The sequence below is a fragment of the Natator depressus genome, chromosome 1, assembly GCF_965152275.1.
Source record: "Natator depressus isolate rNatDep1 chromosome 1, rNatDep2.hap1, whole genome shotgun sequence".
Classification (NCBI taxonomy): Eukaryota; Metazoa; Chordata; order Testudines; family Cheloniidae; genus Natator; species Natator depressus.
This window is the reverse complement of record NC_134234.1, coordinates 306,573,877-306,718,055: the sequence shown is the minus strand read 5'-3', so window position 1 is coordinate 306,718,055 and position 144,179 is coordinate 306,573,877. Positions and strand designations below refer to the sequence as shown.

The 144,179-nt window shown below is 41.8% G+C and overlaps 1 protein-coding gene and 1 long non-coding RNA gene across 9 annotated transcripts; one reads left to right on the top strand and one right to left on the bottom strand.

Moving 5' to 3' along the window:
* Positions 1-43,065: 43,065 nt before the first annotated feature.
* Positions 43,066-52,644, bottom strand: LOC141980767 (uncharacterized). 7 transcript variants are annotated; one of them, XR_012637605.1, is made up of 5 exons: positions 51,694-51,808; positions 47,122-47,198; positions 46,882-47,046; positions 44,586-45,486; positions 43,066-44,439 (listed from the first exon to the last, which is right to left on the bottom strand). It is a non-coding gene; the product is annotated as an uncharacterized LOC141980767 (long non-coding RNA). The 7 variants fall into 7 exon arrangements; XR_012637606.1 differs by lacking the exon at positions 51,694-51,808 and adding an exon at positions 52,567-52,644 and having other exon boundaries at positions 43,066-45,486; XR_012637602.1 differs by lacking the exon at positions 51,694-51,808 and adding an exon at positions 52,500-52,612 and having other exon boundaries at positions 43,066-45,486.
* On the top strand, positions 51,262-125,078 carry WASL (WASP like actin nucleation promoting factor). 2 transcript variants are annotated; one of them, XM_074942351.1, is made up of 12 exons: positions 51,262-51,742; positions 89,060-89,194; positions 91,457-91,543; positions 92,234-92,330; positions 97,062-97,085; positions 107,709-107,880; positions 113,441-113,483; positions 113,955-114,108; positions 116,253-116,270; positions 120,646-121,169; positions 122,745-122,853; positions 123,872-125,078. In XM_074942351.1, the coding sequence occupies exons 1-12, from the start codon at positions 51,623-51,625 to the stop codon at positions 123,931-123,933; spliced, it is 1,545 nt and encodes a 514-aa protein (XP_074798452.1). In that variant the 5' UTR covers positions 51,262-51,622; the 3' UTR covers positions 123,934-125,078. The 2 variants fall into 2 exon arrangements, with proteins under 2 accessions (XP_074798452.1, XP_074798453.1); XM_074942352.1 differs by lacking the exon at positions 116,253-116,270 and having other exon boundaries at positions 51,300-51,742.
* Positions 125,079-144,179: the final 19,101 nt, after the last annotated feature.

Here is a 144,179-nt window from a genome sequence, read left to right as displayed (position 1 = left end):
ACCATCCTTGTTCCTAATTGTCTTTGAATCTCAAATGTTTCCATCTCTACTGGATAAATGAGTCATATTTATGGACATATTTTCTATTAAAAAGTTATTCTAAAGAACTGGAATAATTTTTTTACCAACACAGATTGATCACGCGTGTGGCATTTTGTGTCAAAGAATCACAAAAATAAAGAATGTTTCTTCATTCAAATAATTGCTTACTAAAACTTGAGAACCACCCACCATGTATTTTAGTTAATATTCAGTGTTCTAAAGGTATGGGTCTAAAGGTCATAACAATATGATGTGATTTTATCTCATTATTATTTTTGTCCCTGTAACATAAGGATTCTTCTTTCTAAATAAGGGATATCCAATCCTTTCTTTCCACTTACTGTGAGGTCTGGGTACTGTTTCTTCAAATTGGTAAGCAGGAGGCAGGCAGGAGAAGGCTGGCAAGGTTCGAAGCTCAAGCTTTGCAATGAAGCAGAGAGAGTAGCTTTAGGCTACTTAAAGGTGTGCTCTTAGGACATATTAGCTAACACCTACTAACTAACATGTTATAAAACTCTGGGATAGACAAGGCAGTGTGTGTTTTAATACATACTGAGCTGGTTGAGTTAAAGTCAAGGGGAATTTAGGCTTTAAAACAAGCTTAGCAACATGTTAAAGTATGTACTGCCTTGTCTACATTGGACATAGAAAATATTAGTTATCACATGTGAACTAACACACCTTTAAGACCGAGCCTAGACAAAGCCTTAGGCGTGACCTATCCACAATGTATAACTATTTAAGTTAGAGGTGAGAATTTTTACCAAAATAGTTACACTGGCACAACCCCTAGTAGTGTGTGCGCAGTTATACCAATATAAAGGTGCCTAAGGGCTTGTCTACACTGGCACTTTACAGCGCTGCAACTTTCTCACTCAGGGGAGCGAAAAAACACCCCCCTGAACGCAGCAAGTTTCAGCTGTAAAGCGCCAGTGTAGACAGTGCGCCAGCGCCGGGAGCCGCGCTCCCAGCGCTGGTAGCGATGCCCCTCGTGGAGGTGGGTTTTTAGAGCTGCGCTGCGACTAAACGAGACACGTCAAAGCACTGCCATGGCAGTGCTTTAATGTTGCCAGTGTAGACTGGCCCTTATACTTGGATAACCTATTACCTACACTGATATAGGTACATTTATACTACTATTACTTCATCTGCACTAGGGGTGTTGTACCACTTTAACTACACCAGTATAGTTAAAACAGTGCAACTTTTGTGTGTAGACAAGGCCTTAGAAGGAACAATGTTTTTCTTATGTCCAGTAGAGTTCCTTGCTCTGTGTTAGAAGAAAGTGACGCTTTGTGTGATTCTTTGCCAGTGTCACATAAAGTCCACCAGTGACAGTGTATTATGTGCTTTATTGTTATTTATATTGTGTTTGTTGAAACGAAGAGATTGAAGTATTGCCAGCTCCTATATTTCATGAATCAGACATCAGACAACCATGAGATTAGTTTAAAAATCATGAGATTTTTAAAATAACACATTTGGATTTTTTTTATTTGGATTCTTCTGGCATATGAGCCTGTCTGTTTCATGTTTTCAAGCTTTTTTCACTCACAACAATGAAGGCTAGAAATGTACTTTGTTGTTGTTGTTGTTAAATGAAAGCTGAGATTCTCATGTAATCACAGGACTGTGGGAGCTAGGGCTTTGAAAAAACACCAAATATTGTGATACTCATGATAAAATCTCATGAGACTGAAAAAGTAAACATGAAAAAGAAAGAGCATGCATGTTTTACTGCTGCCTTGTGATGGTAGTTCCCTTCATGCTCCAAGCTATACTATAATTCACTTTATAAATCCAATTTTGATCCCTAGACTGAACTTTCTCAGACATACCCCCATCCCACCTGAAATTTTGTATGTGCACTTTGAAACCTTATATCTTACTTTCCACATACACTATTCTGTTCCCATCCATTACCCAGATGTCATCTGGAAATCCCATGTACCCCATTCACCCTTCCAGTACTGATCGGAGACCCTAAACTCCAGATGTAGGCAAGAGATTAACCTGCATTGTGTGCTCCCTTCAGATGTGGGCAACAGGCTCACCTCTCAGTGCAGTGTAAATCTCTGCAAAACTGGCAATACCCCAGCTGATAAAAGGGTGTCGTGGGTCACGTCATCAAAAACCCATGCTGTTGTAATCGATGATTGCAAAATGAAAAGTAGTTGGGAATGAGAGCACAAAGATGAGGATGGTACAGGAATCTTAACCTTGAATTACATAAGAATGGCCATACTGGGTCAGACCAAAGGTCCATCTAGCCCAGCATCCTGCCTTCTGACAGTGGCCAATGCCAGGTAGTCAGAGGGAATGAACAGAACAGACAATCACTGAGTGATCCATCCCCTGTCATCCACTTCCACCTTCTGTCAGTCAGAGACTAGGGACACCCAGAACATGGAGTTGCATCTCTTTCCATATTAGCTAATAGTTATTGATGGACCTAACCTCCGTGAATTTATCTAGCTCTTTTTTGAACCTGGTTATAGTTTTAGCCTTCACAACATCCCCTGGCATTGAGTTTCAAAGGTTGACTGTGCATTGTGTGAATAATTTCTTCCTTTTCTTTGTTTGAAACCTACTGCCTATTAATGTTTGAGCATAAATGAGTTTTTAAAATTACAATCCTCTATTCACATTTTTAGAGGAGCGATATGACCACCTTATCAAATATTTTGCCTCTGCAATTATGCATGTTTTACATAACTATTTAACTGTTGCAATATAAAAAAGATTAGTTAACATAAGAGTAGCTGCAATTAGGTGATATTTATGCTACCACCAAGTCACATCACCTTATTAAAGGAGTCCAAACTCACCAGTATACCACTTGGCCCATACATTCTACTGGTCTTTCAGGAACAATGGACTAATCCTGATCTTCTCTGCCCTATTAAATGAAAGTAGTCTCACTGATTTCAGTGGGACTACTCAAATGAGTAAATTGAGTGGGATATGGCCCAATGTATTTTTAAACTGTCACATATTTCACAGTTGTTGGTAAGCTGAGATGTAATATGCTATATGTTTGCCTGTTCCCTTTTCAGTTTATGTTCCTATTTTTCAAACTGAAATTTCACAAAAAGAAAGGGAAAAAGGAAGAGTATAAATTATGGAAGGTCACTTACTGTATCTACTGGGCACCCTGGTCAACTGTTGGAATGTTCTTCATATTGTTCACTTTTACTTTCCCTCTCGAATTCTTAGACTCAGCTCTCGACACCTTTGGAAAACATTACAGATTTGTAGAGATCAGGTGTCTAAATACATAGCTTTTTATGTTTCAGGTTCTCTGTTTATGTGAAAAAATATGGAGAAATTATACACATACCAGGGCATTCAGAAGTTGTGCTGTTATTTGTTATTGGATGTACTAAAGAGAATTCCAGATCATGTTTTGTCACACTCTAATTTTGCCACGTGTAACAAGAAGTCATCGTTAATGAAATGCCATTGTCAAGTATGCATATATTTATTTAAAACCCCTTTTTCAGTATTGATGATTTCCTTTTAGAACCTATTTTAGAACATATAGAACTTATTTTCCTTGCAGTTTTCTCATCTTACATTTGGAAAGCACTAATTGCCTGTCTGTGTTTCTTACAAAGCACATATCAAAAACAGATACAACTCTCAATACACACAAGGATGGGCCCAGCATAAGAACATGAATAGAACAGAATAGAAAATGTGCTCTTCCTTGTTTGTACAGAGACAATGGGTAAAATCCTGGCTCCACTGAAGCCAGTGCCAGATTTTCCCATTGACTTGAATGGAGCCACGATTAATAGCTATACTGTTAAAATAAATCTGGGGATACTACTAGTTCATGTGAATGTTTACCTTGTCTAACTGCTAGTTCTCTAGCAGCCAAATAATAAACATACTATATTTTTTTAGCAAGAGTTAGTGCAATTGTTTAAGGGTACACTATTTTGGAGGGTTAGATGTCTCAGGTGATAGCATACAGAACTTTTCACCTGTGGAATACCGGTTCAAATCTGGCCAAGGGAAGAAATGGTTGAACTCTATATGGTGAACTATGTGAAATGAGCTCCTGGTCTCAGTATAGTTCCTAGTGGCAGATGTCTACATTAGAAAATTGCCACCACAACTTGCAATAATTTAGTTCCTTTTCATAGTCTCAGCAGAAAGGCTGAGGGTTGAAAGGGCATTAAGAATTCACGCTTGTATCCTTTTAAATGTGGTTCTATGCTGAGAAGTCAGTATGTAAAAATGGCAATTTCTTACTCAATTGATCTGCTTCTCGTTTATATGTAGAGTCATATCAGCATTCTGCACACTTCAGTGATGCAAATATGTTTTACTTGTTTTCATTCCTGTTAGCCCCACAGAGCCAAAAATATAACTGAGAGAGAGACTTGGATTCTGTTTCTTGTCTATCATCAACAAATTGTGAGCTAAATTTTAATGACAGTCAAGTACGCTTGTGCACTGAAGACAAAGAATAGTTTTACTACATTTTTCTCCTTGTAGCTGAAGAGAGCATTTGGCCTGCAATACCTTTGTTATTGCAGAGGAGAAGGAAAGAAAAACGCCTTGACTTGTGGATCCCAGGAGTGTGGGGCAGAGAGGGTGTATAACTAGCACTTAAAACAAATATTTTTTACTTATAAACTGAAAATATTTGGTGTCAAAATTAGTTAGGGACAATAAATATGGACCCTCAAATTCTATTTTTACAGAGGAACTTTTCAGAATGAACTATTCTTTAAAAGTGACCTGTAAATAACTTTAAAATTTGAGTTTGTGCCATTTCTTTATATATATATTCTGCTTCTTAAAAATAACTTTGGAAATATGTCAGATTTTGCCCTTCCTAGTTTTACTGCAGGACCTAGGGAAGGGGAAAGAGGAAAAGAGTGTATTATGAGTTCTCACAAGGGACAGAGATATAAAAGATATCATTATTTCACAAATGCTCCAGTCACTGTTGGCTTCCAGGCTAGACAAGATCTCTTATTTTTAACAAGCAGAAAAAAAATAAAAACAAAACCTTCCAGGGTTTGTTTATAAACCACTAAGAAGCAAAAAAGAATATATGACCAATTTTTTTCTTTTGCAAGTCAACTTTAAATTTGCACTCTTGGGTCAGTGCTGAGACATAATGGTAAGGTATGGAGTAGCATGTTTTCCAACTTGTACAGCCATTTACAACAGTGCAAATCTTGGGCAGAATGCATGTAGAATGCTGCCATTCTCATCTGGTAGCTCTTTACACAAGTGCAAAAGCCTATACAAGCTGTGAGGCAGTGGGGAATTAGGCCCAGAATGTCTTTTCTGTGGCCAAATCGACTTCAGTTTTCAGCACTGTCACTCCTTTCATGAGCAGTGAATTCATTTTAAAAGCAAATGAAAGATACCAAAAGACATTCTTTGTCAGATTATACAGTATTAGTAAGTCACTTTTGAGACCAAAGGTCTGCTTGAGCATTTCCTGTTTAGTTTTACCCTTGTTGTGATGTGTGGTTCATGGTACTGTTTAAATTAGCAGGAAATACTGTAAATGAGCATGGGAATTAGAGATCAAAGAACCAGCATTTGGGGTATACTCTTGTAAGGTTATGTTGCTTTCCACTAAACCCATATTTCTTCTCGTGGTATCACAGACTTCACTGAAATCTGAGTCTTTGAACAAAATGTTTTTCAATACTATACGGGATCTATATTCTATGGTATGTAAGTTAGTCTCTAGCAGTCAAATTCTACCACCCTTACTCAAATTGACTAGTACCTTATTCCAAGTAGTCCTGTTCATTTCAGTAGAGTTACCCGTGGAGTAAGGTACTAGTCAGCGGGAATAAGGGGAATAGAATCTAGCCCTAGTTTATCATACAACTAGTTTAAATTAAATACAAATCATCATTTAAAATATGGACAAATTAATGTAACAAATCAACACAAGAAACTTGAATCTTTGTTCTACAGCTGCAATATTATGTATGTGAAATCACTGAGATTTTAGGTATACTTGCAGTACCTGGAACAATTGGTTGGGTTAGCAATGGAAGAATATCAATTTTTGTTGTTGTTGTACTTCCTGTGGCATTTGTATCAAACCCTTGATGCTATTACACACAACTATTTGTTTTTATTTCATTCGTTTTAATAAAATGAGAAATTCCATGAAAAGTCACAAAACTTATATTACTGACCAGGGACATTAAGAATCCAGTCCCTCTGGTGTACAGGTTATTTACATTGTGGACAGGGTCAGGCAGCAGAGTCAGTGCTTCAGGCTACAGGCAGTCTTCTGTCCTGAAGGTTCTCTTGTGTGGAGTTATGGAAAGCTCCATCTTGTCTCCCTTTTTGTTCAACATGTATATGGCACTAACAGTGGGGTTAGTGAGGAAGATCTGGGCTACAGAGTTTTCAGTACACTTGAAGCAGGCCTAAACCATGATTAGCTCAATGAATGCAAGTCTCTGCTTGTCCTTGTCTACACTTGCAGCCAACTCGTATTGACCAGTGCAGCTTCACTGATTGCTGAATCTGGTCTGTTCCTGAGAAAAGGCTACATTAACATTTCACTGTAAACCCCTCTTGAAGAGGTGGGATCAGCAGTGGGCAGAACTGTCGCTGGCAGGGCAGCTTCCTGGGAAAAGAGAGGGGAACAAGGCCCTTTGACTGGTGAGTTTCACAGGCCTCAGTACGGATGGCTTCTGTCTCAAGTGGATCCTCTAGGCACTGTACAGATCTCAGGACTGTATTCCCTGCCCATTCAGCTGGAAAGCAAGTACACATGCACATGCACACACAGACATAATGATCTTGGGGAAATGGCAAAGGTAATTTAATAGATTTTTTTCTCTCTCTTAGCTCCCTGTCATTGGTTTTCCATAGAATCTGGCTCAGAATTCTGATAGTAATAATAGTTTGCAGTCTTGTTGTAGCTGTGTTGGTCCCAGGATATGAGAGAGACAAGGTCGGGTAGGTAATATATTTTGGTCCAATAAAAGATATTACCCACCCTACGTTGTGCCTCTAATAATAGTAATACTTTGCCCTTCAATAGTGTCTTTAATACAAGGATCTCAAAGTGCTTTACAACCTTTAAGTAATACTCAACACCTTGTAAGGCAGAGATATATTATTATCCCCGTTGTACATATTGTGAAACTGAGACACAAAAAGATTAAGTGATTTGCCCAAGGTCACACACAAATCAGTGACAGAGTCAAGAATGAAATATAAATCTCCCGATTCCCAGTTTTAGCCACATGAGCATCTTTCCCTCTTTAACCACCATGAATTATGGATGAATAATAGGGCAAGACAAATGACCTTGGATTACATCAATCCTCTAACTGGCGCAAAGGCATAGGCATATATATGTCATGTCCCATCTTTCCATTGCTTCTAGCTGACAAAATGAAAGTTTTTTGGGTGGAGGAGACTGAGAAAAAGCTAGAATATCTCATCACTTTGTTTTTTATCTCATACATGAATTAGAAATAAGCACTGACCTGAATTTTGACCCACAACTCCAATTGAGCCTGTATTGAAGTTAGAAAAAGTTTTATGTGCATTTGTTTTCAATTTCACCTGCCTCTCTACATCTGACTCTGGACACAAACATATAGAAGGTTATTTTATTTTTCAGTGTATGTATTAAAAGTATAAACAATATTACCTACAAACCAAAGCTTAACTTGATTTCATTTTGTGTCCAAAGAAATATTTTGCGAACAATAAAGGAAGGTGCCTCCGGCATTTTGGCTCCCATGTGAAGTGATATTGGTTGTCACAGTTGTTAGGGACTTTTTTTCCCTACTTTGTGAACTAAGTAAGGACTTAGACTTACATGCTAAACAAATTTCAGTGAATGCTGGGCCAAATTCTGCTCTCGGAATGGTGTAAATTCAAAGAAACTCTAGTGAAATCATTTGAGAGGAGTAAATCTGGAAATACTGCATTGAGGCAAATGGAGTTATTCAGATTTTATAATCCTGTAAATGAGAGTAAAATATGGCCCATAGTGAGTTAATATTTCTTAACACCTTGGTCTAAATTTAAAATAATTGCTCATGTTCACTTTAAAATGATAAAAAAAAACCTGTTTTGTATTCTATAAATGTTTCTTAACCTCTGGATACTAGGAATGAAAATATTCATACTTTGCCGAACAGAGGATAGGCAATATCTAGGCAATATGATAAATAATACATATAAAGTATCCAAGGTGAAGTTACGTTTTATATCTTATTTCCAGGACTGTATGTAGCTTCTCTGGCATGCCACAGCCTGCCTCAACAAATGAGTTACAAATATCCCTGTGAGTGCAGAGGCATGATGCAGTGTGTTAACACACAGCAGTGGTAAGAAGATTTCAGAATATTGTCAAGCAATAGTCCAATGAATTCTTTCCAGATGATTTTGGAGAAGATGTTCATAAACAGGACATTGGTTTTAGGTCATTAAATGCTGTTTTACGGTAAGACTGATAAGAAAGGATTGGTGAAGTTCTTTTCAAGTCAGCAAATGGCATGCTATATTCACATTTTGAAACCATACCCTCACTAGTGCTTTCATGATACTAACAAAGAGGCGAAATATATTTCTTAGTGAATCTTAAATATATGATCCACACCCAACAGTCTATTTTCTATGTCTCTGACACTGAATGCACAGCTCTATGTTTTTAAATAACATATTGATTGATACTGTTCTAAAATATATTTGAAGTCAAAGCAATGTTGTTGTTTTTTAGATGTGAATTTTATTTCTAACCAGGTGTCTCTGAGGTGCCTGTTTCAGATCAATATTCTTAACCAAAGTATTTATTATGCATCAAAGTGTAAAGCATCACACAGCTATTTGGCTGGAAAATAAAGAGAAAATTAACCCAGAGGTGAGACACTGTAAGAGAAAACATTGCAGAAATATTTTCCTCACTATTGGACTGTAAAAAAAAGATAAAACATTGACATTTACAATTATTAATTGAGTAAACAATATTGGTACTCACCTCTATAAAGCCAGTGAGTAGAAGAAAACTTTGGCAGAGCAGTTGCTGCTGTGTTTGTATTAGAAGTTTGCTCCTCCTAATGGGTGTACTTTTAACTATTGAGATACTGACAGGATCTGGAGGGAAGAGGGGATTTTACCTACAAGGCTTCATGTAATTGCAAAATAAATACATCATCAAAACCATGTTGACTCTTCCCCAGCGTATCATGTTCTTCTATATGACTGCTCATTCTGTTCTTTACTACAGTTTTAACCTATTTGCCTGTTACTGAAGTTAGGCTTATTGGCCTATAATGGCCGGGATCACCTCTGGAGCCTTTTCTAAAAATTGGCATTACACAGAGCCATCCCTTGGGTCTGGTAAATTGGGGCGACTGCTCCAGGCCCCATGCTTTGGGGGCCCCCACACTTCAGTCATGTGGGGGGCACTGTGCCGGCCCAGGGGGTTGAGGTTATGTGTGCCTGGGGGCCAGGCCAGCCCTGGGAGTTAGCGGGGCACCTGGTTCCAGCAGCAGGAATTGGGCCCACACTCACCGGCGGGAAGACACGGTATATTTCTTTTTCTTGCTCGGCATCATGGGGCTCAGGCTCAGTCTCCAGCAGTGGCAGCAGCGACCCCAGCCCGCCCCAGTGTCGCCTGCCACCGCACTGGCCACCAACATCCTAGCACCACTGGAACATGCCAGCGACAGGCTGACTCCATCCATTGCCCTTCCACCCCGGACCCTTCCCTTTTCTGGGACCCCCCCCAGCACAGGGGGCCCCTTCACCCCAGCAATTTATCAATTTGTTCCAAAACCTCCTCTACTGATATCTTGATCTGGGACAGTTCCTCAGATCTGTCACCTAAAAAGAATGGCTCAGCTGTGGGAATTGACTTTACATCCTCCACAGTGAAGACTGATGCAAAGAATTCATTTAGCTTCTCCCCAATAGTGTTGTCTTCCTTGAGTGCCCCTTTAGCACCTCGTTCATCCAGTGGCCCCAATGTTTGGCAGGCTTCCTCCTTCTGGTGTACTTTAAAAAAAAATCCTATTAGATTTTGTGTCTTTTGCTAGCTACTCTTCAAATTCTTTTTTTGGCCTGCCTAATTATATTTTTACACTTGACTTGCCAGAGTTTATGTTCCTTTCTATTTTCCACAGTAGGATTTTACTCCAAATTTTTAAAAACTGTCATTTTGTCTCTTTTACTCTGTTGTTTAGCCATGGTGGCTTTTTTCTTTCTTTTTTTTTTTTTTTTTTTGATCCTCTTACTGTTTCTTTATTTGGGGTATTCATATAGTTTGAGCCTGTGTTTTTAAAAAGTTTCCATGACTCAGCATCCCCTTCTTAGCAACAAGAAGAAGGTCAAGGAAAGTGTGGGCCCGTTACTGAATGAGGGAGGCAACCTAGTGACAGAGGATGTGGAGAAAGCTAATGTACTCAATGCTTTTTTTGCCTCTGTCTTCATGAACAAGGTCAGCTCCCAGATTACTGCACTGGGCAGCACAGTATGGGGAGGAACTGACCAGCCCTCTGTGGAGAAAGAAGTGGTTCAGGACTATTTAGAAAAGCTGGATGAGCACAAGTCCATGGGGCCAGATGCGCTGCATCTGAGGGTGCTAAAGAAGTTGGCTGATGTGATGGCAGAGTACTATGTCCAGTTTAGGGCCCCACACTACAAGAAGGATGTGGAAAAACTGGAAAGAGTCCAACGGAGGGCAACAAAAATGGTTAGGGGACTGGAACACATGACTTATGAGGAGAGGCTGAGGGAACTGGGATTGTTTAGTCTGCAGAAGAGAAGAATGAGGGGGGATTTGATAGCTGCTTTCAACTACCTGAAAGGGGGTTCCAAAGAGGATGAATCTAGACTGTTCTCAGTGGTACCAGATGACAGAACAAGAAGAATGATCTCAAGTTGCAGTGGGGGAGGTTTAGGTTGGATATTAGGGAAAACTTTTTCACTAGGAGGGTGGTGAAGCACTGGAATGGGTTACCTAGGGAGGTGGTGGAATTTCCTTCCTTAGAGGTTTTTAAGGCCCGGCTTGACAAAGCCCTGGCTGGGATGATTTAGTTGGGGATTGGTCCTGCTTTGAGCAGGGAGTTGGACTAGATGACCTCCTGAGGTCCCTTCCAACCCTGATGTTCTATGATTCAGCTTATCTCTTCTTCCCACCTTTGAATTCTTGACCTTCCTCCATATGAAGCATCTTAATAAACCCAAGCACTGCATTGCTACCTGATGCTCAGATTCATCACTGAATCTGCCCTCTGACTGCTGGTCCCAGATTGGTGCCTCTATTTCTCCATCTGTAAAATGGGAATAATTATACTGACTTCGTAATCTATTGACAAAAAGTGCTACATCAGAGATAGGTATGCATTAATTATTATCCCTGCCTTAATCCACTCCAGTTTATTCCCTGGGAGCAGATTTGCTTAGGCTCACTCAACTTACCCATATAGATCCACAGGAAAACTGCCAGTCATACATATATCTCTGTATCAGTCACTCCCATATGGTAGAACTTCAGCCCTGCTACCAGGCATGACATCCAGGGCCTGCTTTGGTAACTCACCAGCATGCAGTTCTGGCATCTTTTGGACTAAGTTCTAGAATGAAGAGGAAACAGTCTAAAACAGGAAGTTGGAAAAGATAAATCAGTGGGGTCAGGTTGGATATGAGCCTATAGCTTGAGTGATGGAGGTAGGACACAAGCGGTGGAGGCTGTGTTGTAGGCCTGCTATTAAGTGAGAATGCTTTGCTAGTGGAAGAGTGGTGATAGATTTGGACATCCTTGGCTCCTGCAGGGTCACAATGGGGTGATATTCCCCACAGAATGAAGGGAATATAATCTGTTTTACAGTTACCTAGATATTTTTAGAGTTCATTTTGCTCTGTGGACAACTAATCCTGGATTCATATTTCCCACATTTATCTCTTTAGATTTATACAAGAAATAAAAGAGGCACCTACCCAAGGTTCTATTTTCAAAGGAATTTAGGTGCCTAAAGATGCAGATAAGCACCTACTGGGATTTTCAAAAGCATGCCAGGAGGTTAAATGCCTGTTTAGGAGCTTTTGAAAATCATACTAGGTGCCTAAATGTCTTTGAAAATCTGGCCATAGGTGCTCCTGTCGTAAACTGCAAAAACAAATAAAATGAAGCTGTCCACAGAATACCTCTTCCCCAATGTACAAAGCTGATTTTCCTCAAAAGCGAACCTCTGCAGCAGCCTATGTAAATGGATATGCTCTGATGGTCAGTATACTTGGACAATTTTAGACTGTACTGAGTTAAATTCACCGCTGGAAAATAATCACGGGAGTTGCGTGTGTTGATGGTGGTAATTAATACAGCCTGGTGATCCTGTTCTGTTTAGGTGAGGTTTTACACGTGGCTGTACAGGAGCTGTTCTGAGAACACTAATTCATTCTGTACTATTCACAGAATAACTGTTGGATTGTAGAAAAGTTTGGTGACTACTGTCTTGAGCTAGATTAAAGCAACCTTGATTAGACAGGCTCTATCCCATTACCAGTTTCCTGAATGATTTAGTCCCCATTTATTTTTACACCATATGTTAACAATATTCAACATCTATGTTGCACTTTTCATTTTTAAAATGCTTTACAAACATTCAATAATTAACTCTCTCAATGCTCCCAACGAGATATGTGTATATTATCTTCATTTTATATGTGGGATGCAGAGAAGGCTAATTAACTTGACCAAAAATATAGAGGGAGCCGTTGTCAGAGCTAGGATTAGAACTGTGGAAATCATAGATCTCATGAGTCTGCACTCTCTTACATGTACTCAGGAGTGTTTTTCCTAATTATGGAGTTGAGGCTTCATAGTAAAGGCTGAATTGAGTTTTGTCTAAGAAAAGAAATGATCATTTCTACTTTAGAAGGGTATTATATGCACCATGTAGACCATGTAGGTAATCTCACAAAGGATCAATTTTTATCAGTATTTGTTGTACAACACATGTATGAGACTCAGGTTGGAACCTGCACTTTCGTACATCAGGATTTCTTATTTTCTTGACAGTCTTAAATCCTTAGAAGGATTAGTAATTAGTGAAGTATATTAATTAAAAAGAAAAGGAGTACTTGGGGCACCTTAGAGACTAACAAATTTATTTGAGCATAAGCTTTCCTGAGCTACAGCTCACTTCATCGGCTGCATGCTGTAGCTCTCGAAAGCTTATGCTCAAATAAATTTGTTAGACTCTAAGGTGCCACAAGTACTCCTTTTCTTTTTGTGAATACAGACTAACACGGCTGCTACTCTGAAACCTGTATTAATTAAGGAGACATAATTTAGAAATTTAAATTTATTTGTCAGGTAGCTAATAAAGGGGTTCAATAATTTAAGGCAGTCTAAATTTTATTCAAGTAGCAGATCATTTCCCTCCTACAATTACCAGGTGTCCTTAGGCATTCCAAAGGGGATAGGTTGCATTTATCCGGAAAGATACTTTAAAACAAACTACCTTTCCCTCACTATTTATTTTATACCTCTGCTATTTGTAAACAGCTTGTAAACAGCTGAAGTTCCCACCCTGCTCTGAACAGATTATGCCTATACCATATGTAGTCCAAATTTAGCCCCCCAAAGGGTTTGCTTTTATTGGTGACTCAAATACAAATAACAACACATAAACTTCAGTCTAAATTATCACCCCACTCTCAACTGTCCCTTCAGAAATGCTTCTGACACAGCCCCTAATTCTCTTTGCTTCAAGGGAGGCTTAAACCTCTTTTATAGCAAGACTGGAGCCCACAAGATTCATCTTCCACTATGAGTTAGCGGAAGTTACTGTGTATCTCTATTCAGGGTACTAGCACCTGACCTTATGGTGACTCAGAATAAGAGTCCGGCATTCCAAAGAAACTGTCTTAAGACATCTCAGATGTTGTAACAAAGGCATGACAGACATGAGTGCTGGCAAGGGACTGGCCTTTATTGCCTGGTCCGAGTCACATGGTATGTGCCAGAGTTACAAAAGGTTACAGGTACACCTTTGTCACATGGCAGGTTTCAGTATCTACTGATTCTGATGACTACTGTCACATTTCCCTCCTCATGTCCCATTTTGAAAAGTCAAATGCAAACATAACACAACACCAAACTAAAAATAATAATCACAAATTAATACATCCAGTTATTAATACATACACGAATAGGTGTAACCCTTTTACCAGGTGGAGTCAGCAGCAACCAGGGCCAGGAACAATATCTAGAGGTTCCTTTTCAATAATACAACACAGAATCAGCTCAAGCTCCGACGCAGTAACCTTGGAAAATTACATTCTACCCCTGGGCACCTCTAAGAGGCAATACTTCCCTTCCCACAGGCACAGAGTCTGAGTGTAGAAAATAAACTTTTAATGAAAGAAGGGAAGTAATCTGGCATTAATTTGGGGAAATGCCGCAAGCAGGGTTCATAAACATAAAACCGTGAGCAAAACACCCACCTCTGAGTGAGTTGGGCAGTGTTTTTTGCCTCAAGTTCTTGATTCCAACAACCAAAAGTTGAGTTCACCTCCCAGTCTGGGGGGAGAAGGCACCTTCCTTACTCTGCTGTCTTAGCTGTTGCTCTGGCATTGCCACCCTGCTGGCCAGCTACTGCGCCACTCTGCTGGCTGCCCTGCTCCGCCAGTCATTTGGCTGGCTGCTCTGCTGGCTGCTCCGCTCTTGTTGGCCGCTTGCCGTTCCGTCGGCCACCCTGCCAGCCGTCACTGATGCACACCATCACCTTCTGCTGCCACCTCCTTCTCTACTGTGACCTCTGTGGGTCGGTCTCTTGAGTTTCCACCCATCTCGCAGTGATTTTCAGTTCTTAGTGGTGGAAGCAGGCTGGGCAGAAATGTTGTCCCACAAGAGATGATTTCAACTCTAGTGAGCACTTAACAAAACAAAGACTCCTAATGGAGCCTTAATTAGCTCTATCTTTGAACAGAGCAGCGGGATGGTTTAAGCCAGGCCTAGAACCTTAGGCAGAGCCCACACCTCCAGGCCGGGACATCCCCTCTTACTTTTCACAGTGGTCTGGTATCTGAGCCCTCTGTTCAGCAAGTTCAATTAAGTTGAGGGCGATCCCCTCAATCAGAACAGGCTACTACAGTTCTGCTGCCCTTTACACATACAATAAAGATAACATTTCAATACCCCTGCATTCAATACTAAAGTAATTTTTAAACCAACACCATCCAAAATTGGTCACTTTGGCAACAAAGCACTGTCTGCTCATACCTAGGCAGAGTGGGTGTGTTCATGTAAATATAGTCTGGTCCTGAAGCCTTTTCCCCTCCCCAGCTCATCACTAGCTGTTGGGGCAGAGCTCATTCAGACCCTGCTTACAACAGGATATCCAGTATGGAGATCAAGGTTGATTACCTGACTCCTGACAGATTATTCTGTTCCTTATTAAAGATCTGTCATTGACTACTCTCTCAGAACCTCAGTGGTTTTGTGGTCATGCAGCCACTATTTGGTCTTGAAACAGTTCCTTCTGCTTTGCACTGTTTGGCCACTGAGGTAGTTCTGCCACCAGGAGCTAGTGCTTGCTGCTCCTGGGATTTTTATTGTAGTCCTGGATGGCCTTCTGTTACTCTGTCAGTGCACGAGCATTGTGGATACCTTCAAGAAACAGCCAGCCTTTTGGTTTTGTTTATATATCTTCTGTTCATCTTACAGAACTAACCCTCAGCAGTGGTTCTGACATATAACCTTAGTGCAAATGGAATAGCTGTTACCTTGGTAAGCTGCCAGGCACTATCTATTTGAAATTTATCATTCTCTCCCACTTGCGGTGGGGGTAACTGTTGGATGTTTTGTAATAGTATATCTTCTGTTCTAGTTTCTGGGCATATGGCTCTTTTGCAATTACTTCAAGGTTATTTATTTGTATTTATTTATTTAGTCTCAAGAAGCTTGTTGTATGGTATAACATTTTTCGTTCTTCCAGTCATTAGTCTCTGAAATGGCGATCTTACTATAGTATTGTGAGGTGTCCTGCAATATTATAACAGCACTAAGAATGGATTTTTTGATTGCATCAGAACTTGCTTTTATTTTTATTTGTTTATTTTGGTATACAATTCTTTGTCATTTGTACTGACTTTTCTGCGAACATACTGGACGGGATGATGATGCTTTATACAGTGTGCCTAACTTGATATATCATAGAGAATTACCAAAATGGGCTACTCATGGGCCAATATCTGTTATTCATTTATCTGGACTCCCATGGCCAGCGAACTGCAATTTGCAATATATCATACACTGCTACTTGATGTGTTGTGCAATAGTTCAGTTTAAAAAAAAATCAGAGCAGGAGTTCATTCATAAGAGGTAATCCTTCCTATTTAATTCAAATATATCTGCACCAAATTTGGACCACATGCTATAAAAAAAAAAATGAAACCTTCATGTGGTTTCAATACTTCTTTTGTATTCTATTTCCTATATTTATTTCAGATTTTTCACTTATCTTTAATGGCAACAATCATAACTGACAAGATTAGGATATCTTAAACTCTGTTCTTACACTTCTCAATACTCAGAAGGTGACTCTGGATTAGCATTACTGACCTCCTGCTCTGCAGTATCCTTCTTCTTCCTTGTATTCCTTTATGACATCCCACCACTTCTTCTTGGGTCAGCCTCTCTGTCTTTCTCTTTCAATCCTGATCTGTTGGATTCACCCCAATAAATAAATATCAGTTGGGTCAGAGAGAAATAGAGAGCACAAAAGAGACACTGACTCTATAACCCAGTGGTTACAGCACTCAGATGGGAGGTGGAAGATCAAGTTTGTCCCTGTTCTAATGACTATTTGGAGCTAGTGACTAGGAGCAGCAAACAAGGAAGTTCTCCAGGTGAAGGAGGAGCAACGATGTAAACCTGTGTGAGTTTGCGGTCTGCTAGTTTGTTTGTTGCTGTGAGCTTGCTTGCTCGCTGTGTGCCTGCTTGATTGAAGTTTATAGTGTGGTCTGTTTGGGGGGCTGTGTGCTGAGCCTAGCAGCGTGCTAGGCAAAGCTGAGAGCTTGCTAATGAGGCTCTTGCCCATCATCCTTTAATCCCTAACCCCTTTAGGGTCCCTTGACAAGGGGGCAGGACTAACTCAGGGAGAACAGGGGCTTAAAAAACCAGCTCGTAAGTGGCCAGAGGCGCGAGCAAACTGAAGCAGCAGACAGGGGAGTTTTATGAAGGAGTTTAGAGAGGTAGCATGAGAGCCAGATACACCTAAAAAAATTCTCTACATTTAGGCCAATAATACGCATTCCCCTTCACCCCAAAAAATCACCACAGACAAAGAACAAACAAACAAACAAAAACCCCAGCAACAGTAAAAATAATGCAGGCAGAAGTCCAGCAGCAGAGTGGGGGTTAGCCAGTTTATTGCACTGAATGCAGCATGTACGATTGATTACCTGCCTTGTGGGCAGGTGGCATATGTGTGCATTCATTACAAGCAGCTCATGGCTGTCAGAGGCAGAGTATGGGCTCTTGAGGCCAGACTGGATGAACTGGAGGAGTGAAGGGAGACAGAGAGGTACATAGATGAGACTTTCCAGGACACGGTAGAGTGGTCCCACCCTCAGTCTGACAGCCTCTGTGCTGCTAAGGAAGACAAAAGTCTCACGGAAGGAAAACATCAAGCTGGAGAGGAAGAAAATGATCCCATAGTTGAGACTCTCCTTCCAGATGATGTCATGCTATCCTCTTGCACTGAAGATACTTCTCTAGGGGAAGGAGCCCTTATTATTAGGAAAAAGAGAGGTAATAATAATGGGGGATTTGATCATTAGAAATATAGGTAGCTGGGTTTGTAATGACCAGGAGACCTGCATGGTGAATGGCCTGCTGGGTGTGAAGGTTGCAGATCACTCGAGACAGCTCGGCAGACTTCTGCGCAGCGTTGGGGAAGAGCCAATGGTTGTGCTACATGTAGGTACCAATGACATAGGAAAAAGTAGAAGAGAGGTCCTGGAAGCCAAATTTAGGCTGCTAGGCAAGAAATTAAAGTTCAGGACCTCTGTGATATCATTCTCTGAAATGCTTCCAGTTCCATGTGAAGGGCCAATTAGACAGGCTGAACTGCAGGGCCTCAGTGCATGGATGAGACAATGGTATTTGGAGGAGGGATTTAGGTTTATTAGGAACTGGGGAACTCTGCGGGAAAGGAGAAGCCTGTAATACAGGAAGGATGGGCTCCACCTAAACCAAAATGGAACTAGATTGCTGCAATGTAAAAGTAAAAAGATCCTAAAGGAATTTTTAAACTAAGTGCTGGGGGAAAGCCACAGGTGTGGAGGACTACCCAGTTCGGACAGAGATGGCTCATAGGGGACTATCTATTAACAGGAATTCTCTATATCCTATTTAAGAGGAGAGGATAGAAGTTGATAAAATACAGGTAGGAACTGAAGAAAAACAGTCAAATGAAAGAGAGTCACATTCAATTATATCTCATGAAGGGAGACAACTAAATTTTGATAAATGTTATAAGTGCTTGTATAGGTTTCAGAGTAACAGCCGTGTTAGTCTGTATTCGCGAAAAGAAAAGGAGTACTTGTGGCACCTTAGAGACTAACCAATTTATTTGAGCATGAGCTTTCGTGAGCTACAGCTCACTTCATCGGATGCATACTGTGGAAACTGCAGAAGACATTATATACACAGAGACCATGAAACAATACCTCCTCCCACCCCACTCTCCTGCTGGTAATAGCTTATCTAAAGTGATCATCAAATTGGGCCATTTCCAGCACAAATCCAGGTTTTCTCACCCTCCGCTCCCCCACACACAAACTCACTCTCCTGCTGGTAATAGCCCATCCAAAGTGACCACTCTCTTCACAATGTGTATGATAATCAAGGTGGGCCATTTCCTGCACAAATCCAGGTTCTCTCACCCCCCTCCAAAAACCACACACACAAACTCACTCTCCTGCTGGTAATAGCCTATCCAAAGTGACCACTCTCCTTACAACGTGCATGAAAATCAAGGTGGGCCACTTCCAGCACAAATCCAGGTTTTCTCACCGCCCCCCCCCCCTTTCCCAAAACACACACACACACAAACTCACTCTCCTGCTGGTAATAGCTTATCCAAAGTGACCACTCTCCCTACAATGTGCATGACAATCAAGGTGGGCCATTTCCAGCACAAATCCAGGTTTTCTCACACACCCTCCCCCCCCCCCCCCCAAACACACACACAAACTCACTCTCCTGCTGGCAATAGCTCATCCAAACTGACCACTCTCCCCACAATGTGCATGACAATCAAGGTGGGCCATTTCCAGCATAAATCCAAGTTTAACCAGAACGTCTGGCGAGGGGGGTAGGTAAAAACAAGGGGAAATAGGCTACCTTGCATAATGACTTAGCCACTCCCAGTTTCTATTTAAGCCTAAATTAATAGTATCCAATTTGCAAATGAATTCCAATTCAGCAGTTTCTCGCTGGAGTCTGGATTTGAAGTTTTTTTGTTGTAAGATAGCGACCTTCATGTCTGTGATTGCGTGACCAGAGACATTGAAGTGTTCTCCGACTGGTTTATGAATGTTATAATTCTTGACATCTGATCTGTGTCCATTTATTCTTTTACGTAGAGACTGTCCAGTTTGACCAATGTACATGGCAGAGGGGCATTGCTGGCACATGATGGCATATATCACATTGGTGGATGTGCAGGTGAACGAGCCTCTGATAGTGTGGCTGATGTTATTAGGCCCTGTGATGGTGTCCCCTGAATAGATATGTGGGCACAGTTGGCAACGGGCTTTGTTGCAAGGATAGGTTCCTGGGTTAGTGGTTCTGTTGTGTGGTATGTGATTGTTGGTGAGTATTTGCTTCAGGTTGGGGGGCTGTCTGTAGGCAAGGACTGGCCTGTCTCCCAAGATTTGTGAGAGTGTTGGGTCACCCTTCAGGATAGGTTGTAGATCCTTAATAATGCGTTGGAGGGGTTTTAGTTGGGGGCTGAAGGTGACGGCTAGTGGCGTTCTGTTATTTTCTTTGTTAGGCCTGTCCTGTAGTAGGTGACTTCTGGGAACTCTTCTGGCTCTATCAATCTGTTTCTTCACTTCCGCAGGTGTGTATTGTAGTTGTAAGAATGCTTGATAGAGATCTTGTAGGTGTTTGTCTCTGTCTGAGGGGTTGGAGCAAATGCGGTTGTATCGCAGAGCTTGGCTGTAGACGATGGATCGTGTGGTGTGGTCAGGGTGAAAGCTGGAGGCATGTAGGTAGGAATAGCGGTCAGTAGGTTTCCTGTATAGGGTGGTGTTTATGTGACCATTGTTTATTAGCACTGTAGTGTCCAGGAAGTGGATCTCTTGTGTGGACTGGACCAGGCTGAGGTTGATGGTGGGATGGAAATTATTGAAATCATGGTGGAATTCCTCAAGGGCTTCTTTTCCATGGGTCCAGATGATGAAGATGTCATCAATATAGCGCAAGTAGAGTAGGGGCGTTAGGGGACGAGAGCTGAGGAAGCGTTGTTCTAAATCAGCCATAAAAATGTTGGCATACTGTGGGGCCATGCGGGCACCCATAGCAGTGCCGCTGATCTGAAGGTATACATTGTCCCCAAATGTAAAATAATTATGGGTAAGGACAAAGTCACAAAGTTCAGCCACCAGGTTAGCCGTGACATTATCGGGGATAGTGTTCTTGACGGCTTGTAGTCCATCTTTGTGTGGAATGTTGGTGTAGAGGGCTTCTACATCCATAGTGGCCAGGATGGTGTTATCAGGAAGATCACCGATGGATTGTAGTTTCCTCAGGAAGTCAGTGGTGTCTACGTGGTGTCTACGTAAAAGAATAAATGGACACAAATCAGATGTCAAGAATTATAACATTCATAAACCAGTCGGAGAACACTTCAATCTCTCTGGTCACGCAATCACAGACATGAAGGTCGCTATCTTACAACAAAAAAACTTCAAATCCAGACTCCAGCGAGAAACTGCTGAATTGGAATTCATTTGCAAATTGGATATTATTAATTTAGGCTTAAATAGAGACTGGGAGTGGCTAAGTCATTATGCAAGGTAGCCTATTTCCCCTTGTTTTTTCCTACCGCCCCCCCCCCCAGACGTTCTGGTTAAACTTGGATTTATGCTGGAAATGGCCCACCTTGATTGTCATGCACATTATGGGGAGAGTGGTCAGTTTGGATGAGCTATTGCCAGCAGGAGAGTGAGTTTGTGTGGGGGGGGGTGTGAGAAAACCTGGATTTGTGCTGGAAATGGCCCACCTTGATTATCATGCACATTGTAGGGAGAGTGGTCACTTTGGATAAGCTATTACCAGCAGGAGAGTGAGTTTGTGTGTGTGGTTTTTGGGAAAGGGGGGGGTGAGAGAACCTGGATTTGTGCAGGAAATGGCCCACCTTGATTATCATACACATTGTGAAGAGAGTGGTCACTTTGGATGGGCTATTACCAGCAGGAGAGTGAGTTTGTGTGTGGGGGAGCGGAGGGTGAGAAAACCTGGATTTGTGCTGGAAATGGCCCAATTTGATGATCACTTTAGATAAGCTATTACCAGCAGGAGAGTGGGGTGGGAGGAGGTATTGTTTCATGGTCTCTGTGTATATAATGTCTTCTGCAGTTTCCACAGTATACATCCGATGAAGTGAGCTGTAGCTCACGAAAGCTCATGCTCAAATAAATTGGTTAGTCTCTAAGGTGCCACAAGTACTCCTTTTCTTTTTGCAAGTGCTTGTATACAAATGCAAGAAGTCTAAATATTGAGATGGGTGAACTTGAGTACTTGGTATTAAATGAGAATATTGATATAATAGGCATCACAGAAACTTGGTGGAATGGTGATAATCAGTGGGACACAGTAATTCCAGGGTAAAATATATATAGGAATGACAGAGTAGGTCATGCTGATGGGGGACTGGCACTATATTTGAAAGAAACCATAGCGTCAAATATATTTCTATATTATATGAATAAAACAGTACCACAGAATCTTTATGGATATAAATTCCATGGTTGAATAATCAGAGTATAGCAGTAGGAATATACTGCCAATCACCTGACTAGGATGGTGACGATAACTGTGAAATGCTCGGGGAGATTAGAGAAGTTACTGAAGCAGAAAACCCAATAATAATGGGGTATTTCAACTATCCTCATCTGGCCTGGGAACATTTCACCTCAGGATGGGATGCAGAGGAGCTAGTCATTGAACACACAAGAGGAGGGGTAATTATTGATTTAGTCCTCGGTGCACAGGATCTGGTCTAAGAGGTGAATATAGCTGAACCACTCATTAATAGTGATCATACTGTAATTAAATTAAACATCCTTGTAAGGGGGAAAATACCAAAGAAACCCACCACAGTAGCATTTAATTTCAAAAAGCGGGACTACACACAAATGAGGAGGCTAGTTAACTGGAAATTAAAAAAAACATTCACAAGAGTGGAATGCCTAAAAGCTGCATGGAAACTTTTTGATCTACTCTGATCCTTTGGAGTGGTCCTTCAGTCCTGTTCCTTCATTTCCTGGTAAGGTGGTTCTCCAGTTTGGCACTTGGATTTGTATACATTTTCACACCCCAGCTTGCGGGGGGTAGGGGTGCGTGGACAGGGCAAGACGGGCGCGACCCTGAAAAGTTTGGGGGTCACTGCTTTAGCACATCAATCCATATCTATATTTTAGTGATTTGCAACTATAAAAGCTTTTAATCTTATCATTAGCAATCCTTCACTTTTATATTTCAATGTTATGTCAGTCTATATTATCCTACTTTACTCCCTTAATCTATTATGGGGAGCGGAGGGGCTGGACAGCATGCTAGGATTCTTTAATGTCAACATTTCTTTATCTTCTGCAAATATGGATTTGTCAGGGGATTTTTGTTATCCAGAGTCCAAAGCCTTATATTTGTAATTACCAAATCTTGTCAGTGATTTTCCTGTTACAAATTTTGAAGAGCTTATGTTTTACAGCCTTAATATAGAGTTCCTTTTAACGGTAATCCAACAGGTGTATGAAATTTTTGTTATTGTTCTTAAAACAAAAAATACTCTTTATTAATTTTGAGATGATTTTTGTCTTCAATTTAAATTTCACAAACAGCATGTCTTTTCAGTAGGCCTAAGGCATGATCAGGAGAAATTGGAACTATCATAAGAAAAGTGGAATATTCAGAAGGTGTGGAAACATCCTGTATGACTGAGATTGGGAGATGTCCCTGTGACTGCAGCTAACCTAATCGAATACGTATACAGCTACGGGGCTGCTGAGAGTCATATAAATGATTGTGGTTGATGCAAATACTTGAAAAATAAGTTAACTGAATGTCTTTCAACATGTAGTGGGATGGAAATGTAGTTATATACGGTCCATGTTTTGAATAGGTTCACTGGAAAATTAGATATGCAAAGATTAAAATATAGATGAAGCTTACTGCATCACTTGAGACAGGAAGAATTCAGGTGTGTGGGTGGGTAATTATCACAAGATAATAAGTTGCCTCATATTTGGAGTCACCCACATTTTTTAACCAAATTACCTCTCCCTGTTGTTCTGTTTCTATGATGTGTCATTGTGCAACAGTATCACTGATACCATTTTAGTCACTATTTGCCTGTTTAGTTTCTCTATTATAGCTAATTATAGCCATGTGAGTAGAAGCAATTTGGATTTTATTCTCAAGTAAAATTTTAAGCGCCCAAGAGACTTACGTGCTTAAATCATGGTGACCTGCAATAGGAGTTAGGCTCCCAAGTAATTTAAGCACTTATGAAAATATTACCTCTCTAACTTAAATACACATTCGGTTCCCACTGGTAAGAAGTAGGGCTGTCAAGCAATTTAAAAAATATATGGCTATTAATCACGCAATTAAAAAAATTAATCGCAATTAATCGCACTGTTAAACAATAATAGAATACCATTTATTTAAATATTTTTGGATGTTTTCTACATTTTCAAATATATTTATTTCAATTACAAAACAGAATACAACGTGTACAGTGCTCACTTTATATTTACTTTTGCTTACAAGTATTCGCACTGTAAAAAAACAAAAGAAATAGTATTTTTCAGTTCACCTCATAAAAGTACTGTAGTGCAATCTCTTTTCATGAAAGTGCAACTTACAGATGTAGATTTTTTTTTGTTACATAACTGCACTCAAAAACAAAACAATGTAAAATTTTACAGCCTGCAAGTCCATTCAGTCCTACTTCTTGTTTAGCCATTCGCTCAGACAAACAAGTTTGTTTACATTTGCAGGAGATAATGCTGTCTGCTTCTTGTTTACAATGCCACCTGAAAGTGAGAACAGGTGTTCTCATGGCACTGTTGTAGCCGGTGTCACAAGATATTACGTGCCAGTTGCGCTTAAGATTCATGTGTTCCTTCATGCTTAAACCACCACTCCAGGGGACATTTTTGTCTATCAATTTTACAGTGCAAGTATTTGTAATAAAAAATAATATTCACTTTGATTTCAGTTACAACGTAGAATATAATATATATGAAAATGTAGAAAAATATCCAAAATATTTAATTTTTTATCACAATTTTTGTTTTAGTTAATTGCATGAGTTAACTATGATTAATCAACAGCTCTAGTAAAAAGTAAATGAATTCTCCAAAAGCCTTACCAAACCTGATCAGTGTTGTCATTTGAACCAGAGCTGGTAACAATGCCTAGAGTTTTCCCTACACTTTTCCATTATATGACCCTATTTTCAGTTGCTTATAACATTGCCAAATTTGAACCATTCAGGCTGAAAGTTTCCTTGCCAGGAGTCTCCCTCGGGATGATTATTTTTGTAAAGTTTCTTCAAGAACAATTCAACCAAGAGGAAGATTGGGGGGGAAATATGGGTTTGTTTGGGGGTTTTTTGCTCATATTAAGAAAATTTTTACAACCATTTCATTGACAAGCTCTGGCATCTCCTTGCTTGAAATGTGGCAAGGGGACAATGTTCCTTTATCAGGAATGGGCCTTTTGCCATCCCCTTGAAAATTCACCCAGATTTGGCCAAGCTATAAAACTCCAAAAAATCTCAGTTTGCACATGCTCAGCAGAGATTGGTTTGAGTTTGGCAGCTAAATTATCTGAAAACCCCAACATCCATCTGCACTGAGCATGCTCCAGCTAAGCAGGAGATTCCCTGCAATTGCTGCTCCTAGAGCCTGCTGTAGTGTCAGGCACCAGTGCTGAGTGTGGAGAGGCTCTCTCTCCTGTGTTTTCAGTTCTCCCCTGCCCTGGCTATCACCCAGGCACCACGAGGGAGGAAACAGTTACACTGGAATGCAGAGGGTTGAGACATGGTTAGACATAGGGAGAATGGGTTGCAGAAGCTAGTGGGTGAGGAGGATTAGAAGGGGAGTGTGGGGGAAGCAAAGGGAGAAGAGGACACTGGAGCTTGTGGAGGGTGGATAGGAGTAGAGGGGGTTGAGAGTCAAGGGGATGGATTGGCACAGAGAGGAAGTGGGGCAGGAGCCAGGAGGATGTGGCATGGATAGGAGCAGAGACGAAAGGGGGCAGAAGCTAAGAGCAGCAGGGGTGAATAGGCGCAGAGGAGCACTTGAGTTCTGGTATCTCCTAACTTTCAACCTTAATGTTCTTTTCACATAGTTTTTATGGATATAATATTGTCTATAATCAACTGGGACCATAGGTTTTTTAGTCTTACAGTTTTTTGTCTTGAATAATGAACTAATGTGCAACCATGACCAGCACTTAACATCCCAAAAGAGCCAAATGTGGTTTTAGTTTGAAACGTGACTAAAAATGGCATCATGGGCGTATATATTTATTGCCTTTCAATTATTTCTATATTGTATGTACTCAGTTTATAAGTAAACATTTTTTCTAACTACCAGCTTTGAATACCCAGTAGGGATCTGAAAGTAAAGCTGGGTTCTTTCCACCTTATTAATCATCACCAGTAATGACAATTCTATAACCCAAACTATGCCCTCAGTTACACATTGCAATCTCATTTTTTTAAATTATACCATCAGTAATAGCTGTGCAGTTCTGCTGTCTTCAGTATGTTTGCACGGATATAATTCTTTAGCATTTGGTAAACAATTATTTTGGAGATACATGGAAAGGAACAGAATCCAACTCACTTTTAGTTATGTTAGCTCTTCAGGGCTAACAAGAACACAAAGTAGTGAAGCTTATTTTTGTCTTTCACGCCAAAAAATATGACTGAATTTTGCAGAGGGCCAGCAAAAGGCCTACGCATTATTTAAATCCCTCTTAAACCCTATTCTGAAGGATTACATGAGATTTATGTTGTCCATAGCCCTTTTCACAGGGATTAATTTAATAAAAGTATCATTTTTACATAGTTTTCAGAGTACAATTGCATTCTAAATTAAGGAAGTGGCACCATCTTGTGGGTGATAGTAAAAAATTTTCTTAAAGTGAATTTAGACTTCATTTAGTGTGTTTCATTCTACTCTTCTTTCATTTCTCTCTAATATTTCTTCAGCACTCCACAGAATTCTACAGAGAGGATTAACACAAGGTAAACATTTACTTTTGTCAGAAGCCTTTAGAGCACAGCCACCCAAAAATTGATCAGATGTATGCCATTTTGGTAACTTGAACACGGTACGTGGACTTACATGGGATACTTGAGATGATACACAAGATGATCTATGAAAATCCATTTTTAAGATAACCCCAGTCTTACCAAAAATATTTCATGACTGCTGTTTAATATTTGACAAATATATTCGCTTAATCTTCTGTTCTGTTTTATAAATGCTGTCAGACAAAACATACCTATCAAGAAGCTGTTGGTAGTCACACTGAGCCTAATAAAAATATAATTACAAAGACTTTCTGATCACCTACTCCACCCATATTTTCACATGCTTCAGTGCTTCCTGGCAGAAAGAGAGATTGAAACCATAAGGCTGCTCGTGTGGTATTTTCTGGCCTAATCACAAACATGAAGCAATAGAAATTGTTCCATAAAACCTGTTCTCAAGGGATTCCCAGCCTAACTTTGCACACAGAAGAGGTGTGAATAGTTCAGAAAATTCTTAGATAACCATCCAGGCTTCCAAATTTTGTCCAAGTCAGTTTGAACAAAATAAGAATTGACCCACCTGAACCTTCATCCAGAATTCAAAGTGAACCAAATCCAAGCTGGTTTTGAAGTTCCCAAATGCTTGGTTAACTTCATTTGTCACCCTGCCTGTCATGTTTGTTAATTGTCACATTAATTATCAGGTGCTCTGGATTTCCTCATTTTGGGCTACCTTAGAACTGGCACTGTGAAAATACAGCTTCTCTTGCAGTATTTTTGACTTGGCTTAAACCAGAAAGCAACAGAAACTTTGGGAGGAAATCTGTTCTTGTGAGACTCCTTCCCAGACCGAAGAGATTTAAAGGTTTATAAACTATGATTTGGATAAACGTTGCATAAGCCTCCAAACCCAGCCAACCTATGAGCCTTCTGAGGTTTTCCCTTCATTAGTCACTGTATTTGAAAGGATCTTTATTTTTTAAAAATGAATTGCCATCAGTCTGCCATTCAGATCTAATGCCATCCACCAATCTAATGGATGGGCAACTTGATTGGATCTTCAAGTTACTGGACAGCTTTAAGATAAAAGGGGAGTATATACAGGGATAGGCCCCTCCTCCCTAAGTGCCCCATTGCCATTGGCCAGCCTGAGAGATAAGAGCCAACTGGTTCTGGCTTCCCACAGTCATTTATTAAAACCCTGGTCTGGGATTTTCAGATCTTTTGTATATGTCTGTGTTTTCAGGTTGTTGTGGGTCTGACTGATCACTTGTTCAAGGGGTTTGGGGAGCTGAACAAATAGTGCCCCTCTCCAATGTTAAATTTTTATAATGTTGTGGCCTGCAGCTTAAAATCCATCCCGTGTCTGTCCTCATTCACCTGTGTGTCCTGATCAAAAGGACAGTACGCCTTTTCTTTGACCTTCAATGTAATGCTTTCAATGGTATTGATAGGTCCAGTGTAGGAGGTCTAGATTTTATAATGGACAGCAGTAGAACAACTTGGTAGTGAGTGATCTTCAAGCACTGTTAACTGGACAACAACATAAGTCTCTATGGGCCCAAGCCTTTTCATTCAAGTCAATAGTAAAAATCACATTTATTTCAATGAAAGCAAGATTAGATTGTTTGGGATGGATGCTCAGCTCATGTAAATTGTCAAAGCTCTACTGAAGTCAATTTATGCCAGTTGAAGGATCTGCCCCTTTTATCTGTTACATTTTGAATGATGTGTCTTTCTTGATGAGCGATGACTTGCAACATGCTGCAGCGGTCATTTAATATATGGTTAAGCATTGCTCAAAATTAACAACATCATTCCTCCTGTACTTGGCTCTGAGTGGGATAATAAACTTCCAGAAGGAAACAGCATAGTTGTCTGTTGTTGTTTCTCATATTATAGTCCAAGGCGTTTATCCAACGCCCATTGAAGCCAATCTTTCCATTAACTTTAATAGAACAGGCTCTAAGGCAGCAAATTATCCTCTTTGGAATTTATGATCTAATGTCTTATTAGTACAATAAGGATTCCCTCTCCGCCCTCTCCCACCTCGATTTATCTTCAACTAAATTCAGATAAATATTTACTAAATCCAGGAAGTGAAATAGCATGCTGAGTCACTTCACAGACAATCAATAGGAAGAAGTTGCTATGCCAGCATACGTACTGGAACAAAATTAAAAAATGAAATGCTGTCTTTAAACTTTTATGAAGGAGTCAGTGAAGAAGATTCCTTTTCTTCTTCAGATAATGAATATAAAATAAAAATAATCACACAACCTAAGCCAAAAACACTCAGCTGAAACATTATGGCATTGCTAAAGCAGTCACTAAATTTAAAGATGGGCTCTCATTATAATCTCCTGGTTTTAGGTGTTTTCACTTTTTTCTCAGCCACATCCTTCTCTTTTTGTTTTGTTTTTTTAAATAATATAAATGAAACGGAAGGAAATAAGAAAAAATGTTAATGCTAGGGCAGGACATCAAATGCTCGAGTCGAGATTTAAATTCTGATTGAAATCCATACTTAAAATTCAATCTTCTTCTGATTTATTGTTCCAAATGGCCTACTGTAGAGATACTGCATACCTGAGCTGTACTGTTTGGACCAACATCTAGACCTGAATTTCCCCAACATTTGCATGAGCTCAGATCCAGTGTTCTACACTGAGCTTATCTCTAATGACAGTAACAAAACGTGATGATTGAAATTTTGAATACACAAAAGTCAAGAAACTCAGGTATGGTTCCTGCAGCAACTCAGTCCTGCCACAACTCAGTCACATTGCACATGTATTTTAAGACTTTACCATTAACAAGCTGCACAGAGAGACAAGCTACGATATATGGGTGAGGGGATTATTTACGTGTGCCTGGCCCAAATTCTGATCACAGATACACTGGTATAAATTTGGAGTGAAGCTAACTTCAGTAGAGTTACACCAACAACTACCGAATCTATGAGCTGAATTTGGCCTGAGTATCTCTGAATTTCCCAACTTTTGTATGTTTAAAATCTCATCCACTGTGATGCATTAAGATACTTATTTGCATTTTAATTATATATTTGTTTCAAACGAAGCTTGCAAAGGAAATAACATTATTTAAAAGAAAAAACAAACACTTTTTTTCACTTGTCTTGTGCTGCTTCACCCATTATTCCCATAGGCAAATGTTATTTAAACAATTGCAATATGTTGGTTCGTTCTGTACTATTAGATATCACATCTTTCTGATTAGATAGTAGACGTGCGCTAGCCCAACAACTCCCAACCTTATTAAATTTATGTATGGTTATATACAATATGCAAAGGCTGTCCACCAAGATACTGCAGCTTAATGCCTACCCAGCCATAAAATTAAAAAATCCCTGTTCTTTAGTCTTTAGAGAGGAAACATATTAGGATTTTACATTTAATTTTCTGTAAACATGGTCCATCCAACACTTATCACAGAGTAACAGATGTTTCTTTCCATGGAGGAACATATTCATCCCTTGGTTCTAGACCGGGAGAGTGAGTAGTGAGAAGAAAATAGACCAAGCTGGTAAACTGTAAACAGAAGATTTTCCTTGTAATTGAAAAAAAAAATGTTTAGCTAATCAAAATAAGCTCTGGCTTCAATGGTATTATAATTTATTCTTATATGCTGTATTATTTACTACAGTGTATATAGACACACTGTAGTAAATAATACAGTACAGTATTGGTATTATGGGAAGGCACTTAATAGACTGACAAAATATAACTAATATATCTGTCTTATTTATATATCAATATATTTTTGCCATTCTATTATGTGCTTTCCAATAGTACCAGTTGTCCCACTGTAGCAGCTAAAGTCTTAATAAACGTAATCTTTTGAAACATTTGTTCAGAGACTGATTTTTCTCCAGGAGACCCAAAATCACTGAGTCATCCACATAATTTCAGACAGGGGACTCTGGACTCCTCCCGTTTGGTAAATCAGAGACCGTTTTTATTACTACCCTTCAAACAACAAGAAATCAAAAGGGTAAATAACATTAGGATACAGTAAGTAAGGCAGCTCATTCATTTCACTGAAAAATTAACCAAACTGCAGATAATGGATTGCATCATGCTTTGATTAAATGAAAACATTATCATATAAAGCAAACAGACTTAAGGAGGCAAATGTTTAGGTACATCCAAGTAATGTTATGAGTGAGTTATCATTTATTTCAGCAGATACCTTTTTCAGTGTAAATGTTATGGTTTTTATCTTCTCTGCAGAAAACTGCAGATTACAGCTTTTGAATTTGTGGGCCAGATCCTTGTCCCTTGCTTGCATTCTACCTGCTTTGCCCCAGTCAGCAAAGGAGCTACTCTCTAGAGTGAAGAAGGTCCCCAGATGGCATAGAGCTGATGTAATGACCCTGTATTGCCCTCTTTTGTAGCCCTGTCCTAACATATGGACATGGCCCGGGAAAAGGAAGGCATGAATGTAACACTGCTCCATTCATAGAATATCAGGGTTGGAAGGGACCCCAGAAGGTCATCTAGTCCAACCCCCTGCTCGAAGCAGGACCAATTCCCAGTTAAATCATCCCAGCCAGGATGACCCTAGGCTGTCAAAACTGCTCCTTGAGGCCCAGTACAGCTGGACATAATTTAAAGGTGTCTTGAGCTGTCTCTAAATTACATCAATGGACAACTGAGCCCCTGTCTGACAGCAAAATTGTTGGGTGGGAATGTGGCATAAAGATGGCATGATATTTGCCTCCTACCACATCTATGCCAGACACAGCATCTATGCAGAAGAGAATATGACCAAACTCATATTCATTCTAGCAAATAAAGCTTAGCTTGACATTAACATTTGAAACAAATATCTTTATTCCAGCAAAGTTCCACACTCAAAGCTCTGCATGAGTGTATTTTGTGCTGGCAGTATTTTGGCTCTCCAGCTGGCAGTCAATGGCACAAGGCAAATGGCAGCTGGCTAGAAACACAGGGCTTCCAACTTTCTTCTTCTGTTAATATTCAATTTCTCAGTTAATGGTCTGAGACACTTTGTGTTTGGTCACTGGAACCAGCAGGAATCAGAGGACAACACTCACATATCCAAAATCATCCTCTTAAGGTACAGAAATGTCTTTCTCCTTAACTTAAGGGTGATCCTCTCTCTCATATAACTACCAAGTTACCAGTTCTCAGTCTTAGCTAACTAAATTCTTGGACAAATGTTTCTATTTCCCAGACTAAATGTTTACACCTGGTATTTCCTTTTGGTGATATAACCATCTACTTTAGCTGGGTGTACGGCTACACCTTTTACTCCACCTCACATTCTCACTCATGTTACTTTTTTTCCCTTCTGACTTCCTTTTATTTCTAACTTCAGTCTCTATTTGAATTTGTCTCTCCTTGTTCCTTCTCTGCTACTTTGTCAATAGAAATATTTGGCAGTCACAAACCTAAGAATACCTTTCCCAACATATACAACTATGATAAGGACTCTTTTGTCTTATGTGAGAAATGTTAGCAAGTTGCCTTCTCATATCTAGGAGTATTCAGCTCAGAATACTCCTTGTTCTTGTAGTAACAGGCTCTCTTCACTCCCCATCAAGTCCAGGGACAAACTAGCTGACATAGTTAAAAATCCCATTAACCCTTAGTTCATCAGTTTTGAGCAAATGATTCCACACCACATAGAATATAGACTTAGTTTTTAGGAGGTTTATTGAACAAACATACTCCTCCTAAACAAATGCCACACAGTCTATACTTAAGGAAAATTATTCTCAAGGTAATCAGCTGTAAATGCTGACAAACTGGTTCTCTTCTGGGTTTCCTATTTGTCTACCAAACCTCCCTCTGGCTCATTGCCCTGACCTCTATGAAAAGGCAATATAACAGCATTGATGTTTTCCCAGATAGCCTCATTGTCTGTGTTTTATGTTTCTAGTCTCCAAGCAACTGCTTGTTTTAGTCTAACGAATTAAAAAATATTCTAAGTCAGCAGACTTGGTGTTATCTATTATACACGTGAAAAAATCCAAGGACACAGAACATCATTGAATAAGTAAGCTCAATGTGCATATTATGGAGTAGTAGCAAACACTCCATCGCAAATGTTCCAGATAAGTTTTCATTATAAATCCAATTCTGACACTCTTCTAAAATCCATAAAACCGTCATATCAACTCAAAATTAGTAGATCTGGCCCTGAGTTAGAATTTCTGTCAGATTTGAAGTTACTAAGACAAGGGTTTTATGAATTCTGACACCCTAAAAATAGAGACTTTCACCACACTACAAAAGTTGTGTAACATTCATTCGCCAATTTTTGGGAGAGGGACGAAGAGAAAGAGAGAAGCTAGTTGACTAGTCTGTCCAACTTGAGCACCCATGATTACTGAATTACAAGCACACTTGAAAAGTTTTAACATTTTAATAGGAAGATCACAGTGGATGTTCATCTACAGCAAGTGTAATATTTAAGGCTTTTTGGGATGAACCTTGGCTCTCGTATGTGATTGTTTGTGACCTCTGGACACTACTGTAATGCAAATAATAAATAACAATAAGACAAAATAGCTAGACAGTTGCTAGAAAATAAAAAAGCCCCAACTTTTCCACCTCCTTCATATTGTTTTGAATTAATTGGCAAGCATGTTAAGTGGGCATCTGCATACCACATCCTCATTTTTATGTGTCATTTCATAACAATTGTTTATAATAGGGGAGACTAGTTAATCAAGTATAGTGATAGGGTAGCTATGAAAACACTAGTTAGAATAATTTGGCTGCTTGTATTAACATTCTTCTAGACATTCATAAGATCTTAAAATAATTGTATAATCTTCTTTAATTAAGAATCTTCTTTCTTTTGGAATCTAAACAAGTCTTCAGAAAATGCAGATTTCTCAGACTCACTCAGACTTTGTGTAATAACAAGACTGATTGTTGATCTTCTAGCCTCCCAGCCCACTCATCCCCAGTACCTAGCAGTCAGCATAACATTTTGCAAGTGATTTTCTTATATATCACTTTCATCTCTCTTTTCAAGGTAGATATTGTGTTTACTTTTTCTTTTTCCACAGATGACAAGCTGCCATATTTGTTAAACAAATTCTCTTTTTTCTACAAAAACAAAGACACAGGAAACTGTATGTTCTATAGGAAAATTTTCTCTCCTAAATATGGATGTGAACATTTTATCCAGTCTCTTGGAAAATACAGCATAGAAGTTAATGCAAATCCGGCCATATTAGAAGGTTATTAAAAATGCTTACAAAAATGTTTGAGCTAAATAATATTTATTTTTCTGATACTTTATCAACAGTTCAGGTGAACTTATGTCACATTCAGGGCTGAAAACTGCCATTTTTCTTAAGATAAACATTAAAAAGAATTATAGTTATTGTAATGAATGATACCCACCAAGTCAACTATGAGGATCCAACCCAGGGGGTGATACTTACTGACTGACCATCATTACCATTTGACAGCTGTTCAGAGGCCTATGTGAATTAACTAGTGATATTGAATCAGTCCTTAATGGATGGTTTGCACATCATACTTAGTAGTCTCAGCAGAAGGGCTGAAGTTTGAATGAACATGAAGATTATACTACCCTCTCCCCCAACAAGTTCCTTCCTGGTTAAGAGAGAGGCAGGTTGGGGTGAGGAGGTTGGTGACATTACAAAAGAGAATCCACATTTCAAATCCAGTGGGAGCTTTTAGTTGTTAATGAAATCTTTTATAATATTAGTGTGACATTGGCAAACCAGGTGCCAGCTCTTGCCAAGATGGCACGCATTAGCTAAGAACTAGCAAACTCATAGCTAGAGAGCAGACCAGTTCACCTATTTGTTAGTTTTGCTCAAAACAGGTATTAGTCTTATAAGGACGTATTTTGTGTTTAGACTCTATGAAATGCTAGTAAATTGCTGCATGCACTAATCTCACTTGCAATGTCAGTACTCTATGCAATAAGTAGGGCCCTATAAAATTCACGGTCCATTTTGGTCAATTTCACAGTCCTAGAATTTTAAAAATAATAAATTCCATGATTTCAGATATTTAAATATGAAATTTCACAGGGGAAGTGGGGGGCACAAAATTATTGGGGGGGGTCATGGTATTGCCACCCTTACTTCTCTGCTGCTGATGGTGGCGCTGCCTTCAGAACTGGGTAGCCGAATAGTGGCAGCTGCTGGCCAGGAGCCCAGCTCTGAAGGTAGTGCCACCACCAGCAGCAGCAGCAGAGAAGTGAGGATGGCATGGAATGGTGTTGCGACTCTTGCTTCTGTGATGCTGCCTGCAGAGCTGGGCCCTCCAGCTGCCCACTGCCACCCTTACTTCTGCGCTGCTGCTGGCAGTGCTGCCTTCAAAGCTGGGCACCTGGCCAGCAGCTGTCGCTTTCTGGCCACCGAGCTCTGAAGGCAGCGCAGAAGTAAGGGTGGCAATATCACAGCTCCCCTAAAATAACCTTGCAACCCCCGCCCCTTAATCCCCTTTTGTGTCAGGACCCCGAGTTACAGTAAGAAGAGTCTCCCCTATGAAATCTGTATAGTATAGAGTGAAAGTGCAAAAAGACCAGATTTCATGGTGGATTCCAGATTTCACGGTTCATGACACATTTTTCACGGCCATGAATTTGGTAGGGCCCTTGCAATAAGTATGTCAGTTTTGCTTTATAACTTTGAAAATATTTGCTCTGAATTTGTGAACCCAGCACGGGAATTGTCCCCATCTCCATCCCTCCCTTGCCCATCCAGAAGGGCTATCAAAATCAGATGGGCCATGAACAAATGTCACAATACAAACAATTGGTTAATGCACCTTGGAAATGCTATGTGCAAGGAAGCTTATTCTGGGGACTTGGAAGCTGAATAAAGGAAATAAAACAAAATTGCAGGAAAATTTTCCATCTCTCTTGGCTGTTTTCACACTGACGTGACCAGAGACTTTAAATTCAGGCAGAGATCCTCAGGAGTTACCCCTGGGTCCACTATGAATTGAATTGACAGAACACTACAATTCTATGACAGGCATCCGACAAAGTGGGTATTCACCCATGAAAGCTTATGCTCCAGTACGTCTGTTAGTCTATAAGGTGCCACAGGACTCTTTGCCACTACAATTCTGTCACTCTTAGGATTGAGATAACTCATTTGTGTTTGTAAGTTTGCTTGCTTCAACCTCTAAATAACTCTCATTTCTTTTTCCTGGTTAATAAACCTTTAGAGAGTTTATTACAGGTGTGACAGGGTCAGGCCAGATGGCTATAGGAGAGTAATTTTTTTTTTATTTGCATAACACACTTACAAAACAAAACAACAGCATATGCAATGTGTAACACCGCAACCAATCACAATTGTTTTCTCATTAGCTTCAGGGGAGGGAAGTGTTCAAGCTTGCCTGGGCCCAGAGCGGGGGGCTTCCTTGACTCTCGTGGTCTTCCACCCTTCCGAGTTACCTGGTGGTCCAGAGCGAGGGGGCTTCATCGACTCTCAAGGTCTGCCACCCCCTCGAGTTACCTGGCACCACGCCCGAGTGTCACCAACAATTCCCTCCTCTGAAAGCACCCAAAAAAAGGGGCAGGCTGTGGGGTGGACTACCCCGGGGGGGGGGGGGGGGAGTGCACAGACGTGTGAAAGGACCCCTCTAAGGTGGTGGTGTCCGCAGCAGCAATGGCTGGGGCTGGGGTCCCTTACTCTCTCCCCCAATCAAAGGATCAAAACAAAGGGAGCCGGACGGGGACACCAAGCAGAGAGCCTCGGACAGCGCCCACCACTCCTCAAAAGCATCAAGGGAGTCGGTGGCCGCCGCCCAGAGGAACTCCGCCCGGATACGTGAACGGACCGAGGATCGGAAAATGGCCCCACAGTCACAGGAAACTCCATCAGCCAACCTCCTCTCTCTGGTTTTATAGATGGCCATTTTAGCCAGGGCCAGGAGGAGGTTAACTAGGAGATCCCACGACTTTGTGAGGCCACGGATGGGGAGTGCAAAAATAAAAAGGTGAGGGGAAAAATGCAACCAAAAACGTAATAAAAGATTTGTGAGAAGCTGGAACAGGGGCTGCAGCCTGGCGCACTCCAAATATACGTGTGCCAAGGTTTCCCTCACACCACAAAAGGGACAAGTATCCGGGATGGGGTTGAACCGCGCCAAATACGTGCCCATGTTCACAGCTCCGTGAAGGAGCCGCCAACTGATGTCCCCGACAGGCCTCGGAACCAAGGTGGAATATAGGCTGGCCCACCGGGGTTGCTCACCCTCCAAAGGTGGCAGAAGGTCTCGCCACTTTGTGTCGGGGCGGGACACTAGGGTGAGGGCGTGAAGGGTGTGGAGCACAAGTGTGTATAGATGTTTCCTTGGCGCGGTTTGGAAGCATACCGGCTGCAGTTCAAGCATACCGGCTGCCGTAAAGGGGTGAGGGGATCGATTGGGTCTACGGGGAAGGGGTCCAATTAAAAGGTCTGGCGGGCCTGGGGTAGAGGGTGGGTGGGGAGTGCCCTCGAGCAGGACCCGTTCGAGGTAAGCTCTAGCAGCGGGCGGCAAAGCGGCCTTCACCTCCTGAAGTACGTGCCGGGTGGTACGAGGTCTGGAGAGCCCCATGCGCCGAGCGAGCATCAGGGGATCCAGCCAGTCTCCCTGGTCATAGTCCAGGAGGTCTCTGACTCTCGTGACTTCTGCCAGGATCAAGCTCTGGCGCACCAAGCGGGACTCCGCCACCTGCAGACGGAGCTGGGGGTTGTGTAGCAGGGGCTCCGCGAGGAGATCTGCCCCCTCGGTGGCCGCCACGGACCTGGTAGTTAAAAAACGTTTCCAAGTCCGGAGGAGGTGCTGGTAGAAGACCGGCAGTCCGGAGAGGTCTCGCGGAAGACCTCCCGGACAGAGATAAAAGAGCTGCCGGTCATATCGGAGCCCTTGGATGCAGCGCAGGATGGCGTGCGCCAGTGTGCTCCACGCCGAACTGCCTGCACCATAGAGGAGCCTCTGTAGGGCCTGGAGGCGGAAGACACGGACCTGAGTGTGCAGACACTTCAGGCCCTGTCCTCCTTCCTTCAGGGGTAGATGAAGAACCCCTACAGGGGCCCAGTGCATTCCTGACCAAAAGAACCCCAGAATCGATGTCCAGAGGTTGGTCAGGAAACCCGGGGCCGGGACCAGGGTGTTGAGCCAGTACCAGAGCTTGGACAGGACTAGTTGATTAAGCACCAGCGCTCTCCCACAAAGGGAGAGACATCAGGAGTAGTCCTGTCCATTTCCGGAGCCGCTCTATCGCCCCGCCCTCTAAATTTTCCCAGTTCTCCAGTGGAGAGGGATGCGTGGCAGAAAGGTAAACGCCGAGGTACAGCAGCGGACCCGCGCTCCACCGGATGGTCTGAAGCGCGGGTGGGAGGGAGCTTGCCTGCCACCAGTCTCCTACCGCCAAGCCAGAGCTCTTGACCCAGTTGACCCGGGCAGAGGAGGCTGCCGAATAGATGGCCTGGCAAGCCTCCACCCGCGCCACGTCGCCCGAGTCCTGGACCACGAGGAGCACGTCATCGGCGTACACCGACAGGACCAGCCGCAGCTCCGGCTCCCGCAGCACCAACCCTGTCAACCTCCTGCAGAGGAGGCACAGGAAGGGCTCGATCGCCAGAGCGTACAGCTGGCCCGAGAGGGGGCACCCCTGCCGTACTCCTCGCCCAAAGCTGACCGGGTCAGTCAGGGTCCAAGTGAGCTTAACCAGACACTCTGCGGAGGCATACAGCACCCGGAGAAAACCCACAAACTGGGGTCCAAAGCCAAACGCTCGCAGAGTGTTCAGGAGGTACCTGTGGTCCACCCTATTGAACGCCTTCTCCTGATCTAGGGACAGGAGGGCGAACAACAGACCGTCTCTACGCCCGAGTCCCAAAAGGTCCCGAACCAGAAATAGGTTATCAAAGATACTGCGGTCTGAGACAGTGTTGGTCTGGTCTGGGTGGATCACATCCATCAGCACAGACCCTAGCCGCAGCGAGATTGCTTTCGCTACGATTTTGTAGTCTGTGCTGAGGAGCGAGACGGGACGCCAATTTTGTAAATCGCGGAGGTCCCCCTACTTCGGCAATTAGGAAAATTGTTTCCCAGAGGGTGTCCGCAGCGGCTGGGCTCTGCTCGGTCCCCAAGCGGTCCTGCTCCTCGAGGGTGGTATTAAAAACCCCTCCCAGGACCAGGCACTCGTGAGAATCTAAGGTGCCGAGGAAGGCGGATGCCCGCTGGTAGAATTGCAGCTGCTCCGGACCCGATGTCGGGGCATAGACGTTAACGCGGTTAACCACGAGCCCCTCCATATGGACCCAGAAATGCAGCAGGCAACCCGGCACGGCCTCGGCGACCCCTAGCACCTTGGACCGTAGGTCAGGGGAGAACAGGGTCGCCACTCCAGCCTGTTGAACCATGGCATGGCTAAAGTAGACCCTGTTCCCCCACTCCAGCCGCCAACTGTCTTCGGCGGTCGGATCCGTATGGGTCTCCTGCAGGAAAACCACAGAGTACCCTCCCTCCAGAAGGAGAGCACCTGGGACCTGCGGAGAGCCATCCTATAACCCTGGGTGTTCAACGTTGCGATGGTGAGAGGTGTCATGGGGAGGGCCGGGGGGGATCCTCACTGGCAAGGATGCTCGCATCTCCCAGCGGGCCGCACAACAGTCCATGACCCATCCCGTAGGTGAGTAATTGTTCACGGAAGACGTGGACCCGCCAGTAGGCCGCGGCATCCTGCTTCCCTGTCCCTTTACCTTCCCCCATGAGGGCCGTGGTGGCCCGGAGGATTTGAGAAAAGTCCCCCCATCGCTGGAGAGCAAGTTGTACCTTGTTACGGGAGCCACAGACATCCTCTAAAAACTTCCGCAGCTCTCCTCGCAGCTCATGGGGGGGTGGGATTATGGTTTCCCGGTTGTTCCCCGGCAGGGCCCTTGGTGCAGCCCCGTGGTCCACTAAAACAGACAAGCAGGGTGCGGACCCCCGACAGGGTGCCTGATGGGCTGGAGCTTCTAGGCCCGCCTCAAGCTCTGGGGCGATAGGGGGCGGTGGAGGGAAAATAGCAGCTCCTAATGAGTCGGGGCAGGAGAACACAAAGGCTGCTCCCTGGGGGTCATCAGTTGGGAAAGGGAAGGAAACAGCCCCGGGGGGGGCAATGACATTGCAGGAGGTAAATTGGATGGGGTAGGGGCAGGGGCAGAGGTGAGGTTCTGGGAGGCAAGCAGCTGGATGGTGGCGCCTCCTGATCAAGCTCAAGGGTTAAGGGCGGGGGGAGGGAGCTCTCAGTGACACTGGGCGCGCGCTCTGTGGTGGATTTAGCGGCCACAGCATCAGGAGGTGGATTATCTTCTGTTGGGCCCCTGCCCAGGAAGAAAATCGATTACTCCGCACCAACGGGGGGTTCCCCTGGCGACTCGTGTCCCGGCCGCATGGCGCCAGCTGTCACCTGAGCAGGCTCGGTGGTCATCAGCAGAATGCCATCAGCGGCCGGGTCGGTGGAGGAGTCAGGGCTCCTCAGAAGTGGGAGCAGAAGCAGCAGTTAAGGGGAGGGAGCATGGGGAAAAAAAGGGTGGAGTGAGGTCGCCGAGATCGAGATTTGCTGGCAAAAGGTCGTCCTCCCCCTGGGTGACCGGGGTCAGATCTAAGGCCTCGATCTCCTCAAACATGGAGGAGAGGACACTTTCCACCGCCCCAGGGTTCTCCCCACTGGCACCCGCCACGACGGTTGCCTCCGGGTTCACGGGGGCTTTGGGTAGCGTCAGGACAGAAGGGGCTTCCTCGAGGGTCTCGGAGGGGAGGGTCTCCCGTGGAAGGGAGAAACTACCTTCCGGTGCTGCCATGTCTTTCCCAGCTGACACCGGTGGGTGGGACACACTCGTGGGCAAAGCGGAAGGCTCGGCATCGGTGCCCTCCGTCCTGGTCTTCCGGGGGGCTTCCGCCTCAGGTAGATGAGGCGGAGCTCGAGCCTTCCGCTTGCCTCGCTTCCCCTGGACTAGGGCCCAGCCCTCCATGGCATCATCTGGGGGTTGGTTAGCAGGGGTCGTGTCAGGGGGTAAAGGCGATGGCTCAGGGGCTTGGGGGGCGGGGGGAAACGGTGGGGTAGCATAAGGGAGGGAGGATTCTCCCTGGGGCAGGCTCTCTCCCATGCCTGGTGGTATCTCTGCCACACCCTCCTCCATAGGCCCCGCCAGATTGTCAGCAGCAAGAGCGGGGCTCTCCCGCTTGTCTGGGCATTGTAGGGGAGGTGCCCTTTGGACCTGAGCGGGAGTAGCGGTGGTCCGAAGAGGAGGGGGGGGCGGGTTCGGGTACTGGGCGGCCAGGGGCATTGGCAATGACAGGGCCGATGTCCTGCCAGGTCTCGGGGATCCCAGGTGCACCTCCTTGCCGGGCTAGGGGGCAGTCCCTCCGGACATGCCCCGACGCCTGGCAGAGGTAGCACTGGGCTTCCCCCGTGGAGAAGTACACCCGGTAATGGGCCCCCTGGTGGGGACTAGGAAGGACGCTTCGAGCACCACTCCGTCATGCACCGCCGACGGCAGTAAAAGTTGCACTTGCCGGCGGAAGGAAAAGATGTGACGGAGGATGGGGTCCTTGAAGCCCAACGGGAGAGGGCTGATAACAGAAACAGGTTTCCCCAGGGTGGAAAGGGCAGGTAACAGGGCAGCATTGGGGAGAAAAGGAGGAAGAGAGATCAGGACCAGGAGGACACCCAGGTCCTCCAGCGGCTCTAGTGGGACAAACACCCCCCTCCACCGCCAGGCCCCTCTCCACCGCTTCCTGGGTGGCAGCCTCCAATGCTAAGAAGATGATGACCTTCCCGTACATTTTGGAGGCTGCCACAATGGCCGAGGGCCCCACCACCCTTGCCAATACCCACACATAGGTCTCTACGTGGGGCGAGGCAGGCACCAGGAGGCATCGGACACCGTGCTTCCTTGTCATGGTGGGAAAGGGGCCCCGGCCGCTATTGATGGTGGCGGAGGCAATGGGCGGGAGAGATGACGAGGCGGCAGGCAGGGGGGCTGCCGCCGCCCGGGCGTACGTCCTGGGAGCTGAGGAAGGGACACCTGCAGAGCTGGTGGAGGGGGCAGCGGGGAAGGATGCTGTGGTCGGTGGCGGGACTGCAGCAGTGGGGGTGGCCCCTGCCATGGAGGGCCCGGTGGTTTTAGCGGGGCCCTGCCCCTTCTTCTTGCCCTGGCCTTTCCTGCCGGCTGTGGGGCTTCCCTAGAGTCTGGGGAGGCGATGGGCATGGCAGCGGCGGAGGGCACCCCGGTGCCCTCCATTGCTGATGCCCCAGCGGGGGCGGTGGCAGGTGGTTAACAGGAGTTGGGGTCAGGTAGAAAGGAACAAGCTGTGGGGTGGACAATTCGGGGGTGGGGGGCACATGAACCACCGTACGCTTGTCCAGAGAGTCCTGTTTGGTTGGCTGGTGCTTCTGGCCCACACGGTGGAATCAGGGCGAGCAGCTAAGTCCAGAGGCAGATGTTAAACAGCCAGCAATGACGATGGAGGGGGCAGTGATGAGGATAGTAGTGTTGGGGTTGGGAAGACACAGATGGATTGGGGGGCAGCTCCGTGCCACACCCCCTGTGTCCCTACACAATTAAGACACAGTCAAGGCTTCCCCCCACACAAGAGTACAGTTCGAAAGTTACTCAGTCTTAGGCCCCCTCCACAGCGATTTGTAGATTCCCCGGGCAGTGTTCCTCCGGTGGACGGCTTTTTCTCTGTCTGTTCCAGGCTTTCTTTTTTACAGCAGCAGCATTCCAGAAATGCCGAAGCAAGTGATAAGAGTCCTCTCGACCGGAGACGGGTCCGCAGACAAACAGCAAGTGGCTGGGTCTGGGTCCTTCCACTCCCCCCCTGTGGGGAAGTGGGCCGGCAGGGGGCGTTGTTTCAGCTGGAGCGGCAGCAGCGTCTGAGGGCGGGTGGCGGGGGGCTAACAGCCGGCTGGCAGCCGGCCAGCACTCTAGCAACAGCAGAGAAAGAGAAAAAAACAACAAAAAGAAAAGAAAGGGGGGAGAGCATCTGGCCTAGTCGGGGGGGAAGCCGAAAGCAGGGGCAAAAAGCAAGGAAAGCCCAGGCCAGAGGGCAGCAGCAGCAGGAGAGCAGGCTAAGTAGGTCCCTTTTCCCTGGGTAAGGTAACAGGGAGCATTCCAGAACTATCAGGAACCTTCTGGAGACAATTAAGACAGGCTGATTAGAACACCTGCAGCCAATCAAGAAGCTGCTAGAATCAATTAAGCAAGGCTAATCAGGGCACCTGGGTTTTAAAAAGGAGCTCACTTCAGTTTGTGGTGTGCGTGTGAGGAGTTGGGAGCAAGAGGTACTAGGAGCTGAGAGTGAGAACATGGACTGTTGGAGGACTGAGGTGTACAAGCATTATCAGACACCAGGAGGAAGGTCCTATGGTGAGGATAAAGAAGGTGTTGGGAGGAGGCCATGGGGAAGTAGACCAGGGAGTTGTAGCTGTTGCACAGCTGTTCCAGGAGGCACTCTAGATAGCTGCATTCCACAGGGCCCTGGGCTGGAACCCAGAGTGGGCGGTGGGCCTGGGTTCTGCCCAAATCCTCCCAACTCCTGGTCAGACACAGGAGGACTGTGGGTTCAGAAAAACGGCCAAGCTGAGGGTTGCCGTGAAGCTCCAAAGAGAGCAAATCCACCAATAAGCGCAAGACCCACCAAGGTAGAGCAGGAACTTTGTCACACAGGATTGGCTATAAGTATTGTCTGTGGTATAAGATCTAGGCTACCAATTGATCTGTGGTAAGTGCCTGGTCTCTTGGAACTGGAAGCAACCTAAAATTTGTGAGTTTTTTTTTTTTTGTGAAAGTGACCATTTATCACTAAGTCCAGATTGTTTGGGTGGCAAGATAGACTGGAGAGTCTTAGGGGACCGTCTGTGACTCCATGGTAAGCCTATTAGCTTGATCAAGGAGTTCATATTTGTTACTGGCTTGGTGAAATCTACTTATAGAACATATCACCAGCTTGGGGTGTCTCTCCTGTTCGGACAGACTGCCCTGAGGTAGGCACTTCCAGTCATACGCCACTCCAGACAGTGTGACAATCAGTTTGAAGGATTGTGAGGCCTATCTAGAAAATTAAATGGCAACATGCCAAAGTTTTGCTGTGGGGTTGTTGGTTACTGTAAATATGCTGATTAGAGGCTGAAGGGGGATTTACAGGATGTCCTTTTTCATTTCTGTATTATTTAAGAATTGTCAACCTTATAGACAGGAATAGGTGCCCTTTTTCACAGACGTGAATATAAATCAAAATAAATATATACAATCAAGCACATAGTTATTGATTGTTTCCAGGTTTAAAATCAGAAATCACACTTCCGCCAAAGTATGAACCAGCTAAACAAAATAAGCTCAAAATACAAACAATACGCCAACTGTCCAAAAAATCCTGTGGTGGTGTGCTGATGTTTGGTGAGGCAGGGAAAGAAAAATACTTCCCTCCACTCTGTAGAGTGGCTGTTGAACTGCTCCACAAAGGTTACTGCAGCCCAATGGCCAGGACACTTGTGCAGCTCCTATGCAGGAAGGGTGTAGGAGCAGAGATAGGAGGTTCCTTGTAACACCAGATTTTCTGGCCTCTCCTTATCACTGAACAGGGGGCTCATGCAGGACAAGGTTCCATGCCACTCAGGGACTGCACATGGACTCTCCTTGGCTATGGAGAAGTGGACTGGATTTGCCCCTTAGTGATTCTAGGGTCAAATCAGTATCCCCACTAGGTTTATTCTTCACTAGTACATTCCAAGTCAGTGAAATCTTCTGGCTCTATAGCTAAAACTAAGTTGGTGCTGTCTTCTGCTGAGCAAACTGGAATGGATACAAATATGGAAATTCCTCCTCCTTTATCTGAAAATAAACAGATCAAGGTTTAAAAGTATATACAAAAGATACAGTAAGCAGGAAGAAATGAACAGCAGGCACAATTAAAACACAGCTCCAGCTAGCACCCCAGCAGTGTTAATGAAAGGCAATGAAAAACCCTATTGTCCTACCACACTGAGTCTCAGACTTCAGTCGGGATACTCTGGTGGCTAGGGTGCACTTCCATGTGGTCGGCAGATCTGTCAATGTTCAAAAAGAGATGCTTCCTGCTAATAGTAACCCAGTCCAGGACTCTCAGAGAATTATCAGTGGCTTTACTGACTAATTAAAGTAAAACATAATTAGCACCTATGTTAAGGCTGTATGGTTGTTTCATGTCTTCTGTGACAGAAGTTTCTCTGGCATAAATTCAGTTAAGAGTGAAACCTGCATACCACAATCTACCAACTTTTATTTCAAAGAGAGAGAGAAAGAAAGAGAAAATAAAGTCTCCATGGGAAAAAGAATACAGTGATTATATCTGAACGGAACAATAAAATAGTAGATACTTCAGAGTTGCTTCTGCAACAAGCTGGCATTTCCTCATATATTTAAAGGTTCAGTACCCAGAGAGTAAATGAGTGAATGAATTAATCTCCTGACAGTAAAATAACTATATACACATCTATTCCTCATTGATTCAATAGCCATTTGAACAACTAGCTCTGTCAGACAAATTCTCTCTTGGGGGGAAAAACAATGCTGTTTCTCTAAAAAGAGAAGTGTTTGTTGTCAAAGCTCAAACCGCATCGTCAACCACAACTGGAGTTTTTTCTTGGTCACCACAAGTGGTTTTGGAGGAAATGGAGTAACATCCTCCACAAGGACGATGAGGGAAACATGGTCCCCCTTACTCTCCCATTTTTTTTTACTATACCATTGATGTCCTCTTTCAATGTGGCTACAATAATCATACATTCTCACTTCAGGTCTCCACCAATTATATTTATGTGGCAGCAACTATGATGTTCTTGCTCTTCATATGTTGTATCACTTAGATTCTATCTTCTCTGAGATCTGAAAATGTGAGATCTGAACAAAAAGACATTTATATTAAGATCTGCACTGGCCTTTGATTTTATTTGTTCTTGTGGCCATATCACTTATCTCTTGGTCTGCTGGAAAAATTAAAAAACATTACTCTGCAACATGTAGCAGTTACCTTGAATTCCTGTTTTAAAAAAATTACACTGCCATGTAGGGCTTTAACACATTTTGATAAAGTTCACTTTATCATTAGAGTAATGGGAAAAAATGAAGTGAAGGGAAATTTGTCTGAATAAAAAAGAAATCCTCAATGAGTTTCCAAGGAATGTAATGGAAGTCACTTTGGGCATTTAAAACTAGACTTGAAAAAGCATTTAAAATATTCTATGAGTAGGTCCCTACCAAATTCACAGTCTATTTTTGTAAATTTCACGGTCATAGCATTTTAAAAATCTTCAATTTCACGGTTTCAGATATTTAAATCTTAAATTTCACATTGTTGTAACGAACATGAATGTGTATTTTACAACAGCAAAATATAAACATGTAAAGCCCTTAAGAGTCCGTGTTTCTCAAACTGGGGGTCCTGACCCAAACGGGAGTTGCAAGGCTATTGTAGGCGAGTCACAGTATTGCCATCTTTACTTCTGTGCTGCCTTCAGAGCTGGGTGGCCGGAGAGCAGTGGCAGCTGGCCGGCTGCCCAGCTCTGAAAGCAGCACTGCCACTAGCAGCAGCACAAAAGTAAGGGTGGCAATACTGTGACCTTCCCCCCCTACAATAGCCTTATGAACCCCTTTTGGGTCGGGATCCCCAGTGTTAGAAATGCAGTGTAATTTTGTATATTTTTACTCTATAGTATAGGGTACTTTTATAGTATAGAGTAAAAGTATGCAAAAGACCAGATTTCATGGGGGAGACCAGATTTCGTGGTCTGAGATGTGTTTTTCATGGTGTGAATTTGGTAGGGGGCCCTATCTATGAGACAATGCAATGCAGGGAGACTGATTTTAATATTAAACAGGCTTCTCCACCTCTATTCTCTGTGTATGTTTTCTTTGATTTTATTTATAATTTCAGATTAATTCTGACATTTAATTCACAACCAATGACAAGTCATAAAAGATTTTGTGGAAATTAATAATCAGAATTCATAGAATCATAGAAATTTAGGGCTGGAATGGATCCTGAGAAGTCATCAAATCCAGCCCTCTGCACTGTGACAGGACCAAGTAAACCTAGACCATCCCTGACAGGTGTTTGTCCAAGTTTTTCTCAAAAACTTCCAATGATGAGGATACTTCTTGGAAGACTATTCCAGATCTTAACTACCCTTTTAGTTAGAACGTGTTTTTTCTAATACCTAAATCTTCCTTGCTGCAAATTAAGCCCATTACTACTTGTCCTACTTAGTTCCAACTGGCTCCTGTAGAGCTACTTACCTTAGAACTTTGTCGTGTGTGTCTTTAAAAAAATTAAATTAAATTAGTCTGAGCAACCATTGCTTGGGGGGTGTCCGTTATAGAGACAGTCAAGGTGCAGTCTTTTTTGTGCGGTCTTTGGATCAAGACCACCAGACCAGGCAATTGGATCAAGATCACCAGCAGCTGTAAAGAAATTAAAGACTACTAACATCTAGTCATTTACATTAAACATTGTGTTCCTGAGTTCCAACATCTTACCTTTGGGACTAGTCTGAGGGCTCTCACCTTCAGGTCCCACTACTTCAGCTTCCACATCCCATGAGCCCGTGGATCACCTGTGAAGACAAATGCATCTTAACCTCATTCCTGTTGGTTAAGAAAACCTAGAGACAGCAAAGTATCTTGGGGTATTCTTTTGTTGTCTTTTGTTTAGTTGTTGCAAAGGTTTTGGTTAGTTCGGGCCTGAGTTTTATACTCACCTCTGTTAAACCACAACTCACTTGTTATTTGGTTATGGTTCATGATTTTTTTCTGTTCCTGTTGTTACTTCCCTTAAATAAATCTGTTGCTGTTGTTCTGGAAAAATCCTCTATCTCTTTTGTCCACTACACCACACAAGGGAGGTGGGAGGCGCACCAACTTCTATCTAACCCCAGGTGATAGATCTTGAGGGGTGAAAACATCCTGCTGCTGAAACCAGAATTGTAGCTGGCGTATTTACTCTGAGTTTCAGGTTAACAACTGGATATAAGCAGTGTTCCCTCTAATTTTTCCCACACATGTGAGGAATGAATTTTGTTAAGTGCACCAATATGGAGGTGATGTGTGACCTCCATATTGGTGCACATAAGAAAATTCATGTGGTGGGGATGGAGCCGAGGGGTTTGGAGTGTGGGAAGGGGCTCAGGGCTGGGGAAGAGGGTTGGGTTGGGGTGGGAGTTAAGCTCCGACTGGGGGTGCAGGCTCTGGGGTGGGGCCACGGATGAGGGGTTTGGGGTGCAGGCTGCCCTGGGGCTATGGCAGGGAGAGAGGACTCCCCCGAGCTCTCTCTCCTCACAGCAGCAGCTGGGCTGTGGGGAAAGGTGCCTCTCCCTGCTGTGGCAGCTCCGGGAGGAGGTGGGGGCGCAGGGCGGCAGGATAGGCACCCTACCCCCATCAGGTCTGGGCAGCGGCTGGGTTGGGGCCGGGCTAGGTTGGGGCCAGAGGAGGGGTGCCTTTCTCCCAGCCACAACAGGTCAGGAGAAAGGCAGGTTCCCTGAGTGCCTGCACGGTGCTTAAAAGGCTTACAGGGAACTTAGGATATAAGACTGATCCCTGATGAACCCCCACTAGATACACCCTCCCAGTTTGACAGTAAACCATTGATAACTATTCTTTGAGTACAGTCTTTCAACCAGTTGTGCACCCACAACTGTCATCCACACCATATTTCCCTAATTTGCCTAGGAGAATGTCATGTGGGACTGTGTCAAATGCCTTACTAAATCAAGCTATACCTTACCACAATCAAGATATTAATAGATACGTTTTGTTTACAAAGGTAAGTCCTCTAACAGGAAATAAAAAATTACTAAAATTTCACATTTATAAAATAGGCCTACAAAAATAATTGAACTTGCTCATATTGAAGAATGTATGTCATGGTGTTATGTGATGGGCACTTTTATAAGTAGGTTCAAAAAACAAATACATTTGCATGACTCTAAGAACAGCCACCAGTTCCCACAAATAGTGACAGAGTTGTAGTCACTGTCACCAGTGACCCACTCAGCTTGAATCTTAAGAAGACAAGGGAGAAATCCGGAACAAAGCCCAGGAGAAACAGGAATAGAACTTTTCAGGAAAAAAAATCTAAGGTTCAGAAGCCCACCTGGGCAATATATAAAACAGCAATCCCCCGAAGAGCTTTTCTCAGGAGCCTTGCAACCTCTTAAAACAGCAGCTCATAATTCTGGTTGGTGACCTAGCAGGAGGAGATTTATTTGGGACTGGGGAACAGCAGCTTTTTGTTGTTGGTGCTGCAAATGCCATTACAAGAGACAAAAAAGTGATTCCCTGGCCAATTATTGATATTTTCTATCCCAGTACTATGACAATGCTGCAGGAACAGAAGAGCGTTTTGCATAAATAATGGGATTCACACAAAGATAGTCACTTCTCTCCACCTATCTACTACAATTAAAACAGTAAGCAAGATCCTTTGGGTGAGAACTCTATAATAACAGAAGTGGAATATTGGAATTTGAAGGTTCTCTGACAGTTCGGAATGATTACTGGACAGGGGAAGAAATAATGCCAGTAGCCCAGGACGCTCGGGTGTGGGAGTGGATGGAAGAAATACAGGAAGTGAGGAACAGTCAATAGGAAGCGGGGAAAATGTGACAACAGTCAGGGTGAACAAGGGACAATACAAAAGATGAATCTGCCCAGGTTTTAATGGCCGGAGGTTTGTCAAATTTCCAGTACATGGTCTGACCAGCAGTAAAGCCAGGTTTATGATTTTATCTACATTAGCTATTGGCTACAAAACAGTGCACTATTTGTAAGACAAAAACAGCTGCAGTAGCTTGTAAAGTATTTCCATGTCTTATCATTTGTGTATATTTTCAGTCAGTGTAATGCTGCCAACGTTCTCATAAGGGGCTTCCACTAAAATGTTTCTCTCAGCATGTGTCCAGAGGGTGCATAAGCTTACACAGAAGAGGGATGAGGAACTGCAGTATCTATATAATAAAATTCCAGGATCACCTGTCTGCATTACTCTGAAGCCTAGAATGTCTGTTGAGTCAGTGTGAAGTGAAGGAAATAAGCCATTAGTACTAGCTAAGAGGAAAGTTCCTTTGCCTCAAATGGCCTGTGTTTCAGAGTCTAACATCCCATTATCCTACTTCCTGCCCTCCACGTGTGATTTATTATAGAGTTTTAATAGCCTCTCTACATTTAGGGTTGTACACATTTCCCAATAAAATCCTATTTTACCCACACTACAACTTTGGTTTGGGAAATTAGATTGGCTTGAAAATTTGCCAGATGTATGCTGGAAAGAGAATTTTCCTACAACGAAAGAAAAAAATTCATAGAATTTTTAAGTTACAGGTCACTACAAAATTACCTTGCAATAAATTTTTGACTTCTATCTAATGTTCCTTTTCTCCCTTTCACTCAAAACCAATACCCCTTCAAATACTCCATAAAGTAAACCTCCTTGAAAAGTCATACACCAATTATAGATAATGAAAATAGTTTACAACTAAGAAAATGTATCAATGAGTTTTTTTAGTGGATAGTTCTTGATACAATCACACTCTAGTTAACTTTAATGGGACTTAAGGATCAAATCTCTCTCCCTTGCTCCTTGGAGTTGTTGGGTTTTTGCTGTTGTTGTTGTGCATGCTATTGGCATCAGTGGGAGCAAAATCAGGCACCCTGGGTTTGATTTACAGAGAAGCTGAACATCCGCAGCAATTGTTGACTTCAGAGACAGTTGCCAAATCAGGCCCCAAACCTGTGTGTGAATGTTACCTGCAACTGTCACATTGCAGATTAGAACCAACATAAGGATATTTCTATAGCAGAAAGCTAATACAGAGCTTCATTAGAAGAAGTGGCAGAAGTCATCAGCAACCCAGGTTCCCACACCCCATACCCTCCCAGGCCATTTGCAACCCAGGCGCCTCCCCATCCCTTGACACCCCGGGGGCATTTGCAACCCAGACTTTCCCCATCCCCTGCCCCCCAGGCCATTTGCAATCAGGTTCCACCATCCCCTAACCCCTCCCCGCAGACCATTCACATTCCCGGTTCCTTCATCCCTTGGCCCCTCCCCCCAGCCATTCACAACCCAGGGCTTCCCCATCGCCAGGCCATTTGCAACCCAGGCTTTCCCACAGGCCATTCACAACATATGGCTTCCTCATCCCCAAGTGATTCTCAGCCCAGGCTCCCACATCCCTTGCCCCCTGCTCCCAGGCCATTCGCCACACCATTCCCCTCTCCCATGCCTTCTGCAACCAAGCCCCCCATCCCTTGCTCCCCAGGCCATTCGCAAACCAGGCTCCCCCCATCCCTTGGCCCGCACAGGCCACTCACAACTCCGGGCTCCCCCCCGCCCCGCCATTACCAACTCAGGCTATCCCACCCTCTGTGCACCCACCCAGGCATTAGCAACGCAGCAGGCTCCCCGCCCAACCCAACCCATTAGCATCCCTGCAAGCGCCTTAGTCCCCAAAGCAAGAGCCTGGCACCGCCCTAGGTCCCTCTCGGTCGGTCGGTCGGTCAGCCGCTCCCGCCCCGCCGCACAGGCAGAGCAGGTCGGACCAGGCGGCGGGGCAGGTATTTAAGGGGAAGGTGAGGGCGGCGCCGCTTACTAGCGGCACCAGCTCCCCGCCAGCCAGGCGCGGCCCAGCACAGGGGCTGCAGGCGGGGCCGGGCTCCGTCAGCGAGTGGCGGCAGCGGCGCAAGTCCCGGCCTCCCCTCTCGCTCCGGTGCCGTGTGGTCTCGCCCGCCCCCGCTGCCATGTTGGATTGTGCGGCCGTGGGAGCCGGGGCGAAGTTGGAAGTTTAGTGCTGGTCCGAGCGGGTGGGGCGATCGGGCCGCGGGAGCCGGTGCTGCCCCGCCCCGTCGCTGGGCTGCCGGGCGCCGCCAGCTGCCCCTTGAGGAGAGGAGACTCCGCGATGCGGCCGCTGTGAGGCCGCTGGGCCAGGGGACGCGGACGGCGAGAGGCGAGGGCACCGCGGAGCCCCGGCGGCCGGCCCCGGCCATGAGCAACAGCCAGCAGCAGCAGCCCCCGCCGCCGCGGAGGGTCTGCAACGTGGGCTCGCTGCTCCTCACCCCGCAGGAGAACGAGAGCCTCTTCGGCTTCCTGGGCAAGAAATGCGTGGTGAGCCCCGGGCGGCGAGGGCAGAGCGCGGCTCGGGGCAGCGGCGGCAGCCCCTGGGGAGGAGCCGAGCGCAGGGCGGGGGGCCAAGGACTCGGGCGGGGTCATTCGTCCACCCCGAGAGGGGCCCGGCCCTGCCCGGTGGGCTCCCTGTGCTGGGTGGGGGCAGTTCCCTGCCGCGGCCTTTCGCCGGGCCCCGTGGGCAGCTGCCTGGCCGAGGTGCTCCCCCCTGTCCCAGGGCGCTGGCCTGAGGAGGCACTGGGACAGCTCGCTCCCTGGGCGGCCTGGTGTCTCGCCCAGAGCGGCCCGGTGCCCTACTCAGGGGGTTTCCTGCCTCCCGCGAGGAAAACAGGGGGAAGGGGCGTGAGGAATGAATGAAGCTGGGGAGAGGGGCCGCCGCCTCCTAGGGCGCAGGTGACTGGGCGCTTCTTTGCCTCTCCCTGGGCTCTTGAAGTAGGATATGTATCCACTAGGATATGTATACATATCCTAGTGGATACATATCCTCTGCTTCCCCCAAGCAGAGCACGGAGGGCTCCTTTCCCCGAAATTCTCCGCCAGGCCTCGCCCTCTCCCCCCCGTTGGCTCCTGGGATGCTGCCATGCGCAATGGAGACAGCGTCTACGCCTGCTGGTTCTGGAGGACTCGGGATTTGGGCCAGATTTAGGGACTTCAACTGCTGAGGAGCTGGGAATGTCATTATGGGAGAGGGGCAGGGGTATTAATTACACTGGCCTGGGTGGTGCAGATCTGCTCAGACCTGCTTTTCCAACCGCTGGTCTCCGAATGCTGTGGGCAGCTCAGTTCCTCCTCCCCTCTCCCTCTACCTGCTGCTGAGTACTTCTGTAGGTATGTGTGACGAGGGCTTGCCCAGTATGCAGTGCAGCTAATCTCTGACTTGGTATGGGAGCTAGTCAACAATAGAGCTATTGCAGCATCCGGTAGAAAAGTTTAATTAGTTGACAAGGTTGAACAAATCTGGCCAGATTGCACCTGCAGTAGGACAAAGCTGAATTCATAAAGCTACAGGAAAACTGTTAGCAGAGTTGGGTCTAACTTGTTTTTAGCTTGTCTGTTCACATGAATTTGTTAGCCTGAACAATGGATTCAGACTTGCAGATGCAGTAACTCCATTGCTGCGTTCATCCAAAAATACAATAAAAAGATTTTAAAAGCCATTCATATACCTGGTCCTAGCCACCTTAATTAGTTTCAGGTTTCTTAAATGACATCTTGTATTCTAAAGGTAGAGGATAAGCTGCTTTGGGGCTGCAAAAATGGAAAAATTACTCTTCAGATCTTTGGCAAAGAGGAATCAGATCTATGGAATATTCCTCATAATTTTTGAAGATTTTCGGAATCAGCCCTTGTTAATCTGGTATAAAACTCCTCGATAGGCTACAGCATAGTATGGTACATTGACTTGATGCTATTCTTTGTTTGTCATCAGTAATAGGCACCTAATATTTTTATAATTTACATAATAATTTTATTGTATGTATGGTTTATATTATAATTTAATACTTATTTTTAAATAGTGTATCATGCACAAGTCTTAGCAGAAGTCACAAAGGTTACATATTTTAAGTGAGGTCTGATCAAACTGACTAATTTCTAAATAGTAAGGAAAGTATGGGAAATATGGTGATTGAACTGGAAGTATGCAATATTTGCATGCAGGCAGACTACATAAAATTATATTATAGTAATTAAATTACTATCACCTTATTCTAGGTGTTTAGGTGGTTCAAAATGTGTTGTCATAAATCATGAAAAGGAAGAGGAAAGATGAGAAGATTTTGAGGGTAAATTTAGGGCCAGCTTCACCCAACTACTTGAGCTACTCACTAAATCGCACTATAGTAAATTATGCTTAAACATGTTTTGGAGGTCTAGAAATAAGATTTGATCAGGTCAGTGAATTCATATATGCTTGATTACAGAAGAAAACTTAGTGGCTTGGCTTAAAAAAAAAAAAAAGCATACGAATTACTCTTTAAAAACAAAAAAAGAGATACTTCCTGGGGGAGAATTGTTTGTTTACACGCCGTTCTACTACCCCAAAGACTTTCTAGCCAAGCTAACAGTTTTTGTCTGATCTGGTACTCTAGTCACTGAGATTTAATACTTTGCTCTCCTATAATGCTTTCTCTGAGGCACTCAGAACTCATAAACACTGATGAATTAAGCAACTTCTGAGGTAATCACCACTATTCACATTTTGCAGACAAACTGAAACACAGGTAGTTATTTGACGGTCTCAGGATGTCCGTGCCGATGGCAGCTCTTCTGGGTTGACTTTGTAAACCATGGTGGCCAAACAACACCGGATTTATCCCATCTTTTCTTAGATTCTATTCATATTTGTGCATACTCTGAATCTTGTTGTTTAATTTGGTTGAAGATTTTAGGAATTCAAGAAAGATTATGCTTTTATTATGGTCTGAGTAGTAGGACTGCCTAGAAAACAGGAGTTACGTTTTGCAAAAACAATTGAGGTTTCAGCATTTGTTTTTGTTCTGTATCAGAATGAAAACTAGGCCTAAATTTTTTTTTGTAGAAAAAAATCAGACTCTACCCTGGAATAGCCAAGAGTCCAGTGGTTAGGGCACTGACCTGGGATAATAGTCTTGAATATGGGTCTCCTGCTCTAAATTAGGCAGAGCAGGCACTTGAACCTGGGTTTCCCACACCCAATTGAGTTCCCTAACCATTAGGCTGTGTGTGCATGTTTTTTGCTGGTTGTGACCAGAAATACCATCCTGGATCTGCAAGACATTTTTGACAAAAAATTTGTCAAAACAATACATTTCCACAGAATTTTGGTTTTGACAAATCAGCATTTTCTGATGAAAAAAACGTTTCATCTAAAAATTCCCAGCTAGCTCTACTGACCACACAGCACACTCCAGTTTGCAATTAGGTACACCTTAATTATTGTTGTAGGGACCTGTAACTAAAGTCTGCCTATGGAATCTTCTGGATTAGAGACTTCAGATATCTGAGTGTAGTGCTCTGGGGGCATTAGGACCATCCAGTATTCCACAACCATCATCCTTAACACTGTCTCCTCCTGTATCATCCTCTCAAATTGCTGTGCTGTGCATCTATGTGACAGATGAAACATAAGGCAGAGGCTAGAGTAATAGTGACCTAACAGGCTTCAACATCAGAGTATTTAAAGTTGTGTGCTGTGCTGATGCATGCTTTCTTCTCTGTAACATACGTGGTATTTCTTCACTTTTCTAGTTGGTGAGCACTTGCCATTTTCTGCAAACAATCAAGTATTTCTCACTATGACAAGTTAACCTAACTTCTTGGGATCTGAGATAACTTGGATTTAGACTGGATTGACTGTGCACATGAGTTTGCGTTCAGGTCCAAGTCTGGATGGGACATATGTCACTAGTCTGTTTTTACCAGTTTAGCTCACTAATACGTTGTATTGGATGTTCTGTCAGACTTCAAGCTATTACTGTTACTTGGACCTGTTTACACAGCTACTAAAATCAAACTAAGAGGTATGGGATGCATTGCTGGTGGGGAACGTCAGCGTCACCCTAAACACTCTTTTATATTAGTAATAGATTTAGGGCTAATCTACATGCGACAGCGCTTTAACGTAGCTTGTGTAGTCGTGGCAGAGCTCTTGGAGACAGCTTTCTGAGTGCTCTAAAAAACCCCTACCTCCCCGAGGAGCGTGGCTACCAGTGCTGGTGCACTGTCTGCACCCACGCTTTACAGTGCTAAAACTTGCTGCGCTCTTTTCACACCCCTGAGCGAGAAAGTTGCAGCGCTGTAAAGTGCCAGTGTAGACAAGCCCTTAGACACTACTGCTGGGGAGAGCATGGTGCTGACATCTCAAATATGTGGGTTTATCTGTGGCCTCATTACCGCTGTTTGATATTAACTCTTGTGCTAAACTTTCAGCTGTAAAGGTCTAACACACCTCTTTGGGACAGATTTATTAAAGAAGATGGTAGGCAAAATAAGTGTAGTGTCACCTGGAGGGTTTCAGCCCATGCTAGTATATAGGCACAAAGATGGCTTTTGGTTGATTATCTCTTCCAAGTGATAAAGGTAGGGTGTCCATGTTGAGGTCTTAGATTTGTTGGTAAATTTGGTAATGTTGACCCTTTCAGGATGGTATGGCCTAGTGTGGCTGTGTTATCTTGGAAGATATCTTTGTAAGTGCTCTTAAACTTTCCATGTTCTGTTTCCTATCTTGTTACTCAACATGTATTGTTGACCAGGAAGGAGATAGCAAGGTGGTTTGGGCTACAGAACAATGGATATGCAGATTGCAAGCAGGTTTTTCTTTCATTGGACCCAGACGCTATTGGTGCCTAACAGAGGATGGATGACAGTAAGGTAGCGGAGTCTCAGTCCATACAAGAGAGCAGATCTTGTTTGGATAAGCATCTAAAGAGGGTGATGGTGGCAATGTCTGCTCCATCATTAACAACACATGAGTTTACCTGTTCAATGAGAGTCGGGTTTAAAGGTTCTCATGTGGTCTGATTACTTCTGATTGTTTTGATCTATAAAAATACTTGTTTTGTTAGCACCTGGCATTATATTAATGGCTTTTATGAAAGAAGTGGTAATAGCCTTTCAGGTTAGACTATCATAATACTCTTAGTAGACCTACGTTTAAGATTTTTTGAGAGCTTCATCTGCACCAAATGTGACTTCCTTCTTGTTTAGTGTTAGTTTTTCTGTTTGGCAGACTGTTGGCTTTTTGTCTGCTTCCAGGGGCAATTCAGGGTGCTGAAACAGAGTTGCTTTTGGTCCTTGTTTGCACACCATCCCAACTTTCAGGGGTCCTCCAAGCAGGGCTAACATTAGACTCACTGGGGCCCAGGGCAGAAAGCTGAAGCCCCACTGCATGGGGCTGAAGCCTGAGCAATGTAGCTTTTCAGGGGCCCCTGTGGCATGGGACCCTGAGCAATTGCTCTGCTTGCTACCCCCTAATGCTGACCCTGGCTTTTATATGCAGAAAAACAGTTGTGACACAGGTGGGCTGTGGAGTTTTTACAGCATTTTGGGGGGACCTCAGAAAGAAAAAGTTTGAGAACCCTGGATCTAGACCATCTCTGACAGGTGTTTGTCTAACCTGCTCTTAAAAATCTCCAATGATGGAGATTCCACAACCTCCCGAGGCAATTTATAGTTAACAAATATTTAAATTGACACTAGATTTCAGCGTTAACATCCCATTGAGATGAATTGTGTAATTAAGAACTCTTATAGCTGTTTTGTGCTGTCTGATCAAAGTCTTCAAGACAGCTCTCCATGGGCTTATGTTCAGTTCGTGTTTGTAAGATTTCCTCTGCAACTGAAAGAGCTAAAAGCCTTTTAAAATGATACCTTCTTCTCACAAAGCTGCAAGTGTGGGTTCTGTGCTTACTCCACAGCCATAGAATATGTATGGCCCTTCCTACATATATTTCAAAACTTTCTAATAGATTGAACCAGTGCATTCAAGAGTTTATTACAAGGCATTGAAGCACCTTACATTTTCTTCATATTCTGTCCAAATAGAAAGCAACAGAGTCTGCAGAAAAGAACTACATTATAAATTAATACCGACAGTCTCAAAATCACAATTCTTATGTGCCTTTAATGAAAGGTTAATACCATTAAAATTACATGGGAGGGATGGGAGCAACAATATATAACTGTTCGGATCATTACAGGTGGTTGGATAATTTAGTTTTTTTGTTAAAATCTGCTGATTAAAATCACAGACACTGTTTCATTTGACTGAACTTCTGACGGAACACTGCCTGCAAGGCAGATTTCAAAACCTGTCTAATTTCCTGAGAGTTTCTTATCTTTCCTCTCCATCCCCCTGGAAGGGGCTCCTCAGCAACGTATATTATGGGCTGCCCTGAGGCCAGAACTTCCAGAGTCCACTGCTCTGGAGCAGGGATTCCACTCCTTTTTGCAGAGAATTCTGAAATTCGAGTTTTGTTCCAAAGTGGAGCTAAACCATATTTTGACATACTGAAACAGAATTATCTTTCTCCATCCAACTCCAGTCGTGAGAATAGAGTGATTGTTTAATATGTACATTTGTGACACCTTTTCACAGCACTTTCATATCAGTGCAGTATTTAATGTTTAAAGTACCATGTGCTAATCATAAAATAATTTGAAGCATTTAAGTTCTTTCTTCTCTCTGATGTTCCATATCTTTACATAGCTGGAAATGGCATCAACATACCGTATATACTTGTTCATAAGCCGAATATTTTTGATAAAAACGTGAGGCATTAAAGAGCAGGGGTCAGCTTATAAACAGGTGTACACCAAAAGTTGATGATTTTACACTCTATGAAATCATTAAATTGAATATCTAATACATTGTTGTTTTGTTTATCTGGAGCGCCTGCAGGCATGGCGCGCCTAAGTTCCCTGTGGCTGCGGTTCACCGTTCCCAGCACTTGCATTTCTTTGCTTTGTGAATAGTGAATACAGTGACCAAGCAGCCTTTTTTAAACCAAAGTATTTAATTTTAGTAGTGGAAACAAAGTACTTAAAAGGAAAGGATTTTAAAACAATAAATACTCTAACCGCACATCTGTTTTACCTAACACCCTACCATCTTGTTATGGTGGCCTTGGCAAGCCTCACTTCTTCAGACACCCTTGTGGAACCCTGGCTTTCCCCAAATCACTATCTCACTTTTTGAGAGGGAGACCTTCTTGTCAGTTCCCGGACTTTTGGCTCATTTTGTCAAAACCGGGTCTCTAGGCTCAATGGGAGGCTGAGCCAAGCTCCTTGGAGCCAGTGGCTCTGTTATTGTCCCGTAATGACCCTCAGGTGTTTGCTAAAGGGTAGCTTATCCTTAGGTTATTCTTCATCTTTCCCTACAGCGTGCTAGTAAACTAAAGCAATATATTTCAGACAATAAACATCCCAAGTACCAGGTCAGCACACAGTATTCATAAAATATTTCAGAGGAGCTCCACGTGTGTCACTGTGTGTTTAGGTGAAAATTTCTCTTGGTGTAGACCCAGAGTGGCTCACTCTTGTATGCCCTTCTGATCAGTTGAAAGGAATATGGACAGACTCTGGACAGGACTGGGTGTGATTCATTCCAAAGGGAGAGTCACTGCTGTGGCTGAGTGGGGAAAGTGGAAATACGAGAAACTGAGCTCTCTGTCCCTTGCTCCCAGGCTCCCCTGCCGTCTCTGGGTCTGCATGTGTAGAGGCGGCTGGGCAGAGCACACTATGATGGCAGTGAGTCGGAGCCAGCCCCCAAAATTCCCCACAACCCCTCTGGGATTACTTATCCCTGCCTCCTAGAGTGCAGCGGCAGAGATAAGGGATCCCCCGGGCAGTTCTGGAGCACACTGCATCCCAAACCCAGGGGGGTGCACTTTACTGTTCCACCGTTGGCAGCAGGCTTGGGGGGTGTGTGTATGCTTTTTCTTCTGAAATCTTGATTTTACAAACTTCAAAACAAACAGACAATAGTAAATAAGAGAACCAAACAAAAACACCTTAACTGAACATTCCATTTTAAAAATTAAGAACTGCAAAGTTTCATTTTAATAGTTTGACAGCTCTAGAGACTGATGTCCTTATTATCACTAGAGCCAGGTGCACATGGGCATTTTCCTTTTAATGTGACTGAGTTTAGAGGCGAATAGCGCAATTCTCAATTAGATTGTCATTCATTATAAAGCCTTATTGAACTGCAGTCATTCTATTGAGACAGCCATCAAAGTAGCTAATTAAGCACTTTATGTACTCATGTGCTCTTTGGGGTCCTGAGTCCCGTCAGTAGCACCATCAAAGTTAGGGAATAGGGCAGTAGATTTTTCCCATAGTGCAACACATTCTCAGGGCTAGAGTGTCAACACTGGAGGGGTGGGGGGCACTAGTCTTTCTGGGATAGAGTTACTTTGTTTGACTCAGGTCTGTGCACTGCAGTGTGGACACCAGAACTATAGGTTTAAGAATGGGTCAGAAAATCCTTAAACTAGAGTTAAAATGTTGTATAGATGTTCAAGCCCAGGGTTCCCTGACATGGGTCAGCTGACTTGAGTCCTACTAACCTTAGGCTTACATTGCTGTGAAGACATATCCAGTAAGAGGTATCTGATCTGGATACTGCCATCCAGTAGGACTGCAGAGCTCTCACACCCTCTTTTGCATTAGCTTGCAGACCTCTTTAAACTTCTGCTGCTCTCTTGAAGTGATCAAAGAAGTGTGTACCTCTTGAGGAGACTGCTAGATGTATCTCCCACCTTCCCCACAAGAGTTTGGAAGTGTTAGTGTCTAGAGGAAAGATCAGCCACATTCATGATAGTGCATCCCAGAATCCTGAGATGCACCACTGGAATTTAAAGGGAAGAAGCTGGACTGTATCTGCAACCCCCTGCATCATAGACTACTAGGTCCTTATAGCCAGGTGCACTTTAGTATGAAGGCTTTTACTCTGGTCCATTCTCTTCTTCAAGAGAAATGTTGGAAAACTTAAAAAACAAAAACCTGGCTCCATGTTGGGTCAGGCAGCATTTAATGCAGGTGTGAATATAGAAGGCAGCTGACTATGCTGACAGAGCACTTGGCTGCAAGCATTGGGGTTTCACCAAGAAGTCCAGAGAGATTGATGACCTGCCTTGCACTGGAGAGAATTTGGGAAACAAGTGGTGGCTCCTTTGCCTTTTGAAAAGAAAACAGAAGTCATACTCTGATTTCTTGGGTCTGTATCTCACTCATCTACCTTTTCCTCCATGGAAAGGCAAAGGCTGTGCTTTGTACCTGCACAGTTCATGCATTTTCTCCTTTGGATTATTGGTTGATCAGGGGCGCCACTTTGGAGTCTGTCAAAGGTTAATCTGTATCATCACTGGAGTGTTGGTCTCTTATGTTCATGCTAAACTACCTAACGTCTTACCTTGTAATAAGCAAACAATTGGAGTATATAGGAGTCCTGCTAGACGTAGCTGAACTCGGTGTTCTTCCTTATGACAGGATCAAGAATGCTGCTAGTCTGTTAAAAAGGGTGAGCATGAGTCAACAAATGACTGGTCAGACCATGCTTTAAAAGTTGGGTCTAAAGTTCATGACTATTCTTAGTGCACATGGCATGTCCCCTTGGGAGGCAGCCACAGTGGACTATTAAATCCGTGTGAAAGCCAGCATGACAAGCACTCTTACATTTCACCTGGATAATGTCGTACTGTTAATTCAGGGACATCTGACAATTAGGAACGGACATCCAAATTTATTCAACCACATATGCATCTAGCTTGATATGTGGGGACCAACACACAGGGACACCACACCCAGATAACTTGATCTCTCAAAAAATAATAGTTGCACATAAACTTCTAGAGATGAGGGTAGTCCTGTATGGTTTAATGACCTTCAGAGATCTGGAATCTCTAGTTGAAACATTCAGACCACTTCATGTTTTTACATAACAAGGAAGGAGTTACCAGTTCTTGCCTACTGGATCAGGAAGCGCTGCAGATGTGGAAATAGTCTTTGTGTCACAAAACATTCCTTGTTGCTATATTCTTGACAATGAAGAAGGACGTTAGTGTGACAGATGTCAATATCCTTGAAAACCCTTATTGAATTAAGTTTGAGTATCTTTGGAGTCCAGCGCAAAGGTTCTATATTATTGTGGGCCTGAAAATTAAAGGAGTATATTGAACAATGTGGCAGACAAGAATGGTCTTTTAGGACAATATGTGTAAAGTGGATTTCCTGGGAAGTATCTAGGAGTAGAGGAAAGCCCAATCTTTTGAAGCTGTCCCCTGAGGAAAGGACAACTGTCTACAGATTACCCATTCCCGGAACCTGAAGATTATAATAGGCAAAGGCTGAATAAAGGAAAGACTAACCTTTGTATGGGTATGCTTGCTCTGAGTTAAATCTGTTATGAACTTGTTGTAACCACAGAAAAACCTGCTGGTGTGGTTTGAAGGACTGACCCTTACTGGAGACCTTGTTGGAATTGGGGGTGATCTCTGATAAGCTTATTACCATGCATGCAAGTTCTTTTCTTGTTTTAATATATTTTTTCTGTAATGCTTTCACCTTAAGAATAAATGTGCTTGTTTAGAAAGAGCTGTGTGGTAACTTATAACTGAGGCTCAGATTTTGTAAGGGATCTTTTTAGTAAAAATAAGGGACAGGTCTTGGGCAATAAACAAAAATTAATGGAAGCCCGTGACCTGTCTCATTTTTTACTAAGAAGATCCCTGACAAAATGGGAAGGGAAGGGAAGAGGATCTAACACCCAGAGCGGCTGGGGGCTCTGGGATCCCCTCTCTCATCCCCAGCAGCTGGGGGCTCTGGGGTCCCCTCATTCCTTCCCATACACAGCGGTTGTGGAGGGACCCCTCGGCACCTGCTGTGACTGTGAGCTCTGGGGTCCCCCTGCTGCCCTGCTAGGAGCTGCTGGGGGTCCACTGCCAGCAGAAGCCGAGAGCTGCGGGGCTGCCTGCTGACAGCTCCAGCACCGGGGCAGAAAATGTCTCTGGAAGTCATGAATTCAGTGACCTCCATGACATAATCTTAGCCTTACTTATAACTGTGGGCAATTACACTGTTGATAGCTTCTGGAGAGAGCACAGTACAGATGCTGGCCTGTTTGGTCAGGCTTGCTGGGAATAACACAGTGTAGGCAGAGAAATGTGTGGCCTGGAAAAACCCCAGTCAGGAGTGGGAGTGACGTGGTTCTCTGCCCAAGAAGTGCAATGGCTGAGAAACTTAGTGGGTTCCTTCGCATATCAGGGTGCGGGGGCAGAAAATACTGGTGCAGTTGCCCTGAACTATGACAGGTATCAGAGAGGCTGAATTGGTCCATGATAAATCCTTGCAAGGGGTTCCTGAGTCAGGGAGAAGCAGATCAGATTTTCCCCCAGTGGATAATGGCTATGTCACTTCTGTCTGTAGAGGGCTTCTCTATTTATTCTATATGCTATTTAAATACATCCCTCCTTACCATAAAATCTGAGTGGCTTCAAATAGTGCCTTAAATGACATGACTAACATCAGTCATGTGTTTTCTTTTCTTTCATTCTCTCCCTAGCAGGAGAATTGTATGTGCAATATAGTTTTCTTTTGGTAGGTTTTTAAAATGTACATGCTGCTATTTGTTGGACAGAGAAAGCAGGTCAAAGAAGTGTGTCTTGCACTTGAAATGGAAGGGGGTGACGTTTGTAATCCTACCTTAGTTCATGTAGGAGTTCATTTCACAGTCTTGGACTTGCCCCTGAGAAAGCTCTGCACAGATGACCTTTAGCCATATGGTAGAACGTTCCTTTCCACCTGAGAAACTGAGTTGTTGACCACTGTCCTCATTCCCGTGTATTAAGTGTTCTTTTAGATATCCTGGGCCAAGACAACTCAGTGTCTGGAAGATAAGGACTAAGGCTTTGAACTTAATATTCTGTAAGAAGCCAGTGTAGAGAGTGAAGGACAGATCTGATGTGCTTGCAGTATCCTGTGTTGCTTAGGAGACACTGCAGAACTGTGTCCTAGCTGTAGTTTCCTAAAGGCTCATAGCTTTATACCCTCGTATGTTGCATTGCTGTAGTCCAGATAAGCAATGAAAGAGTCATTGCATAACTGAGGCCAGGTCGTTATTGGAATCTTAAAGGTAATCACAGATTGTACAAGATATTACTTATTATCTTTGGATAGAGGGAATTCTCCGTTTGTCCAGTTTATGTTCACTGTGCACTAGTCAAACAGTGCAAAGCAGACTAAGTGGACCTGTGACTCCAACCTGGGCTGTGATTTTCTTGACATCTCGGAAGCAGTGTACCAGGAGAGCCAAGGTGAGGAGGATTGTTTGCGCTGTACCACTCCAGTATGGCCCCCTTACTTGTCCCACACAACTTGACAGAGTCTAACTTAAGTATTTTTGGCTGCTAGCTCAACCTTCCATGAGTGAGTTAGCAGCAGGTGACTTTTCTGCAGCCCCTTGTCACATAGTTGCAGAGCTAGTCATCTTAGGAATCTCCTATTAAAAAGCTTCTTGTGTTGTGGAATATTAATGTGGTCCTGAAAAAGCTGATGAAAGTGTCTCTTGGACCTCTCAGTTCCTTTGAGCTTATTTTGGGGGGTTTTTTGCATCAAGGGTCACTAACCAGGAAAGTGATTTCAATTTGCAGGATTTCAGGCCCTAATGGCAGTTTCACTTTGTTTCAGATTTTACAAGGATAAAGTAGGGCTAAGAACTCATGATAGATTCCTCTTAAAGATTGTGGTGGCATTATACACTAATAAGCATAACATCCTGTCAACATTTCTTAACACCTGCACCCCCATTCCATTGAGACCTTTATTCTTATGGTCTATATCAAAAGATCTTAGTGTTTTTTTATTGAGCAGACTATGGCCCTTAATGTCCATCTGGCATTCTTGTTTCATATAAATTTGCTGAGCAGTGTAGTTGGTGGATCTTCTATGGTTTTGATATGGCCAGTCTAAAGCTAGAAGATTCTGTCAAGGCTCATGGTCAAAGGTGAGAAATATTCCTCACAGGTTTTCCATTTTTTAACGTTAACATATATTTTCACATGCTCATAATGTTAAAATTTCCTTTTGTGTAGAAACTTCTATACCTAGCCTTAACCCCCTAAAAATGAGATTTTTTTCCCTCATATTTTGAAAAACTAAGGGAACTTTCATGTAGCTGTTTGAATTCTGTAAATATGGAAAAATACCTTTCTTATCTTTTTTAAAATCTGAGTCTTTTTAAACAGAATGATAGGAAAAACAGCTGAAACTTAGTTTCGATGTAAATAACCTTCAGTAAGGAGTGTCTTTTTGCTGACTTCTCAAGGAAATGGTAAGTTGTGTTAGACTAGTTATGCCGGTAAACTTGAACCCTTTATATGTCAGATGAGTAAATTGTGTTTTTTGGAACTAGGTTTTGTGCTGATTGACTTAAATTTAAAATATATGCCTTAAAGTTAATATGGAATGTTAAGGTTCTTATGAAGTGTATAAAAACTTGACTTACCAGTAATACGTTAATGGAACAAATATTGGATGGATGATGGATCAACAGCTACTTTCAAGATGAGATTTGAAACCACAGAATTTTGTAGTACTGCTTTGAATGTAATGCAAGTTATTTCCTTTTTTTGGGTATTCTCATTACTATTATCTCTTTCTCTAAAATATGGTCAGACTTTGCATGTAGACAGTCTTCCTTTGCTCACTCTTGTCCCCAGCAAAAGCCAAGAGAAACATCATTTGGTTTATGAATAGCCTTGGAAGGATTAGATTTTTATCAGTAAATGTTGATTTCACTGTATACATTCAAACCCAGACAGAATATTTCCATAGGTAATAACTGAAATGTACAGATGAACAAAGTAAGAAAACTACTTGAGAACTTACTAGAATTTGATTTAAGGATATTTGCTTTGTATATTTTGCAATGTGATGCTTACAATTCAGTTTTAACTGTTATAAAGCCTTAACTTTTTGAATCTCGGCATCTGTCATTAAATAATTCTGATCTCCCCTCACCTCCCCCCACTGTAACTTCCAACAATTGTGAAAATATAAATCAACAAAAATAAAAATGCTTAAAAATAAACATTGACACGTCAATTATTAAAAAAAAAAAATTCTGCCCAGCTTATTTATGATGCTAAATATGCACAGATACATCTGAGAAAGCTCCTCTCTATATAAAGACCGAGTAGCTTTTTTGGTAATTGAAAACAGAGGAAGAAAGTTATGAACCTCCTATAGTGGTGTGGTTTTGTGGTAGTTGTTTTTAAAGTGAAATACCGCAGATTAGCTTCCTCCTTCCTTTTGTTAAAAGGAAACAATAGGATCAGAAAAATGAAACTACTCAAATGTCTCTGCTACTGACGTTAGTTGATAGTTAAGAGTATATACCAAACGACCTTTTTCTCCTAGAGGGAAAATAAGACTAAATGATTCTTCAGTCATTTCACTAGTCAGTTAAACTTCTTATTTTGTATACTTAGCAATTGCCGTGTACCTATTTTGGGAAGGGGAAAGTTGAGGTGATCGATTTACAAATTAGTCCCAATTTTACACTAATCAGGCTCTTTATTTAGGAATGAAGGATTTTAGGCCTACAGTAGAAATAGAAAATGCCTTGTAGTTTGACCTACCTTGGGCAGTGATAACCTTGGCCTGCACCTTTGGGCATTATATTCCACCATTCGTCATCTTTTCAGTCTATGAATCTGTACTCTACCACAAACCAAAGTTCCAGTTTGCATTGTAGACTATTTAAATGTCACTGCACAATTATCGATTGCATTAGCTTGATTTCTGGCAAAAAGCCCAATGCTGATACAACAAATCAGTTCTTTAAATTAGAAGAAATGAATGGCATGTGTAGTTCTAAACTTGAATGATTAAATAAGCACAGATGAGGGTTCTCAGTTGATTAAACTAGTGAGGCAGATTGCTGCACACCTGAGATATATTGCTGACATGCAATTTGTACATCTATCACAGTAAAGCCAATAAAATTTATTTCTAAAGTCCTCCATTTATGCAAGAGCTGACAACTCCTTGACCTGTCTCCAATACTGTTGCTGTATTTTCTGTCGCATCAGAGGGCCACTAACCATTGAACAGTCTCTCATAAATTTCAGTAAATTAAGAAGATTCCAATACTTGCATAAATGGATATAGAAGTATATAACACTTCAGATCTAAAATGTGATTAGTATGCATTGATATTCTTTAGACTTGTGATACTTGTTGACTAAATTTCCATTGAACTTCAGATTGAAAATTTTGTTTTCATATTTCATTCCCACTATGGTACGGAAAGGAGAATATTCCCTAAGAGTTATTTGGCTGTAGAATTGAAGCTGAAACCCTAACACTCAGCACTCTTTTGCTTCAAGCTGTAGGCTGAATTAACTAAAAAACTCACAAGACTAGCCCGAAGGAGTAGTAAATAGCAAAGTGTAAATGGAAATCTGTACTTAATGCAAAAAATGTGGTGTGGTTTTGAGGGTTTTTTTTTGTTTGGTTGAAAGTATTGAGTGTATTTTGTCTTCAGAGCTTGTCTTTCCTAAATTGAGTGAACTTCAAATGTTTTTTATGGGTCAGAATAGTAAAAACTGGAAGCTTGTTGTATTTCTAATTTGCGTAATATTGATTTGTTTCTGTGGAGCAGTGGGTAACTAGTACAAACCTGAGTGGCGTTATTGACACCTTGAAGGCTGTAACAGTATCTGTTATGGGAAAATTCACTTCTGGACAAAACTTAAATTCAGGTTGGTTGTATGTTTTATGACATAATGTACAGTTGTAACTCACTGATCAGTATATTGCACAAAGCTGCAAAGGCTCATGAACAGGTGCACTGGAAAACTGCAGAAGCTGATAGTGCATTTTCCTGTTCTTGAATGGACAACCGTAATTCTGGATTTCCTAACAATTGAGTGCTTGACTTTGAACCATAATTTTCTTTTAACAAGGTTTATATAATATCAAAATATGTGCAGCTACTCAAATTAATAGAGTCTTAACCTAGGAAGCAAATGTGATTGGTTGGAGTACTATTTTGCTTGGTAAGCTTTCCTTGGACTAAAATCAAATATGTCATATATTAGTACACAGTATGGTATATTAAGAGTGTCATTGATTGTTTGTTTTTTTTCAAGTTGAAGTTTTAAAGTTGCTTAAACGTATTAACACACTCACGAGGATCATACTGAAGCCTGACTGCTATATTACCTCTTCAGTGCTCAGTCATATGCAAATTAGTTTGCTGTTATACTATTACTCATTAGTGCTGAGCTGCTAGTTTTTAGGTTATATTTGTTTAGAAAAATATAACCTCGTTTGTGGTGGTTGTTGGTTGTTCATAGAGATGAAAAATCAGTCAGTCTGTTCTAGAATCTGTTAGCATCCTTATGGTATTTTTCTTTTTTGTTATGATATAGTAATTATGCATGTTTCAGTCTTCTAAATAAACATGTTTCCATGGTTTTAGTTCTTAAGTCAAACTGTTGCTCTTATGTTGCTTAAAAAAAAAGATTTCCCTTCAGAGAAGTGTATCCAAGATTATCCTGGCTGGTTATTGGTTTCCAGGCAGAGTTTAAAGTGCTGATCTTCGATCTATAGACTTAAAGGATTTGAGATCTACCAACTTGAGAAGCTGCCTATCTGCCACAGTTTGCAGTTAGCAGAGGCGCACATTGATACTATCATCAGTACAGAGTCTGCTTTCTGTTTGTGATGGTACATTGTGTTGTAAGGTATCAAAGCTAATACTGGATATGGAAAAATATCTTATAATTTAGCGTTTTAGCTAGAAGTTTCACAAGTAACCATGTATGTTAAATTATAACAGGAGTTGTGTGGACTCTCTCAAACAGAAAATTCCTTTTTTCTTTGTGTTCAGGGCTTGTGGATTTAAATTACTGCACATATTCACTTTTCTGTAATTGATAATATAAGATTATTCTGTTTCTTTGAAATGGAGCCAATCTTAGAATCACAGAATATCAGGGTTGGAAGGGACCTCAGGAGGTCATCCAGCCCCCTGCTCAAAGCAGGACCAATCCCCAGGTTTTGCCCCAGATCCCTAAATGGCCCCCTCAAGGATTGAACTCACAATCCTGGGTTTAGCAGGCCAGTGCTCGAACCACTGAGCTATCCTGCCTCCCGAATGGAATAGTTGCAGCCCATTAAAGCAGTGGTTCTCAACCTTTTCAGACTACTGTGCCCCTTGTCTGATTTGTCTTGCATACCCCAAGTGTCACCTCACTTAAAAGCTACTTGCTTACAAAATCAGATATAGAAATACAAAATTGTCATAGCACACTACTACTGAAAAATTGCTTACTTTCTCATTTTTACCATATAATTTATAAAATAAAATGATTGGAATATAAATATTGTACTTACATTTCAGTGTAATGTATAGAGCAGCATAAAACAAGTAATTTTATGAAATTTTAGTTTGGACTGACTTCTCTAGTGCTTTTTATGTAGCCTGTTGTAAAAGTAAGCAAATATCTAGATGAGTTGATGTACACCCTGGAAGACCTCTGCGTAGCCTCTTGAGAGCCACTGCATTAAAGTATGAAAGAAGTATGTGTATCATACAATCAAAGACTTGAATCCTATAAACGTAATGTCTTCCTGTGTCACCCCGCCAAGGGTGTTGGGGGACAAGGGGCGAAACAGGTTTAGCTGCCCTCTTCCTTGGTGAACATATTCTGTGGGTAAATTATTTTATGCAAGTCCGTAAACTGTTCTTGAAGGCTTTTCGCTTGTAGATCTCCACAGTAATAGTGTTCATAGTCTTAAGTAATGGTAAACTGCTGTCTGGAAAAGCTATTATCAATAGAGGTATTGGGATGGGTTCTGAAAAAAGAGACTCATCTGTGTGGGGAAAAGAGGAGAGGGTTTCTTTCCCCTTTTGATGTCTGCTTGTGGTTAATAGATGTCAGATTAAAAAGGCAAATGCTGTCAAGAATAACACTAGAGTTACAATTACTCAAAGTTAATTTATCTTTTCTTCATCCCATATTTGCATGTTTTTTTCATAATAGTCTGGCTTCTGAGCCTGTGTTCTCCTGTTGTATCTGAAAATTGCATTGCTTGGCAAGCTGCATCTCAAGATTTCAATTTTCCTTATTTTTATTCCCCATCAATAAAATAACTACATCCAAATATGACCCTGGTATGACTTCATTCAGTAAGTATTCTGTTTAGAGAGGAGCCTAATAAGGGGAAAATGTATCAAACACACAAAATAACATATGGCAAATGAAAGAATTACTGTTTTGCATGACAAGAATCTAGGAATAAAAATTTAAAATTTGATTAAAAGAAATATATATATTTTAACTAGTTACTTATTAACTTCTTATTGTTACAGAGTAACACTGAGACAGAGGTTAGTCGGATTCAAAAAATTAATAAATCCAGAACTCCAAAATTCAAAACTAGAACTTTTTCATAGTTCATGTCTGATACGTGTATAATGATATCATGTATCGTGATGCAACCGTCATGCTTCATGGTATAAGCAAAACAGAAACTGAGTATTTGGATGAAACTTCTGTTGGCAGGTTATTTCATAATTCTCCATTTGGTTCCTGATCCTGGCCATTGGATGTGGATGACAATTCCTAGGTGTCTCTCATCAGACCTCAGGGTTTCCTTTCTGGGTCTCCTCTTTCTTTTAGGGCTCTGCTTTAATTTTTGTTGTGTCAAAAATTTCCCCCGTGGGTGTTTATAGAGTCCTGGTTTTTGTGAGGAGAGTTCAGGATGACTTCTAGCCATGTGGTAATTCGCTGTTTTTCATCACTTGATTTTGAGTCTCCTCCCTAATATTCCTGCTTCCTCAGTTTTAAGAAAAACAACCAAAAGGATTAGGGTTAAGATGTATAGTGTGGAGGAAATTAATGAACCATGTAACAAAATTCAAAAACAACCCCGTAAGTAAACCCACAGTCTCTACAAAGAATTTACATTTGTAGTACATCGTACTTGAAAAGGAATTATAGTACTTTTCAATTCAAACTTGTTAAGATTTGTACAAGAACGGCTTGTCTTCACAGTGCACAATAGCTTTTGAATCCAGCCAATGATGATGTAATTATAACTGCTAAATTTTCTTTGCTACTTTTTCCAAAAGCACAGCTGCCCTTCAAAATTTGGCCTTTGAGGGTGGGTAGGCATCTTAACAGATTCAAACATTTTGCTATAAATTGACCCTATGTACATTTGCTGACTTGCTTATCTCTAATTTTAGTTAGTAACAAAGCAATTATTGTACATTAATTACTGAACTAAGAGGAAATATTTCAGCAAGCCCAACTTTTGTTTTGTATATCCTTATGTCTTTTATATACATTAATTGGGTTTGCTTTTGAGTGAGCTGTCAGGACACTGGTGGCATGCTTATATCTTTGGCTGTCATTCATAGTGATTTTACTTTTATTAGCCTTCTCTGGAAGTTGGTTCATATTAAGAAGGGTGTGCTTGTTTGTGTTGGCATAAAAATGATAGCTTTAATAAAAACGATTTAGTTGACCAACATTTTCTCTTCTTATAAAGTGCTCTGAGCTGTTTTTTATTCCAACGTTATCAAAGTCTGTGGAGTCAGAACTCTTGAAAAGTGTTCCAAACCCCCTAGGAATATTAACCATGATAGACACTCTGATGCAAAGAACTTCACAGACCAGCAAATGTGTACCTCACCTCTGCGATGTAATCGTCACCACTTTTTATGTGGGAAAATGAATTAAGTAGCATGCCAAAGTCACAGGCAGTTAGTTCCTGAGCTAGAATTCTGAGTCAGGAATTCCTGGTGTTCAAACTTCTCACCTCCTCCCGCTGACAATTTAACAAGTACAGTATTGCTCTGGACCCTTAATTTATTTTTTCCTTACACTAGCAAGTATATTAACATAGAGTAGACCTATGAAGAATTTGTGCCTTCACTTAATTGGGTCTAAAGGTTTTAAAATAACTTTTGTGCCTTGTCATAAATATAAAAGGAAGGGTAAACACCTTTAAAATCCCTCCTGGCCAGAGGAAAAATCCTTCCACCTGTAAAGGGTTAAGAAGCTAGGATAACCTCACTGGCACCTGACCAAAATGACCAATGAGGAGACAAGATACTTTCAAAAGCTGGGAGTAGGGAGAAAAACAAAGGGTCTGTGTCTGTCTGTGTGATGCTTTTACCGGGGACAGAACAGGAATGGAGTCTTAGAACTTAGTAAGTAATCTAGCTAGGTATGTGTTAGATTATGATTTCTTTAAATGGCTGAGAAATTAAGTTCTGCTGAATAGAATGACTATTCCTGTCTGTGTGTCTTTTTTGTAACTTAAGGTTTTGCCTAGAGGGATTCTCTGTTTTGAATCTAATTACCCTGTAAGGTATTTACCATTCTGATTTTACAGAGGTGATTCTTTTTACTGTTTCTTCTATTAAAATGTTTCTTTTCAAGAACTGAATGTTTTTTTCATTGTTCTAAGATCCAAAGGTTTGGGTCTGTGGTCACTTATGCAAATTGGTGAGGATTTTTACCAAACCTTCCCCAGGAAGTGGGGTGCAAGGGTTGGGAGGATTTTGGGGGGAAAGATGTTTCCAAACAACATTTTCCCAATAAACCCAGATAAACGTTTGGTGGTGGCAGTGGAAGTCCAAGGGCAAAGGGTAAAATAGTTTGTACCTTGGGGAAGTTTTAACCTAAGCTGGTAAAAGTAAGCTTAGGAGGTTTTCAGGTAGGTCCCCACATCTGTACCCTAGAGTTCAGAGCGGGGAAGGAACCTTGACATGCCTATTTTGCTTTGATATGCAAGGATGGTACAAGATATGGTGTATTTTTTTTCCAAAGGTCTCTTCTACGTGTCTTTAAATTCTGGCAGACACCATGGTGAATGGGAAACCAGCAAGAGGCATCTGCAGAGAGTGATCCCTTCGAGTGAAAGGGAAGGATTTGATGGAGACACTGAGGAAAATGAAGCGCTTGCTGGGAGGAGGGTAAACTGGACATTTGGCAGGAGGAAAGGGGAAGAAATGTGGGGAAGGGAAGGGTTTTGAACCATATGGGCTGTGAGGGGATAGGCAGAAACTGCCATGGTCCTTGAGCAGATTCCTGTCACTTGGAGAGAGAGGTTATTCTTCTCCCACAACTTTCTGGGAAAAATTACTCCACTGTTGCTAGGGTAACAACAAATTTGTTGTTCCTTGTATTTCTTTTCCATCAAATACAACCCAGTTCAAGGTTGCTGTACCAGTATTTTTTTTCAAAGCTCTGCACAGCATGCAAGCTAACTATAAGAGGAGAATCTCTCTGTTAAGATAATGACCTCACATAACAGTGGTTTTTCACTATAAAAACTAAGTTGTGTGTCAGCAGGAGACAGAACTCTCACAGCAGCTGGACAAGGAGTAAGAAACTTCCTGTGGTGCAATTAAAATGACCATCCTTTCTCTGTGTGCAGACTTGAATGCAAACCCATCTGTTTGACTTAGCTTTCCCACACTAGTAGTTTAAAACACCTCAGCATCTTCATGTTGTGTGAGTTATAGAACTCTCTAAAAAACCCACTGTGCAATAATCTTAACTTCTTCTTTGAGTAGTGTCCCTATAAGTGCTCCACTATAGGTGTGTGTATGTCTCCGTGCTGTCTGTCAGAGAATTTCAGTAGCAGTCCGTACTGATTGTGTGGTACCCCTCCAGCCGTAAGTCTAGCCGATGTGTGCTGGCATTCCCTCCTCAGGTTCTTCTCAACCACTCTAGGATGGACACTGAGCTAGAGCTGTCCATTCGTGGATAGTTCACTTCTGTAGTTTTTCAAATGTTTGCTGCTTTGACGCACCTTTTCTCTTAGTGCTTAATTGTTGGGGTTTTTTTAAGTTGGCTGTCCCAAAAAAGAAAAACAGAAAGGGTTAGCCTCCTGACAACCCTGGTGTGAGCCTTCCCCCCCCCCTCCCCCCACCCCGGACAAGGGTATGTCTGGCTCCTCAGGCTTCAAAAAGTGTCATAACAGCAAAGAATTCATCCCAGTATTGGTGGGCATTCACAGTGTATTCGCTGTCCCGGGAGAAGCATAATCCACCAAAGTGTGGTTGGTGCCCGCAGTGAAAACCCAGGTCCAGGAAGGACAGAGTTATGGCTAAAACTCCTGCTCATGGAGTTGGCCCTTCTACCCCTGGAGTCCCAGTGAGAGCTGTTACCGCAACCTTTTACATTGAAGGCAGGTGATCCGAAGAAGACATGCCACTCGCTAAAGACCTCTAAGAAAAGGTCTGAGAGTCCCCATAGCGAGCCCAGATCAAGCCAGAAACTGTTTTTGGCTCAGTGACAACATCAAAGTCACCTACAGTTGGTACCCAGGGCATGCACAGTACCAAGCCGATAGACAGTCGGAGCTCCCAAAGACCCAATGGGCATGGACAAGGCAATACCAGTACCGCAGGGGCATGAGAAACAGACATTCCGCCCCAGGGACAGCTACATCCACAAAGCCACCAGCATTGACCCCAGTGCATATGGCACCGATGGACCATACAACCAGATTCGTGTCTCTGACAACCTTGGTACAAGACTCCTGGCACCGACAGTCATTGGCACTGATACTGGTATCATTGCATCGATGGAATAGAGGTGCACATTGGACCTTTCAGTGTCCAACACACCAGACTCTCCCCTTCTCAGCAGCAGGACTCCGGTACAGAGTTTGCCAGGACTGGCAGACTCCATGACATCTCCAGGCCATGCACGACCTCTCTCCTATTCGAACTCGAATAGTGAGCCAGAGGACTTAGGCTCATCCTATCCACCTTATGGGCCTCATTCTCGCCATGGACAACAAGCGTACCAGCCAGGCTCTCAACCTCCGTGGTTCGGGAAGCTGTGGTTCCCAGCCGCCAGCTCTCTACCTGCAATGGCCATAATGGGACCCCTAGCAGGCCAAGAGACGACAAGCCTTACAGGCCCGCAGCATTGTATACCAGAAGGCAAAGAGGTATCCTCCTTCAGTAGCAACATCAAAAGTGTCAGACCCTCCTGAACTATTGGGGGAGGAAGTGGAGGCCAAGGCACAAAAGGAAGACACTCCTCAAGCCCGCCTGTCATCATTCTCACTTGATGAGGCAGTGATCCATCCCCCCCCCCCCCCCCCCCGGCCCCGCCATCTTTGGCAGATGACTTTAAATCAGTGGTTTTCAAAGTTTTGTAACTTGATGACTCCTTTCACACAGCAAGTCTCAGTGCGACCTCCCTCTTCTAAATTAAAAATACATATTTAACACTATTATAAATGCTGGAGGTGAAGCAGCCTCCATCCCCATACCCCAACAGCTCGTGACCCCCACGTAATAACCTTGTGACCCCCTGAGGGTTCATGATTCCCAGTTTGAGAACACTTGCTTTAAGTCATTTCAGGACTTAGCTCAAAGAGTGGGTGAAGCCCTGCAAATACAGCTGCATGAGGTAACTGAGCCTCATCACAAATTGGTGGACATTCTCCATTCCCACGCACCTCAGGGGCAAAAGTTTCCACTCTCATTACTTCCTGATACGGAAGAAAAAAGGAGGCTGGAGACCCATACTGGACTTCAGAGCGCTCAACAGATACATAAAAATTCAAGGTGGTCACCCTTTCAGTGATCATCCCAGCATTAGGAGGGAGGAGACTGGTTCTTGGCCCTTGACTTTTAAGACCCATACTTTCACATCTCCATCATACCGAGGCACTGACGTTACCTCAGATTCACACTGGGCCAGAACCATACCAGTACAGAGTACTCCCTTTCTGCCTCTTATCAGCTCCCAGAGTATTCTCTAAGGTCCTTTCAGTAGTGGCGGCCCACCTACGCACTCAAGAAAAATCATGATGCCCTACCTGGATGATTGCCTTCTCAGGGCATGATCCTTTGCATAGGCCCAATGAGTCACTCAGGTCACATGGGACCTGTTTCTGAGTCTGGGCCTGCAGATCAATGAACAAAAATCTACCTTAAGACCAGTTCAAAGACTAGATTTATAGGAGCCAACTTCGACTCCATTCCATTGAGGGCACTCCTACCACATCACGGATTTCTCTGTCTCTCCTCATTGATAGAGACAATACAATCTAGTCCTCAAGTCTCAGCCAGGCACTGCCTTCAGCTTTTGGGGCACATGGCCGCAGGCAAATCGGTCATTGCTCGTACCAGACTACACATAAGATGCCTCCAAGCATGGTTTGGTTCAGTATACAGACCAAACAATATAAGCAAGCTCCTTTCAATGACCGCCAGAGACAAGCAATCAAAAGAACATAAGAATGGCCATACTAGGTCAGATCAAAGGTCCATCTAGCCCAGTATCCTGTCTTCCGACAGTGACCAATGCCAGGTGCCCCGGAGGGAATGAACAGAAAGATAATTATCAAGTGATCCATCCCCGTCACCCATTCCCAGCAAATTCTTAGACTGATGGAAGGACCCATCCATAGTGTTAAACTTATAAGAAGCACATGAAATCTTTTTAAAGGGGATAAGACAATACGTCGAGTTTATTGAGAGTACAATTTAAGCAATGAAATCAGCATATGTTTCCATTCGCGCGCGCGCACACACACACCCCCCAAAAGATTCTGCAGCTGGATCTTACAGTTACCAGTCCTTAGTGTTGCTTGGTCAGTTCCAGTGGCCAGCTGAAACTGCACATGAGGGAGGGGGAGCTGGGCTCTGTCGAATGCGTTCGAAGCTCCAATGTTGATACAGAATGAACCCAAAGTCCCATGGCAATACACCTTTCTTTTATAGTAATAAGTTCCCATACAAGTCTCTGGACCTTGCTGTGTTACACCGGAGCTGTTCAAGGTTGCTCCAATCGGCATTATTTGAGTTGTTACTGGAAGTTATCCACAGCTGTTTCTTATCTTGTCCCTCTGGCTTCACTCTTTATCTTGTCCTTGGGGTGTATGCTTTTGCTTTATGGTCGTCAGTCTGCCATCTGGGTGAAAGCTGACTCCTCCGTTCCCTTCTTGACCGTCTGGCCTAGCTGGCTTTCCTTTCTCAGTTAATTGCCATACATTCTTCACTCACACCAAACAGTAAATAAGGCAATTACAGCCATAAAACTTCTATCCTTCTAAAAACAATCATTAACACAATCAGTAAAGAATAAACTCAAAACAATTTCTTCTTACTAATTCAAAGCTGGCAAAATAAGCAAAATGGGATACAATTTTACTTGAGACAATTTCTTCCCGTCAGGCTTTTGGCCTACTATAGGGGGACACATCTCGAAGAACCATCATTCCTGCATAAGATGAGTAACTTCTGGCTAGGCTGGCACAGGGAAACTTGAGTCTTTTATTGGTTTTGTTTTTTGGAAAGCACTCCATAGTGTTATGTGACTTATTAAAACTTAAAGATGTCTCAGATAAAAAAGCAGTCTGCATCTTCCTAAATTATATCTGACAATGCATACTGTTTTGGGGTTTTACCAAAAATGTTTTAAGCTATATTTTTCTGAAAAATGGGGTTTTAGATAAGAACCACTCATCACACATGTAGCTGTTGAAGGAATAAAGGAATGTGCTGTACTTGGATAAATCTTGTCACATTTAAAGAGATTAACACTGGAACCTTTTGATATTCTTCAAACATTACCTGCTTGGATACCCAATGTAGGGAAAGTGCATATCCTCAGTTCTGGAGCTAAAATCTTTCTGGATGGAAGTATGTCTTTGTGCCTCCCACCCAAAAATAGTAGGCCAATAGATGGATGAGTAACAATGGCGGCTAACTGTATTAATATCAGGCAGGAATGCAGTTAGAGAAAATTGCCTCTCCATGTTTTAACTAGGTAAGGTAATTGAAGTGTACTTGGGCAAACTTACCAAGGTTTGTGACTGTTGAATCTAAAGGAAAGAAAAGCTCACTGAGTTAGTTTGTTGTGGGTTTTGGTGCCCCACTCCCACCTACACTTGTCTTTTGGGATGATTCAGATGAAGTCCGCTATCTTCAAGCTCTGCCTCTGCTGGGACGGCTCTGTCCATGATGGGCAAGCAGACTCCACTCCAAGACAGAACAGACCCCGTCTCAAGCACTGCTCTGTGTGCTATGACTTCTACAAAAGTCGCAAGCCATACAGCAAGTTGGAGGCAGCCATACAGAAATTTTGTTCGGCTCTGTGAGGGATTTGATGTAAAATTATCCATCCAGGTCCACTAAGTACAGTGCTGGCAGCCAAATGTGCTACATGCCCAGAGGCTTAATGTCAGGTTTTTGACTGTCTTTATTAATAAACTGGTGGGGTGGTTCAAAATCCTTCAAATTAACAGAAAAAGCTCAAGGAAATGTTCTTTACGTCCTAGATTTAAACCCCATATCAGAAATTGTTACTTAAATATTGCTCAACATCCATTGTTTTGAAAAAAAATTTTAATAAGGCAGGGCATATCTGAATTTCTTAGAGTATTAACTACATACTGCCCTATAGGGTAGGAAAGAAGAGCACCTGCAAGGAACATGTGTTCACTCTACAAAGTCTGATTTTTTTCTCTTGGAAGTAACTGAAACTTCTTCGAGTGCTTGTTCACGTCCATTCCACATTAGGTGTGCACGAGTGTCGGAAGCTTTTTCCCTTAGCGACTCCTGGCGGGGCCCCCGAGTGGCGCCACTGCGCCATGACTCCCTCCTGTTCCTTCTTACCATCCATGGTGGCGCTGGAACAGCCTCTCTTTCTTGTAGAAGAGCAGTCCCTTAGCCTTTAGAGTAGCTGTTATCAGTTCGTTTATATACAGATTGTGGATACTCAAGTCATTAGGTGCATAGAGTCCTCCAGCACCTGCCCCAGGCTGCAGGGCATGCCACAGGCCCACAGCTTTAAGGCTTGCGCCACCTGCCACAAACCTATGCCAGTTAGTGACCTCCACAACTCGTGTCTACGTTGCCTGGGGGATGGACGTCAAACTGAATGGTGTAGGATTTGCAAGGCGTTTAAGACAAGGAAGGAAAGAAAGACTTTCGCCTAAAGCAGCTGTTGCTGGAGGCCGCATTGCAGCCGCCGGGCCTGGAGTGCCTGACGCCGGCTCAGGCTTCCTTGGTGTGTAGTGCCCCGGAGCCATCGAGAGACCTGGCATCAGCTAAGCACCGTAAACTGTGGGCTCCGCCAGGCTAGGCCCCGGCGCTGCTCGTCCTCCCTGGTGCAGCCTAAAGGAAGGCGCGGTCCTTGCCTGCACAGGATGCCAGCGCCTCCCAAGGCCCCGAGCGCTGATAAGAGCGGGAAGGCCGCGGTACCGGCGCTGACACCGGCGGTCCCGGCAGCACAAGCCCCACTGAGCCCAGACCTAAGTGAGCTCAGTGTGGACGATGGGCTCGAGGGTATAACGGATCAGCCCTCTATGCCTGGCACCTTTGAGGCTGCAAAGGACCTCATCGAGCTGTTGGCAGCGAGCCTCCTCCCATATCAGGAGAAACCTTCAGCACCCATGCCTTGAGTGCCATCAAGGGGTAAGCCGGCAACGGTGTGCCGCTTGAGGACACCGTCCCGGCACCGCTCCCGGAGTTAGTCCCTGTCGAGCTCCAACTCTGCGGACTCACACTTGCCAGCGGCCCAGAAGGAGGTTGCGGCACCGGCAGCAGGTCAATGCAAAGAAGCACTGGAAAGGGCATGCCGCTCTCCGGCACCACCCAGAGACTGGCACCGGAAGGAGTTGAGACGGCCCTCACCAGAGGACTCCCGCAGACGGTCCTGGTCCAGGGAACACTGAGCCCGGTGCTGTCCCATGGACTCCCGCCCCGGCCTGAGCCGGAGGCCCCTCCCACGGGAAATGGGGAGCAGGAGGACCAACCAGAGGGGGTTGAGCAGCAGCTAATCTCCTTGTCTTCCCCTGATGAGGCGATGGCGGGTACAGAGATGTCCAGTCCTCTGCCGATAGACCAGAGAGCCCACCAGGAATTGCTGCGCAGTGTCACCCAAAACTTGGGGTTGCAGGCCAAGGAGATGGTTGAGCAGGAGGACATTTTGAGCCCCGAAGGTCCATCCAGAATAGCGCTCCTGCTCATGAAGACCATTCAGTCCAACCATAAGACTATATGGCAGACCCCGGCCTCCAGCGCTCCAACGGCTAAGGGAGTGGAGCTTAAATACTTTGCCCCAGCTAAGGGCTATGAGTTCCTGTTCTGCCACCCGAGTCCATGCTCCCTAGTGGTTTCAGCGATAAATGAAAGGGAGCGCCTTGGACAGCAGGCCCCGGCCCCTAAGGCCAAGGAGGCGAAACGCCTAGACCTTTTTGACAGAAAGGTGTACTCATCTGGTTCCGCATGGTCTCTCTCTGGGCACCATCATCCCTTCTCTGGATCCGGGGGACTGGTACGCCACCCTCGACATGAAGGACTCGTACTTTCATATCGCCATCCACCCAGTACTTCGGTGGTTCGTACGCTACACCGTGGGCCAAGAACAGTACCAGTTTGCGGTTCTCCCGTTCGGTCTAGCCGTGGCCCCCAGGGTGTTCACGATGTGCATGGCGGTGGTGGCAGCCTTCTTATGGAGGCAGCGAATCCGGGTGAACCCATACCTCAGTGACTGGCTCCTGGCGGGCCGATCCAAGGCAGAAGTGCGGCCATGTGGAGGTGGCCCTGAGATTGTTCCGTGAGCTGGGGCTCCTGGTCAACGTCCCCAAGTCCACTCTCGTACCCACGTGGAGAGTGGAATTCCAGTATTCCAATTCTGGGCTATCTAGCAAGCGGTGGCCTCCCTGCCACATGGCGGCATGCACGCATGCACGTGGTCAGGCATGCCAGACTGAGGCTTAGGACTCTGCAGGCGTGGCTCGCTCAGGTATACCACCCAGGCAGGGACCTCCTGGACTTGGTAGTGACAGCCCCAAGGGACGTGCTGGTCTCCCTGCTGTGGTGGCAGTCCCAGCCTGTGGTTTGCGAAGGCATCCCCTTTGCCGCCCCACAACCAGACTTGACGCTAGTGATGGACGTGTCAGACCACGGATGGGGGCTCACCTAGGGGACCTCATGACGCAGGGGTTGTGGTCTGGAGCAGAGCGGTCACTCCATATCAACGTGAAGGAGCTCAGGGCGGTTCGGCTTGCCTGCCAGACCTTTCATACCACTCTGAGTGGTCACAGCGTGTCAGTTCTGACAGACAACACTAGTGCCATGTTTTATGTAAACAAACAGGGCGGGGCTCGTTCCTCACCACTCTGTCGCGAGGCTCTCCTCCTCTGGGACCTGGCGTTCTATTTGGAGCGCACCAAGCCCTTTCGCAAATCTGCGCAGCTGTTAATGGCTGTAGCCAAGAGGATGAAAGGCCTCCCAGTATCGGCGCAGTGGATTTCATCTTGCATTACAAGCTGCATCCGGGCGTGCTATGAGCTCGCAGGTGTTCCGGCCCCAGCGGTCACGGCCCACTCAACCAGGGCGCAAGCGACTTCCACGGCGTTCCTGGCACAGGCCCCGATCCAGGAAATCTGCAGAGCAGCCACCTGGTCTTTGGTGCACACCTTCACGACCCACTACGCGGTCAACCAGCAGGCCAGAGAGGACCCAGCGGTTGGCAGAGCAGTTCTCTGAGCAGTTGTTCTGTGACTCCTACCCTCCTCCAGAGGTAAGCTTGTGATTCACCTAATGTGGAACAGATGTGAACAAGCGCTCGAAGAAGAATAAACAGTTACTTACTTTCTCGTAACTGTTCTTTGAGATGTGGTGTTCACGTCCATTCCACCATCCACCCGCCTACTCCTCTGTCAGAGTTCCCGGCAAGAAGGAACAGGAGGGGGTCAGGCTGGCGGGGGTATATATATGCACGGCGCAGTGGCACCACTCGGGCGCCCGCCAGCCCAACGGGAGCCGCTAAGGGAAAAAGGTTCCGACACTCGTGCACGCAGCGTGCGCACACCTAATGTGGAATGGACGTGAACAACACATCTCGAACAACAGTGATGAGAAAGTAACCGTTTTTTAAAATTTCAGTAGCATGACACAGCTATTATGTGTTATGCATGCAGCTACGCATTTTGACTATTCATATTTTGTAGGTTTATAGGCGGGAACAATATACTTGAGGTTATATGGGTGAATGATGTAAACAGGTCTTTACAATATTCACATGGCACTCTTTATTGGTAGAAGGAAGTCAAGCTGGTATCTAGTGTAGTAAATCTTTGTAGACAAATTGGCAGAGAGATGATTTAGTCAAATATTTACTAGAGAGCTTTGAGTGGCATAGTCATACTGGAACGTGTTTATGATTACATCCTGTTTCTGGAAGGCTTCAGTAATATTTGTTTTCTAGATGGGGATTGAGGTTGCGGGGGGGTGGGGAGGGAGTTTAAATTATGCTTTGTTTAGTTAAGGGCCTTTCCCCCCTCCCCCCCCTTTGAACCAGTCCTGGGGTTTTCTGATTTGAACTGGAATTTGGTATTCTGTCTAGCCACATCCTAATTGTAGGACTTTTGTGAACCACAGTATGAGCAGCTCCTGTAGTCTGAATATTGGGGAAAGTGATGGGGATTGCTATTTCCTTGAATATAGCAGGTTGAGTGCTTATCAAACTGCATTAATAACATTTGCAAGTTGTGTAGGTTATATATGATCAAAAATTTGAATGTTTCAGAAAATGTGGATGTGAAGTTGCTTATCATACTGCATCTTCTCAAGGAGGAATTTGTGGGGTGTCTATGGTAACTTTCTTAATAACAGGTGACTTAAAATCCTTACAAACATCCTGAAAGCAGCTTCATTGGAAAAAGAAGCAGTATGTTTAATTTATGGAATAGATTGTGGATACGTTTCTGCAAATAAAAGTGTGAAATAGTATCTCATTGAAATAAATGGTGTGCTTTCTCTTTCCCCGTATAAAAAAATCCATTTTAAAATGGGCTGTAATTTTAGTCTGACCTTTTTAAGAAATTATATGCCTTTTTTATTTACATTTTTTTATCCTGGACTTCTAGATGTATTCCTGTACAAGGCATCTTAAAAACGTCAAAGTTAAAAACTAAATATAAAGCATCACAACTGTTAATATAACAAAAACCTATAGATAAACCATGCAGAGAAAACACATCAGTATGAAAATCAATGACATACCTACCTTTTCAACTTCTCCAAAAAAGAGAGAGCTCCCAGTTAGTGAAAATTTGAACATAAGAATGGCCATACTGGCTCAGACCAAAGGTACATCCGGCCCAGTATCCTGTCTACCGACACTGGCCAATGCCAGGTGCCCCAGAGGGAGTGAACTTAACAGGTAATGATCAAGTGATCTCTCTCCTGCCATCCATCTCTACTCTCTGACAAACAGAGGCTAGGGACACCATTCCTTACCCCTCCTGGCTAATAGCCATTCATGGACTTAACCTTCATGAATTTATCCAGTTCTCTTTTAAATCCTGTTATAGTCCTAGCCTTCACAATCTCCTCAGGCAAGGAGTTCCCCAGGTTGACTGTGCACTCAGTGAAGAAGAACTTCCTTTTATTTGTTTTAAACCTGCTGCCCATTAATTGCATTTGGTGGCCCTAATTCTTATATTATCGGAAAAAGTAAATAACTTTTCCTTATTCACTTTCTCCACACCACTTATTATTTTATATACCTCTATCCTATCCCCCCTTTGGTCTCCTCTTTTCCAAGCTGAAAAGTCCTAGCCTCTTTAATCTCTCCTTATAAAACACTGAAGGTGTTGGAATTGGAACACTGAAGGTGAAGGAATCTTAAAATAGTCAATCTCAGCACTCCATGTTCTTCAGCATTAACTTTGTATTGTTTGAGTTACATCTCCAGCCACTCATCCTCTTCTTCCCCCCAACCCCTATGGCGTGGTCACTGGGGATTTCCACAACCCGGGGAATCCTGAGCAGGGAACTTTTGCAGGTGATTTCTATTCCTACTGTGTTGATTGGAGAAGTACTGAGAATCTGTTGCAAAGGGTTGGGTTGTCTTTTTGTTTGTCCCTTGCCTTTTAGTTTTTTAAATATGTTTTGTCTTCAGAGTGAATGTGTTAGACACGACCTCTGTTCTAGCCCTTCTTAAAATCCTTCACATTTTCTGAGTGACCTGAAGTATTGTGGTAGCTCTCCATTGCACTTCCTCAGTCACCTTTATTTGAACGGTGAAGTAAAGTTTGCAGCATCCTTTTATTGTGGACTTCTCTCTCAATAAATACTCTTTTGACTTCAGGCAGAAAAATTGGAAAGCTAACAGTAAAGAGAGCGTAAAAAGTCATATGTGCAATGTATATTCACAACACAACTCTCAAGTAGAGTAGACATTTCAGCTATGACAGACAGGTTGTCTTAAATTAGAGCCCACAACAAAGGTTGTCTAGTAAAAACTCTGTACACGGTGTTTTAAGATAAATGCATTATGGGGGACTGCTGTTGAAATGTGGTTTGTTTTGTTCATTTAAAGGCTCAATCTTGTCCCTCAGCAGTCAATCCATCTAAATCCACAATTAACTTAAAAACACAATAAATACTGGCAGGTCATTAATCAAAATCTGTAATAGCTTTAACTTTAAAGTTCATACAGTTTTATCTAAATCACAAAAAATAGCATCTAAAGCTACAATAAATAAACGTTGCCAAATGTGGGGCTAATGTCCTCTATGAAGATTCAGGAAACCACCTGGTGCTAAAATGCAGAATCCAAAGCCAGGCTTTGATAGCTGCACATTCTAAAAGCCATCGAAGAGAGATCTAAATTTTGCTTCAAAATACTGTAAGGTCTTTCAAGGACCCAAAAGTCAAATGTGTCTATCCACAGGAAAATCTCCATATGTGCTGTAAACACAATGTCATTGCACTCTTCAAGCCTTCTGATTAATATATTTTGTGTAGCTGATCAACCCTCCTTTGAGGAAGACCCACCAGAAGAGGTTGAGAAGAAAATCTGAGACTTTTTCCTTGTCTCAACTATCTTTCCATCGGGGTGAAAGTGGAACAGGGTGTTGAACCGGCCCATAAACCCTGTGGCTCTCTGGATGGGTGTATGGGTGGGAAGCCAGAGCCATCTGCATCAGCTTTGTCACCCTTCTTCCACCTTCCCCACTCCAAACTCCTCAGCAGAGTTTAGCAGCTCACCCTGGAGGGTACCCTTTAGAGGATATCTGTAACATTTAATAGAGATGACAGAAATATTATACAGCTTCTGGACCTATTGCCGTTGGACATTCTCCATGCCCCAGTGGTGGAGTAATGTATATTTTCGCAGCCTATGTTCCTGCCCGTCCCTTCTCTTCGTGTGAATCCCAGAGCCTGTCCCACTTCATGAGGTCCAGGGGAATGGGAGATCAGTGTACAGAGGTTCTCCATTGGATACAAAGTTCCATTGCCATTTTGGACTGTTGCTTTCTTCTGCCTTGTTTATGCTGGCAAAAACGAGACCTGTAATTTGAGTGGTGATGGCAGTGGTTGAAGCTGTACAGTATCATCTAGCTCTGCTCAAGTTGCAAAAATGCCTAACCTCTAGTTGTAGTGTAGCTAGAGTAGCTCAAACTGCACCAATGGGAATGGGTGACATAATATCGTAGCTCCCATTTATGCCAGTGCAGATGCAGCCTTGGGAAGAACGGATGATAAACTTTTAGACAGGGAAACCTTTCCGGTCTCTAATGATGCTCCTCCCCACAGTCCTTTCCTTCTCAACATCTAAGGGCTGGTCTACACAGAAAAGTTAGGTCCACCCAGCTACATTGCTCAGGTGTGTGAAAAATCCACACCCCTGAATAGCATAGCTGGGTTCACCTAACCCCGGTGTAGATAGTGCTAAGTTGACAGAAAAATTCTTTTCTTGACCTGGCTACTGCCTCTGAGGGAGGTGGATTAATTACAGCAAGAGGAGAACCCCTCCTGTTGTGAGTGTCTGTACTGAAGCACTACAACAGTGTAGCTGCAGTGCTGCAGCTGTAGCATTTTAAATGTAGACCTAGCTTAAGACTTGTGTTTTAAACATAGTTACAACAAAACTTCTGGTTCCAAGGAATAAGTAATAGACTTTGGGGTAGTTGGAGCTTTCCTGCCCCAATTCTCTTCTGGTGGCTAAACGTTTCTAGGAAGGTCAAATGAATGAGATACCAGACTTGATGTGTATACATTTTAGGTGTATTTGAGGAATTCCTTTCCAGGATGATGTAGAAAGTGAGAACTTCTCCCAGTTGCTGCTAAGCATCTTCTGAATACTTGGCCAGGTTGAAGGGCCAGTACTATCATGTTCCTATGTTAAGGAGTCTTACCAAGAAGTGAAAGTGATTATTGGAAAACACAAATATGAGACAAGAACAGTATAGTCTAATAGTAGAGCCCTCATAATGATGGTGGAGTTGGAAACCACACTGCCAAATACTTGCACAAGCTCCATCCATTTAGGATGCTATAAAATGAGATCAGTCACAGTACCTTGTGCAGTTTTTCATATGATTACCCAACTTCTGTTTTGTTTCCTTTACTCAGGTGAAATTGTTAACACTGAAATTTAAACATGCAATTAGCAGGCTTCGGAGTTCATTCCATTGAGAGAAATAGGAGTTTATACTTAAAGTTGTTGGTTTAAGTTGTCTAGAGCAGTGATTCTCAACCCTGAGGGTACGCAGAGATCTTCCAGGGGGTATTCAACTCGTCTAGATCAGTGTTTCTCAACCTGGGGGTTGTGACCCCCACGGGGATCCTGGGATGGGTTCAGGAGGGTTGCAAGTGCAGGGCTGGCATTAGAGAGTAGCAAGCTGGGCAGTTGAACAGGACCCCACACCACAGGGGGCTCTGTGAAGCTGTTACATTCTTCAGCCCCAGGGAGTGGGGCTCAGGCTTCAGACAAAGCCCACAAGTGAAAAACAGGCTCAAGTATCACACTGAAATGCAAGTACAATATTTATATTCCAATTGATTTATTTTATAATTATATGGTAAAATGAGAAAGTAAGCAATTTTTCAAGAATAGTTTGCTCTGACACTTTGTATTTTTATGTCTGATTTTGTGAGCAAGTAGTTTAAGTGAGGTGAAACTTGGAATACGCAAGACAAATAAGACTCCTGAAAGAGGTAGAGTAGTCTGGAAAGGTTCAGAACCACTGCTCTAGAGATTTGTTCTGACACCATTGTGTTGTACATTCAGTTCACTTTTTTCCTATAGAATGTTTATATTCTATCTAGATCCTAGGAGGTCATCCCTCTGGGAATAGACCTGGCTAGCCAAACTGCTGTGAACTCCTAATCTGACTCAGATGGAGTGGTCACCCAGGTTGTCCTACTTTCTCCTCCTTTTCTTCCTTCTCGTTCATATGCTTTAGTGTGGTTGGTTGTGCATTGAGTAGAAGTTTCTCATGTATGTCTGGGACTAATTCTTTAGGGTCTGAAAAGGCTGTTTTGCTGCCTAACTTAGGGAATGCATCTGGGAGGCACAGGTGTCCCCCTCAGTAGTAGTGAAACTAAAAAACAAAACCCTTACATTAATCAATCATTCAAAGATACCTGGAAGGTGCAAGTGCGTACATGTACCATACGCCAGTGCACTCTTGTCCTTTGGAAAGGCACAGGAAGTATATCCGGTAATATATGTCAGTGCCTGGGGAAATGAAACAGGGTCCTATAAAATAGTTTCAGAAGGAAATAAATTATGATAAATACCTGAATTAGAATGAAAGAAAACAATAGAAGCCCAATAAAAATGGGGTACCTTCGTTAAAAAAGGAAAGTGAAATTTAAAATAAAAATAAGGTAATCTCACCATAAATTTACAGTAAAAAAAAAAAATGGTTGGTGGAAATTATATAAAACCAACATATATGTGTTGGCATAAAAAAGGGTAATGTAACAATAAACAACCAAACCTGGTTCATGGACCAAGAAATGTGGTGTACTCATAAAAATATAACTTCTTTCCAGTATGAGCAATATCAATGGCACCCTCCGATGACTAAAAACTTTTGTAGTGATAATCAAGCTGGCCCATTTAGTTAGTTGACAAGAAGGTGTGAGAATCCCCACACCTTCTTGTCAACTGTCTAAATCAAGATGGCCCATTTAGACAGTTGACAAGAAGGTGTGAGGATCCTTGTCAACTGTCTAAATGGTCCATCTTGATTATCACTACAAAAGTTTTTTTTTTCTCCTGCTGATAATCGCTCATCTTAACTAATTAGCCTCTCACAGTTTGTATGGCAACTTCCAACTTATCTGTATGTATATATATTTCTTCTTACTATATGTTCCATTCTGTGCATCCAATGAAGTGGGCTATAGCCCACAAAAGCTTATGCTCTAATACATTTGTTAGTCTTTAAGGTGCCACAAGGACTCCTCATTGTTTTTGCTGATACAGACAAACACAGCTACCACTCTGAAACCTGAAAAATGAAGCTGTTGCTCATCTTTAAAAAAAATCCCATTGGAGACACCCTCAATTGTTTTTAATTGTGTGTTAACTAACCTCATCATAAATTCTAGTGTTGACAGGAAACATGTTAATTAACATGTGAAAACATTATTAAAAATCCTAGTGTAAGGAAGTCCTAATTGAGTCAATTAAATAATTCTCTCTATTGAGTGTTCTCGCGTTCCCACTAACCTTTGCATAGGTGCTTTGCAAACAGATGCTAACTCCATCACCTGTACCATCATCCCAGTTACCTATCCACCTTTTGCTTGTATTTATTTCTACTAGCTGGTGTCTGGTTAAGAATTCTCAAAATCCTGTTCTTTTTTAAAAGAACATCTAAAGGATCTTACAAAAGGATATAGTAATAGGATGAAATTTAATAGTGAAAAGTGCAAGGTCTAGCATTTAGGGATTAATAACAAGAATTATTGTTACAAACTGGGGACGCATCACTTGGAAGTAACAGAGGAGGAGAAGTACCTCAGAATATTGGTTGATCACAGGGCTACTAGGATGATCTGAGGAATGGAAAACCTGTCTTATGAAAGGAGACTCAAAGAGCTTGGCTTGTTTAGCCTTACCAAAAGAAGGCTGAGGGGAGCTGTGATTGCTCTCTATAAATATATCGGAGGGATAAATACCGGAGAGGGGGAGGAGTTATTTAAGCTCAGTACCAATGTGGACACAAGAACAAATGGATATAAACTGGCCATCAGGAAGTTTAGACTTGAAATTCAACAAAGGTTTCTAACCATCAGAGGAGTGAAGTTCTGGAACAGCCTTCCAAGGGGAGCAGTGGGGGCAAAAGACACATCTGGCTTCAAGACTAAACTTGATAAGTTTATGGAGGGGGTGGTATGATGGGATAGCCTAATTTTGGCAATTAATTGATCTTTGACTATTAGCAGTAAATATGCCCAATGGCCTGTGATGGGATGTTAGATGGGGTGGGATCTGTTACTACAGAGAATTCTTTCCTGGGTGTCTGGCTGGTGAGTCTTGCCCACATGCTCAGGGTTCAGCTGATCGCCATATTTGGGGTGGGAAGGAATTTTCCCCCAGGGCAGAATGGCAGAGGCCCTGGGGGTTTTTTGCCTTCCTCTGCAGCGTGGGCACGGGTCACTCGCTGGAGGAGTCTCTGCACCTTGAAGTCTTTAAACCATGATTTGAGGACTTCAGTAGCTCAGACATAGGTTAGGGATTTGTTACAGGAGTGGGTGGGTGAGATTCTGTGACCTGCGTTGTGCAGGAGGTCAGACTAGACGATCATAATGGTCCCTTCTGACGTTAGTCTGATTCTATGATATAAAAAAAAAAAATGTTTAGACCTTCTGAGCTTGACAACAACTGGTGATTTGTTGCTTCTGCCTGATACATAGAATCAAACTAGGTGTAGGTTTCTCTAGAGGAAGGAATGTGGAACTCTTAATTTTAAGCTTTAACCAGTGTGAACTTTCTCATCTTTTTTTAGACAATGTCTTCAGCAGTTGTCCAGATATATGCAGCAGATCGCAATGCCATGTGGTCAAAAAAATGCTGTGGAGTAGCCTGCCTTGTAAAAGACAATCCACAAAGGTCTTATTTTATCAGAATATTTGACATCAAGGTGAGAAACATTTCTCTGTCTAATTTTTTACTTGCTAAGATAAGGTCATTTTATATTAAGTGTTTCCTTGAATTGTTTGCCTGAATTACATAAAGGGATGTTATAAAGTGAGTAATGCAAGAATTACGCCTATTAGATTTTAGTAAGACTTTGATAAAGTCCCATGTGACATTCTGATAGCAAACTGTGAAAATATGGTCTTGATGAAATTACTATGAGTGGTGTGTATAACTGACTGAAAGACTGTATTCAGAATCAATGGCTTACTGTCAAACTGGGAGAACCTATCAAGTGGCATCCCACAGGAGTCTGTGCTGGGTAATAGTTAATATTTTTATTAATGACTTGGATGATGGAGTGGAGTCTTCCTATAAAATTTGTGGATGACAGCAAGCTGGGAGGAGTTGTAAGCACTGTGGAGAACAGGATTGAAATTCAAAATTATTTTGATAAATTGCAGAATTGATCTGAAATCTACACTATGAAATTCAGTAACGGCAAATGGAGTACTTCACTTAAGTATGAAAATCAAACGCCCAAATACAAAATGGGGAATAACTGGCGAGGCAGTACTGCAGAAAAGAATCTGAGTGGTGTAATGGGTCACAAATTGAACACGAGTGTGTGCTGTTGTGAAAATGGCAAATGTCCTTCTGGGATGTATTTAACAGGATTGCCATAAGACATGGGAAGTAATTGTTCAGCTCTGCTTGTCCCTGGTGAGGCCTCCACTTAAGTTGTGGGCACCACACTTACAGAAAGGATGTAAACAAATTGGAGACACACCAGAAGAGAGCAACAAAATGATAAAAAGTTTAGAAATCATGACCTGTAAAGAAAGGTGAAAGAAGAAACAGGTGCAGTTCTAGAGAAGAGAAGGCAAGGAATGAGGGAGACACAAGCTTCAAATATGTAAAAGGTTAACAAAATGGACAGTGATCAGTCGTTCTCCCTGTTTGTCCTCTTAGTTTGCAGCAAGCAGGGTGAAAGTAAGCCAGTACAGGCCAGTACAGCATACTGGTAAAAAGTGGCCGACAGTACCGGCCCGCACCCTGCTGTTCTTAACATCGCTGCCCCTTTTGTGCCCCCCCGTTGGCAGCCCTGCCAGGTCCCTACCAGCAGGGCCACTGATGCGGGGGCAGCGATGTTAAAGCACTGCCACGGCAAAGGACCCTGCTTAAAGCACTGTCGCAGCGTGGGCCGGGTAGTGTGGATGGTCTGGCTGGGGGACGCTGTCCCCCCCCAGCCCTGCCCCTTCCGCCCGAGGCGCCGGCCCTCATACTGGTAAGTCATGTGTTTTACTTTCACCCCTGGCAGCAAGGAAGATATAGAATGCTTTTCCTATTATCTAACCTAACTGTAAGGATAGTTAAGCACTGGAACAGGAACTAGTTGTGGAATCCTTATCCTTGGAGGTTTTTAGGAACAGTTAGGCAAACATCTGTCGGGGATGGTCTGGGTGTACTTATTCCTGCCTTAGCACAGAGAGATTATTTAGATGATCTCTTGAGGTCCCTTCTAGCCCCACGTTTCTATGATGGGGGAGGGGAGGAAATTGTTGGGGGCATTTTTCATATTTAAGTATGCTGTGTAACTATCTGATATTTAATTCTACCCTGCCAATGTGTGTCAATTCAGACAGAGATAAAGCCTTCAAAGGTGCCTAAATCCCATGCTCAAAAGAGACTTGAGCGCTGAGGAGCTGTACGTCTGTGATTTTTGTCACTTGATCATTAGGCACCGGGCTGAGACCACCTATTCTTTTGATATTGCACTCTTGTAACACCTTTCATTCAGACATTTTAGAACACTTTGCAAAGGTGAAATTTCGTAGTCCTCTGGAAGATAACTATTTCCAGTTGTTACAAACCTGACCTTGATATGACACCGCAACCTATAAATGAAAGGCTCCATAGCCCCTGTCTTATTTTGTCCCGTTATTTAGATTTTGACCAGTGTCATTATATATGTATAAAATTTTGAAGGATATAGTTTGATAATATCTGGAAACTTGGGCAATAATATAGTAACCTGTAAGAATAATTTGGCTTTCCTGCAAGCTCCAGTAATCATCTGACTTAGATTGTAAGCTCGGTGGGGAAGACACCATCTCTTCTTCATTGTGCTTGTACAGTGTCTAGCAAAATAGGACTGTGATCTCCAGTTGTGGCCTCTGAGCACTATTGCAATACAAGTTTGTCTAGTCATTCTTTTTTTATTACTATCTTCAGTTTTCAGTATCTGCATTTCTTTCCTTTCCAGGATGGGAAACTATTGTGGGAGCAGGAACTGTACAATAATTTTGTATATAATAGTCCTAAAGGATATTTTCATACCTTTGCTGGAGATGTAAGTTTCAATATTAACTTAATTCTTGAATAGCTATTTTTAAAATGTTTGTCCTGCTTTTTTTCTTTGTACAATAACTTTTTAATATCTCGTGTTTTTTCACCTTTCACTTTGTAAATCAAGTAATTTTATAAAGTACAGTATTACCTATATCTTCTAGCAACTTATTGCAAATTTAATTATAAATAAGAACTTTTTCTAATGTCAGTGATAAAATAGAACATCTAAACTACGAATGGAACAGGAGCACAAAAAAACCTCTTTAACGTGCTCTTTCTCTGGCAAGGAAATAACATCCTCAGTTGCAACTGATAGTTGCTTCATTAGTGTCACCAAACGAGCATATTCAAGCACATAAGCAATTTTTATGTACCCTTAACGTAAAATTTTCATTTTTGTCATTCTTTGTACTTGAAATTTTGTTCAGATATGACAAAATGTGGACTTCACGCATCTTGTTAAAAAAAAAATCCACAATTTGAATGTTTTTAAATTTGACGTTAATATTTGCTTCTACGTTCTTCACTTACAACTATAAGGTAATGAGTCTTAATTGTTTCCAACTTATTCCTTCATAAACAAAATCTGTTCACTTAATTTTTAGAATATTTCACAATTTAAGCTTTTTTTAGAAAACTTTAAAACAACTTTCTTGGTCTCTATGGGGAAAAAACTGATGTTTTCTTTCAGACATGCCAGGTTGGTCTTAATTTTGCTAATGAAGAAGAAGCTAAAAAATTCCGGAAAACAGTAACTGATTTGCTTGGACGACGGCAAAGAAAATCTGGTAAATATTCAATTTAACATGTCATTAAATTGAGGCTAGGCTATGGGTGTATGGGAGTTTAGTTGATACTTCTATATCTGAAAGCTATTTAAGACCTTAATGCCATATTTAGACATTAATTTCCCTGTGTAAGCTTATTTTGTGTGTGTGATATAGAAAAATATACAGTACAAATTTCCTGAAGGTAATACAAAAATTTATTCCTCTTAAAGTTTCTTTGCAATTTGAAGCTCCTCTAATATGTGGTATTTGAAAGAACAGACAGGAAGGGGTAAAGAAAGTTTGCTTGTGAACTGGAAATCTTTATGTAAATTGTGGGCAAATTAAACTAACCAGCCATTCAGTTCTGGGTTTCTCTTAACTAACTCTACTGTTTAAATTTAGCCCAAATGATTAGTAACTGAAATCTCTTACTATCTGGTGTGTCCAGTAGTCCATGTGAAATTGATTGTTGGCATCAATCGAGTTATTAGTGGAGAAATGTCTTAGTCACAGTTGGTAAGGCTACATGTGTGTTATGGCATGAAAAAAAACACAGAAAATTTGTTACTTTTGTCCCCCCCGTTTGAGTTTTTTCTCTGTCAGTGTCTCATCCCACAGTGGTGGCTTCTGCAGCTCCTGTGTCCTGTGGGGCTGGCTCCCTGCTCCAGGTATGGCCCAACCATCCCTCCCATCATGATGGAGGGTTGGGTGAGTGAAACCTAGAGGGTGATGCAACCCCCCATGAACCTGGTTGCAACACCCAGAGCAGTGTGCTATGTCCAGCGCCAAGGGACACTGGCTCCAAGTTTAGGATTGTGGCTCTGGGAATAGATGGTGTTGCTGCAAATGATTGATGCCCCCTTGATGACGCAAAGAGGATATTTATCAAAAATCAGATAGCAGTCAAGTGACTTTTACTAAATTTACTATGACTGTGCCATTATTTTTGATTTAAAAAAAAAAAAAAAAAAAAGCTGTGACAAATCTGCTGCCCTAACAATTGGTAATCAAATCAGAGGCCAAAACCTGAATACACCTGCAGTGTTGTTCCTGTGATTAGCTAGGCACTTAAAAGTTAGGTATTGTGACACTTGGCATCACAAAACTTAAGTCCTTTTGTGAATGTCCAGAGTTAGAATGTGTTAGTGAGGTACAGTGGTGGAAACTCGCAGGAATGGTGTCTGTGCTTTAACTGTTCATTGGCTAAATATGTTCTCCAAGGCTATCAGCCTTGCAACTTTCACAAGCCCCAAGTTTCACTCTCATAAAGATGATACTAAAGCAAAGCAACATTTTAAAACTTTAAAAGCCTTTATTCATATATGGCTGCAGAGCAGACTTCTGCACGATGTTGGCCATGGTAAACTTTCTTCAAAAATACAGAAAAAAGATGATTTCATAAAAATGTTAGTTTTTAATATAGTATTTTTCATGTAAAGACACTTTTACTTTACAACACAATATAAGCATGCCATTATTAACCTGTACCTCTTTGTGTGTTTGAACTTCATGTTTTATGCACCATAGTAACACTGTGACTTATTCATCCTTTTTGTAAAGTTTCTCTGTTTTAATTTAAAACGCTACATAATCAACAGCTACTTAATTATATAGTTTTCAGTTGATTGGTTTTCTCCTTTTTAATTCATTTCTAGGTTTTTTTCCTTTCATGTACAGAACTCGTGAAGTTCTCAGATCAAGCCACCAGATGGAGTTCTGAATGTGTATATACCTCAGACAGGATTTTATCTAATTCTGGGTGTTTGAATTATAGCTATTGTATTTCTCACTTATCTAAAGACTACACAGTATAGCTTGATTAGTAAATTGATATGCTTACATAATGCTTCTGATGTATCTCCACCTTGATTCATTAGATGTAGGAATAATGTATTCTAATGCTCTTAGTGCTGTCTGCACATGGTGCTAATGCTCTTAGTGCTGTCTGCACTCATAAATATTGAGCAGTTTTGGTAATGGGTGATACTCTAGACTTCCAAGGAATTATTTTGATAATGCCAAACACTGGAATGTTCATTTTTTTCTGCTTTTTACAAGAATCCTACCGCTCTAGTGTATATCTCAAAATAAACTTCACATGGAACAGGTGCCACCTGACATATTGGCAAGTGGTCACACTGCCAAAGTACTCCTGGGAGGCTCTGACTAGCCCGCAGGACTACTGGGAAAGTTTCCAGGTGTCCCTGGAGGCTTTTCATCATTGGAAGAGGCTGAGCAGAAGAATTCTATGCTCTTGTGAACTAAGTCTTAGAGCTGAGGCTCGCACATAGAATGCCTACTTGCTGCTTCCTGCTCTTCCCCGTTTTCTGCCAACCGCTTCCTACTAGAAGTGCTGGGATGTGATAAGGACACTGATTCTTTAACAGAGGTGCCCAGGAGCAGCAGCAACAGCTACCCCAGGAGCTCATCTGGCAAGGCTAAAATAGAGATTTGGAAGATAGGGAGAAGAGGGGAGGCCCCTGGTGTTCCTCAAAAGAGAAAGTACAGTGTGGAGGGAAGAGTGTAGCAGAATGGTCTGGTAGGGCTGGGTGCAGGTAAACAAGGAAAGGAGGATGGATTGACTGGGTAATAAACAAGAGGAGAAAGAAATTGAGTTGGAGGAGGAATGGATGGATAAGGAGAGAATAAAATGAGAGGTAGTATGGAGGGAAAGAACAATTACTGAACATGTTCTGATTGGGTGATCGGAGGTTTTTGGTGGTACATGGCTGTGACTGACTCCTAATTAAGCACAGTTGAGAACTCCCACAAAACAAAAGTCTTAAGCCCATGTAGCTAAATGGATAAAACAAAAGGAAATAGGAGCGAAGAGTCTTTACTGTATCTTCCACCCCCACACCCAGGCTGTATTGGTTTGTGCGGTGTTAGGGAGAATTTTTTGTTCTAAAATGCTACAGGTTTTGGCTGGGAAGGTCATTTAACCTTCTTGTAGACCTGCAGCCGTGCCCTTTGCTTCTTGTCAGTCCCTTCTCCCTTCACCTCCCCTGAAAAGATCTCCTTACCTGCCTTCACCTTAAATTCTGAAGGAACAGAACTAGAAGTCTTACATTGACTCCCAATTTAGATCTCTGGAGTCATCTTAAAAACCGTCCAGCCATTTCTAGAGAGTAACAGCTGGCAGCTTTTCTCTGAACATCTAACTGCAGGAGGAAAGCTGCTACTTCCCCTGCAATCCAGTTGCTATTCACCAAAGCTTTTGTGATCAGTTTCAGTTGCCTTACTGGAAAATAGGTAGCTGTGAAAGTTGTAATTAGTCACCCTGCTTTGAAGAAGTTAGTCATCTTAAATCCATACTTAATCAAAAATGCTGAGTACGTGCCGCTTCGGTTCACTTCATTTGTAGTGTGGGTGCTCAGTGCCTTTAACATCAAGGCTGCTTTTAAACCAGAAACTTCATATTTATCTGCCTGCTGCAGTGGGAGAGATGATCAGGAAGCTAATATAGATGAATAAAAACACACACCCATTTGTGCAATAAAGTAAATCTAAAATAAACCTTCCCACTTTAATTCCAAAAAAGAAATGAGCTGATCCCAAATATGTCTCACACATAAGCATTTACAAACATAAGAGTGCATATGGGTGAAGAAGAGAATAATATTGTTGGAGGGAAAGCCATTTTAAATGGTAGAGTTGAACATCAAAGTTGACCCCGCTGCTTGTTAAAGTTAGGTTGGCGTAGGTTGGTGGCCAAGTTGGCCCTATTTGGCTTGTTCAGCTTTAGATCTATATGAAATACTTGCAATTAAATTCTAATATTTCAAAATGGTAATATATTCTGCTTCAGTGGGGACAGTGTTTCTTAGTGGATAGAGCAGTGGACTGTGACTTTGGGAGACCTGCATTCTAACCCCAGCCGAGCCACTGGCCTGCTGGGTGACCTTGGGCAAGTTGCTTCACCTCTGCCTCAGTTTTCCCATCTGTGAAATGGGGATCATGCTTTCTTTGTGAAGTGCTGTGAGATCTACTGATAAAGGCACTATATAAGCACTTCAGATTGTGAGTAGTTTCACATAAATGACTAAAGCATAGTGTCTGTTCAGAGAGGACTTTACAGAGTATAGTGCATTCTCTTTAGAAGTTCTGCTTTAACAATCTTTGCATCAGACACATTTTTTTTATTTTTCATTTGAAAACTAACATTATTTGAACACTTCACCGTACAAAATGTTACGGCCTCAAATTGGCCTGAATCAAATTTTCAATTGGAAAAAAAGTTAGTTAGGTCCACACAGTCCTACTCAGTGTAAGCTGTTCAAACAATTAATTCTTTCCTAATGTGGGTTTTATAGTTTTGTAACTTCTAATTTTGCTATGATTCGGCTCTCTGTGGCATATAATCTAAGGCCCTAACTTTCCAAAGACTAAGCATATGCTTAGCTGTAAGCATGAGGAGTCCCAATTGTAAACTCTTGCAGGATCGGGGGCTTTCATGATATATACATGATTTCACTGATCTGTTGTGCTAAACTTTGTGTTTCAGATTTAAATCAGTTTATAAATGGGCTAAATCTGGTATCTTTTCCTCTGTTCTTGGACAAAAAATATAACTGCTAAAATAAAACAAAATTGCAATTATGGATAATTTGTATATTACTAGAAGAATAAAATTCAGATGTAGGAAGTCTTTATAATTTGTAAAACTACAAGTTATGGAGATATGTGTAATGTTGAAGAATTCAGTTTTACCTTTTGAATAAATATTTTTTTGTTTTGTCTTTTTAACAGAAAAAAGACGGGACCCACTGAATGGTAAGCTTTTGCATAGGGTTACTGCAGTTCATTTTTCTTAACTCCTTCATATTTAGACATAATCTCTGACTTTTGGCTTTCTTTAACGTAACCTAATGGTTGTATTAAACAGTCCTGAAAGGATCAATTCCAGTAAATCAGAATTTTAATGTTTACATGATTACTTACCTGTACAGTAGTTCATGACCGCTACCAGTGAAGATGGGGGGCAGCTATTGAATGAGATCAGGAGTGAGGTTTGGAATTGTCTACAAGTAAGGCAAACCATAGAGTCAGATACAAACGAATTCCAAATTGCAGCAATCAAGTTGCAAACAACAGTAAAATCAGAGAGGGTGGCCTTTTTATCTTAAAAACAGGAGTGCTTAAGTCTTACTAGGCAGTGATTTTTTTTAACAGTGTAAAATTGACATTCTCATCTTTCACAAGTATCTGTAAGGTTCTGAACTGCAACAGTGAAATTGATCTAAGTCTTGACAGTTTTGTGCTGCTGCTTGTAAAAGCAGAACAGGCATTGGAACTACCTGTTAATTTAGGAAGACAAAATGGCTTTAGTTCACTTTGTGAAGTTTACTGTCTTCTCAGCTCAAAGTGCTACTAGAAACTTGAGGGCATATGCTCAGCCTGATCTTCCAGAAAACTGTTTCAACCTATTTGCAGCATCTAAGATTAAAATAACTGCAAAGCCAGCAAAAAATCTCCTTCTCAGTTCGGTTATTTTATGCATTTGACAGCACTTTGTATACAGTTGATTTCTCTGTTATGCTGGTCAATAGCACTCCCTTGTCTTCATGTTCAGTACTTATGAGACATCACTCTTGGCCCTGCACTGAGTGGAAGAGCGCACATGCACAATTTTCTCAAGGCACAAGAGTTGATGTTTGAGTTTAAGACCAGAGAAGTGTCTCCTTCTCCCAGAGTCTCTGCATGGAGCCAGGAAGCAATGGGCAGCTGGGAGAAGTCCCTTTTTTCACTTCCTAGGCCCCTGCACAGGGTTGAGGAGTAATGGGAGCCTGTGTATATTCAGAAGTCCCCCTTCAGTTCCACACCAGGATGGCAGTGGGGAGAAATGGGGGCTGGATGGCTTGCCCCTTCACTCCCAAATATTTTTCAAGGGCTTGGGGAACATCTAGCACTAAATGGGGTATGCATAACAACCCCAGACTGATCCATGGAGCCTGGGGAGAAACTTTGAACAGTCAGGCCAGGAAAGATGCTTTCTTTTTCACTTCTACCACTACCATGGACTAGGAGAGAGGGGAGGCAGTGGGTGGTGTGTGGGGATGGATTCATCCATAGGTATGGAGAAGGCAGTCAGGCATTAGGCTGCAGGGAGAAAGGAGGCATGCTGTTTTCACCAGAAGGACTTGAAGACAGAAGGGGGGTATCCCTTCAGCCTCTCTAAGGGATTTGAGGAAACAAGCAGTTGCATAAGGGGTGGATCTTCCTGTCAGATGTGGGGAGGAGGAGGAGGCACAAGTATGTGTATGTGCACAGTGGAGAGGTGAGGGAGGGGGTTACCCCAACTTTGATATCAAGCACGCTGGGAGCTGAATGGGATTGAAACTGGAAAGCAGTGATTCCTGGGAAATGATTTTCCAGGGAGCAGAGGCTGCTGTGGTGCAGTGGAATTACTCTGCAAGTCCTGGGGAGGAGTTTGGAACCTGGTTGGTCTCATGCCAATGCTGCTGCTGAAGAGGCTGCCACGTAGCAGGCCTCTGGGTCTGGGGAAGAGCCTGAAAAGGAATGAGCTGAGCATGTTTGATGTCTTAGGCCTGTCCAGTCTTCCCTGCTGAAGACACATAAACGTCAACAGGGAAGAAGAACTGTCCTTCATTCTTCTTTTAAAAGAAGAAAATATTTTAAACTGTGACACTTATTGAAAGGTTTTGCTATCAGAATTCTTTAAAGTAGCTGGTATCAGAAAAATCAGACAATATTAATTTCATTCCAAAAAAGTTTTCTGCAAAACTTGTTGGTTTAAGCCCCTCATTAATTACACAGCTGTCCTTGCATCCTGTGGAGAGCTCACTAAGACCAAATCAAAAAGACCTTTGGACACTCAAGGAGACTTAATCCTTCCCTACATATAAATGTTCTAAAGCTTTTTGATTAGCCTGTGTAGCTTTCCTGCCCATGGTCCAGGGCCGAGCTATGACAGATAATACTGCAACAGTGTTCTATGTGAACAAGCAAGGGCTTGATTGTCCTCCTTCTCTGTTGGGAATTGGTGTGTTAGGCCGTCACATCACCTTAGTAGCTCTGCACCTGTCAGAAGAAGACACCCTAGCAAATCACGAAGCAGATCATGAGATCTCAAATGTTCAGTCAAGGATTCCATCATACAGAACACTTCCACCAGTGAGGGCTCCTAGCCGTGGACTTCTTCAGAGGCAAAATGTCAATTTCTGTTCCAGGGAAGGTCTGAGCTCTGGTTCACAATCCATTGCATTCCTCATCCCAGGATCCTTGAGGGTAATATATGCCTACCCACCAGTTCCTCTAATATGAAGCATCTTGAGAAAGCTTAGGAAACCTCTCATAGTAATAATCCTGGAAGTAGCAAGTTGGCCCAGGAAACTTTGGTAGGCAGATCTGATGACAGTTTAGTCAGCCATCAATAATGCTACTGCTAATTCCAGTTTCCCAGAACAATGAAATACCCCAATGACTGCAGCTTCCTGATGGTCCAAACCAGATGCTAGACGCGTGTTCTATGTCACCACAGGGAATGCATTAACACTAAACAGCATTGGGTACAGGACAGTTTGTCAGAGAACTCACCCATTACAAAATGGTTATTGCCACCGAGGCCCATTTGCCATAAAGCAATCAAGTTACTGTTGAAGGAGTAACATTACCCAACTGCTGAACTTAAGGTGTGATATTAGTGCAAAAGTAGAAGCATGGAATCTGCGAGATGTACAGGAATGTAAACACAAAGGCATTTTCTGGCCCATTGCAAAACGTGACCATGAGATCTACATCAAATCCCTGGCTGATGAAGCAGAGGATGGCCTAAGAATAACAATGTACATCTTGCGTACGGACCAATCAAGCTCCTGGCTGGCAGCCATAAAAGCCTTCTAACATCGTTATTATGAAACCAGATTGCTGTCCCTGCTCATCAGTGGATGCGGTTCTGGGCAGATGAAAAACACATTATGAAAGCATGTTGAACTACAGACATGCTGATGACTGTCCAGAGCTACCTGACCTGGCAAACCACACCACTTCAGATGCTCAAGTGACAGAGGATCAGTGTTAGTCCCTGGAATTACAAAAGGCCATCCAAAAGTTTCAGAACAGACCTGTAGCGGGACTTGATGGTATTCCACTCAAGCTGATCAAAGGTGTCTTGGAACCAGTGAGCACTGGCCTGCATCAACTATTGTTAAAAGTGTGGACATCAGAGTAGCAGCAAAATGGAAAGATGGCATCACAGTGTCCCTGAACAAGGGCAAGCATCTCACACATTGTGGTGCACCTACAGGCCAATAGCATTAATGGTCCCTGGAAAGGTGTTCATTCACATTCCGCTTGGTAGGATGCAGGTACTCCTTAATAGGTATTGTTTGTGTACAACAATCAGGTTTCACTGTTGGATGGTCAGTGATGGATGCTATTCTTACCCTCCAGCTTCTGGTTGAGCTGCACCGAGAATTTAACCACCTGCTTCACCTGGCATCTATCAACCTTAAAATGGCTTTTGATTCTACCAACAGGTCAGCACTTTGGCTCATACTGATAATTAGCATTCCAGATATTCTGGGAAAGCTAGTGCAAAATCTTAATACCAGTACAGGTGCAAGAGTATGCATTGGTCCTCAGTTTTCACCACTTTTCTGCACAACATCAGGTGTGTGGCATGGGTACATTCTCACTCCTCCACTATTCTGTTGAGCTATTGACTAGATGTTGGAACTTGCTGATTCATACATCAGAATCAGTTTGGTCAAGAAGCATTCATCAACCAAGACTACACAGACGACACTGCCTTGCTTGTGGAGGAGACAGACTTTGGCAGGTAGATGCTGCCCATACTATGGGGTTAAACATATCATGGCAGAAGACCAAGGTACAGAACCTTGGAGTTGGGTCACCAGAGCCCTCAGAGCAGGGGCACTTGAGTACTGTGGAGAGCACTAACTAGTTCCTCTACCAAGGCTGCAAGTAGAATTCAAACAGTTCCAGCAAACCAGATGTTGTTCAACGAATAGGTCTTGCTGCCTCCTGTGTGAAGTCCATGTCTCATTGTTGGATGCAAAAAAGTTTATGCTGAGACAAGGATCTATCAAACCTGCATTCTGCCCGCATTGCTATACAGAAACGTGGACCCTCTTACAGGCAGACTTGGATCAGTTAAAGGCATTCCATACACGCTGTGAGTGCAAAATCCTGAGCATAGAGTGGTTTGACTTCATTTGAAGCTTCATGATCTCGCTCGTTATATTCAAACGTCATTTTGCATGCTCTTCAGCCATCTTGCCAGGATGGACAAAAACACCCTAGTCACTGGTCTCAAACTCTCCATCAGCATGCAAAAAGGGTCCCCCAGCTGTTGCCACCTGCGGGACCACCCTAGAGATTTGTGGATTTTGCAGGTTTGGGACAGATCTGTGAACTTCACTAATGTGATGCCATCAACCATGGTCAGTCTGGCTGGCGCAGTGGTCCTCAGTAGACTATAGGTGTTTAATCTCTCAATTACAAAAAGGCACACTGTATTCTCACTCCTGAAGGTAGGTAAGTTCCTGAGGAGCCTAGTCTACTCATTTCCTCAAAGCTCCCCTTCCTTCCTGGGATCTCATTGCACTCAGTTTCCTCTCTCCATGAAGATGGTATTCCTAGTGGCAATTACATCAGTCTGCAGAGTAGGGAAATGCAGCCACTCATGAATGGGCCATCATACACTGTCTTCCATCAAAACAAAGTTCTCCTTAGGCCCACCCTAAATTTTTACCAAAGATGTTCTGTCTTCCGTCTGAATCAGATGATTCATTTATCTTCAGTCTTCCCTTAACCCCATGCCAACCAAGGGAAGGATAGGCTTCACACCTTGGATACATTTGGAGCCCTCTCCTTTTGCCTTAATAGAACTAAAAACCTTGGGGAGATCCCAAATAAGTCTTATGACCTTTATCCATAGGATGAGGAGTCAGGTAATATTCACCCAGAGGCTTTAAGTGGGTAGCTAATTGTATTAGGGCATGTTATAAGCTAGCTAAATTAGACCTTCCTTTACATACAGATCTTGGCCTATTCTGAGGATGCTCAGGCATCCTCTGCAGCTTCTTTGAAAAATGTACCCATTTCTGATATTTGTAGGGCAGCTGCATGGGGATCATTACATGCATTTTTGAGGCATCTAGGTCAGATGTCCATTTTGGCAAAGCTATCCTAGAGTCACTATTCAGGTAGACTTCAAGCACCCTCCTTATTTACATCAATTCACTGTTGTAAGTCACCAAAGTGGAATAAACATGGACAAGCACTGGAAGAAGAAAGAACAGTGATTTACCCTACAGGTAAGTGGGGGGTTTTGACGTGTTGTCTATATGTATTCCACAACCTGCACTCCTTCCTGCTACTACAAAGTCTGATAATACCTGGATTCTGTATTGGTGAAGGAACTGAAGGCTAGTTGGCCCCGCTCCACACTTTGTCCTCAAGAGGAGGAGGAGGAGGAGGTACGAGGGTACTCAAGGTTCAGGGATGGCCACAACAAATACTGCTGGTCAAAATACTCTCAACTTGAGATGTGCAAGGGATGAACCAGAAGGGAATACCTATGGACAACACACCTCTAAGAACCATAGTCACTGCAGCTTAAGTAACTGTTCTTTCATATAACTTCCTCCAGCTCTTAGGAGGTTCTAGTAAAAAGCAAAAATACATTTCCTTCTTCTAGGAAAAAATATTATTTTACTTTTTTATCGTCTCAATGCATAATTATTTTTATGAAAGGTTTTGTGAACTGGAATATAATCATTTTTAGATAGATGGATATAGATATAAAATGGTTATATTCCAGTTCACAAAACCTTTTATAAAAATCGTTATATATAAAAAATTTTTAATACATGTGTGAAATCCTGGCCCCGTTAAAGTTAGTGGCCATTGATTTGGGCCAGAATCTCAACCAAAATGTTTAAAAGTCTCTGAAGTTTTCTGCACATGTAGAGAAGGCTGTCTGTAGAGCTATACTTCAAATAAAAAAAAATCCTCTGTTATGGATGACCTTTAGGATTAAGGATTTAAGTTTTCAAACAGAATTGCAGGATTAAAACCAAATTTGCATAAATGGTTATGTAATATGCATTACATAGCCTGTAATTTCCTGGGATTTGTTTTACTCTCATTGGTAATAGCAAAGTCTCTTTATGCAAATTGAAGGAGTTGCCTTGGTTATACTGACATCGTGGTAAAATTTATGGATGAAAAAAGAAAGGGATTTGTCAGAGAATTAGGTTTCTAAGAACCATGTGGTACAATTTTTATTTCAGCTGTAATACAGTACTACAACCAATTAGATTTATTCTGGAGTTGTCTGCGCTCTGGGACAGATGACATGCAAAGCTTTAAAATACAGAGGATTCTATAAAATACAAAATAATGTTTTGTACTACTTTTTCTGGAGCCGCTTCAGAAGATATCACAGATATTAACATCAGTGGATGCTTAGGGCCACTGTATTGTCAAGTACTTCCAAATGATGAGCTCTATTTGCCCCTCTCATCTTCATTTATTAAGTTGTCTACAGCTGATGGGGAAGGTGCATGTGTTATGATGGGGAAAATTTTGTTGGATATAAATATGGCAGTACTAGAAGAAAATGATAGTTCATGCAGAGGTTCTTGTATTCCTCATGGACAACTAAGGTCCAAACCTGGCGGTAAGCATTCTCAGCTGGCTAAAAATTATTTTGTGAATTTTGGAACAGGTGGTGTTAATATCAGGGAACCTGACTAACATTTCAAATATTACAGCTGAATAAAGATTAATTATGAAATTATCTAACTCTTTGAAAGGACAACCATTTATAGTTATAGCATTTTACATACAGTGTGTGGGCAGCATATATTCAACATACTGAATATTTGAAGATTTAGCCTTTCTGTCAGAAAAGGTGAGGTACGAAATGTTCTTATCTCAAAAGAAAATGTAATATATTCCCCCGCCCCCAAGACAATGTTACAAATTCCATTTGATTTTTGGAATAATTTTTAAGAGTAATATATTAAAACTACTGCTATCATGCAAATGTATACCCATAGTCATGAAAACTAAGAGTAAAATGAAAGTAATATTTCTGTAGTGACTTCAGTTTGGAAGCATGTAATTGTTAATGCATCATGTAAATATAAATGTAATTTCATTTTGTTTCAAAATTTTATTACAGAACTCAAGATTATATATAACTTCAGGTTTAAGATTTGGCTGTGAGTCAGTAAGCTTTTAAAATACAGTTTTTAAATGTGATATGCAGTGCCTCTACAAAATCCTGTCAGCTATAGTAATATGTACTCACTGCCCCAGTAACCAAGCACTGAGCATACAATTAGTATGAATTTTATCTTTTTTTCATTTATATTTAGTAAGTCTCTGAAAAAATAATACACAGGCATTCTTTCAAAGGACAAATTTCAGGAGTCAAACAATACTTAACGTATTCAAGGCTGTGCAGAGAAAAATTGTTCCCTGTTAAGGAAAGTCCACTAAAAAAACAGGCAACTAAAAAAGGAGACCTATTAGCTAATACTACCAAACATACGTTTTAATAACCTTCTTATATTAAGGAAAATGTAAGATAAATAATTCCTGAATTCATTAGTATTAGGAATATCCGTATTTGAATATAGTCAGTTGCCTTCAGAAAAAAATTTCTAGTTGTTAATACAGAGTGCTCTATTTTTTCAGCTTATCAAAGTCAGATGTTCAATTGATATTTCATATGACATCCAAAACAACTGTTAGAAGAACATATGCTAAAGTTGCAAAGTCAAGTACCCAAAAGTTAAGAAATACCAGAATTAAGGTTTCTTGTACAACTTTAATCAGTTACCTTGTGTGTATGCTTTGTCTTTAATGGTGTGATTGTATTTGCTAGATAGACAAGGAATGTTGAGACTAATGATCCTCGGTTCAGCTCTAAATTTTGGAAGGGAATATCCTGTAGTGGCTACACACCTTTCTGTTTGTCACTCTTTTCTTCCTCTGGCTTGGCCCCTTCTACCCTCATCCCTGCCAGCTTGTCCAGTCCTCTTTCTATTAACCCACCCTCTTTCCTCATCCATCTGCATTCCAGTGAGGCTGCTTCTTTCTCCATGCAGTCTGGGAGCCAGCAGGAGGGGCACTGAACAGAAGGAAGTCTTGCTCTCATTTCTGGTGCCAATACCACAACAGCCCTCAGTTGCTGTGAGATCCAGTTCTTGAGAAAGTCCTACTCACCCCTGCAGCCTCAGGATGGAATATGCTCAGCCACTCTGGAGATGGCGCAGGAGCAGTGGGGGATGGATTTTGGCTGCCAGCCTCTAACAAACCTCTATACTGAACATGTGCAAACTGACTTTTCAGTGGCTTATAGCTTGGATAAATTTGGGCAGACTTTCACGGGGACTGTAAAATGCACGTCCCTGGTACTGTGACAATCCCCTGCCAAACTTCAAGCTCCTGCTTCAAAGCACAGAGGTTTTAGTGTGTGTCAATGAAAAGTTGTAGGAATTTAACATGGGTAAGACCAATGATTTTTTCCCAAATTTTGTTTTCTGAAATGGCGGAACTGTTTTAGCCAAAACTTTCCAAAAGCACGTCTGCCTGAGGCATATGCAGTTTCAGCCCAAAAGATTAAAGTTTTCTAAAGTTATAAGCAACTGAAAATAGGGTCTCATAATGCAAAGTGTTGAGCAGCCTTAACTTTCGGCATTGCTGTCAGCTCCACCTATGAATAATTGAAGATGGAGAGAAATAATATTGACTTCTAGAAACACAGACAGGTGTATTTGGAAGATGACTTTTTTCTACATTGAGATATTCTAGAAAAACAAGCTAAAAATGATTTTTTTTTCCTTTTTCAAGACTGCAGATTTACCTTTGTTTCCATACCTTCATTATTCAGTCTTTATCATATGATGTGAAATTGCCCATGGTTCAAACAAAATTTTAAAATGGAAGCATTTTTAAGACTATAAAGGATTTTTAAGGATATCTGATACTTTAGGTTATATTCAGTTGACAGTCAGTTGATCCACCAGTGACGTACCTTCCTGAGCTTGAGCAGGGACCAGATAGAATGATTCTTGCAGCTGCCATATACATACAACATTAAAGCCCAATCCTATGAACACTTATCCTGGAATCTAGGAATTGTCATACTTAATCAGACTTGAGGCTCATCTAATCCAGTCTCTGACAATGGCCAACAACAGAAAATTCAGAGGAAGGTGTAAAAACCCTGTAAGAGGTAGATGTGGGATAATCTGTCTGTGATGTTAAGTCTTGTTCTGGTCTCTAATAGTTGTAGATTAACTTGGGCCTTGAAGCATGAGTTTTTAATGTCCCTTCCAAAAAAATTTCATGTGGATTGCTGAACTGTGGGAGTAAATGTTTCAAAATCAATGGGACTACCCATGGAAATAAGCATAAAAATCTCCCATATAATCAGTTGAACTACTACATTAATATCTCCTCTTGAATGAATAGTACAAAACAATGACTCACTAACAGAATTGGTTTGTACTGATGTACAGGTATATCCTCAGCTGGTAAATTCTCATAGCACCATTGACTTCAATAAAGAGATGACAGCTTACACCATCTGAGAATTTGCCCTGTAGTGTCCCACATGTCATTACACTCCTCTACATTAGTATCTTCTTTATTATTAATGGAAATATTGACTGGATGAGTCAGAGGACCAAATCCTACTCACCTTACTCATGTCAATAGGGCCACTTACATGAGTAAAGTAAGTTGGAATTGGCTTTGGGAGAGTTGTTTAATTTTTGGCTGCTGTCAATCTCAGAAACAGAGTAGCTATCTGGCTAGCTACTGTCCTTTTTAAAAACAGATCGTCTAGGGTCCAGTGAACATCACAGGCATCCATCACAAATATTTCAATCACACGCTGACACTCTGGTAGTCTGAGGTTTTTTGTCTCTAGACATCATTGTTTGCCATGATATGATGATGGTGGTAGTACACTGCTACTGACTATGCAGGGTTTAGTGTTCCATATTTCAAACACAGATCTATGTGCAAGCAAATCTTACTGTTATGCTTCAATGAAAATCATGGAATGAATGAGCTTTCTTACTCTGATTTTGTTTGATTTCTTCTTCACAAAAATGACATAAAACAAATGTCCTGTTTGTGAAATTGTTACGGCAGTACCCCAAATCAGACTAAAGTTCAGTCCTGAATAATGAATAATTTATCTTGAGCCTCTCTACTGATTCCTAATCTACTTACACTCAGAACTCAAGCAGAGTACCACATTTGGGGAGCAAATGGGTGCAATATGTATATGTCAGCAATGCAGAATGATCCAGTTGGTAGGTTAAATGTGTAATCCACTTTGGTTAAGTATAGTACAGTAGTGAAATCCGTGTCCTCTCTTCATAGGTCCAAATCTACCAATGGCAACTGTTGATATCAAAAATCCAGAAATTACAACTAACAGATTTTATAATTCACAAGTCAACAATATTTCATATACCAAAGAGATCAAGAAAAAAGGAAAAGTGAAAAAGAAGAAATTGACAAAGGCAGATATTGGAACTCCAAGCAACTTCCAGTAAGGACACTTGTATTACTGTTTGTTTCCCGCTTAGAAAAACAGTTCAGCCACATAAATATGGTTTATTTAAAAGGTTGTTAGCAAATCAGCCCTAAATTTCAAACTGACTGCTTAGTCAACAAAGCCTCCTCTTAACATTTTGTTAGGTGTCGTATCTTTTTATATAGCTTAACGGTTCTTTTCTAATTTCATTTCTTTTTACACATGAAATATGTTAGATCCTATTTCACTTATATTATTTTTTTTTAATTTCACATTCATACCATTTTAGATTAATTCTTATCTGTTTCCTGAATTGTAATTTAACAAGATTTAATCTCAATGCTTTTTGAAAAGTAAGTGTGCATTGTTCACTCGTTAGCAGGGAAGGAGAAGTAATGACAGATAACACCAAGAAGACTGAGGGGTTTAATGCCTGTTGTGCTTCAGTGTTCCCCAAAAAGTTCATTGTGACCCAGATGCTTAACACAATATTAACAATAAGGGGGAAAGGAGCACAAGCTAGAGTAAGGAAAGAACAGGTTAAAGAATATTTAAATAAGTTAGGTGTGTTCACGTTTGCAGAGCCTGATGAATTTCACTCTAGGGTACTTAAGGAACTAGCTCAAACTCAGAATTATTAGTGATTCTCTGAGAACTCATGGAGGACTGGTGAGAGTCTCAAAGGACTGGAGATGGGCAAATATGGTAGCTATCTTTACAAAAAGAAAAGGAGTACTTCTGGCACCTTAGAGACTAACCAATTTATTTGAGCATAAGCTTTCGTGCGCTAGAGCTCACTTTCGATGAAGTGAGCTGTAGCTCACGAAAGCTTATGCTCAAATAAATTGGTTAGTCTCTAAGGTGCCAGAAGTACTCCTTTTCTTTTTGTGAATACAGACTAACACGGCTGTTACTCTGAAACCTGTCTTTACAAAGTGGAACAGAGAGGACCTGGGGGATTATAGACCAGTCAGCTTAACTTTGGTACTCAGACATCTGAATAAATTGTTAATCAACGAGAAGATAATAAGGTAATAGGAAAAAGAAAAGGAGCACTTGTGGCACCTTAGAGACTAACAAATTTATTTGAGCATGATGTTCAAATATATTTGTTAGTTTCTAAGGTGCCACAAGTACTCCTTTTCTTTTTCTGAATACAGACTAACATGGCTGCTACTCTGAAACCTAAGGTAATAGTAGTAGCCAACATGGATTTGTCAAGAACAAAGCATACCAAAACCAACCTAATTTCCTTCTTTGACAGGTTTACTGGCCTAATGTATAGGGGGAAGCCGTAGAGGTGATATATTTTGATTTTTAGTAAGGTTTTTGACACAGTCCCACATTACATTCTTATAAGCAATTAGGGAAATGGGGTCTAGATGAAATTACTATAAGATGAGTGTACAACTGGTTTAAAAAAAAAGTACTCAGTAGTTATCAATGGTTTACTGTCACTCTGGGAGGGAATATCTAGTAGTCTTGCAAAGATCCATCTTTGGTCTGGTACTAGTTAATATTTTGGGTAATGGAGTGGAAAGTATACTTATGAAATTTTCAGATGACACCAAGCTGGGAGGGGTTGCAAGCAGATTGGAATTCAAAATGACCTTGACGAATTGGTCTGAAATAAGCAAGATGAAATTCAATAGATACAAGTGCAAAGTACTACACTAAGGAAGAAAAAAAATCAAATTACCCAAATACAAAATGGGGAATAACTGGCTAGGCAGTACTGCAAAAAAGAATCTGAGCATTGTAGTGGATCACAAACAGAACATCAGTCAACAGTGGTGATTCTGTTGCACAAAAGGCAAATGTCATTCTGCGATGTATTTAGCAAGAACATTGTACTTAAGACATGGGAGGTAATTTCTCAGCTCTACTCAGCATTGGTGAGGTCTCAGCTTGAATTGTGGGTACTACACTTAAAGACAGATGTGGGCAAATTGGAGAGATCCAGAGGAGAGTAATACAAATGATTTAGAAAACATAACCTGTGAGGAAACATTTTAATAAACAAAAATGTGCAGTTTTTAGTCTTGAGAAAAGAAGATTGCAGGATGGGGGAGGACTTGGTAATAGTCTTCAAATATGTAAAAGGTTGTTATGAGGAGGATGATGCTTAATCTTCAGGGAGGAATATTTAGGTTAAATATTAGGGAAAAAAATCTTACTATAAAGATAGGTAAGTACTCGAATAGATTACCAAGGGATGTTGTGTAATCCGTGTCATTAGAGATTTTTAAGAAGAGGTTAGACAAACAAAAACCCAGAGGAGGTGGGGTGGACTAGGTGACCTCTCAAGGTCTCTTCCAGCCCTATGTTTCTATGATTATCCATTAGGTTTCATAGTCATATTATAGCAATGGGAATTTAAAGACCCTGAATTAGCTACGGAAAGCATCCCCTTCAATTCGCTTAATACAAAATCAAGGTTTTCTTCAATGTGGGATTATGCCCTTGTCGAGCAATCCTGTTTTGTTGAACCCTCATCCTCCATCACTAGCACGCTGGGATAGCCTGGTAAACTTTTCCATGGAACTAGTAGCACTACCGTTATAGCAATCTCATTTAATAGTGTTTGGAAAGAATGTGGAATATAGTGAGAGCTCAGTAAAGGTGAGGAAAGAGAAGATAAAATGTATCCTTTTACCAAATGTGATGCTTAAGTTCTTTGAGGCAGGAATCATTTTATCTGTTTGTACAGTGCTCAGTACAATGGGGCCCTAGTCTGTGACTGGGGCTTCTTGGCCCGACCAGAATATAAACAACAAAAGAAGCACTACTGCCAGAAAACCAGACAATAGGGAAAAACTGAACTGCATGACCTAAAAGAAGGAAAAACTCAAGTGACCATCAGGCCTGGTCTACACTGGAGATTTCAGCTATCTGTGGCCCACTAATGATGGTGCTCCACTGATGCAGATCCCTAGCATAGATAAGCAAAATTACAATAAATTATCAATTGCACTAGTGGAGTTTATCGTTGCTTAAACCAACACTCACTGTGCACTAGTGTGGCCACACCAGTGGCTAATCACAGATATCTGTAACAAAGGCAAAATTCCTAGTGAAGAAATTTAATTTATAAAATGTTTCCATTGTTTTTTACTTTGGTGGGACATGGTCTTATTCTGGAGTGTGTGGGGGGGGTGTAGTGTGTGTGTGTGTGTGTGTACGTACGTACGTACATACATACATACATACATACATACATACATAAGTTTCCCAGTTTAAAGTGACCTAGTATTGTGAGATAAATGTTTAATATCTGCTTTTGTTACAAACATAGGGAAGTTCTAATGCTTGATATTGTCAAGACAGCACAGTAGATGTTGCATAATTTGGTCCAGCATAGATATAAATAAGTACTGTGGTTCAAGTTCTGAACTATTGAGCATCAGAACTGGAGCTGGTTGGGAAAATTCCAATGAAACATTTTTTCATCAGAATTTGCTGATTCATCAAAAATGAAACCGTGTCTTGTCACACTTGCCAGAATCTGGTCGGTTTCATCGCTGCTATTTGATGGTGAACAGCCCTGAAGTGATAAGAATCATGTCCATTTCAGTCAACACCTGTGAAGGCTTTCAGGGTCCTTGGTTCTACTTCAACCTGCCAGGCAGGCAGCCGGGAATCTCAGGGAATATATTTTGTTTTGGAAATGCCACATTTTTATCAGGCCAAAAAATATTTCCTGAAACTTAAATTTCACAAACCTAAAATTTGGCTTCTCTGCCAACTCTAAGCATAATTCATGTTACATATACCTTGTATAAATCAAAGTTGAACCTGGCTAATGAAAGATGTTGTTTGAAACCAGTTTAGTTAGTTGTGCATCCATGAGTTAACTAAATTGGTTTAAAAAAACAACCCTTAATTATACTGTTGAAATTTTCTTATGTAGACAAGGCCTTACCTTACACACAATCATAAAACTGTATGTGAAATATTTTAGCATTTTCATACTAATTTATTTTTGTTTGTTTATTGGAAAGAGTAATGTAGCATTTTCCAAAATAAATTTGGTCAATACATAAAGGTAATCTGTGTGATATTTCTCCATGTTTGTTTTTCCAAAGATTTTTTTTAATTGTTTTTAATACCACTAGCAATGACCATGAATATTTAAGAAACAAATGAGCATACGCATGTTAATTTAGTGCCTGTCATGATGTTCTATCCACCATCTGTAAGACTTTTGAGGAGCAGTGTGAAATATGGAATTAGCTTAAATGTTTAATTTCTCTGTTAATTTCATCTGACTTTGTACAATAAGTATTAGGAGTAAATTGTATATGTAATTATATTTCATATTGATATATGAGACAATAGGTTTATGTAAATACTTATAAAATGATTTAGCTAGAGATAGCTCATGTCACTTCATATCAATGTTTAGAATAATAGCATGATTAATAAAGGGTTTTTTTTAGACGAGGCTTTTGTTCATTTTGCCCATCTTTTGTAAAAGACTTCTAATTTTGCTGCTTAAAAATGGGCTTTAAGACCAAAAAGTATCATTCTTGTAAGGGAATATTTGTATTAGGGTAGCACCTAAAAGCCCTAACCAAGATTGGGACCCCAGTGCGCTAGGCATATATGAAGGCAGTCCCTGTCTTGATGAACTTAATCTGAAGTATGCTGTTTCTCAACTGGATATCCCACCTGATGTATTTTTGTGACTGTCATGACTTACTCAGATTGTGCAGAATCTCAGCTTGATTTTTAAAAAGGTGTTTTTAAACCCTTGCTTTTGTCAGAAGACATTCCAAACGTGAAATGCTTATAAACTAATGTAGTGCTGCCTTCCTGATTCTGCAGGCAGCCTGAAACAGTGGCTTGGAGAAGTGTGAACTCTTGTCTCCTATTAATCTCTTGGGAATGTTAAATAAAATGCTGGCACGTAAATGTCAACATGAACTGTTTTAGTGGATGGAGGGGTGTGGGAGAGAAGCCTGGGCTGATAGGAACTGGGAATTGCTTAGGGAAGGAAATGCAGCATAGAACAGAAACACTAAGAGAAGGAAAAGGAGAGAAATGGAGAAAGGAGCTGTTGGTGAGGAAAAGAAACAGAGCAAAAATGGTGGTGGCCCAAAGAAGGAGGGCCAGCATACTTTCCCACTGTGTGGTATTGAATGTGACAATAAATAACTTTAATAGTAGCCAGAAGTGTAGTTACTGTATAAAAGCTAAAATCTGTCCTTGATGTTTGTGCAAGCCTCCAGTTAACACCATTGTATTATGCTGGGGTATAGAGTTATAAATTTATGCCACACTCAATAACCAAAAGTAGTGGAATTCGGTCCTCTCCACCAAATGAGTGTGACTTGTGATCTGGGTGAACAAGAAAACAGGTGAGAGGAAAATTATTTTATAGTGCATAATACAAATGGAGAGCTGAAGCACTGAGAGGTGTTGACTGTTGACTTACCCAGTGTCTCACAAAAAGACTATGGCATAACCTGGTATTGAACCCAGAGCTCCTGGAGTCCTAGTCCAGTGTTCTAACCACAAGACTGTCATTTCCCTGACATGGATTAAATGGATTTCTTTAATTTTGCTTTTTTAGACACATTGGGCACGTTGGTTGGGATCCAAACACAGGTTTTGATGTAAGTAACTTCAGTATTGTACATAACATCAGATGGTTAAAGGCATCGTGTTTTTGACTAAATTGTCCAAGAATGGCATCAAAAACTAAAAGTTCCATCGCAAACCATGCAAATCATGGCTACTGGGATGCTGCAGAATGATGCACTCTGGAAAAATTCTGTGTGGAGGGAAAATACTAAAAGGATTTGTTGGGGGGGGGGGGATATTTGTAGAAGGCTAGCTAATCCTTAAATTTTGTGCTTAATATTTTCTTTCTGCACCAAGAAAAGTCTGTTCTTCTTAAGGAATTCAGCTCAGAAATCTGTGCTTGAGTCTCATTTTTTGTTTAGCTGTTCCTCTTAGCTAGATGGGATTTTTAACCCCCCAAAATGGCTTATAAGTAAAATAAGAATCTTTTTTCAATTTGTTTATGTCAGGTGAGGAAACAGTGTCCATAAATAAATTATAGTACTAACATGTCTGATTTGCAGGTGAACAACTTGGACCCGGAACTGAAAAAACTATTTGATTTGTGTGGAATTTCAGAGGCTCAATTAAAAGACAAAGAAACGTCGAAGGTGATCTATGATTTCATTGAAAAAACAGGAGGAGTAGAAGCTGTTAAAAATGAGCTGCGTAGGCAAGGTAAGTCGTCTGCTAGTAATGCATCAGACTGAGCTATTTGACTTAAGGATTAAAAAATGTTACTCATGTGAAGCAGTTTCTGGAAGTCTTCTCATGCTTTTGCATTGACATTGAGTCTGAGATTTCTGTGCATTACAGAACACTACATAAGTGTCCCAGTGTCACCCATGAGTATAGTTCCAAAATATTTCTCTTTATCATCAAAATGTTTTGCATGTCATAAGTAATTTTCAGTAACACTTTCACTGACTGCAAAGCTATGCAATATCTCCCATCTGAATTTTTAAAGTAGTTTCCATTGCATATTTTATTTATGGTCTTGCAAAATCATAAATATTTAAAGATACGATTCAAGAAATCCATTGCTGCTGTCGCTTCAAGGTAAAGAACATGGTTGAGTCATCAAATGTAGGAAAGACAGATGTGCGTCTGCAAACTTAAGCTTACTAGTACAGTAAGTAATGTACCTTCTAATATACAGAGGCCTGCAGATTGTTCTCCTTTTAACTCAAGTAGTGGAACTATTGCTTGGTAATCAAAGGGTCTCGGAGTTAAGTTTCTACTGGAACTTTATTCATAAATGAGCCATTTCCAGCATAATACTACTTAATGTATTCAAGAATGGCCATACAGGGTCAGACCAGAGTTCCATCTAGCCCAGTATCCTGTCTTCTGACAGTGGTCAGTGCTAGGTGCCCCTGAGGGAATGAACAGAAAACTTTTCCCTGAATGAACAGAGACTGGGGACACCATCCTTGCCCATCCTGGCTAATAGCCATTGATGGACCTATCCTCCATGAACTTATCTAGTTCTTTTTTGAACCCTCTTATAATCTTGGCCTTCACAATGTCCTCTGGGAAGGAGTTCCATGGGTTGACTGTCCGTTGTGTGAAAAAATCCTTCCTTTTGTTTGTTTTAAACCTGCTACCTGTTAATTTCATTTGGTGACCCCTAGTTCTCGTATTATGAGAAGTAAATAATGCTTCCTTATTTATTTCTCCACATCAGTCATGATTTTCTAGACCTCTGTCATATTCCCCCCTATAATCTCTTTTCCAAGCTGAAAAGTCAGTTTTATTAATCTCTCCCCATACGGAAGATACCTCTACACATTTTTGTTGCCCCTTTTCTGAACCTTTTCCAATTCCAATATATCTTTTTTGAGATGGGGCGACCACGTCTGCATGCAGTATTCAAGATGTGGGCGTACCATAGATTTATATAGAGGCAATATGATATTTTCTGTCTTCTTATCTATCCCTTTCTTAATGATTCCCAACATTCTGTTTGTTTTTTTGTCTGCCGCTGCACATTGAGTGGATGTTTTCAGAAAACTATCCACAATGACTCCAAGATCTCTTTCTCGAGTGGTAACAGCTAATTTAGACCCCATCATTTTATATATAGAGAGAGAGAGTTGGGATTATGTTTTCCAATGTGCATTACTTTGCATTTATCAACCTTGAATTTCATCTGCCATTTTGTTGCCCAGTCACTCTGTTTTGTGAGATCCTTTTGTAGCTCTTCGCAGTCTGCTTTGGACTTACAAAACTACTCATGATCGTTATCATCAAATTTTGCCACCTCACTGTTTACCCCTTTTTCCATATCGTTTATGAATATGTTGAATAGGACTGGTCCCAGTACAGACCCCAGAGGAACACCACTATTTACCTCTCTCCATTCAAATATTTGTTGCCATCATATTTTTCTGCTGTTTTTCATAACATCTTAATGTAACTACTAGTGGTGGAAAGAAAAGGAGTACTTGTGGCACCTTAGAGACTAACACATTTATTTGAGCATAAGCTTTCGTGAGCTACAGCTCACTTCATCAGATGCATGCAGTGGAAAATACAGTGGGGAGATTTTATATACACAGAGTACATGAAACAGTGGTTGTTACCATACACACTGTAGAGAGTGATCAGGTAGTGGTGGGAGGATGTAATGTGACATGTCATTCTGCTAAAAATAGATTGATATTATCAAAATTCAAAATAATTTCCTGATCATTTTTCAAGGAGTACCGGTATTAACGCTGTTGGAATTATAGCAGTTTCAGGGTGCTTGGTAAATTGCTTCATATTTGTTCGCCAGTTACAGGTTCAGAGTATGGTAACTTGCTACATTTATTCTCTAGGTCCCCCACCTTGGAGTGGTATGTACTGAGCTGTCATTTACGCATATGTCACTAAAAAAATATGTATGTTGTGACTGTGTGACCCTTACTTAATGGATAAGAAGTGTTAGGCAAAAACTCATTTATTAACAATAAAATACACAGTAATTGTGACACTAAAAATTTCTAATCAAAAACTACCCTTCAGTGTTGGTTTACCATTGAAATTTGGCTTGAATTAGGACTTTTTATATCAAAACATTGGATTTGCAAATTTCCAATTGTATTTCTCTCCTCTAAAAGTTTGATTCTCTTTTAAACTTAAAATATGTATGAAGAACCAAATTTTGAAACTGCCTGACCATGTTAGTCTTTGAGGTGTTTCTTTACTGTCCTTGGTGTTTTACAGCTGGCGTACAATACTAGCTTTTACTACGTGTGCATTAACTTAAAGTTCCACCACTTTGCATGGGTGTAGTCAAACAAAAAGCTGCTGCCTCGAGTTAGCATGCATGACAAATGAGATGGGGGCCTCCTTTGTGTTAGAAGTAGTTCAATAGTCCTAAAGGTCTTAACTTTGTCAGCTAGAATGCTTTTATCTGTAACGGTTATACATAATATGCAAGGTAATGTTTAACCTTGACTGCGGTTTGAAGTGCTTTGTGATTTTCACTGAAAAACCACCACCTTCTCCCCCCCTCTCCTCCCTGGAATTTTTCATTTTCTGTGTTTTATTGCAAGATTCTCTGTGCTTATCGATGGCATTAGGTCTGACAGGATGCTGGGTAGAGTTTGAGTCCATTCTGCTGCTAGTTGATTTTGAAATAGAAGTCATCTGTCTTAGTTTTCATTTCTAACTCTTGCAGAATTGATGGGGTTTTTTTTAAGCAAGGCTGTTTTCATTAGAAGATTTTAAGAAACTTTGAACCATAACTATTGGCAAAAATAGAGTAATTTAGTTCAGTTATATCAGTCTTGATAAAAGCTATCTTTTGCTTGGAACGTTTCACTTACTCACTTTTCTTCCTCATAAAACTCAGATACTCTGTCATTCTGTTTTGTGGTGTGAGGTTACTCTCGCTCTTTGAGTTGTACAGTTTTGAAAATCCATAAGTCATTCAGCCATTCCCTTGGTGGTATGTAACATTTGTTCAACAAATTTCTTTCTTTGCGTGCAAGTGAGCCTCATAAAACTTCAGACTCTTATTTCCACAGTCATCAGGTTGGTGCTTTCACTGTGTTGTCGGGGATATGGCATGTTTTCCCCCCCTCTAGATATGAATCTAATGCACATAGATAAAAGTTTTCTCTGTAAGTCAGATTTTAACACCACTCTAGTCAAGGAAAGTGGACTGCAACAAGTTATGGCAGCAGCACAAATTCTGAAGCATGGCAAAGTTGTATATTTTTTCAGTAATCCAGAAAAATATACATAGCTCTTACTGGAGATGTTACATATGGTGACAGTGACCTCTAGCGGCCAAAGGGGAAAATTTCCCCAATACAGCCCATACTCATAATACCAAGAATGTTTGCAGCATTGATTTCTGCTGCAAAAAATCTATGAAACTGAGGTTTGGGCAGGGAGTAGAATATCCTCCTTCCCCCTTTTTGGAAGGAAGGGGGAGGTAATAGCAAGGAGAGATCCTCCCTCCTTTTAGAGGAGGGGAAGTGAATGTTGAACTCTGTTGGCACACACGTTTTCTTGTCAATGCTATTCCTGCTTCACCTACAGGAGGAATGGCTGGGAGCCCCTGAATCTACCCAGTGAGGCACCTGTGTCTCCTGCAGTTCCTGCTTCAAATTCCTCTTCCTGGTTATTTGACTATAATCAAACCTCATTCTTCAAGGCATCAGCCAGTCACACACAGGGATAAAGAAGCCCCAACCCCACCCCCTGTGCATAATTGGCCAGATGTGTTCTGGTAGTTTTTCCTTTGGAGCATTGGGAATTGGCCACATCTGAACTCTGGAGACGAGATGGGATGGACCAGTGCTCTGAGGAGGTACAGATAATGATCTTTCTTAGATGCCTGGCTGGTGTGTCTTGCTCACATGCTCAAAGGAAAAAGGTCAGCAGATGTGGGGCCTGGAAGGAATTTCTCACAGCTCATATTGGCAGGGACATTAGGTTTTTTCTAGAGCTGTCGATTAATTGCAGTTAACTCACGCGATTAATTTTTTTAATCACGATTATTTTTTTTGAGTTAATCGCACTGTTAAACAATAGAATACCAATTGAAATTTATTAAATATTTTGGATGTTGTTCTACATTTTCCAATGTATCTATTTCAATTACAACACAGAATACAAAATGTACACTGCTCGCCTTGTATTATTTTTGATTACAAATATTTGCACTGTAAAAACTATAAACAAAAGAAACCATATTTTTCAATTCCTCATAAAAGTACTGTAGTGCAATCTCTTTGTTGTGAAAATGTAACTTACAAATTTATTTATTACATAATTGCACTCAAAAACAAAACAGTGTAAAACTTTGGAGCCTACAAATCCACTCAGTCCTACTTCTTATTCAGCCAATCGCTCAAACAAGTTTGTTTACGTTTGCAGGAGATAATGCTGCCCGCTTTTTGTTTACAATGTCACCTTAAACTGAGAACAGACATTCTCATGGCACTGTTGTAGCTTGCATCACAGGATATTTATGTGCCAGATGCTTTACGGATTCATGTCCCTTGATGCTTCAACCACCATCCAGAGGACATGCATCCATGCTGATGACAGGTTTTGCATGTCCTCTGGAATGGTGGTTGAAGCATCAAGGGATATACAAATCTTTAGAGCATCTGGCACGTAAATATCTTGTGAATTTGAGCGATTGGCTGACCAAGAAGTAGGGCTGAGTGGACTTACAGGCTCTAAAGTTTGACACAGTTTTGTTTTTGAATGCAGTTATTTTTGTACATAATTCTACATTTGTAAGTTCAACTTTCGTGATAAAAAGAGATTGCACTATAGTACTTGTAATGGGAGAATTGGAAAATACTATTTATTTTGTGTTTTACAGTGCAAATATTTGTAATAAAAATAAATATAAAATGAGCACTGTACACTTTGTATTCTGTTGTAATTGAAATCAATATAGTTGAAAATGTAGAAAACATCCAAAAATATTTAAATAAGTGAGATTCTATTATTGTTTAACAGCGCTATTAATCGCGATTAATTTTTTTAATCGCTTGACAGCCCTAATTTTTTCACCTTTCCTTGTAAATAGAATTAATAATGGCCCTTCTGGTCATAAATTTTAGGAAACCTCTTATCATGAATTCCCCCCTTCTTGCGAGGCAGGGAGGGAGCTCTAGCTCTGCATTTCGCAGAACGGAGGAGCTGAGTTTACACCTTCGACTCCTCCTCTTGTACTTCCCTCATCCAGAGCCCCAGGACTTCACAGACTTCATCCAGAGCCCCACGCCTTCTTCCAAAGCATAACAAATGAAAAGAATGCACATGCTTCTCAAACAACCTAAAGACCATCCATATAGTTAAGTATTTAAATAAAGTACACAAACTATAATATCACACAAGCTATTAGAAGAAGCCCAGTTGAAAGTAAAGTGAAACTATGCTTTGGAAGATAACTGTTGTCCAAATAAACTCATTTTGATACAAAATTCAGTTAAGTTAAAGTTATCAAAAATGTATTCAGGTGGACATCTAAGAAGTCATTTCCTTCTGTCATTCTTTTACATTAGGATATTGTTATAAAAAATAAATTGTTCATGATCTGAGCAAGATGAAAGGCAGTTCAAAAAAACAAATCAGCATCTCCAAGTTAATTATAACTTCAGATTCACTTAGAGTGGTGAAGCTCAAACTGTAAGAGTTGAAACATCACATGGGCAATAGTGCATTTTTTTTATATTTTGTAGAAATGACTAGGTTTCCATTTAATGAGTATTTTCTACCTGCTCACCCTTAATTTAGCAAAAACTAAATATTCCTGAAATCATACCTGTGTATCTGAGGAGAATCTCTTGGAAAGTTTAATGTTAACATCCTAAAATATTTCCCTATACAAAAAGGACTATGGATATTCAGGGAAATTCCTACCCAATGATAACACAAGCCACTCATCAAGACCCAGCTTATGGTTTATGACTTATTTGGTTTTTTTTTTTTACAAACATAGTGCAGTGCTGATAGCTAGTATTATATCAGTTCTTTTCTTGTAAAATACATGAGAAAGAAGACACATGGACAATATTTTCAGCGTACCAAGATCAGGACTAGTAAACTTTGTATAGGCACAGAGATCCTTGTTAGAGACATGACAAAGGTGTTTTGGCATTATGTTTTACTCCTTCCCATGCATCTCAGATGGAATGACTTGGGATAAGAATTTTGTGTAGTATATAACTAGGCACTATCTTATATGTTTTATTTCAGCTCCACCGCCGCCGCCACCATCCAGAGGAGGACCCCCTCCTCCACCACCACCACCACCTCCACATAGCTCGGGTCCTCCTCCTCCTCCTGCAAGGGGAAGAGGAGCTCCACCTCCTCCTCCTTCAAGAGCTCCCACAGCAGCACCTCCACCCCCACCTCCATCTAGACCAGGTGCAGGAGTGCCTCCTCCTCCTCCAAACAGGATGTATCCTCCTCCACCTCCAGTGCACTCATCATCTGCACCGTCTGGCCCACCTCCACCGCCTCCACCATCAGCAAGTGGTTCATATGTACCTCCGCCGCCGCCTCCACCACCTCCCCCTCCTGGTCCTCCTCCACCACCTGGCTTCACTTCAGAGGTTGATAACCAATTTCCAGCTCCTGCAGGAAACAAAGCAGCACTCTTAGATCAAATCAGAGAAGGTGCCCAGTTAAAGAAAGTAGAACAGAACAGTCGACCTGTGTCCAGCTCAGGAAGAGATGCGCTCTTAGACCAGATACGACAGGGTATACAGCTGAAGTCTGTAAGTATCTACCGTTTGTCTTCTAAATTTCCAAAACTAATTTAGAGCAATAGCCAATGGGTTGTTTTGTTTTGTTTTTGTTTGTTTTTGGTGAGAGTTGTAGGGAATTGACATGTTGTATATTTTTTTGTTTGTTTGTTTTTTGATAAATCCTAGGCCACCTTTCTTTAATGGTATGTCTTGGCTGTTGTCACACCATAATTAAAATTGATTCTCCGTTTTCAATATTTATGACTTTGGGCCCACCTCTGAAATCCTTACAGGAGGTTTTTCCATTATTTTTTAGGCAAATCAAATCTTTTTCAGTGACGTTTTAAATAATAATCTTAGTAGTAGTAATAATAATAATAGTAATAATAATAATCTTCTAGATTTTAGTTTGAAAACAGAGATTAAAATTTAATTTATTGGAATTATCTAGTATAGACGCAATGTGCAGTCCTACACCTCTGACGCTGCAATCAAATTACATTTTTATTAAATGTTGGTTTAGTAATGTTAGCATGGCACATGAGGTTATGGTGACCTTTGCCAGGAGCATCCGTGCTTTAGTAAAGTTTTCTGAAGAACTGTAGAGGATGAGTTCCATGGGAGACAACATCTGGATTTCTCCTTATGCTCCACTTCTCTTCACTGTTTCCCTGTCTTTACTCATGAGTTTCAGACTCCACATCCTCACAGGTCTGCTCGAGCTTTCAACTCCTCTCCTAATGCATGTATACAAACACCCTTCGTTCTGACCACTTTTCTCAATCTTTAGCTCCTACGGTCCCTCTTCCAGTGCGGCAGGCATACTCATTCTTGTCAGATCCCTTCTCAAACCCGCTCTGCACCATCTCTCGTCTTGCCGTCGCAGTCTTTAAAAAAACAAAAACACCTGAATTTGTACCATTTGTTGATAGTGCAATACTCACATTATTTTTGTTTCTTTCCTTACCCCGGATCCTTTCCTGGTCTGCTTCTAGGTTTTTCTGAGCATGTTCTCAGCTCTTTGACAGACTAGGTCTTTCTGTAAAGTACCGTCCAGAAGTATGGAGATGTATAAATATTAATAGACTTGTTAATACATGGGTGCAGTATGCAATTTTATAAATCCCTACTAGGGAGATGCAGGATTTATCTGCCTAGACTAGACCTAGTCAACAAACTTTAGCAAAAAAATTTAATAAGTTTTCAGTTATCTTGAACATAGACCATTATGCAACTGAACAAGGCTTGCCTATTCAGATACATTACGGAACTTTCCCTCAGCCGTGTGGGGTCTCTTCCTGATGATGATAAGGCGTGCTGAGTTTAGTTGTATGTATTTAATCGTCACTGTGTCAGAGTACTGACTAACTGGAACTGTGTTGTGCAAAAAACAGTGGAAGAACTTACATTTAGAAAACATGGAGTTTCCGAGCTTTCTTTTTTCTTAGTTTTCTTAGCTCTAGCTATATCGGAGGTTGTAGTTTCAACAAACGTCTAATCTCCCTCCATAATTGAAAAAAAAATCAATTTTCTAAAAGAGGATTTGCCTGGAAATATAAAGGTTCTCTGTTTAATTATATCATAGTATTGTATTCTTCTTTCAAGGTATCTGATGGCCAAGAGCCCTTGCCACCCACAGCTGCACCCACCTCAGGAATTGTGGGTGCATTAATGGAGGTTATGCAGAAAAGGAGCAAAGCCATTCATTCTTCAGGTAGGTTTGTGGGAACTTTTGCTTTGGTTTGTCAAAGGGTAGCGGTTAACATACAGTGGAACATGAAATGTTAATTACATTTGTTTTTTTCCTGATGACTATATTGAATTCTAGATGTATAGTGAAACAGAATATACCAGACCAAGCCACTGGACCATCTGCAGTACTCTAGCACAGTGGTTCTCAAAGCCAGTCCACCGCTTGTTCAGGGAAAGCCCCTGGCGGGCCGGACCAGATTGTTTACCTGCCACGTCCGCAGGTTTGGCCGATCGCTGCTCCCACTGGCCACGATTTGCCGCTCCGGGCCAATGGGGGCCGCGGGAAGGGTGGCCAGCACATCCCTTGGCCTGCGCCCCTTCCCACAGCCCCCATTGGCCTGGAGCCACGAACTGTGGCCAGTGAGAGCTGCGATCGGCCAAAGTCAAAGAATAATTCTAGAAATTTTAGCAATTCTGGACTGCACTACCATGAGCAGCAATCAATACTATTTGAAGACTGATACGTACTTCATGCTTAGGTAGATATAGCTCTACACACAAGTTAGAACTATTCCATAAACCGCAAGTGCTCTGTGGACACAATAGAAATACTTTTGTCTGTTTTTGAAGGGAGAAGAAACCCCTTTGGTAGGAGTTTAAATTTGGAGAGGCAAACATCTAACTTTGGTTTTTCCTCTTTGCACAAGTAGAAAACCTAATTTAGAACATGTTTTTCACCCTGCCTCACTCAATACTCAGGTGGGCAGGAGTATTGGAAAGTACATTTTTTACCATTATATCTAAAAACTGTTTTTTGTTTTGTGTTTGTTTTTTCTTCCCTGGAGAAGAAAACACCCAGAACTGGAACCTTGTATATTAGGTATTGATAGTAAGAGCAACTTAGAGTTGTGAATTTCATTTCTTGTGATGCTAGTAACCATATTTCAGCTATGCAGCTACTGGATTGATTTCTAATGGAAAGGTAATATTTTTTGTCATGTAAATTCTGTATACTCAAATGACTGTTGCTCCTCTTCTAGATGAAGATGAGGATGAAGATGATGAAGAAGACTTTGAGGATGATGACGAATGGGATGATTGATCAATATATTATATTATATATATATATATATTTTTTAAGGTGAATGAAATACTAAACACTACTTTCTGTCTATGGATTCTGTAAAATTATCATGTAAATGTTCTACCAATTTGCTGTATATTTTTGTTGCCTTTTGCTTTTTTATTAATCTGTGCAATACCTCATTTAATCTGTAAAGGTTTGTCATAATCCTCTACAAAGCTACTCCCTGTTAATGTGTGCAAGTTTACATCTTGATGCTCAGTGTACATGTGAATACTTTCCATTCCATCAATAAGGGAGTCTAAATGTAATATGTGAGACTGACAAAAACCTTAATGTAATTTAGTTATAATGCAAGAAGGAAAACACTATTTTCATACCCTACTTTTCTGTATCTAAATTTTCTTATTAAAACCTAGTATAGTACTACATTCTTTAAGTGATGCAGCTCTTAGTTTATTGAGCCCCTTCACTTCGAATACAATGCTACATGAATGTTGAGGCTGATTATAATATTGCACGGTTTTCAATACATCACAACATTGCAGTTGTTCGAATCTTAGCAGTATGCTTTTCATAAAACTACAAAAATACACAGCTAGTTATGAAAATTAATAACTTACCATTATACGGTAGCAATATTGTCTGATATTGGATAGCAGTGATATTTGAAGGCTTTAATTAGGAAATTCTCTGCCTGAGATTAAACAGGATGGCTTTTTGCTATAGCAATGGTGAAGGCATTTTTGATACAAACCAGTTTTGTCCTTGTTGCCAGCTGTCTTTCAGAATGAGGAAGAGCCTAAATTTCTGGGGCTATACTGTAATCTGGCTGTTGCTACAGTCATTTGATTTATTTTTAAAATCAATTTTATGTATTTTTTGGGCTGAAGGGCTGCGTTTAATGCTTGCTTCAATAATGTTGGGTTTAAATTCATTTTTAAATGTGTAGGGCACTGGTATACTAATAAAGTAAACTTACGTGGTGTTACTTTGCAGTCTTTATGGGTTATGGTAATACCAAACACTAAGACACCAGTCCTACATTTAAAAAAAAAAAAAAGTTTAAAAGCATATAAATCAGAATATACACTTTAAATATGTACTGAACTTTATTATTGCAGTATTCTGTCTGCATACGTTGGCTTGAAGACCAAGAGTTGTGATAAAGATCAAGGGCCCTATTCATAAGAATAGCGTTTGAGTACATAATTGGAAAATGGGTTTCTTGTTTCACAGGTTTCACCTTTATATAAGATGTACTTAATAGTGAGGTAAAAATTGGAGTATCTGCCTATTAAAATACACTACTCTGCTCTAGCCTGGGTATTTAATGTCTGCAGCACTAATTATTGTACTTGCAGTAAGATTTAGGTAGAAAATCTTTTTAAAGAACCACGTTATCTCACTGATACAGAATGTTTAGATAAGTCAGTCATATTTGGAGTATAGTTAACACATAAAATCCTGAGACTTTCTGACTATAGTCAAGGTACCAAACTACATTTAAGTTATCCAGAGTTGTATTGACTGAAACCCAGTGTTGGCCTGATCTTGACAGGCTGGACCTGCATGATGTGGCTTGGGATTTCTAACCCAGCTATCTATTCTCTAGTAATCAATTACTTAATCGGGTGAGAAGAAAAGAATTTAAAAGGTTATGTTGCCGAAAACTGGTGTGAGAGGAGTTAAATTATTCCAGCGATGCTAACTCCCTTCCAAGTGTAACTTAAGCATGTAACTTTGGAAATCTCTTCCAAGTGGTCTCGTTTTCTTCCAGTAATATTCACATTGCCCTCTGCTGCTAGAAATACTTCTACTGGCTTTGCTGCTGTAATGGCTTGAGCATTCTGAGTTGACTATGGGTGAGGCCTGGGAAGCTACTGCCCAGTGGGTTTAAGAATGTTCATATGGAGAATATTCTACGACTTTGCTATAACTTCAAGCATTTTCTCTCTTTTATAGCATTAAGGGCATTTTAAAGTTAAGTGGACAAGGCCCAGATGCTCTCCTAATACATTGCTTAATAGGGTATGTTTAACCTGTAGGGAGTTGGGATTTCTGTACTTTAATACATAATTAGCATTCATCAAGAAATCTCCATTCCCTGTGTTGGGAGAGCTGGAAGTTAAACACTGTATACTTGGGATAACTGTGTTTGATCCATGGATCACTTAGCAAAGAAGGCATTTGATTCTGTTCTTCTCTAAATATATCCACTTTATTGCACAAAGTCCAAATTAATATCTGCTTAAAATTGCATATGTATGGTTAAATCTAGGCATGAAGACTGCAACTGCAGTTAAGCTAAAATAATGTCATGGCTGCATGTTTCAGTGCTCCCCCACTTGCACCCTGGGCAGAAGATAGTGTTTCGTGGCATTGATTCACTATCGCTAAACATTGTAATGAAGGCCTCTCTATATACTCTAGTTAAATGACTGCGTCCAGATAGCCTTAGCAATTACTAAAAGCCTCATGCTAGTTATCTCGACGCTATGTGCATAGACAATATCAGCTAGCCACTTATTGTACGTATGGAATTCATAAGAACTTCTCAATCATTCAGTTTTCCATTTATCAAATTGAAATTTTTAGTATGTGAATTTTTGAAATGTACAGTGAATAGGATGTTGCACTGGTGGCAATCCATCATCGAGCATAATAAAATTAATTTGACCCAAATAGTGTAAAATGGTGTAGTTTTTTTGACGTGCTAACTGTGGCACAGCTTTTAAAATAGCTCTACGTCTTGATTACACACTTCAAAAGTAATTTCAACTGCTGAGCCAGGACCACAAAGCAGTAAATAGTGCCCTCAAATCCGAATAGTTCTCATGTCTGGAAAGTTGGATTGTGCCACTGACTAAACACATTCTCTTACTCATCGTAACATCCCGTCCTGCTGGCAAATGGGACAGCTGCTCAGCAGCTCCCCTGGAAACAAGCGCTGCTTCAGGCAAGTGCAATAATGCATTAACACTTCAAGGTCAAACAGTTGGGGCCTGACTAGACAGCATTCCCAAATAATCCCCAAACGTTTGAGCTTGTTGTCACAAGTACTGTATGTACTTTGACACACTTTCTCAATGTAAATCCAAACTTTGTACCTAATATTGCAATGTTTGAATTTCAGAGGACCACTTCTTACCCCAAAAAGCAAATAAAAAGAGTTTGGGACCTTTTATAAACTATTAATTGAACCCTTATCCTCCCATGTTTGCAAAGTCTTGCACCTTTCTCTGCTGTAATCTAAACATCTCCATTCCTAAACTTGGAGATCCAAAATATCTCCCAACAATCCTAAGTGTAGGGCAAGGGAAATTCAAGTTACTAGTGTATGTATTTTAAAAACAACATACTAATGTTAACATTCTCTCAATGTAGTTAATATTGAGAAATAAAAATGTTTTTTATATTGAGTGACAATCTTCACTAGGATTACTTTCAAGAGTGAAATGTGTGTAGGAGTCTTGGGGTTTTTATACTGTTGCCTTTTCATCATAACAGCTTTTATCTAATCATTAGAGGAATTCCTGGCCTAGTTAGTAAAGTTCCTGAAGTTCAAGTACAGTGATAAAGTCTTATTTATAGTACAGCAAAAAATTGTTTCAGGAATGTTTGGGAGAAATTAACACTTGGTTATTTTTTATTCTTTTTTCCCCACAATAGGACATTGTCATGTTATAACATCACAAGAAAAGGTTAAGCTAATGTTTTAGTTTCCTGTCTGAGGCTTGCAATAGGGTGGCAGGGGAAGGGAGAAAGGAGAGAATTGAGGCTAGGAGAGTAAGAATAGAATTTGAACTGCAGTTTTCATTAAATTCAATGGTGAAATACTGGCATCAACCTTGCTTTATATTCTATGTGTTTAGTATTTCTGAGCATATTTACATAGATAAGGAGGAGGCTTACAAAAAGAAAAGCTCTTCACTAAGGAGAAGAGGTAATAAACTTCATCAGTATATGCTACTTTACAGTATAATCAGCAGTTGACTGTATTCAGTCAGGTTGCTTCATGGATGTTTTATAAGCAGAGATTTGAAAGTAACAAGAAAATTGAGGGTAAAATAGAAACATTACACATTCTGCTTATTTCACTGCTTCATTGTCAAGAAATTGAGCATAGCTGGAGTTTTTTCTGTATAAAAGATTCTTGTGCTGAATTTTACAGGCATTTGCAGAGTAGCCTAGTAGGTAGAGCACCTCTGTGGTGGGTCAGGACACTTGCTTTCTCCTCAGCTAGCCTGCTGCATGTGTGGACTTGGGTAACTTGCACAGCCTCCATTCCTCACTTTTACCTTTCCCTAAAATGGGGAATAATATAGACCTTTCGGACATGTTGAGGCTTAATGTTTATAAAGCATTATGTACTCAGTAAGTGCTGCAACTACGCTAGTAATAGCTAAAGTTGAGACTCTGGTTTCATTCAAAGTCACTATTGTCAATGATGTATAACTGTCCCAAAACATACATCTTGGGCTGAAATTGCTCAGGGAAGCAAAGACTGTGTAAAGTCTCAGGGAGTAGCCGTGTTAGTCTGTATCCACCTTAAAGACTTTAAAGAATAAAGCCTTTAAGGTGCCACCAGACTCCTTGTTGTTTTAATGACCGTATAGAAGACTTAAGAAAATCATCCTTCCCTCTCCCCCGGTTGACTGCCTATTTCGATAGTCTTGAATCAAACCGTTTGGATCCTAACCTTGCATTTGGGTAGGGGGATGGGAGGCATTTCTAAGGACTTCCTTGCTAAGTTGGGAAAATATAATGAGGGGGAAATATTGGTGGTTACTAATTATGATTTTCAGTTTACAGGTTGTAGGATGCAGCATGGTCTGGAGTGTGTAACTTCAGAAGGATAAATGTGATGAGAATGTGCAGTAGTGCATAAGATATTGTCCCCAAATACTCTTCAGGTGATAAATACAATGGGGATGCAATTTTATTCCTAAAAGGGTGTCGGGTGAGGCCTGCCAGCTTCACAACAGCTTGGTGCAATGCTACACAAGAGTTTATAATCATGGTATTGTATGTAACTGGAATTGTAAGTAGACAATTTCTTACCAAACTGCAATTTAGCTAGAATATTAAGGGGGACACCTTCATATCAAAGTTCTGTAATAAATAGGAATCTCTGGGTCTTGAGTTTTGCAATCCATCTGAACAATGGCATTTCCAACCATTCATTTTCCCAACTGCTTACTAGGCAGGGTAGTGGTTCAGTAGAAATCAGAAGAATACCATCTCTTGAAAGCAGAACCTCCTGCAGTATTTAGATTTCCTTCAAGTGCTGATCACTTTCTTGTACCGAAGTTTCCTTTTCCTCTACCTCACTCCACCATAAAGAAAATGCAAACAATCGTGTTTACTTCTGTACATGAAAATCTCAGTTGACTTGTCCATATATATGTTCATATATATTCCATTGTCTGTATCCCTGTGCCCAACATGCTCAAGTTTGGGTTCTTTTGGCCAGCCGTGTCCGTTGGGGACCACAGCTGCAGCCTGATTGTTCTCTTCCTTCCAGCCAAGGGCGTAAAGGGCTGGGTGATCCCAAGTGCCCTCAATTGCTGCTCACTGCCAGTGTGTGAGTTGAATCGTGCAGTCTCCAAGCCTCTTCTCTTGCTGCGTAGTTTACCATTGTTTTGTAACCTGAGACTTAGCAATTAATTTCCTTTCTTCATAAGAAGAAATCTTATTTATTTTCCCTGAAAGTCTGTTCTGGTAATGGGATCAGTCACAATAACTAAACACAAATCTCCAGGCTTTAAGAGTTGTCCTTAATGTCAGTCAGTAATGCCTCTTAATGATGGTCACACTAGATGTTTAGTGTGTCTGGGTTAAGGGCACATAGCTGAAAGATGTGCCATATATAAATCCTTTTCTAGGATAACTGAAAGAGCTAGGGAGTCTAGTGTGGAAATAGAAAAGGAGTATTTGTGGCACCTTAGAGACTAACGAATTTATTTGAGCATAAGCTTTCGTGAGCTACAGCTCACTTCATCAGATACATGTTTCTTCTCCTGGAGAGGTCACTGCAGACTTTGGAATGCCTTAGGCAGAAACTTCTGAGCAATAGGTGCACCTGCTGTGGGAGAAGGGCACCCAGACTAGAAAGAGAAGAGATCAAAGTCTCCTGCAAAGGCTCCTTCCTTGAAGAGCCACAAATCCTCTCAATCCTTGGTTGAAAAGGATAGCACAAGGCCCAGCATGGGTCTCTGATACCCAGTCAGGTGCCAGTGACTGTGCCTCTAGACCATGTTCCATGATACTACAAAAATTGCCTCTTGGCTCCAAGGCTCCCGGTACACTACTCTGGTACTGACGTCATCCACTCATCTGACTTAGGCACAGGCATATTCAGCACCAAATTCCTATATGCATCAAAGGACCTACTGGTTTGCTGGGTACTGGCCTCCCCACCAGCAGCAATAGCTAAGGTATCTCCATTGGTGGTATGTTCCAACACCAGTAAAGAGCAACATAAGTGACACCAACCAGAGAGCAGTTTGAGGATGCTCCCAGCACACCATCTGGTACAGATCCTCTTGAGGAGGACTGTTCATTCTCATCTCCAGCCTCTAAGGCCAGTAGGGAGGTTTCCTCAGTAGACCGCTTAGAGGAACTCATGAGCTGAGGCTGAGTTTTAATTGTTTGTGGTGATGTAACCATGGTGGTCCCAGGATATTAGAAACACAAGGTGGGTGAGGTAATATCTTTTATTGGGCCAACTTCTGTTTGAAAGAGACAAACTTTTGAGCTACACAGACCTCTTTGTCAGGTCTGGGAAAAGTACTCGGTCACAGCTTGAATACAAGGTGGAACGTTTGATCAGTATAAGTAACTCATATTGTGAGAGACTATTCAAAATGAAGTGTCCCACTAACACCTTGTTCACACATCTGCAGTCCTAGGACAAAAAAGCAGAGTTAGTGGGTTAGATGGTTGTAATAAGCCATAAAGCCAGTGTCTTTTAGGTGCCTTTAGCACATAGGTACATTGGTAATTCAAATAACTAATAATGAGCTTCACACCCAAGGTGTTCTGAGAGGGCACTCTTTCTATTCAGATAGAACTAAGCCATTTAGGATGTCCCCAAGATTGGTCATCAGTTATAGTGATAGTTATAAAAGATCAGGCCATATCAACACAGAGACTCTGTACAGCAGAACCACAGAGTTACGGACACCTTAGGAATGGAGGTTGTTCATAACTCTGAAATGTTCGTAACTCTGAACAAAGCGTCTTGTTTGTAACTCTGAACAAAGGTGGGTCTCTCAAAAATTACCAACTGAACATTGACTTCATACAGCTTTGAAACTTTACTATGCAGAAGAAAAATGCTGCTTTTAGCCAGCTTAATTTAAATGAAACAAGCACAGAAACAGTTTCCTTACCTTGTCAAATATTTTTTTTAACCCTCCCCTTTATTTTTTAGTAGTTTACATTTAACACAGTACTGTACTGTATTTGTTTTATTTTGGTTTCTTTGTCTCTGCTACTATATGATTGCGTACTTCCAGTTCCAAATGAGGTATGTGGTTGACCAGTAAGTTTTGATAACTCTGGTGTTCATAACTCTGAGGTTCTCCTCCACTATGAATTAGCCAACATAGACCCAGCAGGGAGAATGACAGTTCAGTCTGTGAGAGTGCAAGCAGCTTCTGAATTTCTTTGAGAAATGTTCCAATACTAGAGCTATGTAGGCAGCTGCTTGGGGTTCAGTGCACATTTACCCAGCATTATTCCAAGTGTCAAGATCTGATGCTCATTTTGGTAGAGCTGTGCTACAATCATTGTTTAGGTAGACTCCTACCACTCACTGCTTGTGAGTCACCAGCAGTGGAATGCATGTGACAAGCACTTGAAGAAGAAGCTGTTACTTACCTTACAGTAACTGGTTCTTTGAGATGTGTTGTCCATGTGTATTGCATTTCCTGCCTGCTATTACAGAATCTGATAAGTCATGGAGTCTGCTGGTGAAGGAACTGAGAAGTGGTTGGGTTGCTCTGCTTTTTATGCCCTGGTTGGAAGCATGAAGACACTCATGGTGCAGAAGTGACCCTCAACAACCACTGCTGGGCAAAAGAATCCAAACTCAAGTACCAGCAATAGAATATAGGTAAAGATGATGCATCTTGAAGACCCACAGTTATTGTAAGGTAGGTAACCATTTCTTCCCTCATCAACCCTAGCCCTGCCACATGGCACGCACATTAAGGGCCAGACTTTGCAAGTCCCTTCTATGTATATGCGATGTGTGAGGGGAGAGGGGACAAAGTCATAAGGAGAGCCTTCTCCTCCTGCCCACGTGGCCCTTAGAAAAGGCAGGCTGAATTTGACCCTATGCCATGTCCGCATCCCCTTTCACACTGGCCTGCAGAGCATGACTGGCATGGGGAGGGAGGAAGTGAGCTGCTCTTTTGTGCACTGGCGTCAAGCATGTTGTCTTCTTCAGACAGAATGTCTCCAGGTACAAACTCAGGGGTGGTGCATCTCTGCACAGCCCCTTGCCAAGGACTGTGACTGTATGGCATAAATCAGCACTATGCCTTTAATTGTAATTCCGTAACGAATGTCTCAAGAGTTGAACTGAGTTGCCGTGAGCCCCATGTATCTGAAGTTGCTGACTCCTCTGGCTACCCTAGAGGAAGAATGGTCTGGTGGTTAGAGCACCAGTTTAGGACTCAGGAGACCAAAGTTCACGTTTTCTGCTCTGCCACAGATTACCTATGTTACCTTGGGCAAGTCATTTAGGACTTGTCTACATGGTACTTTAATGCGCACCATCAGGGCGGGTAAACTCTCATGCACACCAGCGTGTCACACACTAAGTGGCCTGTGCAAGCCTGCTGGCATGCATTGAAAGTTCCCTAGTGTGCATTAATGCAGGACTGTTTGAAATTTTTAGTGCACGCCAGCAGGGCCCACTTGAGCCAGTTAGTGTGTGAGACACTGGTGTGCATTACAATTCACACCTCTGCTGGAGCTCACTGTAGCACTATGTAGACAAGCCCTTACGCTGCTCTGTGCCTCAGTTTCTCATCTGTAAAATGGTTATAATAGTACTTAATCGGAAGTGATGAATATTGGGTGCTGATAAATACATTAGGCTGAGAGACACTCAGATACTGTGGTAAGGGGATTGCATTTAAAAAAAATCTGATTTCATTAACCTTAAACACATTTATTCATAGAATGGATCTTACCTAATGTTTTTGTTCTTTCTTGCTACTGGGTCTCGTTCTCAGAAGCAGCAATTATTTCTAGGCACCTCAAAGCACTGCAGGGTGCCAAACCATGTGGTTAAACTGGGCAGTTACATTATCCAGATCTGTAAATACTACGTCATGCTCAAATCAGTTTGTTGGGTGTCCAGTAACTTAGAAACCTAAGGCTGGAAGAGCAAACATTAGCTCCTGAGTCAGGCCACTTTGACCTGTTAAACTTTTTACTTTCATTTTCTGACATTTTCAAAATCTCTTCTCCCAACTTTCCTGCATGAGCAGAACCCTGGAGAGCCAGTTTGCAGTACATTTCCCAGTGCATTCAGTTTTACTGAACTACATGTAAGGACATAGTTTCTGTGAACCACGTTTTTGGCTTTCAGTTATAGAACCAGTGCTAATCCTGCCTGCTTATAAGTGAAATGGACTCTCTGGATTCTGTAGCAGTTCATGTCCCCACCCACCATACCAGATGTGCCTTGGTATGATTGACAGTATCAGAAGTTGAGGTTTAAACTTGTATTGCACACAAAGTCCTTGGTGAGGATGAGCCCCTCCTGCTCAAGACTGTGATTGTTACAGAACCAGTATTCGTCTAACTTGTATCATTTCTTCCCATGTCACTGAGCGCTGTGTACGTAATAAATCAGACTTTTAATTTTGGGGCTGCCATGAACTGTTGCCAAAGTTTTTCTTCCCCAAAGATAAAAGAGTAACATCACATTTGACCAAGTCTAAATCACTAAAGGATCAATTCCATTTCTGAACCCTCTAACAACCACAAGACCAACGTAAGTGGTAGTGGTGCATCTGAAAACCTCAGGGCTTCTGGAGATTTTAAGTAGAGAAGGCATTTTGTTTATAGGGTGGATTTAATACTGGCAGCTCTGTGTGGGTTGGCCCTGCTGGTTTCACCTTACTGCCTTGCCTGTGCCTATTGTATGGTGTGAAAGGGGCCATCCTGTTTTCACCTCTATGCATGCTAAAGCTCTGGCTTTATTTGAGTGAGAGCGGCCAATAGTTCTGAAGTGTGTGATAGCATTTTTGTTGCATGATGACAGTCACAATCTATAATCCCCAGCCCCTTAGATCATTTTAGGACACTATGGGGAAAATCATTCTGGATAGGCTGAAATTTCTTTCCTTTACATTCCAGTATAGTTTCCTACCTACATTTGTTACATTAAATATTACAGCAGCATGGTAAAAAGGTGCCTAGTCTCTGTTTCAGCTGAACAGCTTGATCCATATGGTACTTCAAACTGTCTGACTCGCTATATATTCTGAGAACCAGCTACAGAATTTATTAATCTTTCTGAATAATTTTCTGTGAACAGCTGCACTGTCGATTTAGAGACCGGGAGTTCTTCCAAGAACCACAAGGGCAAACAGAGCACTTTAAATCTGACCTCCTGGTTTTATTATTACTAAGGCAGGGAGGTTCTAATTTAGTAGTATCCATTTTGCAATACTGGAGAAAGAAGAGGAAAACAAAATCTTTGCTCAGGCCTTCTGTGCTGCTAAAGTAAGGCAAACTGGCAGCATGCTCCTTCCCTGTTCAGGAGAGCTCACTAAAAGGAAGATTATGTATGTTAAAAAGCCACGGTGTTTTTAACCCATTTTAATTACTGATAAGCCTTTGCACTTCTGTAGCACCGGCCATCTCAGGAGCTCTAAAGCGTTTTACTAACACTAATCATTAAGACTAATCCTGTACAGAAGCAAAGTATTATACTGCTTGTTTTACAGATGGGAAACTGAGGCACAAAGATTAAATGGGTTGACCAAAGTCCCAAAGGAAGTCTCTGGCAGAGTCCAGAATCAAGCCCATTTCTCCTGATGCCCCATGCTATGCTTTAACCACTGTGCCATCATCCACGGAACCTTTCAAAGCAGCATATGATTAAAACTATCAAATTAAAATGAAATGCTTGTGCTGCCTTGCTCAGTTAAATTCTTGGACGGCTGTGCTGATGGAATGGGAATTCCTGTGCAGAAAGAACCCTTCATGGTGCTTTATTGCACTAACTAACTATGATCTTTTTGGCATGTGTGTCTGAATTTAAACGTTTGTGCTTAAGTGGTGTCATACTTTAAGTACAAGCTTGTAAAAAAATTGGTGATATTACCATCTGTTGAGAATGCCAATGGATGTTTCCCTGTGTTCAGTATCTACAGTGTACTGTACGTATCTTTAGTATTATTATTTATTTGTATGATAGGGCCTGGGAGCTCCAGTCATGGATCACTATGTGTTAAGCACTGTACAAACACAGAACCAACAGACAGTCCCTGCCACCAAACAGTGTTATACCAATAAATTAAAAACCAGCAGGATCTTATTAAAGGGGATAAGGCAAAATGCCACATTTATTGTGAATACAGAAAGAATCATAGTAAGCAGTTAGTTATAGTTATAACATTCCATTCAATTTCATATTTATTCAAACGTACACACACAGGTTCTACAAGGTTGTTATCATAGTTACCAGCCTTAGAGTTGCTCATGCCAAGCCACTGGCCAGGTGTCCTCGACATGAGGAGGGAGCAGGGCCTTGTCAGATGCACATCTGGTGCTCCTGGAAGTTGGTTTGCAGAATCAGACCCCAAAGTTCTCACTTTCTAGAGTCCTTTTTATAGGAATTTATTCCTATGTCAGTTTATGGGAATTGCTTCATCATGCTGTTGCTGAATCAATAGGCAGATGGCACATTCCTGACGGCTCTGTGCTGCCAGATGTTATCTTGTTCTTCCATTCTTGAGGCTGTTGGGTGGATTCCAGTCTGCCCTCCGGGGGTTCTCTGGTTGTTTCCACTTGACGCCTTCTTCAGCCGATGGACACTGGATTCTTAGGCTGGCACCTCTCTGATCGTTCATTTGTTGTCCACACCAAGCATCCATCACATACATCCTCCATCTCTATTTTAATCACAATTGTTAACAAAGCGAGATAAATACAACAAAAGGGCGGGGAGTCTCTGGGTGCTGTTTCTGTTGTTACAAAGTATCGCTTTGAGTCTCTCTCTGTGTGAGTAGTTGTTGTTACAAAGTATTGCTTTGAGAACAGACTCTGTTTTAGGATGTACTAACACAATTAGCAGCTTGCAAATTTCACACAGAGAGGGAGAGAAACAGTAAAAACAAGAGACCAAAAACCAAGAGACCTCTTAATTAGTACTACCCTGGAATTTAAACTATGGGGAATCAAACTCATTTGTGATTTTAATACAGAACTTCTTTAATATGATCCAACATAATCCCCCTTTTGACACTAAGATTTATCATCATCAGTGTCACTTTCTATGTAGCCTATTCAAGAGAAGGTACTGTGAGACAATTTGAGTTTGTGATTCCAATTCATCCCACATACATCACTAGGATCATGTATCTTTACTACAAGATTCTGGGGCAACAGGCAAGGTGAGGCACACCCACTTTAGAGGAGTCCATTCAGTACAACCTCTAGTGTCCAATAGCTTCCCTCCCTCCCCAGCCCACTGGCTCGAGGTCCAGGGTAGCCAGAAGGATCCCATGTGTAATATGGGGAGTGGGCTAACCTTCCATACCTTTGCCTCCAGAAATTTTGACAACAATTTCCCCAATTAATAGGTCTGGTTTTACAATGCTAGAAACATACTGCATCCATTTGTACTGGTAAGTATCAAACAGTGATCTTTTTTTTTTTTTCTTTGTTTTTGTATTAGGCTGTCCTATAGCTGGGACAGAGAGCTTAATTTAGTCTTAATTACCTGCATGTCTGCAGTATTTTTTTAAACACACAACAATGCTAGCAACAAGACAAAACAAACATAGAACATAAAACACAATTTCTATTGTGACAGTAGATTCATGGTATTGGTTGCTCTTCAGCTGGCATCAGCTTTTCCTGATTTTCTGAAAGACAAAAAGAACATGTTTCTACCCCTTTTGGGATGGCAGATTATTGCTTAAAATATTTCTTTTACAAATACCCTTGCTGATTGCAGGCAAAACAGAGGAATTACCCCCATATTTTCCCGTGTTTATTTTATAGGCAGGCCAGGTTTCAATGGCTTCTATCTTTTAAGGGTTATGGGGAAATTATCCCACTGTTTAGTCATTAAATCCATGAGGTGGGGTACCTCAGTTTCCCTTCTTATACAGCAGACCAAGTTTATAATATTTTTCCTGCTGTGTTAAGCTTTAAGTTTATTTACAGGTAATAACTGAGAAGCATAATTACCATATGACCTTAAAGGATTTTTCCAAAAATTGTACACACTATACATTGTTACAGGGGTACTTATCATTAAATTTATTAAAGTTATCTTGTTATACCATGCCTTTTATTTAGACAATTTCAGGTTTCAGAGTAACAGCCGTGTTAGTCTGTATTCGTAAAAAGAAAAAAGAAAAGGAGTACTTGTGGCACCTTAGAGACTAACCAGTTTATTTGAGCATGAGCTTTCGTGAGCTACAGCTCACTTCATCGGATGCATAGCATATCGTGGAAACTGCAGAAGACATTATATACACACAGAGACCATGAAACAAAACTTCCTCCCACCCCACTCTCCTGCTGGTAACAGCTTATCTAAAGTGATCATCAAGGAGGGCCATTTCCAGCACAAATCCAGGTTTTCTCACCCTTCTCCCCCCCCCCCCCCCAGACACACATACAAACTCACTCTCCTGCTGGTAATAGCCCATCCCTCTTTGAAACCTCTCTTTATAATGCGCATGATAATCAAGGTGGGTCATTTCCAGCACTAATCCAGGTTTTCTCACCCCCCCCTCCCCACACACACCCCCCTCCAAACACCACACACACAAACTCACTCTCCTGGAGTGGGGAGGCGGGGGTGTGTGGGGGGGGGTGAGAAAACCTGGATTAGTGCTGGAAATGACCCACCTTGATTATCATGCGCATTATAAAGAGAGGTTTCAAAGAGGGATGGGCTATTACCAGCAGGAGAGTGAGTTTGTATGTGTGTCTGGGGGGGGGGGAAGGGTGAGAAAACCTGGATTTGTGCTGGAAATGGCCCTCCTTGATGATCACTTTAGATAAGCTGTTACCAGCAGGAGAGTGGGGTGGGAGGAAGTTTTGTTTCATGGTCTCTGTGTGTATATAATGTCTTCTGCAGTTTCCACGATATGCTATGCATCCGATGAAGTGAGCTGTAGCTCACGAAAGCTCATGCTCAAATAAACTGGTTAGTCTCTAAGGTGCCACAAGTACTCCTTTTTTTTTAGACAATTTGTTTGCTGACCAGGTATGTCCTTTATCTGCAGCTCCTTTGTGCTGCTTTCTTTATCAGTTAGGTAATTTGCATTTTCACAGATGCTTTCTGGCTTGTTTTTGGATTTAAAGCCATCAGCAGCTCAGAGACTGTGTCTTAAATGGGACACAATCAACTTTTACCAGAGTTTTGATTACTTTTCACTTTTAACTCCTGCTCCCAAAACACACAGCAATCTGAAAAAGAAAACACAACCTATTGTGGCTCCCTTTGGAGCCCTAATAGGATTTTAATTAAGTAGCATGGTATGTTTGCATTTCTTTCACTCCTTCTACAATATACATTACACATGTTCTGCGGCAAATGCCCATTCCTTCCAGAGTTTAACTTCTATAACATTATCGATATCAATTTTTACATAAGGTGTAACTATTTCTTTTGTGTTTACAGAGTTTTCATGTACCTTTATCCAAGTGACAGTCTGATTACACAGAGCCATTTTAAGATTCAGTGTTTCTAACATTGCTTCTTTTTGTTTTGTGCACCTCACCCCTGCTGTTGCTTCAAGGGGCACTGTCTTTTTTAATTATATTTTTTTTACTATAGTGCTTATCTGCTATTTTGTTACAAAAACAAACAAACAAACAAAAAATGCAGAATTTTTTCCTATTCTCCTGATTTTGACTGTCCTACTGCAGCCACAACTTAAAAACATTTTAAATTTTGTAAAGCACTGAGTTACTTCTTAAGGGTTAAATGCCGAATCCCAAAGCCAAACAACACTAATTACCTGCCTGGCAAAAAGGTTTGTAAGTTTTGCAACTTTGAATTAAAGAGTTAAATGGATTTTTAGTGGTGTTAGGGGCTTATTCCTTCACCCGCTTGCTTCCCTGGTCCTCCTCGCACGAACAGAGAGCAACAATACCTGAAGTCCAAAGGTGCAAACAATTTGATGTTTATTGAGGTGAACTTCCAGCAAGCATAATTCCAGTTTCCTTCCTTAGTGTCCCCCTTCCCAGCTCTGACACCACAGATCCTTACCTGTGTCCCTGTTCCCATTCCCCCCCTTAGCAAAACATGATTCCAATTTGCCCACCCCCATTCCCTGTTCCTATTCCCCCCCTTACTTCCCGATTGACAGCAGACTATATAGTTTTCAGAGTAGTACTTGAGTTCGACTTAGCTATACCTTAACCAATCATTTTACTGAAATTTAACTAACTAATCCTAGCATATTGTAATATGATTATTTAACCAATTATATCTCACCACCTTAATTAGTTTACACCCAGCAAAATTAATTATACAGCAGACAGAAACAATCACAGAACAGAGATTATACAGACAAACAATAGGGAAATGGGGACTACAATAATAGAACAACACAGAAATGAGGATTTCACATCCCAGCTATAAAGACATGAGGGTTTCCCAGCTGTGTCTATTGATAAGTGAGTTCTTGCCAGACAGGATGCTATCAAACTAAGTTTCCTTTTACATCCTCTAGGCTCTTCCCTTTCTCTGGAGGTGATAGGCATTATCAGGACAGGATTGTATTCCTAACAGCCCCATAGCACCTTATTTCAATGTGACTAGTTTGGAATGTGAGGAGGTGACCGGTCGCTTCCCAGCTTATGGCTGCCTCTGCTGCTTTGCCTAAGAACAGAGCCTCAGACTGTCACAGTGAGAAAAGGCTTATACAGTCAGTGATTTTGATTTTCTCTTCTATACCTCTAGAACTAGCTAAATGATAAAAATACACCTAAATTCTTAGAGTTTGGCCTTTACAGACAGGCCTGAATATCTATATCCTAGCAGGTTTCAGAGTAACAGCCGTGTTAGTCTGTATTCGCAAAAAGAAAAGGAGTACTTGTGGCACCTTAGAGACTAACCAATTTATTTGAGCATAAGCTTTCGTGAGCTACAGCTCACTTCATCGGATGCAGCCGATGAAGTGAGCTGTAGCTCACGAAAGCTTATGCTCAATAAATTGGTTAGTCTCTAAGGTGCCACAAGTACTCCTTTTCTTATATCCTAACAAGTGGCATTATCAAAAACAAAACAAAATCAATTGGTCCTTAGAACTTTACATATTTACATGCACACATAGATACATACACATTTTCTTTTCCTTAACATCCCTTCCACACTGCTCTGTTTTTACATCGTACGTTCCCTTTATACATTTGGGGCAGTTAAGTTCCAATAGAACCCCCTTATGTTCTTTTAGCAGATTTGACTAAATTGTCCATAGTCAAATTATTTCAATCAGTTTATTTTTGCCTGGCTTATTTACACACATTCCTTTGGAAAAGGGCCCATTTTTCCTTCAGAATGGCTGCAAAGAAACCAAGAATTCTCTTTCTCTAACACTTTTCCTTTTTAACATTTTCACAAAGTTTAACTGCTTAATTCCCTCTAGCCTCTGCAGAGTTAACTTTTCACTCTCTTTTCTCTTCATAATTATTCCTGCGAGTGCTGTACATACGACCTTCTCCCCCTTCACCCGCTGTAATGGCTGCTACCTGTTTAGTGGCAAAGCCCAATTTTTGTCTCAGACTCTTAATTAGTGACTCACAATGACTGATTTGCAGGTGCTATGCCCTGCTTCAAGCTTAATTTCTTTACAACACCTTGGAGCACATGATTCTCTCTTTCAATTTTCTCAGAGGCTTTAGCTTGGTCTGCCAGGAATCTTTCTCTCTCTCTGCATTCCTGGAGTGCCTCTTTCACTATTTCCAGCTGACTCTCTAGGTATTTGTAGCCAGCACCTTCCAATTGTCTGCTCCGTTTTCCATTTGGTTTAGCTTTTCCTGTAAAGAAGCCTTTTCCTCTTTACATGAAGACAAGCGGAGGTAAGAATCCTTACATGCCTCCCACAACAACCAAATTGCTGCTGCATCTCTTTTGGCAACACTAGAAGGTTTGTATATGAGGATATACTGAGCCAATCTATCCTCTAGGTCCGAAATAGTGCAGACATCAGCTAGGGCTTGTTTAGTCCAAGGACTGTGCCCAAATTTTTGAAGGATTTGTTTAAAAGGTGTAATTTCTTTAACAAAAGATGAGGTTGGAGTTCCTTCTGACTCCATTCCTCCCTCTGGTACTGGCTTACCCTGTTTTCTTTTAAACATCTTAACACGGGTATTTCAATCTCTTTGTCACTCCTGGTATTACTCAGTGAGTGACACAGCCTAGATTCTGAAATCGTAGCTTATCAAATTTCCTCATCACACCTGGCACAGGTCAGTGAGTGACACAGCCTAGAGATTCTCTGATCCTGCTACTCCTTGTTCCAGTGAGCAGCACTGCCTGGCCCTTAGGCCTTCTTGTTGCCCCTGATACTTCAGTGAACAATAGGACTTGGATTCTGTAATTGTAGCTTAGAATTATGTTATAAGTTTCTTATTTTCCTGCTACCTATCTGGAGGCCAGCAGGTTTGGTTAACCAGATCATATCATGCCAGGTTTACTTGGCGGTGTGCACACCAATATTTACAATAACTGAGGTTTTTTACCAATATTCCCCCTTTCGCAATTCTCCACCAAAATGTTATACCAATAAAATAAAAACCAGCAGGATCTTATTCAAGGGGATTAGGCAAAATGCCACATTTATTGTAAATACAGAAAGAATCATAGTAAGTAGTTAGTTATAGCTATAACATTCCATTCAATTTCATATTTATTCACACATACACACACAGGTTCTGCAAGGTTGTTATCATAGTTACCAGCCTTAGAGTTGCTCATGCCGAGCCACTGGCCAGGTGGCCTGGACACAAGGAGGGAGCAGGGCCTTGTCAGATGCACATCTGATGCTCCTGGAAGTTGGTTTGCAGAATCAGACCCAAAAGTTCTCAGTTTCTAGAGTCCATTTTTATAGGAATTTCTTCCTATGCCAGTCTATGGGAATTGCTTCATCATGCTGACAAGTTTCAGAGTAGCAGCCGTGTTAGCCTGTATTCGCAAAAAGAAAAGGAGTACTTGTGGCACCTTAGAGACTAACAAATTTATTTGAGCATAAGCTTTCGTGAGCTACAGCTCATGCATCTGATGAAGTGAGCTGTAGCTCACGAAAGCTTAAATATATAGGAATGAAATCAAGGCTCATACAAACACCATCCTTGACAAGGATACATCAGGGGATCCACAAGTTCATATTGCAGTTTTGGTAACTCTTTCAAACCACAAAACATTTGCTATTAAGAGCATTTGTAACTGGGTATTTATCTGTCATAGATTTGTGTGTATTTAAAAATCAATAAATCTATCCTCGCGGTATCTAAGTGCTGTCAAAAGAGAATAATCAAAAGGGGAAATCAGCTAAGACTGATTCTGAATGTTGCAGACTGGCATGCTGGGAAAATACTGCAGATTCTTCTGCTTGAAGGACAAAAGGGTCATTAGTTTTGGAATAGATTATTTTATCGGATTCTTCTCATAGGAAATTTTGTAACAGATCATATATATATTTCCCTCCTGAACCTTAAATTGTGTTTATTTGTGACATTAGTGAATATACAGCAAAATGTCTCTCCGATTTCCCTCCTCTTTCCTAATAAAACACTTTAAAGAGGATAAAGAGAGCAGGTTTTCCTAGAAAAGAAAACTGTGAGAACTGCATTAAAAGTAGCTTACTTTCCCGCCATCCCCACTGTGACATTTTAGTCAGTGTTTGTTTGTTTACAGTGGCAGCTTCAGTTTCACATCACTTCACTTGCTATGGGAACCTCTTGTTTCAGGTGACAACAATTCTGTTTGTCAGAATCAAGATGCTCCACTTCAAACATACCCCAGGGATTTGAAGAGCTTTCACTGTTGTGTATTTTTACTATGAAAAGACTCCCTTCTAAATTAGTGTGAGGGTGTCTGGCTTGTAACTCTATCAAAAGTAGCTTCACTATTTGTTTCTTTATCAGACAGGTTATGTGGAAAGAAAAGAACAGCTTGATGGACTTTTGATTTAGTTTCCCTTAGTTAATAGTAAAGTCATCTTTTCTTTACCTCAGTGAATTTACTTCTCATATGCCAGGAATAATGCCAGGTGAGACTGAAAAAATTAACAGGTTTCAGAGTAGCAGCCGTGTTAAGGTGCCACAAGTACTCCTTTTCTTCTTTTGAAAAAATTAAGAAATTTTGCAACATGCTTTGTCCCTGGCCACGGCTAAGCCCAGCACAGACACTTACACGAAAAAGTGAAATAGAGAACAGTAGTCTGAGCACAAGGTGATAAAAGAAATCTTACACTTTTCTTGTATTTTTCTGAAAGGAGTTGTTAAATGGACAAATATCCCACAGCAAACATTGAGGAAATAAAGCCTCTTTCATGTAAAACAAAAGTACTTATTTCCTGACATGTAGTGGAAAAATAGAAAGGGGATGCTATTGATTGTCTTTGGCGGTAGTCGTTGCAAAAATGGGAAGGGAAATGAGGAAAAACTAGAAAAGTGCCAGTAGCTAACCAGGTGTAATCAAAGACGTAATATAGTGGTAAGGTCAATGTGAGGATTTAGAGCTTTGAAGTGAGAAGTTATTTATTTGTAGTATGTTGCAGACTACTTCCTCACTCTACTACTTTAAAAAAAAATCCTTAGGTCGATGTACACAGGGGTACTGGAACAATTTGTATAGCGGGGGTGCTGAGAGTCACTGAACCCAATTGTAAACCCTGTATATGATGGAAACCACTTCAAGCCAGGGGTGCAGCAGCACCCTTAGTTCCAGCACCTACTGATGCACAAACTACTATTACATCAGGTTTTGACTTGCTAGAAAAACATAATGGAATATATCATGTTATCATTCATTGAGCAGA

What these genes read in the sequence shown, in the direction of transcription:
- WASL (XM_074942351.1), top strand. Translation starts at nt 51,623, where the DNA reads ATGAGCAACAGCCAGCAGCAGCAGCCCCCGCCGCCGCGGAGGGTCTGC. An exon ending in TCAGAATATTTGACATCAAG is followed by an intron (nt 89,195 to 91,456) that starts GTGAGAAACATT and finishes TTTCCTTTCCAG; the next exon opens with GATGGGAAACTATTGTGGGA. An exon ending in ACGACGGCAAAGAAAATCTG is followed by an intron (nt 92,331 to 97,061) that starts GTAAATATTCAA and finishes TCTTTTTAACAG; the next exon opens with AAAAAAGACGGGACCCACTG.